Below are 144,179 nucleotides of genomic sequence, written 5' to 3' on the forward strand. Positions count from 1 at the left end.
GAATTTGAGGAGCCCTTCCTATGCACAGCTTTGTGTGTACGTGTGTTTGCAGCATAGAATGTGACAATTTGAAGTGTGATTTTTACATTTCTAGACATCAATTGGAGGAATATTTCATTTGAAATGAACACAAGGATTATTATACTTGTCATGAAACAAATACTGTAGGTCCACCACATACAATCAAGTACAATTAATGGTTATCAAAGCAAAATTACCAGTTTGTAGTGGAGAAAATGTATGTAAATTGAGTACTATAAATTCTATTTTGGATGCAGACATCCTGTGAGCCCAAACGACCCCTGTGTGTGGGCACGTGCGCTCATTAGTTAATGAAAACATTACTTCCATTACATTTGATGCCGGAGATGGACAAATCAAATTATGTGATGGTTTACTAGTATGTGTTTTTCTTAAATACAGTACATAACAGAAAACGATTATTTTGAATGTATCGTTTTAATATTTCTTCATACCGCCTGAGTTGTTATTGATGGTGCTGATGTTGGAAGTGAGGAGGGAGGGGGCTATTTTGTTTTTGTCAGACAAAGTGTGGAAATGACAGAACTAAACCACAGCCGGGGGCAACAGGGGGCCTGTGGAGTCCAGGAACACCAGCTTCACTCCTGCTGCTCTGGGCTGATCTGACAGAGGGTTTCCTCCTGAAACCAACCACCAGCACACCACTGTCTGTCAAACAGGGTCTTGCTGGGGCAGTTTCCTGGCAGGAAGCCCTCACATATACAGCCTGCAGGCTGTATATATAGACATACACATACTATGTTTGTGCAATAATATTGTGCAGAAAGAGATACTCATGATACTATATTATAGTATCAGTAGAGTAGAGATGTATGCAGACATACATTACTGTATAGGCATTAGCTTGCAAACGTTCACACACTCACTCTATTCATACTAGTTTTAGGTGATGAGGTGACCACCGCGTTTCGGTGGTCACCTCATGAATAGGCCTTTAATCATTTTGATTGATTATCTGGACTGGCACTTTTGGACACAGACGGTGTCTAGTTATTCAGATGCTATTGTATGCCATTGTAATATGAAATTCATGAAATATACAGCTGTACTGTATATTGATCCAGCTTTTGTGAGTTATCTTTTGTGTGGTAGGGCAAAATTGCCCTATACTACCACCACCACTGCTCTCGTTTTGTTTATGTCTCAATCCACACAAAACACACTTCCTGTGCAAGCACAACACATCAGATATGTCCAACCCCTCATCGCTAACCATGTCCTTCTTTGCCAGCTCACAGTGATACACCAACTCAATTTGCTTAGAAAACATTCACACTTTTCTCGAGGTTCAAGTTCTGCAATGGGCTAGGATACATTCACCTGTACTGTCCCGAGCCATGGACTTACCCCCCAGTTGCCTGGTTGTCCTTCTCAGCCTGTGGATACATGTGGCCTGCACATCTGGGATGCATCCAGGGGAGGGAGCCGTCCCTCACCTGTCCAGGCAAGGTAAGACATTGTGGTGAGTGTGTTATATTATAAAAAATGGTTTACACTCAGATTGGACCAAATTAATTGTCCGAATAAGAATAACAAAGACCATCAGGTATTAGTAGGATGTTAAATCAGTTACGTAATAACTGTGTTGCCTGACGTGTTGACAAAAAGATGAAAAGGTGTTTATAGTCATTTTGAGAATAAAATGTGATTGATTAATTGATTACTTGAAAGTAATGCTACAAGGATAACACAAAAAGCCCTGAGGGGTTGTTTTCATTGTGGTCCTACAGTGTTTTATTTGACGGACTACAGATTATAATAATAGTACACAGAGTATAAATTATGCTTGTTCTTTTGAAATAGCCCACAGAGGTACCTTGAGAACAGGATCAATTATTTTGCTACCATGATTGATTATATATTACCTACGATAAGGATGCATTAGAGGTGAACACAAGATTTATGTGATCATGCCTTTTCTGTGTTTATTCTGTGATTAAAATATTATCAATTTGATAAGCAATAACATTGCATAATTTGGTTGAATAGACTTGACAAATTGACAAATGTACCCTTATTTCTCTAATACCGACTCTGCATGTGTCATTTGTGACCTTCTGAGCAGATGTTTTGCTCTTGGAAGGCGACAAAATTCCTAAATGTTTTACCAGGACAGAAGATGATTTCACCTGCTTCTTTGAGACACCAGATAAAAAGTCATATGAGTTCTACTACATGATTGATGAGTATGTAATTCATTATTTTTCAATACAGTTTAGTTGCAAGGCCATAAAACATTCAGTTTGTATTTGTGTAAGAGAACATAATGACTATATGAAAAGCATACAATGTATGTAGAGTTGATGATCACATGGGGAGTTGTCGAATTTGCCAGAGTGAGATGATCTGTATACGTGTGTGCAAAATGCCTGTATGGCGACCATCGGGACAAACTTAGTCGCCGAGAGGCTAAAGCGGGGGAAATGTTTACCTGACAGACTCGCTGCTTGTAATGAAATCATGCACTTCCCCAAGATCCATGTGTTTCAGCGTTTTGTTCATTTATTACAGTTTAAAACACATCAGAATAAAGTGCATAGTGCGACGTGCAAATGACTTATAGGTATAACATAGCGTTGTATTTGCGTTCATAAAGCCATGCTGGCATGCTGCGGTCAACAAAGTTGGACTTCTCCCCGTTCACCCCGGTTCACCCCCCTCTCCTCCCATTCATGAAACCCGCCGGTGAACAGCTGACTTTACTACCTGAACCCCAACACCACGTGACCTGATAGTGAATGACGTGACCATTAAAACCATAGCAACCCGTCGAGCTGTCTAGGCTACCTGTCACCAACAATGCCTTTGACTCATTGTTTTCTTACTTTACTTTACTTACCTTACTTTAGAAAAGAAGTAGAGTGAATACACACAGCAAATATTATCATGTAGCATTTTGTTTAAGTTTCAGTATGCTCACTGTAAAGATTGTAAAGACTTTGGCTTTCCAGTAAACCATGGAATAGGCCTACTACCGGTATGAATCATTTTGACCCACCACAAATACACCCGACATACTGTATAATATAATGTATATATTTATACACTACACAACATATACTGTTCACTTGGTGGCTATTTTATGGATAGGTTTCAATTATAATCAGAACTACCCCATGTTCTGATTGTGTGTGTGTGTGTGTGTGTGTGTTGTTTTTATCACATGCCCTTGGGGCATGTGATAAAAACAACACACACACACACACACACACACACACCCACATATAATATATAAGTGGAAATAGTGTTGCGAACTTGCGACACGTTGTGAGCTTGTAGATCTGCTATTTTTGCTATCAAGTTCTGGATTCCCAAAACATACTACGTACGGTTAGTATCACCACCTCCTCAACAGGGCCCAAATTGTATGTGAAACCGAGCTTTAGCACATAAAACAAATCCAGAACCTGTGAAATGTGCTTTGTGGCACGACACAAAGTTTGATTAAGTAAAGTTCTTAGTAGTCAAGAAGAGCCATTTGTGTCTGTGTTGCTCATGTCAGCATTGTGTGACGTCCCCTGTCCAGAGAGAAGAGGTGTAATCTGAGCATCCAGAGGACAGAGGAGGGGACATTCCTTCATGTCTGCTCATTCCCTGCTTCTGACATCTACCTGTTTGTCTTCATACACCTAACTGTAGTGGAGACCAGCAGCAACACCACCTTGTACACACGCACCGTCAGTGTGGAGGACCATGGTAAGAACACCAACACACGCATACACACACACATAAACCACAGTCCAGGCTAGGGTGGTGTGAATGATAGAAAAGCAAATGGTCTTGCTCAGTGGGTTATGTAATTAATTTAGCCCCTTTCCAATGCTTGCGTCTCCTTAGTTCTTCTGGATCCACCTGTGAATGTGTCTCTACGCCACACAGACCAACCAAGGCAGCTGCAGATGGAATGGCACATGGCCAAGGCGTGGGAAAACAAAGTACACTATGGGATACGATACTCATCCAAGAGCCTGGGAGAGAAAACTGAAGAGCGTATTAAAGTTGATAAACACAAGTTTGTAAGTTGTTTTTTATACTCGCAAACAGTATAGGCCTACTGTTGCTTATCTATGTGGAGAGGGGATAATTGGTTGCATTGGTCTACAGATCAGAGGATTGGGTTTCATTGATCTGTAGTACTATATGAGTTAAACTAAATCAATAAGAGTTAATTGTGTTTTTTGTTGTTTTGTTGTTTTGTTGTTTTGTTGTAGAGAGATGAGAGGAAGCCGGTCTACACACTGGCATCCCTGGAACCAGGAGAGCTGCTGCATGTCCAAATGAGAGTCAAACATGGCTATGGAGACAACACAGGACACTGGAGCCACTGGTCACAGCCTGCGTATGCAATGGTACCCCAATGTGCAGGTGTGTAGGGCAGGCCTATGTGTGAAAGAAAGAAAGGGAAGAGTGTTACGACCTTATATGGAGTCTAGAGGTTAAGGAGTAATGGTAACAAAAAAAATATGTACATTTCTTGTTACCAACGTTGAGGTTACAGAAACTGAAATATAACTGAAAGTATAAATGGGGAAAGCCTATGCCCTATAACTTCGGGGTGGCCAATTAAGGCCAAAACTAAACTACTCCAATACCTGAAAACGAATCAAACTAAACTACAGCAAGCAAAACTAAAATGACTAACTAAACAAACATGCTCTAAAAGGGTCTAAAAGAAAATGGCAGCACACCCCCACCAAGCTTCCCTACTGAATTGATACAATAGAATATGGTTTAAAATAATACAGTTAAATTTAATTACTAGCAATCTAGATTATAATTTGTCACCTTTTAAGCACTAAGGCATGGAACACAGCCTACAGACAGTAACACTGGCTACAATCAAAAAGGGTCAGCATTAGAGGTGACAGATGGCAAACAGGCTGACGAGGGTTAAGGCACAAAAATAAGGCCACATAGGGCCGTAACATAGAGGAAGAGGCAAAGACAGATACAAATATGTGACAATCCTTTTTCAGATGATATTTCGTTGATGTGCTACACCGTTGACCTGGAAAATATCACCTGTCAGTGGAATGAGAACACCTATAGGAAGTCAACCTACAATCTCTTCTATAAGATAGGTCTAAGGTACTGTATAATATGGTAAATGATTTTCACTGTATAATGGTAAATGATTTTCACTGACACTGTACACTGCAGTGTACAGTGTCAATTTAATCCTGCGTGTAAAAACATTGACACATTAGGATCCATTTTTACACTTTGAGTTCATTTAAAGAATGTGAAAATGATTACACTAACAGCAATGATTGCCATCGGAATATTTAACTTAACACACTTGCCAAATGTTTTTATAAGTAACGGGGGTGTCCCCATTTCTCCAGCTCTCTAGTAAACACAATTTCAGGTTGGGTAATTGTATCCAATGTGGAGAGAGAATTTATTCAGGATACAGGATGAACTGTCCAATCGCTCCTGATTGGATAAAATTGCTCTCAAACTTGAGACATGGAGAGATGGGGAGACTCTGATCAGACAACATATCATATCATAATAGTGTTGTACTGTTGTTCAGTTCAAAACTTCAAAATATCACTTACACACTATTTAACACTCAGTATTAATTTGCAGTGTATTATTTTCTTAATGAGTATTAATTCCCTTGACTATGATATACATTGCGGTGCCATGTTCCCTTTCTTTTGCCTCCATCTTCCTGATCACTCCGTTGAATCCTGTCCAAATTCAACGTACTTCACACAGTGATACATGTGGCTGGAGAGAATGCTTCATAAATGACAACTCTAGTGCTGTCTGCCGTTTCCATGGAGACCAGTCCGGGGACATTTGGGTCAAGCTCAGCGGTGGGCCGGGTCCAGATCCCCTCGAGAGAACCTTCTACTCACAACCCTTCACTCTCAACAGCAGCAGTGAGAAAACACACACACACACACACACACACACACGCACACGCACACGCACACGCGCACACACACACACACACACACACACACACACACACACACACACACACACACACACACACACACACACACACACACACACACACACACAATTCACAATTTAAAGCTGTGGTTCCCAACACTTGAGATTTTCAAGTGGGCCCTGATCCAGAAAAGTTTTATACTATTTAAATTGTGTCAATGTACATATAGATAGACAATCTGTATGCACCTCTGTATCCACCTCAGTAAAAACAACAGCGCCAGGGTACTTGAAGGACATACTGGAGAGCAGAAAGTTGTGCTTGGCATGGGAAGCCCCTCTTCTTGTCCTGTCGGCTCACCTGCAGTACCAGATTCGCTACCAGCCTGGAGAGGGTGGGACATGGATGGTAAGGTCATTCACATCCTCCTCAGCAATGACATTTGAATCCTTAAAGAACAACTTGCCTGCTGACCTTTACCTCTGTCTTCAGGTGGTCTCCCTGAAGGGTCCAGAGACCCAGACATGCCTGGAGGTGCCAACGGGAAGTCATTACATTATCCAGGTCAGATCTCAGCCCAACGGGTCCTTCTACTCAGGACATTGGAGTAACTGGTCCCATGCAATCACTGGAGATATTCCCAGTGACATAGGTAGGCATAATGCAATCACTGGAGATATTCCCAGTGACATAGGTAGGCATAATGCAATCACTGGAGATATTCCCAGTGACATAGGTAGGCATAATGCAATCACTGGAGATATTCCCAGTGACATAGGTAGATATCCGTACAACCCGTACTAACCCGTACGGCTTTATTCAAATATCAGGATATTAGGTCCTGTACTGTACTGCATACTTGCTACTGCTTAAGGGAGACAGTTATTACTAATCTATTCTATATTGTTTTGTTATGCACATAAACTAGTAAAACACAAATCTGAATAATGTGCTTTAGTATTAATTTCATAATATATTTGGTAATGGGAAATGCAATCTGGAAAACCATTCCATACAAAAAATAATTTTGTTAGTCTTGAGAGATTAATGGAAATGATAAATGATTTGTCCAGATTCCTACCTCATCCTGTGCATTCCACTCATGATGATGGTTGTGGCTGTTGTCTTCATCTCCTTGTTCCCCAGATACCTCAGGTACAGTAGGACATGTGACAGTACATTCAATATCTTGTTTGGAGTATGTCCTATTGAAGCTTGATTTATACTTTACCATACCATGGTGTCCTGTCACACACAGAAAAGTGATTAATTTATGTTATTCTGACTTGGTTACCATCATACTAATGTACGTATTGTATAGAGTATAATTTAGCCTTTACATTCAAACAACTTACTTGAGAAGTTTTCTTTATTTTATTTTATCTTACATTTCTTACATCCATTTCTTGTTTCCTCAGTAAAGTCAAGCTGTATCTGTGGCCACCTGTCCCCAACCTTGACAAAGTCCTACAAGGCTTCCTGACAGACATCAACAGCCAAACATGGGTAAATCATTGAACCACGACACAATACTAATCATAAGGCCATACGACCAACTCTAAAGAACATTGAGTAGTGAACAGGCAACTCAACAATCAACATACATTCAGTCCTATTAAATTACCAAAAAAGCACTCAATAAAGACACAGCTGGGAACCCCAGGTGGTCTCAATCAAGGCGCATGGGAGAGAGTGAGTAATAATAATAATAATAATAAAACTTTATTTGTATAGCACCTTTCATGACATGAAATGCAGCTCAAAGTGCTTTACAGAAAAATGGAGAATAAAAGAAAAGCAAGGCAACAGCATTAAGAACAAGCAGTAATGCAATACAGTGAGGACATGAATAACAAAAATAAAAAATAAAATATCAATTAAAAGCAATGTTGTAGAAGTGGGTCTTGAGCTGAGCTTTAAAAATGTCTACAGAGGCTGCCTGACGAAGGTACAGTGGGAGCTTGTTCCATGCCGACGGCCCGTAGAAGCAAAAAGCTGCTTCCCCGTATTTTTTAGTTGAAATTGCGGAAATTGCGGATTTTTTTTCCCATTTTTTAATTTTTTTCAAATCCTCAAAAATGATGAAAAACGGCGCGCTATAGTATGCCGTACGATATGGGCTATAGCCCATGGTCCAAAATGATGAGAAACGAGGATAACTTTTTTTTTCAAAATTTCAAAAAACATGGGCTATAACCCATCGTTTTTGTCATTTCGTCATTTTTTTCAAATCCTCAAAAATGATGAAAAACGGCGCGCTATAGTATGCCGTACGATATGGGCTATAGAGCCGAGAAAAAACAAAGGCGTGGATTAGCGTTTTTGCATCGTCCAAGGACAAATAGGCTCTGATTCGTGCAATATTTCTAAGGTGAAAAAAGGCAATCTTGGTAACATGATTAATGTGTGAATTAAAATTCAATTCAGAATCAATAATAACCCCCAGGTTCTTTACTGTACTGTTACTTTCTACAGTCAGGTTACCAAGTCGGCTTATTATTGATTCTTTCAGTGTAGTAGTAGGCCTTGGAAGTGAGAGGCAGGACATTTGCGTGGAAAAAATGGGCACACTGTTAGTGTTACATGAAGGGCATGACATGGGAAGGGCACACAGCGCAGAGGCCATGATCGTGGCAGAATGGCTATTATATAATTTCTGTCTTTATAATTAAAATCATCATAATTGTCAACATTCAATGTCACAGGAATTTAGCAGCAATTTAGAAATTAACAACTTGTGTGTTGCTTTCTGCAGGATCCTCCCTCCACCGCCAAGCAATGCTTAGAAGAGACGGCAGCATCTGTGGTGGAGCTCATATCTGAGGAGGATCCCACCCTGTCAGGGGATCCCGCCCTGCTCCTATGCCCAGGGCCAGACACCAGTGAGGCGAACCAGGTAGAGGGGAGACCTCCTCAGGTCGGACTGGAGGTCAGTTCAGACTATGTGACACTGAACACAGAGAAGACTGTCCCTAACACATACATATATGAGCACGTTGATGACTGCAGAGGTCTGGGGCTGAGAAACAACAGGGTCTTCCCAACAATGTGCCACCATTCCTGCGCGAGTATATCTTTCCACTCAGACTCCTGCACAGACATTCTCAACCAGTCCTACTTGCTCCTGGCTGAGCCTACAGATAGACTTGACTATCGGGTTGCTGCCACTAGGGGGACAGGAAACCTGTACACCAATCTGGAGGACATGACCAATAATAAGGGGTAATTGTATAATTCATTGTATGGCATACTATGTAAAATACTAGCCAATCTGCAACCTCACAAAGTGTGACGAGTCACGACACAGCACATTGTGAGCGTGTAGATCGTCCAATACATTACCTCATACAATTTGGGAAGGTTATGATTCACCAATAAATGTGTAGGCCTACTATAGCCTATCCTGCTACCCTAATAGACAGGGGGTACATGAGCACATGGCCGTTCATTCGTGCTCTATCTCCGACCAAACCACACTTCCACCACACATCTCTCTATGCAAAATAAAACCTGCACACTCCCACAAAACATATAGACTACATTGCATTCGCCAAAAATGTCTTATTTACTGTTTAAATATTACTTTTCTGACCTAATAGACAGGGGGTACATGAGCACATGGCCGTTCATTCGTGCTCTATCTCCGACCAAACCACACTTCCACCACACATCTCTCTATGCAAAATAAAACCTGCACACTCCCACAAAACATATAGACTACATTGCATTCGCCAAAAATGTCTTATTTACTGTTTAAATATTACTTTTCTGACCTAATAGACAGGGGGTACATGAGCACATGGCCGTTCATTCGTGCTCTATCTCCGACCAAACCACACTTCCACCACACATCTCTCTATGCAAAATAAAACCTGCACACTCCCACAAAACATATAGACTACATTGCATTCGCCAAAAATGTCTTATTTACTGTTTAAATATTACTTTTCTGACCTAATAGACAGGGGGTACATGAGCACATGGCCGTTCATTCGTGCTCTATCTCCGACCAAACCACACTTCCACCACACATCTCTCTATGCAAAATAAAACCTGCACACTCCCACAAAACATATAGACTACATTGCATTCGCCAAAAATGTCTTATTTACTGTTTAAATATTACTTTTCTGAAATACGCTATTCTTGCTCAACATCAACAGCCTACGTCAAAATCGTCATGTTGGCGTCTACTACGCCAACTACGTTCACTTCATGGGGCCAGTCCTTCACAGTGACACACACGTTAGATCAACCACGCGACCGGGATGGTTTCTACCCCTCAATGTCGTGCCAAACTCTACACTGCCATCCGAAGGCCCCTCCCCCTTTCACTGCTCCTGTGTCGCCAACTACGTTCACTTAATGGGGCCAGTCCTTCACAGTGACACACGCGTTAGATGAACCACGCGACCGGGATGGTTTCTATCCCCTCAATGTCGTGCCTACTCTACACCAGGGATACTCAAATAGTTTTACCTGTGGGCCACATTACAAAAATGGCAAGGGGCCAGGGGCCAGTAGATAAAATTACGACATTAATGATACTTGATAACTTCTCTCTTTCAATTGCTTTATTTTCGCAAAATGTATCAAAGTACAATGTGCATGCACACAATATGTAAATAAATAAATGTGTTACATTTTCTTGCATAAACACAAAGAGCTGTTTCCATAACTGCACAAATTATTGCACATAACATGAGTACATAACATAATAACATAACATGAGTAGCTCTTTGCCTGCCTGCCTGTCTGTCTGTCTGTCTGTCTGTCTGTCTGTCTGTCTGTCTGTCTGTCTGTCTGTCTGTCTGTCCATGAGTAGTTATTTGTCTGCCTGTCAATGAGTAGCTGTCTTACTGTCTGCCTGTCTATGAGTAGCTGTCTGCCTGCCTGTCTATGAGTAGCTGTCTGTCTGTCTGCCTGCCTGCCTGTCCAATTGTCCATGAGTAGCTGTCTGCCTGCCTGCCTAATTGTCCATGAGTAGCTGTCTGTCTGCCTGTCTATGAGTAGCTGTCTGCCTGCCTGCCTAATTGTCCATGAGTAGCTGTCTGTCTGCCTGTCTATGAGTAGCTGTCTGCCTTCCTGCCTGTCCAATTGTCCATGAGTAGCTGTCTGTCTGTCTATGAGTAGCTGTCTGCCTGCCTGCCCAATTGTCTATGAGTAGCTGTCTGTCTGTCTGTCTATGAGTAGCTGTCTGCCTTCCTGCCTGTCCAATTGTCCATGAGTAGCTGTCTGTCTGTCTATGAGTAGCTGTCTGCCTTCCTGCCTGTCCAATTGTCCATGAGTAGCTGTCTGCCTGCCTGTCCAATTCTCCATGAGTAGCTGTCTGTCTGCCTGTCTATGAGTAGCTGTCTGACTGCCTGCCTGTCCAATTCTCCATGAGTAGCTGTCTGTCTGTCTGCCTGTCTATGAGTAGCTGTCTGCCTGCCTGCCAGCCAGCAAGTTGGTTAACAGAAAATAAATTGTTATGGCTGAGTAAAATAAAATACAATAAACACAATTTGCCTGAAAATAGATTACCCAGCTATGACCTTTTTCATGAAAAAAATGAGTAGTGATATGGCTGAGTAAAATAAAACAATCTACCTGAAAATAGATAGCTATAAGTGAAGAGCAATTTCCGCAATTACCATTTCCGCAATTTCCGCAATTTCCATTTCCGCAATTTCCGCAATTTCCACCATTTCCGCAATTACCATTTCCGCAATTTCCGCAATTTCCATTTCCACCATTTCCGCAATTTCCGCAATTACAATTTCCGCAATTTGCGCAATTTCCGCAATTTCCATTTCCATTTCCAACTATTAATGGCAGCTGGGTTTCATCATTCAAATAAAATAGAATTCTGTCCGTTTAGCTATAAATATATGTCAGGGAATAGGATACACAGTATATGTCTTTCATTTGCATTGCATCTCCCCCCCCCCCCCCCCCAAGCTTTTATAAATGTATCATAAAAAAAGAAAAAAAAAAAGGTGGTTCAATTTGGATTCAAAACTGCTCAATTAAATGGAACAGATAACAGCTATCTGCTTGAAAATGTGTCTTAACATTTTGGACACACGATGGCAGTACAGTTCAACTAGTTCCAGGAGGACGGCCCATAGAAACATTACCATAATACAATGGACCTCAAAGATAGTCCTGGCCAAAACCCTGATTAAGCCTCAAAGTCGACTGATGGACAAAAGACTTCTTCAGGTCAGACTGAAGAAGTCTTTTGTCCATCAGTCGACTTTGAGGCTTAATCAGGCTTTTGGCCAGGACTAGACTAAGCTGTGGACATTGCTCTGTGCCCTTATGTTCTATGTATGTAACTGCATTTTTATTTCAGTTTTTGTGTTATGTCAAATGTGTATATGTGTTGCATACCAGGCCGCTGGGCCGCAAGACAAATTTCAGTGCGAACTGACAATAAAGTGCTATATCATAGATCATATCATATATGATATATCATATATCATGATATATCATATATTTTTCCTTCACTTTAGCCCAATGCAGTCAGCCTAAATGAATGAATCAGAATCAGTTATATTCTGAGGGTTGAAATGCATTTAAACCAGGAACATCACCACCAAGTTTGATGTTACAAGTACCTTTATTATTATACAAAGTGGATGAAAAGCTGAGAGGATGTAGAGTCAGAGAGCTGAGTTACCAGTTGTGTAAGTATGACAACCAAGAGACCTGAGTCAGAAAATGGACAATCACATCAGCAACATTAAGTACAACAATAAGATGATGGAACATGATCAATGTCAATCAAAGCTATTTTGGCTGCAAACTGGTTTAAGGCTGGCTCGACAAACTAATTATGCACAGCTTTGATAGCAAACGAAAAGATTAAGACGATCAAACTAAACTGGATGAGAAAGAGAAATAAAGAAAAATGTGGTGTGTGGTGTTCCCACGTTAACACAAAATACATCTATAAGATATTTAAGCTCCTGTTGAGAGCTTATAGATTGGCTATTTTCTGTGCGTACGACAGAGAATAAATTAGGAATAATTCTGTGAGCTTTAGAGCTGGATACACTGCAACTATTGTATCACCGTCCATCCAGCCAAGGACCTCCTGTAAAATATACAGCTAGTGTCACAAATTATGCTCTTTAATGGCAGACCCTCGCATCCAACTGCCAGGCCGTATGATATCATTGTCATAAATTACCCCAGAATTGTCTATGAGGTAATAGTAAGGTAGGGGAGAGGGAGAGATAGAGGCATAGAGAAAGACAGACAGAAAAAGGCAGAAAGAGAGAAAGTTTAAGAGAGTGAATGTTTACTGGCGTACAAGCCTCTCCTCCCAAAAGGAATTCTTTCCATGTTTCATCACAGCTTGCCTGCCCATATCCCAAAGTCTATAGTGGAACAGCCCATCAGGGGGGCTGGCCCTTCTTCCACTGATGTAATTTCCTCTGCTGAAACTTTTACTGACGATCACACTGATAAACTAAATGTTTGAATGTAATGACAGTCATGTCTGAGGCTTCTCTGGCTAAGTGTCATATAGCACAGAATACACAGTGTACAGAGGCGGTAGCAGGTTCTAAACTGTGAGTCCCCAATAACAATCAACAAAAGTCACAAGGCAACTGGAGAAGCTCATCCGACGTACTTAAAAAAATGCTATTGGTAACAATCATTATGAACACCCATTATCACGGTTAGAAATAAGTGCTTAGGTGTTCAGTAGTTTAGGATAAAACAATCATTATTAATGCAATAAGTAATATGTAATGAAAGAGCACATCACAGGTGTCACGTGTCAGTAGCAATACTGTATGTTCATTAATACTGTAATTTATTACAACAATATCTTCATTAGGTGGCATGGCACATGGGTAGTTTGGCCGGGTGCTCCAACAAACGTATGTTCATGGAGTTGGAGAACTTTAGCAATAAGCGGAATAGGGGAGATAGCGTGTTAGTGTGTTTCCTTGCACGCTTTATGCCCTCCCAGTTAAACTCCTTTACTGTCAAGCAATAAGGAGCGACTGGCGACTAAACATGTTGTTGTCTACACCATCCCAGAACAACAAGTAGGGGTGGGAAGTTACAATGACTATACACAGGGTACACAATGACTAAATTGGGGCAATTCTTATAAAAATATCTTATTAGCTGATCACTAAACTAAATCATAATGTTCATCATAATGTTGCTGTGAGGGAAAAACTTGAAAAAATTCAATATTGCATCATTGCCATGCATTTTTGAAAATACAATAGGGTTTAAATTATTTTCCTACGCTGAGGTGCCCGGGGTGTACTGTTATATAGGCAAGTGGATGGGTTCCATTTTGAACATTTTTCTCAAAATTAAAAGTTGCGAGCCACAGGACAAGAGCCCAAATTAAAAGAAAAATATACAGTAGCATATGTTGGTTGTAAATATTATATATTTACAGCTTGTGTAATACGGTACTATATATACTATATACAGTGCTGTTTTTTTGTCTACATTTGTGTTAGTTATATACTTCATATACTTAGCACAATGCCTACACTGCTGTACTGTATATCTTCACAGAAAGACAAATCATCTATTAAATAGGTCCATCTGGTTTAATTTCTCCAGGGTTCTACATGGTTGTGTTAAAGGGTTGTAAACATTGACCATTAAGGACAGGGATTAATTAATAGGGTTTAGTCTCTCAATAATTATGTCAGGATGGTTGAGATGGGTTCCTGCTCCTCCTACTGCTCATAACTCAGATCAAATTGTAATTAAAATAAGTTTAATTGCTCCCAGGCCAATTGCGGGAGGGAAAAAAAGTGTTTCTGTCAGCTTAAGTTGACTGTTGTCATTGGCATCAGCATGTCTTAACATGGAGAGCAACTAAAACACATAACCAAAGTGCCTCTTCCACTTGAATGGAAAATCCATACCACAATATAGATGACTCAACAGTGAAAAAGACTAACTTTAGACTAACCATCCTCAACTTTCCACTGTATAACCACTCCAGGCTGGGATTTCCCAAAACATGTTACACAAAGATCATCTTTCTCCCATTGCAACCAAAGACACAATGATTTAACTTATAACTCATTACCTTCTTGAATCATTTCTAATAGCATTGAACGTTTATTGGATTGTGTTCATGAATTTGGAACAGTGTGGAGAAAGTTGCCCATTTTGACAAAAGCTTTTAAATGCATCCCCAGCAGCCAAAGTGCCGATCCTTTACCAAAATGGTTGGGAAACCGTGGCAACCCTACTGCAGGTGGAATGTATTGAGAGACCCGCCTGTGAGCATACTCAGATGTTTGCCTTCTTGTTGATCAGTACGGAGCAGCAGGTGAGAGCTCCATCCACTTTAACCTTTTCCAGGTTGGACACAGGTATAAGCATGTGGTCCTTCAACTTCTCAAACACCTGCAGGGACAAAGACATGACTGTCAGAGACCTTCGGATGGATTTTGCATTTGTTTCTCCATTACTGAACTAATCTGAATAACTGGCTAATGCTGCATTGTTTGAATCACTACCGTATATTTGGTTAGAATTTTAGAATCAATGTATGCTTTAAAATACATTTATTATGCCATAATGTACCTTTGACCTACAGTATTTATTTTATTCAAGCCAGTTGATTTTCATACTGCTGAATGAATGGATGGAATCCAATGGCTTCCTCAAAAATTAAACAAACCACTTTTGTTGGCAGTAATGTCAAGAATAATGTGAAATGTAGTTAATGGCCTAAACAGACCCTGACAAAGACCTTTTCAGTGCGATAATACTTCCGGGACTTTAGAATTAGATTATTCTCATTCATATTAGCAGAATCTAGAGACTTTTACCCTCATTAATATAATTTATATACAAAGACTCCAAGTCACAGTCAAGAACCACTTTCATTCTGATATTTGGGCATGCTATTACAGGTGAACATTTAAAAAAAAAAGCTAGTAGACAAACTCACAACAAAAATTAATAGGGCTTAAGTGGTTAATAGAATTTAGAATAGAATATAGTCGCTTCCCGGGAGTATCTTCCCATCCATATTAATACAAGAAAACAAACAAGACAAAAGCAGTTTAAAGGAAGCATTGCTCAGCACTAAATCAATCTCTTTAGGAAAGGCTGAACGGTGGCTCACTTCACAATACTGAAAGGAAAAGCCAGTTACACAACACTCATTATTCACAAAGATTGTTTAGATTACCATGACATGAAGGTAAAATATGAGGTACTGTAGCAATGCAAGCATTCAGGAAGCTATAGGGCTCTTCGAATCCCAGATAAAACAAGAAAAAAAGAAAGACAAGAAAAAAACCATGTAGAGCTATTACGCCATGCAGTCTCAAAAGACTCTCGTTAAGCAATGTGTCACCCCATGGAGTTTCTCCAGAAGAAAACCAGTGTTTTCCTACCAGACGTCCAAACCAGAATACTTTTCTCTCAAAACCAACTTCAACTCTGCTCTGATACTGCGCTTGGAGTCTCAGCCAGGAGGACCAACTAAACAGATTCCTCTCATATGATGCAATATGGCTGACCAAAGAGCTAGTGGTGTAAACGTAATGTCTTTAATAATAGATACATTTTAATGGTGAGACTGTGTCGTGACTTGTAAAAAAAATCTTGTATCTTGTATCTGGCTGTTTGAACACAAAATACACACAAACACTAGCATGCCGTTCATTTAATGAAAACAATTACCAGTTCTTCATTACTAGTATCATCATATTGGGATCAAATCAAACACATTTTCTTTCCCTAACATTTAACAAATCCATCCGTCTAGGCTAGTAGTTCCCAAACTAGGCTCTGGCTACTTTCAGCCTGATGTCCCTATTTTGGACAGGTCAATATTGTATGAATCATTCCAAAAGTTTCATAAGTTTCCAATAATATCAAGAAAATGTGAAAATAGTAGATCTTCAAGTTAACCACGCATTGCAATGCATTGCATGTCCAAAATAGAGACACCAGGCTGAAAGTGGTTAAACTGGTAAAATAAATTGAACTGAATTTGAATTGAAATAATAATAATAATAATACAAAATTGGGCTCCCCGGCTCCCCAGTTTGAAAACCACTGTTATAGACCACAGGTTATGCATGAGTGAGGGTCAAGTGAGGGGAGGATAACCACTTTTCCAAATGCCACCACAACATCACTAAATCTGCAGCTGTTTACGGCACCTCCACCTCCAAAGTGTCTCTTTTTTATTGCGTCCAGCTAAGTTCTTATTACTGTGGTTGAAATTTATATGCCAGCCATGGGGGGGTTGTGGTGGTAGTGGTGGTGGTGGTGGGGTGCTGATTTCACAAGGCCTTTTGTCTGCCTGCTTTCTTTATCTCCTCGCCCAGTGCTCCGGAGCCGTTGCCACCGCCAACCGCAAAGACGTCCTCAGTCCCCCTCAGTCGACCCCACCCACTCTCTCTCATGACCCCTATGCCTTTGTAAATGTGGGACTGTTATGTAACTATTTCACCGCCGAGCTAAATGTAGGCTGGAGATTGGAGCTGACACTGTTTAGAGTTGGAGAGGAGCAGCATTGAGATGATAAAGTGTTCCGTCCCAGGGAGGGGAACAGTGATGCTGCGTCGCAAAGCTCTCCAGGGAACAATGTAGTACAGCGTTTCCCATGCAGTGGGTCGGGACCCATTTGTGGGGTGCGGACCCATTTTTGGGGGGCTGCGAGTAAATATTCCCTTTTTTCCCCATTTCCTATAATATAATAACAATATACAGTATCTTATTTTAAAAGATTTAAATGTTTCAACAAAAGGGGAGGGGGGATATGGGCGGTATCCGGAGAACTCGCCAGTTTACCAACTCGCCGTGATTAAGTGCATTTTAGTTTTACTTCACCTTCATTTAAATTGCATTGAATTGAGAGAGAGAGGATAGTTGTTTAGAGTTAACACTAGAGAAAGTTTAAAGTACCGAAACAATGTAATTCATTAGTAAACAATATCCTGAAATGGTAGGCCTACTTATCATTGGTATTCACATACTCAACTTTTTACCATTTAATTGCACAAAATAATTTTATCACTTTGGAAATCTGTGAGTTTGACATACTACACTGATGAAGACAGCATGTTAGCATTGATGAAGACATTGATGAAGAATGTTCGCCGTGGCGACTTGGTAAACTTCCTTCATGCCTGAGTGTCCAAGTTGCTCCACCTGACAGGGAGGAGTTTCCCTGGTTGGACCGTACGTAGCGCGTGGAAGGAACACGTTATTCCAACCAGTTCCTTTCCCCTCCATCAGGCGCCCCGGCTGGCCAGGGGGAGGCAGTTTAGAGACCAGGATTATTGCATGTTTTTAAAAGTTTGTATTCCTGTTTGTGTTCCAAATATAATTATTTCAAACATTTTGGTCGATACTGGTATAAATAACTAAATAAACTACCCCAGGGAATTCCCATGGTGCTTATGTTTATGTACATTATGTAAACATTGTGTACCAGACACAGCTCAGCGCTGTCATGTTGTCATCAACAGGTTATAAAATAAAGCAGCGTGATGCTTCTGGTTCCCAGGAGACATTCTAGTGTGTTTTCTTCAGAATGGGATCCAACACAAAACAAATAAGGCTCCCAGTCTGAATACGCAGACGAACCCCATCCATTAGATGATGCTTTACCACAGCATGAAGCATATGAGATACACAAATCATTTTAGGATGTTCAAGTTCAGCTTCCCAGTTAATCCTTCTGGAAAATATTGAGACGGCTGTCAAGTCCATGGTGCATCCGAACCCAAAGGGGCATAATTTTGTGAATTCTTCATTCTAAAAATAACTGCCGGTGGTTGGGGTTTTTAGCCTCAGAGCGGATTTTGTTTTTCTGTACAGTAGATTGCAGGGTGTCGGGTTTGATCCTGTGAGAATATGGGGCTGGTTGTGACTTGCTGTGATGTGGAGTGACAGCTAAGCGTTTAAATAACGTAGCCTCTGCTCAGCCTTTCTATACAGAAGCAGACTATACAACAATCATTAACAACAGCAGTGGACCATAACATCACAAGTGTCATGATCTAAAAATAAATAAAAACATGTCCATTTTTTCAGACATACTAATATTATGTCTGGTCTGTCAAGATTTCTTCCACTGTCCCCACAAGAGCGAACGGAAGGAATAATTTTGTGTGTGTGTGTGTGTGTGTGTGTGTGTGTGTGTGTGTGTGTGTGTGTGTGTGTGTGTGTGTGTGTATTACCTTAGCGCTCTCTGGATACTCTTCTGGAGTACAGTGAAGCAGGACATGCCCCTTGTTGGGAAGGTTCATGTAGATGCAGTTGGCAGCATGGTCATCAGGCACTGTCAGCTTGTCATAACGATGGTCACTCATCTGCTGCATGATCTAGGACCAAAACAAAAAACACAGACACACACAAAAACAAATTATGTCATGCTTATTGTTGTTGGAATTTAACTTGGAAATCTATTATTCCCCATGCAAGGAAATCTGCTATTCTTAGTGAGCAATCTATAAATTGGCTTTCAGATGGAAAGAAGGATTTCTGGACTGATAGCAAGACAGACAGTATATAGACCATCAAAGAGCAACAGACAAAAACATAACCGATGGGGAAGTCAGTTGAACAGATCACAATGACAGAGAGTAGAATACAAGAAGACAGACAAAACAAAAACAGTCAAAGGCATGGGCTATGAGGGACAAACAGTAGCAAAGACAGAACCAGATTATTTTACTGGCCCAAACTCTCCCAGGGTGGGGGGTGGGAGGGGGGTGTTAATGGAGAACACAGGAGCAGAGCAGACAGACATTCTTTCACAGCCGATGTCATTGCATTTATGTAATCTAACGGTCTTGAAGGGGGGGGGGGGGGGGTGGCGGGGGCGGTTCAAAAAAGCTGCTCAGGTCGCCAAAAACTGAGAGAGTTGAGGATGTTATGAGCAGAATGGGCAGCAGGTGTGTCTGAATGTTTACGATTCAAACCTCAGCAGACAGACGCTTCAGAGAGGAAAGCTGCTGCATGAGACATCAAGCCTGATTTATACGTTGTTGCATGAAGCTGTCGCGTGCAGATCTACAAGTTCACGACACATCGTGAATGCAAAGCTTATCATACAGAATGGAAGCTCATGTCAAGATATATAATTACTAAAATGACCATGTCGTGAGTGATGTTGGACGTCAAACTTGGTGGTTATAAAGAACAGAAGAGTAGACTGGTGGTGGTTTATGTGTACAGAGGGCTAGCCTATGTGCACAGTAAAATGCTGACTGTTCATTTGACCCAGAGAGTGTAAAAATGGACTGTGATTTTACTGTGTGGCTGATGATGTGTCCAGTCTGTCCACAACCACTGCAGTGGGGAGGACCAGGACACTTGGCTCACATGAGAAAAAGTAATTCCACCAGAAATGATTTGTTTGCTGTATGTGAATTAAAATTTTCCTCATGCAGCATTAAGGATTGGCCATACAGGGCTGCATTGTGTGCTCCATTTTATGAATTACTTTTAACAGTTAACACAACTCATAATCAAATCAATTTGTATTTCTAGAAGCTACCATTAGAGAGAGAGTGTGAGAGAGAGAGAGAGAGAGTGTGAGAGAGATAGTGTGTGAGAGAGAGAGAGAGAGAGAGAGAGAGAGAGAGAGAGAGAGAGAGAGAGTGAGAGAGATAGAGAGAGTGAGAGAGATAGAGAGAGTGAGAGAGATAGAGAGAGTGAGAGAGAGAGAGAGAGAGATAGTGTGAGAGAGAGTGAGAGAGAGATAGAGAGAGAGTGAGAGAGTGAGAGAGAGAGAGAGTGAGAGAGAGTGAGCGTTAGGGACCAGGTCATGTCTGGGTGTGTTATGTGAGCAATCCTAAATGAAAACACTGTCCTTGTGCGTGACCGCCAGCAGTGACTCTCACACACAGAGGGATTAACAGCCTGAGAGAATAGCCCTTCATACTGATCCTCACGGCTTCACACACACACACAGCCTTATCTTCTCACTTTTGCACGCACGCACTCACGCACACACACCTGGGACTTCATCCCCCCAGCAAACATAATTAATTCATAGTGTGTGTACAGTTCTGAAAAGGCAAATGTAACCATTTCCTCTGGAAAATCGCCCACAGTAATGCCATAGTTTCAACAGAGCTGGTCTCCTGTTCTCCGTCAGTGCACTGCAACAGAAGTGTATCACTTGATAACATATGGTTTAGTATGGCTGGCTATATCATAGCATAGATTTCTGGCTCTCTTCCCCTGGCCTTGGATGAGTTCCTGTACATACATCTACTGTAGGATGAACTATGCAAGCATATTAAGATAACCTAAGCAAATTCAGATGTGGTCTTCAATAGTTTAGCACAATAAAGAAAACAATTCAGAAATTACAACGCTTCAAGCAGTGTCATAAAGTCCGATAGAGACGTCTAGGTGTCATAAAGTCAGATAGAGAGATGCCTGTATTCATAATATGTCCTTAAAAGGTACAGGACAGTCAAATGTCATTTTCTATTAAATAATTTTACTTTGTATGCAACTACGCAAAGCTGATCAGGGCTGGCTTATTGAAGGGCATTCTTATTTGGGATTAATACAGGTCTACTATAATGCAGGATTTATCTGGTAGACCGTTTTTAAGATGCTATTTGTAAAAGACATTTGGATAAGGAACTGTGGTCTTCCCTCAATCAATGACTAAATGTAAAGAATAAAATGTAAAGAATAATACAAAATAAGAGGAAGATTTGTTTTGTTACGTTGTTACAACTGATCTGGGCACGATCATATAGGCTCCCAGTGACTGTGAACCATTCATGATAATTTGATGACTTTCAGATTTTAGTGCAGAATTTTCTGTATTCTGTAGTAGCACCGAGATGTTTGACAATGCCTCAGTTATGAATAGTCATGCTGGCTACCGACCAAGGTAGCCAGTGCCTACTGGACTGTGGCTAAGGTCCAGTTAATACGCAGAGCGGGAACTGGGCAGCAGAATTTACTTCAGTCACAAAAACAAAATATTTACTGGAAGGTAATGAAATTCCCCTGAGCCACAACAACATGAGCCATTTACTGGAGTAGATACCTTTCCACCATGGTCATCGGCATACTCTGAATTGTTGAATGTTTAGCGATGCTCACACAACTAATTTTCCCCCTGAAGCTTTTAAAATGTTTCACAATGGCTCTTTTCATTCAATGGTAATAAATAAGGCAGCCTCCAACAGTACACGAATCTGCTTCCAAATACTAATATACAAGGCAGCTGGGGAAATTGTTACGAGCCTGAATATGGCTTCCTGTTGATGTAATGTTTGTGACTGGTCCCCGACACACATTTTTTCTCTCGAGAATATTATTGGTGGACATGTGAGTGTTTATTCGTAGAGCCTGAGGTGTTTAATCCGGAAGAAGATGACGACAGGAAAAGGAAGGGTTGAAGGGGTTACAGTACCCCAGAAACCCCATTATAATGAATGAATATATTTACTGAATGCAATGGTCAATGTCAATGACTCTCTCACAAACGTAATCTACAGACCTAATCTGTTATAACCCCCTCACACAGACCGAGAGATACGGAAAGAGATCGCGGTACCTATGATGCACGAAAATAGGAAAACATTAGACAAAAAAATTGCACATCTGCTGTTTTCAGCGAACATATTTAGTTTCGAGGGAAAAAAGGAGGTTGCCAAATACAGCATGCCGATGCCGGTCAACTAAGTACTGTATAGGGTTTACGTAAGTGGTTATGGTTTATATACCCCCCTGCACAACTATGATGCATGCACCACACACAGAGATAGATTTAATACCACAGCTGGCTGAGATACAATGGCAATTAATTTTTTGTTTTTTATACTAATACAAGTCTGGTTCTGGTTCTGTTTTCACAGTAATATTTTGTTGGTTTGTACTATATGTAGAGGGATAATTGTGAATAGGATATGGAGATACATTTAACACTCGAGTCTTGTGTGTAATCTGGAATATTCACACCTAAACCTGCGGATTCGGCAATAATGAAATCATGACAACAGCGATGCTCACTGGACTAGGTCACTGGTGTCAAATGTCAGCTGAATCATTTGGGAATGCAATAGTGCACCTGGCAGTAAGAGGGAGCACGGAGCGAGGGTATTTGGGAAGGATGACTTCATGACTTAAGTTTGGCGATGACAGTGGTAGACAGAGGGATGACCGTTGTCGTGAGTATGTCTGATGATGAAATCCATCTGGTCGACGTGGGTTCTCCACCGCCAGAGACCTAAACATGATCCATCTGGTCGACGTGGGTTCTCCACCGCCAGAGACCTAAACATGATCCATCTGGTCGACGTGGGTTCTCCACCGCCAGAGACCTAAACATAAACTACAGACTGCATACTAACTGACACATACTATTCGTACTAGATACAGCACACACACACACACACACACACACACACACACACACACACACACACACACACACACACACACACACACACACACACACACACACACACACACACACACACACACACACACACACACACACACACACACACACACACACACACTACCAATGTATTATCTATACTGTAACCTACTGTAATACTGTAATACTATACCCTGCCAACTTTTCGTCAGGGTTTGCTTTTCTATGACCATGGTTCTTCAGAGCTAATAAGGTATGCCACTGAATTCAGAAATGCCTCATTAGTTACAAATACATGCTAATAGAATGCTCAACGTGCAGTTTCATGAAGTTCAATCACTAGATGTCTCAATTACCTCACAGAAGCAGCTTTTAGTATAAGTTAAAGGCTTTGCAAAGTCAAGTAGAAGAAAGCTTTAGTGCCACACGAGTTGGATTCACATAGAGACCAAGCACTTTGTATTCATTACTGGAGCACAAATAGGATCTCACTACCCGCTCTAAGACATTAGAAATCCAGGGTCATTAAAAGTGCTTTAAAACAGGAGCTAATTGCTGAAAGAGGGGGTGACGTAAGCTGTAATTACTAAACGAGGACTCTGTCATTAGGACTTGCTAACAACCACTCCTCAATCCAGCAGCTAATTACCGTTAACAGGCTGGAATCTTAATGACTCAACGTTGCATTGCTGTAATATAAACGTAACTGGTGTACATATTTAGCTTTTTATAAAGGTGTTTGTCTTCGAGGGTGCACTTTAGCACTGTAGTAATGAAGAAGTTAGTTTACACAGCAACAACTTGGTCCTTCTACTGTAAGAAATGTCAAGTATTGAAGATGGCCATATTCACACGGTGGCCATTTTGCTTTTACGTCACACCTGGGGTGTTTCCACCCAAGTGTGACATAAAGCTATATAGCCACCGTGTGAATTATGGTACAATAGCTTCAGTCAAAGAGACTGTTTCCTCTGTGATATGCTGAGCAGGTTTCACTTAATGACTAACTTACAGTAAACCTGGTTTAGGCTTGGGCCAGTAGGGGGAGATATCACACTAAGGAGGCAAATAATATTGATCGGATTTGCCATAGTGTGCCTGCAAGTATGCTTGTGTGTAGGAATCTATAGCACATGCATGCATGTTAATGTGTGTGCACACGCATGCGTGTTTGTGTGTGTGTGTGTGTGTGTGTGTGTGTGTGTGTGTGTGTGTGTGTGTGTGTGTGTATATGTGCACGTGCCACGTGCATGTGCGTATATGCCTACAAGCATTCACCAAGCATTATAAACTCCATAGAATAGGTGTTCCTTATGAATTTACAATGGAGTTAGTATAGGGCCTTACATTAGGATGGGACATATTTGGGATAATTCCATGGGTGGCAGAGATGTATTACTCACTGAGCAAAACCTGTCTTTGCCAGGCTGTTAATTGTGTCTCCCATCCTCTGTACTTAGCCGAGGTCTGTCATTTAATTACATTTTATTGATCCAGAAGTACTTTTATGTGGTAACAAGGTGAGCTTGGCCTGTTTAATCTAAGCACAATATAGCGTTGACTTGTAGGTTGAGGAATTCATGACGCACTGGGGGCAATCCCTAGATTAGCAGGAATATTGAATGATGGGGAGATCAAAGTGACAGGTGGTTTCGGTGTGCTTGGTGCGTGAGGCAGGTATCAAACCGCAGTAGGGGAATCTGCTCTGAGTCAGCATGAGTGATGTCCCACCCACACTGTTCTTAACACACACTGATATATTGCATAGTTGGGGAGAATGAAAGCACTGCACTGATCACACCTGTAGAGTGGTCCAGGTATGGTGTATTTCTGAAGGAGGAAGCAGGAAGTTAGCACCTTCCTGGTTCTCTCAAAAAAGGTCAATTGGATCTTTGATGTTTTCCGATTAAGTTTTGCGGCAAATAAATGCTCATATCACATCGGGATAATTTCTTAACCACATGAGTGTCCCTATTCTGGGCAGGTTTGAATAATAGGCAAATATTACGCGAAAATAGGTGAACATTCCCAGAGAGAAGCCAGTCTACTAGATCGGCTATTTTTGGCGTAGAGGTTTGGTGTACAGGGAACAAAGTAGTGGGCCACGTATCAAGCCATGGATGGAGAACCTCTGTCAACAAAATATTAAGTTACTTTAACTTTAAGTGGTTAAGCATGTGCAGTGCACTCCAATTGCCTGGGGCTATTTAATCCATTAAATCATAGCGCCCGGTGATTTATAGTAGTGGAGCACTTTTACCGACGGACCGGATGTTATCCCGGATGTGGCTGTAGCAGCTAAATGTAGCCAAAACACTCTAGAGCTGATCGACAACATGGGAGGTATGATTAAATCTACCGCGACTAGCGACGGGACCGCGGTGGGCCGTCTAAGTCTAAAACATGATCTTTTCTTAGAATTGGACGGAATGATTAAGATCAAGAGTTATTAACGTTTTAAGATTTTCGGTCTCGTCTGCAAAACAGGGAGGGAACATTTTCAATGACGTCTCACTGTTACGCAACATCGAATGTTGCGCAACAAGCGCTCCCAGGCTTTGGAGCGATGCGGTCGGCTTTGATATAAATAACCTCCGTCTTTTTGATAAAACTGCGTCCTGGGCGCTGGGTGTTACTAATTAAAAGGACTGTGAACTTCGTCCTGGGCGATCGGGGTGTTAACAACAGACCTAATTTCAGACATTTAACTAAAAACACTTTCAAAAGACCCGTACACTTCGAGAAAACCAGGTAGGGCAGAACGCTGGTTTTGGATTATTCAAACGTTGCCACTCTAGAGTCCAGCCTGACATTAAAAAGGGAATAGAATTAAACTATCCGCTGTTGTAATAATAGGAAGTAAAAATATAAAAGATCAGTCAAAAAAAGGGATCAGATCGTGTGGGTTCTTCCCTCGACTATTAAGACTAGTGGTTCGATTCCTGTTCAGCAGGGAGAACAATTAGGCTGGAGAGCATCTTCCTACACAGTCGTTACGCCTACTCGTGAAACACCTCACTGTCAGGTAAAAAAGGAGCAGTAAGTCATGTGTATGGGAGTAGACACGTTCTTGTTTAAAGTCTGCACCCTCTCACATGATGAGGAACTGTGGGGATCACAGGGTTAGACAAGGCAGGTAAACATGGGCAACACAGGAAACCAAGAGACACTAGATACTACAAAATAAAAAAATAAAAGTACACAAAAGTAAAACCCATAACAAGGAACATAGGGAAACACATCAGGGTGACAGAACAGGTCATGGATCGTGACACGCACAAACGCATGCACACATCCCTACTCTGGAAGACTCGACATACAGAAAGGTGACGATTTCTCTCCTAGATTATAGATTATTCTTTCAGAATTTCTGATTTATTTCGATAGCAACAGTGGGAGACAGACAGGAAAAATGGACAGAGAGCAGTGGAATGACCATAGGTCAGTGGGAATGACGCACAGCAAACTGGTAGTCTAGTCCAAGGGTTCTCAACGTTTTTGGCTGGGGACCCCGGAAATGCTTTCTGGGGGTGCCCTCCCCACCACCAATACAAACTGACTGCAAAAATAACCTTAATAATAGAGAAAATATATCATCAATGAATACTGAAACCAGATATAATCATTAAGGAACGTTTATGCATGCATCACGTACTATATAAACTCTGAATTTCCATTTTCCAGCCATTCAGTTGCAAAAAAGAATTGGCGACCCCCCGAAGGGTCGCGACCCACGGCCCGGGTTAAGAACCCCTGGTCTAGTCAAACACACTAAAGTGGGCATTTTGTGCCCATGTGGTATTAGCCCTAGAAGGTTAATAATTTAGTTCCATTTGTATCTTCTCCAAACTGAATTTTGTTCCGTATACCTTGAGGGCTTTCTGAGCTGGTTCGCTAGAGCCAATGATGATGAGCCCTGGTCCTCCCATGCTGCAGAAGCTCTTCAGGTGCAACCCTTCCAGAACAGGAACCGTTGACACAGCATAGTCCTACAGAACACAACATCAACATTAGGTGACAGGATAGGCATAGAAATGTAAAACATTTATTTCAAACAAAAAAAATCCCTTTCTCTAGGGCCACACTGTGAAGGTGTAAAGTGAAGTGCATCCCATTCATTTACACTTACAGTGTAAAGAGTTAAGAGGCTGCACTGTAAAATGTTGAGTGTTCATTTAACTCTGAGTGTTATGTATTTAAATGTCACAAAATGAACCCACATTTGCACCCTTTCAGTGTTAAATTAAAGGTGCAATCTGAATTGATATTTTATTGAATGAAATATTATTTTAACCAATCTGTATGTTAGGTACCGGTATAACTAGCACATATGCAGTGGTTTGGACTAGGTCTCCCTACTCTTCCATTGAGGAATCTAGACCCTGGTGTCAGGTAGGACTCCTCCTGGTTTACGGGTAGCACTGCCTCAAGCTCATAAGCACAACATGGCCCCCAGCTGAAGAGTAGTAGCATGTTGTCTCTCGTCACGTGCAGGAGACCTGGCGTTAAATCCTGGGTAGGACATAAAAGTTACAGCTTGCAGCTTTAACACTGAGGATTTTACTGTGTGACTTGCTGCCGTGTCATTTCTTCTCTCCTCAATCATTCCTGACACTCTACCATTATGGTTCTCAGTTGGTTGTGCATTGGTCTTAAACATTTTAGCCCCCAAAAAAGTCATGACCAAACTCACAACGCAATATTCTTCTGTCTATAAGTTGTACTTTGCTTGAGAATGTGCTGCCAGCATATGCAACCCGCTTGTCGTCCCAGGCCAGCAGTTGAGGAACAGCACTGCTCAACAGATTTATTCCTTTGCAATCAAAATGGCCCATATCTACGTTAACCTTTAGAGGACAAGACATTCCAAGAAGGCTATGTAATGGTTGTGGTGGTTTAAAACAAGGTGCAGTCAGTGGCAGTAAAAGGCATTTAAAACAAGATCATGGACAACCCAGCGGCAGAAACAGCAGTTAGCAAGAGTGTCTGGGAGATGAGGTCACTGAGCCCCAGGCCTCGCAGTGTAATTAGAGAGCTCGTTGTCGGAGCCTTCTGACTGCTATACTGTGATTGGAGAAGCTGGTAACACTTTCAATGAAGTCCATGTCCATAATTCATGCAAAGCATTATAATCTGCTTAGGGACAGGTCGAAATTTAAGTAGGGGTACCCCTGGGGGAAATGTATGAGCCCTGATATAAAATACCATGCCCCTCCCTCTGAATGAAAATACATTTTAAGTACCCTCCCTGAATGATTAAACAAAAATGAATCACCCTCCCCTAAACAATAACATGACATTTCCGACAGCAAAACTAAAACCCTGCATTTTAGCACAGTTATTATTATTAATTACCTGTGTTTGCTGATGTCCTGCTGTCACTTCTCTCATTAGGCTACAGTGTGTCTACTCCCCATGTGTCTCAAAACGTCTTTAACCAGAAGCGATACCACTAAGCTTGATGGATAAAGTTATGTATGTTATTGTTATGTATGTATGTATAGTATGTATTTGGTTAAAATGGGTGGGGTTTAAAAAAAGGCAAAAGCTTGCTCTGGTGCACTGGCCTAAAAGTGGGTCCTTAAAAACTGCTAAAACGTCTGAAATGTATGTATGTAGGTGGGTATGTATGTATGTGTGTAGTATTTTAAAAGGGGGGGCTTTTTAGTAAAAAGCCCAGCCCATAAAACCTTCCTATATTTAAAACAAATCCAAAATAAGGTTACCAGTGAAGGGCAAAATGCCTATTCACTGGGGACTATGCAAGGCAGAGGCGTCCACCCCCCTGAGTCCAAGTTAAGCTAGACCGCATACCTAAACCAATGTCCGAAATGTCTTCTAAAACCCAAGGGTAAAATGGATATAAAAATAGACAGTAATAAAACCACCTAAAACCATAAAGGAATAAAAGTTCACAGCAAGGCCTGGAAACCATTTATTGATGGGACAGATAAAAGAACAGAAAGAGATAAAAATCAACTTCTTTCATTAAGACCAGTGGGTGTTACAGTTAGTAATTTTTTAATCCATCTGTGCTCCATGAGTTTCCGCTGTCCACTGGTCCATCGGACTCCACATTCCAGACCTGAAATGATGAGGTTAGCGATAGAATGGGATTGAAAGTGTGTGTATAGGGTTGTGTTTATGTCTGCTCGTTTGATGTGATATAAGTGTTGTTTGAGTCGTGTTTCTAGTGTGTGTCCGGTTTCTCCTATGTAGTGTTTATGACATTGTGTGCAGGTGATGATGTAGACTATGTTGGGTGTGGTCAGAGACAGAGGGTCCGTAATGGGGGAGGAAGTGTGACTATGGGGGTTGTTGATGAATTTGCGGGGTTTGAAATGGAGTGTATGTGGCTGTGGGGGCTTGGGAGGTAAAGTGGAAAATTTGGAATGCACAAGGAGGTCTCCCAGGTTCTTGTTCCTTCTAAGTGCTGAAATGACTTGATGTGCTTGTAATGGGGGGTAGGATTGTTGTGTAGTGGTGAAATTTTGTTTAAATTTGTGGTGAAGTGGTTGGAGTGTATGTGAAAATGTGGTTATGAATGGGAGTAATGTTTTAATTGTAGAGGAGCCGATGGCCTGGATGGTGAGAGAAGAAGAGTTGGAGGAGGGAAGACATAGAGGAGAGGGTAATGTGTGGGCCCCGTCCAGGTCCGTCCCTGTCCCTGCGCTAGAGAGGGGCCTCTGATCCGGGTGATGTATGTATGTATGTATGTATGTATGTATGTATGTATGTATGTATGTATGTATGTATGTAAAATATGCATATCTTATTTTATTTTATTTTCTCTGGGGAGTTGTTAAACCATCTAGACTTTCAAGCACCAAACTGAATGTGTCCTTATTTGTATATTATTTTTGCATTTTATTTTTTGGTTTGATGTAGGTAATGGGTATATGTGTATAACTGTGTCCTTTGTTCCACAATGTGTCTGAGCTGAGCTGTCTGTTTTTTATTTTGTTTTGTTTTGTTTTTTCTGTCTTGTCTTTGTCATAAAATGTAAAAATCTATAAAAATAATATTGGAAAAAAAAAACATAACCATTGACTACCACTACACCATAAGGCCCAACAAACTTTAAATATTTTTTATCTAAACAACTACAATTATAAACACTACTTCACTATTGCAGCCTATAGAAGTGTCTATAAGATGCCCACAGTATAATTCAACAATACTATTTTAGTGGCTTTGTTCTGAAATCTGCAAGTATCATGACAAGCTATAGAATGCTAAATGTTTTAATCACTAGTGTCCCTATTTTGGGCATGTCATTATAAGCAAAAATGTTCAAAAATAGCAGTTCTACAAGCTCACAACAGCTAGATTTGAAAATGCTTGAATAGGCTTAAGTGGCTAAAGCCAAGCCCCCAGAACAACGGTATAATAGTGAAGTCAAATCTGGGATTGCAGGATTTACCGTTTTACACAATTACAATTAAGGCATTTAGCAGACGCTCTTAATCCAAAGCGATTTACATACATACATAAAAAGTAGTTATCATGAAACATGCTAAGCTAAGAACGTAACAGTGGAATATCTAAATAATGAAACTATACGTATACACTATATACTATTCATACTATAAAGTGCTATGACTACATAAAATGCAATTCTAGTGCTGTCTACGTAACATGCTATAAGTCTATATAAAATGCTATCTAAGGGGCTAGGGCAAGTGCTACGGGCCATGATGGAGTCTGAAAAGGTGGGTTTTCAGACTATGGCGGAAGATTGGGAGAGAGGCTGCAGTTCTTTTTTTTTATGTTTTTTTGTGGCTTTCGCCTTTATTTTATATTTTTTTGTATGGAGGGACAGACAGTAGGCTGACAGAAAATGGGGAGAGAGATGGGGGGAAGACATGCAGTAAGGGCCGTCAGGATCGGGAGTCGAACGCGCGGCACACTGCCAGACTGGATTACCAGCCAAGGTGCCTGGACCACTGAGCCATGGCCCAGGCCTGAGGCTGCAGTGATTGCGAACGCAGTGATTGCGAATGCAATGAGCACTTACTACGAGTAAGACGCGCGAACGCGGGAAGCGAACGCACTCAGCTCCCTATATGGGCACAAAAGGGGCCAGGTCCACAACAAACAAATCACTGGCCCCTTTTGTGCCCATATATGGAGCTGAGTGGACCTGGCCCCTTTTGTGCCCATATATGGAGCTGAGTGATTGCTGATGCAACACACTCCATATTTGGATAGCGGGACAGACGGACACACACACAGACAGACAGACAGACAGACAGACAGACATGATCTGCTAGGTCTCATAGTAAGTGCACAATGAGACCTAGCAGATCATGTCTGTCTGTGTGTCTGTGTGTCTGTGTGTCCCCCCTTTGTGCCCATATATGGAGCTGAGTGATTTGTTTGTGATTGATGCAACACACTCCATATTTGGACGTATAGCTGCTTTGGGGACTCCTTATATGGTTATGGCTAAGTTAAAAACTTAACTTAAAAAAAAAATAACGTAAAAAAAAATCTTAAAAAAACCCAAATATGTACGAGCTGCGTTCGCTTCCCGCGTTTGCGCGTCTTACTGGTTGTAATGGGAAGTGCATTCCATAGTTTTGGAGCCAGAAGGGAGAAGAGTTAGGGACGTGTGGAGCGTTGTCCCGGCGTTTTTAGTGAAGGTACTTCCAGCTTCCCTGCGTTGGCTGATCTGAGTGCGTGGGAGGGTTTGTAGGGTTCTATCATACTTGCAAGATATGGGGGGGGGCCATACCTTTGGTTTCTTTGAATGCCAGCATCAGAGTTTTGTATTCTTTCTACATTTAAAATGCTACTGCATGTGTGTGCGTCTACCGAGCGTCTACCGAGCGCCAACATTTTTTTATGATAAATAAGTTCTTCCGGGTGCTTCATGCGCTGGCGAGCAACTTACGTATATTGAAATGAATAGGTGGGGGCGCCCTATAGATATATTATAACTCTATGGTTAAAACCTGCCTTTTGCTAATTGTGGGGCAACATCTGTTGTTAATTGGTTCGTACCATACGTAGATGCAGGCTATAAAGTGATCCTAAATTTGATAAGAAGAGGGGAAAAAACTATGCAATTTAGATAGGTAAAACAAACTGATAACAAGGGGAAAAAACAACAATGGACTCTAAAGAGGTTTTTCCATGTGCAATTTGCCAGAGACGCATCATTAAGCCCAGACTTGTAAAGGGAAAATGAATAACAAAAACACTTTGAGACACACTATGCGGAATTCAAATGAGATACAGACGAATGCAACGGAAGCAGGACAGTGCTATTGAGATTAGTCAAATGAGTTGAACTCTCAAGGACATGACCCAGCTGTGAACTTGAAGCGAGTCAGCTGGCTTTGTCATGGTTTTGGAGGGAAATTGGAGAATAGCAACGCAGCAAGCTGATCTATTTAAAAAAAGGACCTCACTAGTGGTTATTAAAACCATAACTCTTAATCCAGATATGAATATGATGGTAGTTCTGTCACAGCATAAAAAATTGGGAGCAGTGAAATTTTCTTGGTTTGGTTTTGAGTGCTGAATGTAGAAGTGACTCATTTTGAGTTCTAGAAGGTCCCCCTCATCCTCATCCCAGGTGGTGTTTATTCAGTGTCATCTGCAGCGTGGTAACTTATAGTCCGGGAGCTAAGTCCAGCCCTCATACTATTTTTTGCTACCTTTTTTCACTATTATTTCCGGCCCCAAAACTCCTTTTTTGGTACAGTATACATATATGTCTCTGGCGGAATTGTGTAAAGGCAAATAATAATTCACTAAAATTACATAAAATATCCTGACACATAGGGGTAAGTAGCAGAATAGGATTTTGGGGCTATCTACCAGTGTATTCTTAAATATGACCTACACCATCTCCAGAAACACAAAAATATATACTGTCCGCTTAACAAATAAAAACAAAAATGGTTATTTTCCAGCACATTATGGTGAATATCACTGCCTCACTTGAACATAGAAAACTTCCCACATCCTTAAGCTTCAATTTAAGACCAAGATGACCTTTCTATCTTAAAAATTGCTCTTTCTGTAACCAAAAGTCTGCACTATACCTCAAATCGGTGAAAATTGTACTTAAATGAACAAATAAGGTATCTAGACCTATCGGTGAATAGTGAAACTATTCTTAGAGTGACCACATATCTTTACAAATATGGTATCTAGAGTGACTACAGTATGAGCCCTGGGCCATTCCTGGGGCTCTGGATGTTTCGGGGACCCCCACACAGTACACTACAATACAGTACAGAGCACAGTACAGTACAGTAACTATAACCAGTAAGACGCCTAAAGGGCGAGGTCGTGTGCACACATCCGCCTGGGGGACAGCAGACTGCTGGGAGAGGGCTAGTGCGGCTGCACTAATAACTTTGGGGCAGGCCCGTTTAGAGTTTGAATGGACAGGTACTGTATCAGTCAAAAGGGAGACATCGAAGAGGAAAGATGGATGGGGAAAGATCAACATATGGAATATCAGAATAGGTCAGCTCCATATGGAGATCTAAGGGTTTGAGCTCAGATGTAGAGTGGGATCTCCATCCCTGATGATGTCATGTGATGTCACGTGCTCAACCAACCAACCAACCAACCAACCAACACATCGGTCGCAACAATAAGGGCTCCATTTTCGTCACCGCTAAACCCCTTATCCCTAAACTTCTTTGCCTTTTTTACTATTTTGCAAAACATTTTTGAATAGTTAAAATGGCCAGGCTACAAGCTCACAACGTGTCAATGTAGATTGACTAGTTGAACTATTCAAGTTCACTCAGTTCACACAGGTGTGATTTTGACACTGAAATAGATTTTTTCAGATAAACAAATCAGGAGAAAATAAACATTATCCACCTTTTCTGTCCCAGCAACATACTAGCAACAGTAAACATTGGACACCATTTGTATGTAATTTGTGTACCATTTCTCCTCTAGTGGCTAGTGGCCCCCGAAGCAGAGCATAAGACACAGAGCTATTGCATTGAACATTGAACCCTTCATTAGGGCTGGGCATTAGTTTATTTAGATACACAGATATAACATCATACAATCAGATCATACATTGCACTTAGATGGGCTTACAGGGGCGGCAGTGGCTCAGGGGTAAAGTGACCGGAACTTTACCCAGAACCCGGGCTTCCCCAGAGTTAGTGTCGAAGTGTCCTTGATCAAGACTCTGACATCGGTGTGTGAATGTAATGCACAATCTCTGTAAAGCGCCTTGGATAAAGGCCATTTAACATTTAGATGGCACAGGAGGAGACTGGGGAGGTGAATCATAGACAGCTGCCGGAACAGCGCTGTGACCAATGCTGAGCATGAAGAGTGAACACTGAACAGTGTTCTGGATAAAAAGAACAATTAGATTGAGGGCGTTATGTGTTAGCTTACTTGTTAGCAAATAAGAATAAAGGGAGTTGAGTGAGCTGAATGTGGCGAACTGCCGTAGGTGTATGCATGAATTAACTTGTTAGCGAATGAGGATAAAGGTAGATAGAGTGAGGAGAGTGCAGAGACCCTGATTGCCTTGCCTTGCCGATCACAATGCTCGATGCCAGCAAAAATTGAGACTCTAATGCAGCTTGAGTAAGTACCAGGACAATCCCAGCCAGGGTGCAATACTTAACTCACCTTAAAGGCATCTGCCAGGATCTCAGCTCCTCGCTGATTCGTCCGTTTTGAGAGGCCCACAAAGAATTCCCGACCTGAGAGGGAGAAAAACCAGACACCATTGATGCAAAGATTTCTGTGCCCTCCACAGTTATGCATAGTCAAAATGCAGTCTCATTTATGGCCCAGCAGGATTACAAAACTATCACTTCTTAGCAAAATACAGTAAACTGATAGCAGATTTGGGTGAGAAACCAGAAATGTATACATTTGAAGACGTGTAATTGATATACAGTGTACAATCATTGAAACACAAATTAAATTTGACCTTGGTTGCGGAGCCAAACCGAAGCTGTCCAATTATGTCTACAAACTCTGTCAATGCAAGTCTGATCATTAATAATAAGCTGTATCAGCAGCCATGGTGCAAGCTGTGGGGGGGTAACATGGTTGCTACTACACTGCATTCTGTGTGGAGTATGCATGACTATTGTACGTTTACGACGGGCTACTTGTGGTCAGCACGGTGGATGAGAGACAGACAGAGTCCTGCCTGGACGCCTGGCCAGGCGGCTGCAGAGATGGCTTCCTGACTATTGTAAATGCCTAGCCTTTACAAATGAGCCGTTAGTCGGGGCTCTGCCAACAGGAAATGTTTCTTGCTCTGCCATGTGAAACCCATTTCAGCTGGAAGGAACGAGAGCAGAGAGCCAACGTCTCGAAACCCAATTAACTGTACTACTGCCTTTTTTTCTTGCAGCCTGTACGTGCAATGTGGAAGACACTGACCCACATTTTGACTCATACATAACTGTAACAGAATGTACAGAAAATGTAATAAAGACCACCATGCTCCTGTGTCTGCACATAAACACTATTATTGCCCAGTGCCAGAGCAATAATCCATTGGTGATGGGCTGGAATTTGGCTGGTTTAACAGTAAAGAAACAGCTCAACTCCTAAGTCAGACTTGAAAATTTGCAAATACAAACAATTGTCCAGTCTTTCAGATGATTTATTTAAGGTGCACAGCAGTAGTCCAAGACAAACCCATTTCAGCCCAAAGCCCTGGTCAGCATCTAACTGTAATCATGCAATTACACCTTTTAACTCATTTACCGCCAACAGCACCATCTGCTGGTGGCTCAGTGAGCCATTCAGTCATTTAAAAAAAAAAAAGATCCCATTGACAGGTATACTCGTCCTGATTAATTAATTTTGTGCAATGTGCGGGTGCTCTTGACGAGTAGGCTTGTCTAGAGGCGTTCGATATCGCTATAAGATTGCCTTGCTATTCTCCATTGTTTTAACCGCTCCGGTTGCTGTGCATCATTGTCGGGGCCCCGCCCGCACTGTTTTTGTTTCACCATAGCCATTATCTCTCGCACTTTGTTAATCTTTAATGCAGTTTGCTTAAGTGCTTTGTACCTCTAAAAGGTATACAACTACACAAATAAAGTTTATAATAATTCATTATTATTATCAATATTATCATCATTAGTATTATCACATGTGTAAGTTATTGTAAATAACTTACACATGTGAACTATTATTCCAAAGTGCCATGTAAAGAATACAACTGGATGTCTATATAGTAAGGCACTGTATGTGTCAGGCTTCTATCCCAGGTAAGAACCCAAAATGCAGAATTCACGGACACAGGGAATAAACTTAGTCTTTACTTGGCAAAAGTAGAACTCTTGGCCCAACTCTTACCTTACAAGGCATGAAATAATGAATACACAAGGCAGAGCAAACTGATAAACCAACAACCACATGAGAGCATCAAGGGCTATAGGTTCATTAGGGAGCAGGTGAGGTGAGACACACAGGTGGGCCCAGGTAGTCATCAGGGCAGTGGATGAGGGCTGTGACACTATGGAGCTTTAGGAAGCGGACAGGGCGCCACTTCTCCATTGAACTTCAATGGTTCTTGGTGTGCTCGTACTTAATTGTTGATACAATAGTGTAAAGTAAACGTGTATCTGTGGCAATATGCTGCCATGTGGTTGGTGAATTGGCGTACCAGTAAACAGGACATCTCCCCCATCTAGTGTGGCATTCTCATCAACCATTTCCACGATGTTCATATCCAGTTCCTTCAGGGCACGTTTCATGGCTTCCGTCTGGAACACACACAAAGACACAAACATATATGTCAATACCAAACACCTTGATGACATCCTATGAAAATGCTCTGGGACTATCGAATCCTTTTCTGGGAGTATAATATGAGCACTGTGCACTTTTCGATCAAACATCCGTAGATAAGAGTCAGACTCTAAAATGACTTTATTATTATTATATCCCAGCAACACCTACAGTAAGAGGAACATCATGACAGCAGCCAGTTTGCTCATGAGTGGAGTGAAAGGAAACGTCTTCTGTCGAAGAGGTCAGCATGACATCATCTCAGGGAGCCATGAAATGATGTCATTCTAAAGGAAGTATGTTCATTTTTTACAAGGCTGTGGCTCTGGAAAAGAGGTAGAAGAACCAAAATGAATCCTTTAAAAAAAAGTAATACAAACAAAATAAAGCTTTTGGGATGAATACTGGGCTCATCAGTTTACGTAACAAACACGTGCTTCTTAGAAAAGAATGGATGATTTCAGAAGACATCAAATGTGATAGCATACTGTAAGCATATTTCACAATGTATTTCCAAGAAAAAACAACCGGCCAACCCACAATTCATCTAGCTGTCCCCCCCCCCCCACACACACACACACACTTCAGGGCCGGATCTACTATATGGGCACTTTGGGGGCACGTGCCCAGGGGCCCTTGGGCTAAATGTTTTTACCTTCACAGAAATTTCCCCCACTAATCAGAATGCAATAAATGGTGTCTAAAAAAAGTTAGTGTTTTATTGTTGCGGAGAATGCAGCTGAAAAGTGCAATTGTGTGTAAAGCAGCAACAATGCGCTAGATTGGCTGTTTAAGGTGGGTGGGCCCACTGGACTGTGTGAGGTCAGGTGATTGGCTGTAAAAGGTGGGTGGGCCCACTGGGCTGTGTGAGGTCAGGTGATTGGCTGTAAAAGGTGGGCTGTGTGAGGTCAGGTGGAGAGGTGATTCTGGTGGAATAATAGACGTGATGTCCACCATCCAGCATTGCTTTGTTTTCAATCTGCATGCATAGCGTCAGGTGGCTCGACCAAAAAAAGGTAAAAACACTGAAATACACTGTCTGGCACTGGCACATTCTATCACCCATTTGCTTACTATATGGGTCAAATAAAAATAATGTGCTTGTTACTGCCTGACTGTCACTCTGGGGTGGGGTAGGCGGCCGGGAATAGGCCAATATAACAGCATAAAACTGCCCCAAAACGGCCCAAATTTTGTGTGCGCGCTAAGCACACACAAAATTTGCACGTGCATGTAGGGGGGGCCTTCCAGCTTCAGTGCCCAGGGGAACCTCAGAGGTGTTAATCCGGCCCTGCCCCACTTAAACCTTATACTTTGTCGACCATGGTCCTCCAGTGGTTTATACTTGACCATCTCCGTTTTCCCTCTACACCAAATCTCTGCTATTCTATTTTCATAGAATGTTCGCCTTTCATGACAGTCCCAGAATAGGGACGCTATAGGGTCCAAGCTGGTTGGCTGGTCTGCTTACTGACCGTGACCGCCCGGTGTGGTTTTACTGTCCTGTTTTTGGGGTTCCTCAGGGAACAGTGAGAAGGGCCAGTGATGTTAGCATAGCATCAGTGTTTCCACAGGCCCTATCTCACTATGACCTCAGCGTGCCTGCCGAGATGTTAGCTAATCGAAGGCCTCTGCTTCTGCTCAGTCGTGGAGGGCCAAATAATGAGGTCATTCAGGTAGGCCTGGCCGTACGCTTATCAGATAACAGAGCCATACTCACACATACGACATAATGCACTATTCTCACATGTGGTCACACACACACACACACACACACACACACACACACACACACACACACACACACACACACACACACACACACACACACACACACACACACACACACACACACACACACACACACACTACATTTCTCATATTGGCTACTTCTTGTTTGTGTTGTTTGGATAGGATGGCACTTTTAGATGACCTGTTGTGTTTAACCCTGGACATACATACACACTAACAGAACTTAACTACTGTAACAAACATCCGTCTATACAGTATTCAGCTACAGTGATATGCAAGTTTGCCCGGGCATTATTCTGCGTGTCCATCACTACCACTTCATACAATGTCTAGGAGACAAACTCTTGCATAATGCTTTTGCTTTAAATCTCTGCTTTAGTTTATTCCAGGAAGATATCAGTGTCCTATCAAGTGATAGCTACACTGCACCCATCAACCAATGGAGCCCTAGCATCCCTAGATTGGGGATAGCAGCAGATCAAAAGTATTTAAAGTGGATAATGGTTTTGACTGCAGCACATATGTATAGGTCACACATAATCCTTGCATTTTGTCTTTGGAAGCCGTTCCACAGCCAACTCACTTTTCATAAGGCAGGACAAAAGCCAGTCTCGTTTAGTTATCTAGGACAACTATCAGAGGATGAGGACCGGGTTTTGAGGAAGTAAACAAAGTATACTGCAGGGCATTTTGATCAAATAATGTCATGTCCTGTTCTTTTAGTTCTCTACTGATTTTCTGTTTGAACAAAAAATGCCTGGCAGATCAGAGCAGAAACGCCGCTTCTAAGCACAAAATTACACACATTGGTAAATCTAATTAATCTTCTCAGCTTTGGCATTCAACGTATACAGAACAGATCTGTCTACAATTCTGAGCTCATCAGCACAGCTCATCTATTGGGAAATCACCTACAAAACGTACTGTATGTATTAATCTTATTCATCAACAATAATTGCAAGTGGAGACTATTGTACTCTAAAACTCTTATGTTGTCCCCAGTGCTGCTCCTACATCATCATCATCATCATGATGAGCTCATTCTGGTTTAGGGGGCAGTCTTGACCTTCTGCTATCACAGCTGTGGTCTCTCCAGGAATCTGCCACAGTCTGTGGACTAGTCCTTTTACCTCAGCTCTCAGGCATTTCCTCTGACTTCACTGGAGGTGGTGTGACCAAAGGGTGTTGACCCTTTGACCCCAGCATCCCCCAACCACCCCCCCCCCCCCCCCCCCACACACACACACACACACACTAAGTGAAACGCAGTGGCCCTAATTATAGATAGATGAACATAGAGCAAAGCGTGCGTGCGTGCTGGCATAATTTGGGGGGCAGTTTCCAAATGGAGCCAAAGAAGCAGTTTGCATTGCATTGGATGAGTGGTTCTCTCCAGATGGAAAGTACAACAGAAGGTGTGCAAATGTGTGGAGATGTGTGCTGTGCAGCCAGAATATTAGGAATCATAAGAATAGATTATGAACCCTCACAATAGGTGAGCATTCGGCAACAATGGATGAACAAACATTTGGCGAAAAAAGCAGATCTACTTTTCATTAGGGATGGTCATTTTGGCTGCTATTTGATAGTTTGCTTCAAAGCCTGAAGCCATGATTTTCAAGATAGATTTCAGAAAACACAGAAAGTTGACAATTTAGCAACAGCACAGACCATTTCACAGAGCCAGAATATTTTACTGAACATTAAATGCTTGTGTTGTACAATGTTACCAATTTCCATGAAGACTGTCAAAATACTTTTATCACCATCTTGTGAGTAAGGGGTTTTAGAATGAAAAACCGGGATTCATACAGCATAAAAAAGGAAAGGTCCTGACTGAGTGTATGTAAATTACCTGACCAGACAACAATAATTTACAGTATCACTGAATATGGCCGACACCTCCAGGAAAAAAGCTGTCATCCAAATTTGGCAGGAACATAAATTCCCAAAACAGAGTACTTTTCTTTTTCTGTATTTGTTACATAAGAATTTTTTAGCCAGCTGTGTATTGGCAACAAATAACATTCTTCCACCTTCCAGTTCACAGATGAGGCAGTAGCTGTTATTAATCCATGGGGAGCTGGCCAGGCGATATCTTACCTACAATATCGAACAAATTCCAATGTCTTACAACATTTGTCGCTGAGTTATGACCCATATTATGTTTGAATCTAAAGTTTCAGTAATAATATGGGTCACAACTCACTTTTGGTGGCTTTTCTAAATTTCTATAGACGTGTCCTGATGTGACTACGGTACCTTTCTGGGGCCCGGCTTAAAAATCCTTTTGAATCTCCCTACCAATAAAAGATTAACAAAATTATAATAAGTTGGGCCTTGTATGCTGACAGAAGAGTAACGGCTGTATGCCTTATTTATAAAATCTGCAATGAGTGCTGCTAGGTTATTGCACAGCGGTACAAATGTGATTGACACAGCTTCGCTATCTGCTGCAGACACTGAAAACAATTAGCAGGCTGCAGCATTTACTCCTAAATAGCTCCCGACAGACATGCTGATAATTGGAATTAATGAAGTGTGGAGCTGACAGAGCTTCTCGGGAACCTTGTGGCTATGGATCACTGTCTTTACAAAGCAATGGAAGAGTCCATATAGGTACTATACTGCAAGTGGTTTCAGGTCTTTTGGTCAGTCAGCACGTCTTTGTTAACGGTGGCCTACATCACCATTGTGTGGAAGTCATTTGGCTCAGCTCTTTATCTTCATTTGGAAAGGGTAGCATCACCATGGCCAACACATGGCTCAATCCAGTATCCAGGTAATTTGATTCATTAACACTAAATTATCATTGCAGACAAAGTAGCATCGTCGCTATTCACAGACAATGAGCAGCATGAGGTCAATTTCTTTACCGCCTGCATGCCTTTCCCGCTATCCTTTTCTGCTCACTTTCTCATCTCTGAAGGGCTTTCTCTCCCTCCCCTCAATCCCTCCATCTCTTTCTCTCTTTGTCTCTCACATTCCTTCCATTCTCTTCAGTCCCTCATGACAGGGCCAAGAATGCTCCTACAGTAGCTTCCCATGCAGAGTGGGCCATTATCTCTCACTGAGAAGGACACCCAATACCCCACCTAGCTGTCAGCCCCACTCTGACAACACTAACTCCTCTCCTCTTCCTCCTCCTCCTCCTCCTCCTCCGTACTCCCATCTCTCCACGGTGCTCAGGCCAGGGAACACGCTGTTAGCCAGCTCCTGCTTTGAATGAGAAAGCCCTTTTAAAATTCATTAGGGGCTTTGGGCTCTTAGGGCCAGCCGGTCTGCCAGCCACATTCCTGCCGTTCCTGCACCAGACAGGGGAGACGGAGCAGAGAGAACAGCCTTTTTATTTGGGTCTTTTTTATGGACACCCCTCCCTCCACCAGCCCATGGTGCCCATGGATATCACATTTGCTAAAAAGGACCATCAGTCTGATAGGGCATGGTGCATTTGGAACGGGGACAGGGCACTCAACAATGGCATTCCAGAAGGTCATCCTAGCCTCCCTGCTCCGAGCGACACAGTCCCACGCTCCAGCATCACACAGATTCAGAACTCCGCTCAGCCTGATCATGTCATTGTCATGTTTACAATTGCAATTAGAAGGTACAAAGATAAGCACATTATGTATGAAAGTGTTCCTCATCTTAATATTTTCAATGTGGAGACTGAATGGGTCATTCAAAAACTAGGGAACACATTTTTGAAGAAACTGTTCTTTCAGCCTCATAGAAGCTGAAAGAACAGTGCACTGAATTTGTATTTAGTTTATATGGTTAAATCAAGACTCAAAAAGAGTCATACAGTAGTAATAAACTTCACTGACTAGGACAAAGTAGCTACTTGTATGGATGTGGGCTACTGATTTGAGCTTGTGTGTCATAGTTGGGGCTTCGGCTAGACATTCTACAGATGATGATGGTAACAGATAATAGTGGCCTAACACAGAGTACATTTCAAAAGCTCAGTGGAATGTAGAACTGCAATAATGATTACGTTTCAGGCCTATCTACAGGGAGTCTGAACAAATGCAGACTTCATTAACTGTATGAAAAAAATGAAAGGGAAAAAGAACAAATTCCGTGGATATGGCTATGCACTTGCAGGTAAATCTTCATCACCATGGAAGATGGAGAGGGTATGACTAAAGGAGCAACTGAGATTAAATGGCTCAATAATAGATAATAGACTATGGTCACAGATGGTCGCAAACAAGTGAATCTTCAATGTGAGAGCGTAAAGGCCTGCTTCAGTGGCAGCCACAGGGGAGAGAATGTTCAGAAGCGTTAATGGGGTACTGGCACAGTCTGGCAGGACTACGCACACATGCACGCACATACGCACGCGCATTGTTGGTTTTGCAAATGTTTTGGGACATTGCATTGACTTAATTAATTTCATATAACCCTACCTTACCCATAAATAAAAAACAGATACAGTGTATGTGTAACCCTTACCCCGACCTCATGAAACTGTAGATCTAGGGACACCAATGATTGGACAATAGATTTATCTAAACTTTGTCCAAAAATGTGGCCAGTAAGTATCTCAGGAGCACACACACTTTCTCAAGGCGCGCGCACACACACACACACACACACACACACACACACACACACACGCACACGCACACGCACACGCACACGCACGCACACGCACACACACACACACACACACACACACACACAGGTGCTTGCATAAATGGAAAAAATGAGTAGCCTAATTCTGTCATGGTGTTGAGGCTGTACATTCCACAAGGGAACTAACTGCAGTGGTTAGCACTGTCACAGCATGTAGCGAAACGATTAAACGACAACAACTCATTTAGCACCGGCCAAGAGAAAATGAACTCTCCAATGCCCTGTCCTTGGATTATCCAAATACATCCATGGTATATGTTGGAGAAATACCTGTGGCTAACCAAGCCATTACATTGACTCTAATTATTACAATACCTTCGTCTGCGTTAGGATTACATAAATGTTGAGAAGTAGGTCAATGTGAAGGCGTATACAGTAACTACGGCAGCTCATCTACGACCCTCACACCACATTGACCAGACCACAAGGATCTGGCAGGCTGCCTTAGCCGTAGAGAACATTCAGCTAATATCAGTGCAATTCCATACTAATCTCAAGTGGGGCTCCCAATGCCCTACTAATTCTGTAGAAATGCCATTGGCTCAGACACATTTACTGTACCCTGCCTGCCCAGCAGGAGACAGTAGCAGTGCCTGAGTTACACAATGCGTGACCTGGAGAATTCTCATCTGAAAGTTATAGGAGGAAAGTAGGAGGAGAGGGAGAGAGATACAGAGACAGGCAGGCAGGCAGGCAGGAAAATATGAGCTTTGTAGTAAAGCCTGCATGCCACACTTGAGGGAGATTATAATTTGATTAAACACAGCTGCAAACAGGTTGGATTTGATTCAAAACGTGCGGATGGATGCTTTTGTGAAACTGCAATACATGCATGCATTTACATTTAATTTGTTTTTCCATTAAATATCCTGCTTACCATCTCACTGGCTTTCATTTCTTCAAAATTAATTTGAAATTAGCAACACATACTGTACCCCTAAATGCTGAAACATTTAGCAAACAGAAATCTCAGTAAAGTGCAACAATTGTCAAACGGTAAAGTATACAGGGTTTAAGTTGTCACTGACTGATAGAAAGTGTTACTGCGCCACTACCCCTATTTTGCTCCGACTTCTGAGATTGCAACTTCCTGATAAAAATCACACAAGTGTGAACTGAGTGGTGCAATTCCCCCCCCCCCCCCCCCACCCTCTCTCTCTCTCTCTCTCTCTCTCATTAGAGACACAGCACTACCCCTCTCTCTGTTTCTGGCGCCCCCTACTGCTACATACTCGTGCTCATTCAGGTACACAAACAGGTACATACACGGACATTGCTGGTTGTAGGAGTGGTTGCACCACTCAAAAAGGGTCTTAAGCCTTATATTAATGTATACTTATCAGGCATTGGGTTTTTTTAATAGCTGAACTACAAGATCACAATGCATTGATGTGCTATTTTGGATATCCGTTTTGTAATGATGACATTGTCATTATGGTGGTTAAACCACTGGTTTAGGAGTTTCTCTAGTGGAGTGCCAAGATGTACCGTATCAGAGTATGTGATATCAAACATTCCAAAGTTCAGGGGACAGAGGTAAGTACTGCATGTCCTTCAGTGGACTAACCTCCACTCTCCTCCCACATTAATGTACTCTGTAAAACTGCTTTAACCAATTATTGGATAGGAAGTGACTACAGGAAATGTATAAATATCAATGTATTGTCCTGTAAAGCGACTTTGAGTACCTAGAAAAGCCCTATATAAATAGTATGTATTATTATTATTATCATCAAATATGTATAATATGTATTTATACAACAAAGCATATAGAAAAAGCTATACAGCCCCCAGTGACTGAATGCATGTGCAAATAGTCAAATCAGTCATGATTTGCTGTGATCACAACACAAGCATGGGACAGCAATATGAGTGCTAAGGAAACAAACAGGATAAAGGTCTAGTGTTTCCTCTACGGGAAAGCCATAAAGGCAGAAATCCTACTCCTAGCCACCTATGGCCTACATGGGTTGGTAGATACAGGACCACCCACGTGGTGGTGTGGGGAGAAGAAGCTAAGAGTACTTAGGTTTGTGTGTCTGGTGAATCTAGACACAAACACTCTTAGAGAGGGTCAATAAGCAGTCAATCACTCAACGGGCAACACAGAATGTGCGTATGCCTTAGACTTCTGGCCAAGCACACACCGAGGCGGCCACAAGCAATGTGGTAATGACCCAGAGGTAGTGTGACGAACCCTAAAGTCTGTTTGTGTTGAGTGAGATTCAGACTTAGGAGAATAGAAGACGAATGCTGGAATTAGGAAGGCCATAAAGAGAACTTCTACCTGTTCAATGTCTGAAGGTTGTCACTGGAATGTAACTGTTCCACCATACTGCAGTATGACTAACTTCTTGAGCTTCCCATGACGCTTATTGCTATGAATACCATAACCAATCTTCATATGGAACAAATGTGTCAGGGAGGCCCCAAGGATTGATTGATTGATTGAATCCATTTAAATGTTTGATTGCGAACGCAGTGAGCACTTACTATGAGACCTATCAGATCATGTCTGTCTGTCTGTCTGTCTGTGTGTCCGTGTGTCCGTGTGTCCGTCCCGCTATCCAAATATGGAGTGTGTTGCATCAGCAATCACTCAGCTCCATATATGGGCACAAAAGGGGCCAGGTCCACATATACAGTAACAGCGGGACAGACACACAGACAGACAGACAGACAGACAGACAGACAGACAGACAGTCTTACTGGTATATCTACTGCTAAGTTGATGTCTCTTTCTTTCTTTCTTTCCTTCTGGAATCCTCTTCCTATTAATGGAAACATGAATTATATATGTTTATTTCTATAGTCTAGTGCACTTGGACATTGCATACAAATATTGCCATTAATAAAAAAACATGTTTTTTCTAAACGTCTTAAACATATTAGTTTTTCTTTCTGTTTATTTTAACTCTGGTTGTTGAGTCCTCTGGGAAAGTGAGGGAACATACCCAGAACTCCCACGTCTTTGAGTTGTACTCCGAAACCTGACTGAGTCCTGAGGTGTGCCACACTTTGGAATGCTCAAACAAACATTTCCTTGGATTCATCTCAATTTATGTGTCCCTGAGCCTGACGTAACCACTTTAACCCTGAACTCCCACTTTGGTCAAATTTTATAATTAAAAAAAACACATTTTCTAAATGAGTTCAGATCTAAAAGCTCACAACATCAGAGAAGAGGAGAGGAAACAATCGGAAAAGAGGTAACAATCCATAACAAATGAAACAGTGCTTGACTGAATTAGCACCTACGTGCACAGTCAAATCCTGAACGTTAATTTAACTCTGTTATTGTACAAATGGAACCAATTGGACCCTTACGGGCCCAATTAACACACAGGATTTTGCCGTGTGGGAGGAGGGGAATAGGAAAAAGGAGGGGGGAGGGGGGTCATTCCACAAGAATATGATGTGAGTCACAAGTTGTGGAGTCGCTGTGAGGATTCCCTCATCCTGTCTCTCCTCCCTGCGTAGGAGGAGAAGGAGGGAATCCTCCACAGCGGATCCACGCCGCCGGCCTGTCAGGAAGAGAGGAACCCCGGCACCGAGGTCAGGGAAGCCATGAAGCTGAGGAGGGAGGATATAGTGAGTCACAGTCAGAGAATGTTGACCTCAGTGGAGGTGAGGGAATGTCACTGATAAAAGGCGTGTTCACTCTAAAACTATTCACTTCTTTTCCTTTCATACTTTGTTCCCATAATAAGTTATTGCTTGTGTAGTAGAGCTGCATGTGCTGTGGGTATGCCTCATGCAGGTCTGTAAATAAACTGCTGTAAAACCTAATCCATTGACGGTAGTATTTGAGCTTGGCCACCAGCACATCCTTGCTTTTAAATGGTAAAATGGTAAATGGTGCATTTATATAGCGCTGGAAACTATAGTGATGTCCTGATCACATTTTCTTTGCTCCCGATCCGATTCCGATCATTTGATTATCTGCCAATACCGATTTTCCCGATCTGATATTTATATTTTCATAGAACATATATCACATATCACAATAGTACAATATCCAAAATCACAGACAACATCCAGTCTAATATCATCAATATAGATACTAGTGATGTCCCGATCATGTTTTTTAGCTCCCGATCCGATTCCGATCATTTGAAAAGGACGTGATCGGCCCCGATTTCCGATCACGTGATCAGATCGGGACAACCCCACTGGAAACCATGTAAGGAAGGCACCAACCTGCACATTGGGACCAATTAGGGGTTCAGAGTCTTGCTCAAGGATACTTGACAATAACTCTGGGGTAACCCGGGATCGAACTAGCGAGGCTTTTATATTCGTTCGCATTCGTCACGAAAAGAAAAGCCTCAGGAAACCCATTGGGTGATGTCGGTGTTCTCTGCTGTTTTCTACCGCGGAGGCCAGGGGAAGGGAGGAGGGGGGTGGGCATTCAGATCGCTGAACCAATAGGATCCACCGGCTGTTTTCGCCGGCACCCACCACCCGCCCCGCTAGACCCTAACTAACTTTATTACTGTACATACAGTACAATATCACGCTTTTTCAGTTATTTCCATATGTGCATTCACTTGATCACTGCTGCTGCTTTACAGAATACTAAAAGGGTCTGGAAACACAGTGTTCTGCAGTAAGAAAACACCATCATAGCATCACATTGGTTCCACCCACACTTTCCAAAGAATGCCATGGACGCTTTCCCAAAGGGGAAAAAAGGAGACTTTGCCAGCCAAAGTACAGACTTACTGCCCATTATGAGGGATTTCCCAAAACAGCTATGCAACAGTAGATGTAGGGGAGGGGCTCATGTGGAAAAATGAGGAAAAGCAGTAGGCCTACAGTATGTGTTCATCTAAAAAGGGGGGCTACAGAGCCATAAGGTTTCCCATAAATGTTAATGAAGGGCTTTCCCAGAAAGAGTTCTCCTTTCCTTCCAGTATGAAACAAAGGGTTATGTGCTGATGTACTGTAAACCAAGGTTGGTTACAGAGGTCCACCTGAAAAGGATAATGAAATTAAACCCTCTGGAATTAACCAGACTTCAGCGGTTTAAAGAGGCTAGCTTACTAATGCTGGATAGTGATGTGTTACACAAATTGAATAAGCCTTGGGATTCTTTAATCTAAGGGGCTGTGACTGTGTCCACCGTGCAGTGTATGTTTTGAATTGTTCTCAATGGGAGCGCCACAGAGTGAATACATGGCACTACAGAAGGCCAGTGCTAGTATTCTGCTGCTCAAGTGCACGTTGTCTGGTGTTTTTATCTGCTTGGACTTGCCAACAGTTGAAATATATATAACTTTGGGTGTTTGGATGAGCGTTCTAGATGATTTATGTGTTTTCAGCTAGGGAAAAAACACTTTGGTATACACTATTATATACTACTGTATATACAAACACTAAGGCCTATTATATATTGTGTGTGTGTGTGTGTGTGTGTGTGTGTGTGTGTGTGTGTGTGTGTGTGTGTGTGTGTGTGTGTGCGCGCGCGCGCGTGCGTGTGTGTGTGTTTGTGGGGCGAGGATCATAAGTCCCATTTATGTCAAAATATGGAGATCCCTGATGTCATCAGTATATGACAATATGTACTGTATGGGTGCCCATATATGGAGCTGAGTTATTTGTTTGCGCCTGATGCCATGACGATATATTGAGGTTCGACCGGGTTAGACAACATGGTGTCAGGAGCGTGACATCATCCTGTTGGTCCATCGGTCCACTGGCCGGTCCTCCCTAACGGTGCCTGTTGGGAACTGGCCTACTTGGAACGATGAAAGTTGGAAATGCATGCTCCCACCCAGTTATTACCGGTATGTCTGTGTCACTTTTATGCCCATATATGGAGTTATGTGTCAGGCATGCCCAAATATGGAGTCTATGCAGATGTCAGAACATCATTGTGATGTCAACACAGGCCAGCTCCACAGGGGATCTGGATTTGGGCCGTGTCTGGAGCAGGGGGGCAGTCAGACAGATATTTTGTGAAGCCACTAAGGAAATGAAAGTTAATATAATGGCCTGTTGTGGCGCTGTCATTGGGCTCAAGAAAAACCCATAGCCCCATAGAAGTCCATGTATTTGGGCCCAACTTCACCTAGACTGTATTACCTTAATAAACATGGTCATGAATACTTTTTGCTTCCAGTCACTAGTTTAAAGTCTCATTTCTATCTAAAATTATGGTCCCATTTATTAAAAAAATGAACGGGATCCCCCACCCACTAGAGTCAAAATATAAACCAACAAAGAAGAAGGGGGGAAGTCCCTGTGGTGGTGTGGAACGTGTGTGTCAAATTTGAAGTCGGTGGGGTGAACGGTTCTCTATTTACGTGGATTACCGACGTACAGAGACGAGGCGCATTTATAGATCAAATTATAACACAACAATGATAATTATAAGCTTCTGATGAATTTTAAAGTTACGATGGTCATATTAGCGATTTTGCTTTGCTGTAATCCTTTTTTTTGGGAAGTGAATTTTGGGGTCTTCAAAATAAAAGACACATTTTCTACAGCTTGCGGTGAGAGACATTAGACTGAATTGCGGGAGGCAGTCAAAGAAGATTATAATACAACTATGGTAATACACTATGATCTTGCCAAAGGAACCTGAAGATGCCTGAACAAAATGTTGGCTTAAAATAAAGTGTATTCTTTAAGTTTTTTGTGCTCCGCCAACGCACCTGATAATCAGGTGTGGAAAAGACTTTGGTTTTACAAGAAACCTGAAGATGAAATATTAATGTCAAAGTTGTCAGGGATACTGGAACCAAATCCCTTTTAATGTTGGTGTCTTAATTTAATACCGTGTATTGTCTGTTATGTATGCTGATTTTCAAAATAACAATCAGAATTTGACTGTGTCATGAGGATATGTTAATTATTGCTGATACATAAAAAATACTGGGGGGATATCTGGGGATATCCTAGGCTAAGAATTCAATGCAGATAGTTCCACAGTACGCCATTCAATCAACGTAGCATTTCTTCTATGATGTGCAAGCGATAATGACATGACAAGCAATAATGGTGATAGTTGTATGATATTGTTTATATTGTGTATATTGTATGTTTGAATATTGCTAAATATAAGTGCTTACAATACGGCATACTGTACCTTTAATAACTTTCTGCATTTGGGATGCAATTTCCTTCTGCACTGTGAATGTGACAGCAATGCCAATTAAGTTTGGTTGTTCATAAGTTCATAATTCTACAACCTTCCACCTCATTAAAGACTTTGTGCAATGGTCATAAAATAATTCTCTATCAGTTGATGACCTGCTGAGATAGGAATAAGATACCAAATAAAAACAGAACACAATTGTATTACTCTTGCTGTTTTTACAGGTCAAATTACAGCTAATAATACTAAAATCGTTTGAAATGTATGGCTGAAAACAAGCCACCAAAGAATATCACCAGTAGTAGCTGGCTGCCTGTTAGTCAGTCTCTTCATCTACACAGTAAATCCTTAGTGTTCATTTCTCCATGTGTAACTATGAGAGACCAGGGATCATTTGGTTACATTTGTGCTCTCTCATATTGAAATGAACACTGAGGATTTTACTGTGTAGCTAGCAGCCAGCCAATCAGTCAGCTAAGTGGCTAACCAGTGAACCTGTCAGCCAGCCATCCTAGTCATGACAGTCTTGCCAAGCAGTCTGAGCCCAATCCCTAGCAGCCTGCTTCTCATTTCTCCTCAATTACAGCAGGCTGCCAGCAGCCAGGCCCATCCAGCAGCTATGTCTTTGAAGCTCCACATGTAGCCCATGTGTTGTCCTGGAGGAGCAGGGCCACTCCCCTCTCCCCTACCTTGGGCTGCCGAGGCCTGGGCACACAAGGCCACGGGGGCTGCCTCTTACCCTGGGCCTCTGTGTAAAAACAACGGCACCACTACAGCGAAACGAGACAGACTGTAATGGAAACGCCACACTTTCCAGACACTTGAGGGAATAGCAAGCATCCCTGCCTGAGCCCCTTTCCAAAAAAACACAGTCTCAGTCAAACCCGCCTTAGTTCAGAGTTCCTCCTGCCTGCATCGACTGCCTGTCTGTCTGTCTTAACAGGTCATCTTCTCTTTCAGGAAATAACTGGCCAGATTTTATAATGATTAACATACATTATAGATAATAAAGATTTATGACTGACTGACTGACAAAAGGAAGAAGTGCAAAAGGAAGGTAAAGCATTGACTGTTGCATGCTCTGATGGAGGTTTGTGTGAGTTTTTTCCTCTAATGCAGTACTCCAAAGGAAGGGCCTTAGCAGTGATGAAAGGTTTGCTCGTAATTCCATACTTTGCATTGGAAATTCAGATGTATTACACAACCTGACCCAGACAAGAAACCTACAGCCTGCTATTTCAATGTTCTGCAAATATGTTGAATCCTGAATATTCTGAGACTTGTAAGAAGTGAATCATAATATAGGGACCCTCACAAAAAGATTAATTTAAGAGTTTGTGTTGAAACTGAACACAACACCTTGTAAACTAAAATAAAAGACTGACAGAAATAACAAAACAAGTTTAGTTTTACTCTGTGCTGGAGTTTTTCCACCTTTTGTAACTCAGACTCATTTGCAGGTCCATTTGGTTATACTTGTTTACTTGAGTTAAATTAACACATCTTCCAGTGTATGGCATAGACCGATCAACATCTGTGATGTGGGACTGAGTATGCAGCTGTGGTTGGCCTCCAGTAACAACTGTGTACTGAGGAACAATTTCCCATAACCTACATTCGCCTATTCGCCTAGTTGACTGCCATCGGTCTCTTGTCAAATCAAATGATATTCACCGATGGCAGTAGCCAATGTTTTTTTAGGTAGTTGTATAACAAGCACACACAAATAATCTTTGTCTTGAGAAAGATTGTGCCCTAAATCTGCACAACCTGATTTTCGCTGATTTGACTACGCCTGTACTTCCTGGTTCTCAATATTAGTGTCACAAAAAAACGAAGCTTCAAACCTCCCAGAACAAACTAATCCGACTCCTTCTAGGCCTAGGGCCCATGACCCACCTTTATGCAACACATTTAGATGGCATATGATTGCTCCGGGTAGAAGACAGAGTCAAGCAGTTGAAAATGGGACTGACATTCAAAATTGTAAATACAGCTCTGCCCTCTATGCTCTCAGTGACCATTTATTCAACTGATTACCTCACAAAGGTGAGCAACTCCCACAGCCACAACACTAGAGGAACTGATATGGGTAAATCCACTTTCCACAGCACTGCCCCTCAGGTGTGGAATGCCCTGCCCCCTTCTCTCAAAACAAGCAAATCACTGGCTTCCTTTAAAACATCATTGTCAGTGGGTCAAAAGGAAAGAAGGTGATAGGCCAACCTCCTAATACCCCGCTCCGATTGATACGTATAATGTGTATTTCGATTTATTTGTATTTCATCGTTATCATGTCTTTGAGATATCTCGATTATTGTCATTGTTGTGTTTGTGAATGAATGCATGGGGCCCGAATGGAAACAAGACTGCCAGGTGCTATCCTTTTGGACCAATGTGTTTTGACTGAACCATGTACTGTTTGCATTTTCTATTGTCTAATAAAATAATCAATCAATCAATCAAAAGATAGTCTGATGAAGGGCTGAAATACTTGACAACTGTTTAGGTTTTTTATATAGTAATATTTCTTTATTTCCGTGGCGATTATGATAATAATCGCATTTTTTTATAGCATTTGTTCAGTAACATGGGTCTCCCAGGCAGCAAGCATCGTTTTTTTAAATTGAAACATTATAGGAAGTGACAGTTCACATGAATGGCCGCTAGTTTCTGCAGCAATAACTCTATATTCAAGTGAATGTGTTTTTTGCAAGACTTTACACTTGATTTTATTACGTTAATAAACATGGTCATTAATACCATATGCTTTCAGTCGCTAGTTTAAAGTCTTCTCTAAATTACCATGATATGCGTTTAGTAAATTATGGTTCAATAATTATTATTTGATTTAATGATAAAGTAGGCTATGTTTCTAGGGCTTCCACTGGTATTAACTAGTGAAGACCTGCCATCGCTGCGGTTGCAGAAATACCATTTCTGGTTTATTTTCGGGACCGGAAGTTCAAAGATGCCAGATTTGAATTTGGCAGAAAAACTCTGGGTCTCCCCATTTTTCCACCTCTTTAATAAATAATAAATAACTTTTCAGGTCGGTGTTCCAGCTCCAATTTTGTCTGTCCAAAACGCTTAACATAGATTGTGCATTACATTCACCCATTCATACACCATCGGCGGGGGAAACCATGCAAGGCACCAACCTGCTCATCAGAAGCAAATAGGGGTTCAGAGTCTAGTTCAAGGACACTTCGACACTAACTCTGGGATCGAACTGGGAACCTCGCAGTCCATCCGGCTGATCTACCGGCCACTTTACCCCTGAGTCACTGCCGCCACTATATCCTATCTATGTAAGTTATGTCTCCTTATTGGATCACATTGGTATCCTGACCTGGAAATACGCAGTTGAGTGTTTGTTATTGAACAAAGACTCAATGAGAATTATCAGAATACAGAGCTATTTCACACTTATTTTAACAAAGAAATATAACTTATCCTACCTAAAAGATTTGCATCTCTCGTTTGTACAAGTGCTTTCAACAAAAGAGACAGACACCTACAGTGATACTGCTTAGTGACACAATATTGAAGTCCCACAATTATCTGGAGTGAAATTCATGTTTAACAGTCATGATAGCAGGTCTATCTTGACTTGAAGTGGAGGTTGGACATGCTGCAAAGCGGACTGCAGGAGAAGTAAAGTGCCAGAGATAAACTAGTCCCCCACTCCCCCACCCATCGTATATCAGTGATGGAAGTGGAGCATATTTCGACCTCCCTCTCCCCATCAGTCCCTTTCCATCTGATAAACCATGCTGGTGCTACTCAGCAGCTCTTAAAACTACTCATTCTTAACATTCTCCAGATTCTGATTGCTGTGACCTCATTGGGTTAGGGAAGTTGGTAGGAAAATAGCCCCCGGTGTAGCATTTGCTTCAACATGGAAACTCAAGGTACCAAAGAATGCCAGAGTGTGTGTAAACCTGAATATGGGCGTGCTTGTTAGAGAAAACATGTTGGGTTTTTCTGTTGTGAAATACTGTATCCAGATTGAGAGGTATTATAAATCCTAAAGCCATAGTTCATACCAAAGATTTGTGATGAGACAAAACAGTTTTAAGCTGGATTTACACACTTCATCGCTAACCTGACTCCGCCAGATGGAAGAGACGCTTGCTTCACAATCACATTTGTTTCACAAAGTTAGTTGGCAGGTGATTGGATGGGACTGTCTGTCAATCACATTGGCGTGTCTACATGACGTACATCATGTATGGTAGGCTGCGCCAGCAGGAAATTAAACAACCCCCGCAAACAACAAAAGTGTTAACGAACACCTGATAGAGCAACACTTTTTAGAAACCCCTCACTATCGTGTTGGATATGTAGGTCATGTCTTCGCTTGCTTTCAAGAATAGAAGATTGGAGAAAGCGATAGCAAATACAATTGTAACAGGTGCTTCTCGATGGCGTCACACCCAGTCTCGCCTAGATCCCGCTTAGATCCCACCCGTAGCTGCCACTGATTGGTCCGTCCCAACCACAGCCAGTTCAACGCCAATCCCTGAGCGATACCAGATGGAGGCTGTATTGTGAACTTGTGAATCAATACCGCCCCCATCTCGCAGAGTCAGGTTACAACGCATTGTGGATGTGCCATATTCTGAGCGTGTAGATCTTCTATTTACAGTGTGCAACACCGTCATACGACAAAGCATACATTAAGCATTAACATTGTGGAAAAGCACAATGGCAGCAATCTGAATGTCCCCTAATATTTAAATAAAAAATAACTGGACAAAAACAACAATACTGATAGCTGGCAACAGAGCCACATGAACGATAGAAGGACATTCCCCCTGAGCCTGGAACGTATTTTGAGGAAACCATTGACTATAACTAAGAGCAAACCGTAAAAGTTTGTATTACTTCTGGGAAAGCTTGCTCTTGGGATGAAGGACATCTGCTACCTTTTGGTGCGAATCACAGGCTGTGTGAGTTAGGTCCCATTTCTTAGATTGTAGGAATTTGTGTTCGCAGAAATAGTCTGCATCACTGGACTTGGCCATAATACTCAGTAGTCGATCAAATTCTCTTGGAGTGGCCTCCTCTCTCTTTGCCTGCAGGGTCGATGCGGGGAAGAATCAAACTGGATCTCAATGATCTGGCAGCAGCACTTCCTCCGCAGACTCTCCAAATCTTGGTTTTGGGAGGCCGGGACTGGTCTGATAAAGGTCATGTACAGTATATCTGAGTCAGTACATCTGAGGGGAGCCGTGCTCGTTTGGTGACGGTTAAAGTGAACTGAGGCTTGGGAATAATCATTGCATAATGCATCATGTACCATCTACGTCTGCAAAAGTCTGTAAGTCTGCAAACGTAGATGTGTACGCAGACTGTATACACCAGAATAAGCTTTCAGAATCGCAGTCACAATCAATGTGACACAATCAATTAATGTTCTGTACTGACAGAAGTATGAAATGCTCATGAAATAATAATAATCTTTATGGTCCCGAAGGATATTCATTTTCACAGGTCTGTTCAACACCAACAACAAAAGCAGCACATAGTACAGAAACAACATAACACCAAGGCAAGGCGGGGCAGTTTGTTTAATGCTGCAATGGCTGAGGGGACAAAACTCCTACTGAAACAAACCTTTTTCCAGGATAAGGTTCTGAAAAGAAAGAAAGAAAGAAAAGAAAAGGAAAGACATATACAGAGATTCTGTTGCAATTGATTGCATTGGTATCAAACAATGTGATTGTCAACTGGAGACTGTCATATTGCTGTTTTTAAGGGCCCTACGGCAAATCCCAGAGGGGGTTCACTAAAAGTTGATTCATACTTGGATTGTGCGGATCACCGACGAGTAACTTATTGGCACACCATTTGGGGGGAACCCTGAATTAGTAACTAATCACAGACTATTGCGTAAAAACCTTGATGAATGGGAAACAAAACCTGACAGAGTTAGAATGTATTAAGCAGAAGCTTAATTGACCCCTGAGGATAATTTGATTTATGAATCCACATGGATAAAAAAAGGAGAGAGAAAGGAGGAGAAGGTGGCCGCACTAATACCTGGCAAACTGCCTGTCACCGTGCTGATGATGGAAAGCAATTATATGGCCCTCTGATTTATGGAATGTTCTGTTGGAATATAGAACAAGTGGATCCATTAGGCCTGCTAATCAACCATAGTGCGTGCCTGTATCTGTGTTTGAGTGAAGGCTCACATGCCTATCACTGGAGCACATAATTACTGGCTGGTGATATAAAGAGTAGAAGGGGGCATTGTGGGATAGATGCGATGAGAGTCGCCCTTTCTACCAGGGTTGACTGAGTGACCCTGGCTGGACATGATTAACTACACAGCTGGGAGATCAGGTATGCACTGCCACACACGGCAAAGAAACATGCAAGCACGTCGTGCGCACGTGAACACACACACACACACACACACACACACACACACACACACCTGAAATTGAGTCACTAGGGAAATTGTCAACGAAATTAATAACCAAAATATTTGTTTAAAATGTAATTTCACAAAAAATAAAAAGTAACACATGCACATGTCACATGAGTTGTACAGAATGGACACGCGCAAACCTCAAATTTGGAATGCTCAGCACAACTGAGGGCCAAGAGCAATGGAGAGCTGTTTATGCTCATAACCAGGCTCTGAAAACATTCATTTAGTCAGGCTCTGCTGAATCATTTACCAAAACTCAGAGGGGTGGAAAAAAATACATCTAAGCCCAGAGTCTGGCTTTTACGTAACGCCAGCAGCCAGTCAGTCAGAGCCACAGGATGCGTACCGAGAAGCAGAGAAAACAAACACTGAAGGATGTCTTTCCTACATAGTTGATGCTTTTCCCAGCCACAAATACCGAAGTTCGCCTAGGACGCTGCGGAACACATTCACTCCTGCAGACCTACGTTTTTTTACCGTATTGGGTTTGGTGAGTGTGGTTCTCAGGTTGTCTTTGTGTGTGGTTGTGTATGCATAATGCATACGCATGTGTGTTTGTACTGGGGGTCTAAAAAAATAGTTTTTGGAGATTTTTTTTTCACAGCTGGTTAGTCGTTTCGGGATGCTCCCTCACTTAATTGGCAGCATCGCCTGTGGTTTAGGAAATCTAAAGAGAACGTTCCATGGCCACCACTAGGTCTAATGGCGTTCCATTCCAACGGTTATGCCAACCCTACAGACTCACACACAGTCTGCATGCTTGCAGACACGTGCACTCACACAGCCAGATAGAGACAGAATGATACAGTAGGCTACTGCACTGTACATGCACTCATTCATTCACGAGGACACACATGCACGCATGCAGACATGTGCGCTCCCAGTCAGAGACACACACACAGCACACATCCTCCTGGTGGTAGGTCTTGAATTCAAGAATCCTGTGATTCAAACAGTTCCTTCCTTCTCTCCCTCTGCAACTGAGCTCTAAGTTGAACTTCAGATGTAGACTGGTGTGGCCGGAACTATGTTTTACCCCGTCTGTCCTTCCGACTGTCCGTCCGTCTGTGAACATCTAATCTCTGGCACCGTTGGCCCGATCGTGAAATTTTGAACATCTGCCATTTATAGCGCCATCATCAAAAGCGCCGTCTTTTATTATTATATATTAATCTTACAGATAATCATGCAAATCGCTACATATTATCTCTATGTTCATGTGATCAAGACGGATCTGTCCAATTCTTCCTATTCCATCCTTTTTTTTTGTCAAATATGTTTTTATTGAACAGATAAATTATTACAAACATTATAATATGAAATACTTTTTTTATGAAACAAAATGAAAGAAAAAATAAAGACAAAAAAGATAAAGAAATCCCTTAACCCTCCCACCCATACTGTTCAGTGACATTGCATACTATATAATAAGATGATAGAAAGCTCAAGGAAAACATCTGAAAAGAAAATGGCGTAGTCAACCATATCAATGGTATCCTGTCTATTAATCGTTTCTACTCAGGTAATGGACAAGGGGCAGCCAAATCTTATCAAACTGTCTCTCCCTGTTTCTCAGGAAATACCTTATTCTCTCAAGATGAAGTGTACTAGTCATTTCATTTAACCAGTGCTTAAATGCAGGAGCCTCTTCCTTCTTCCAGTGTGTCAGAATTAGTTTTTTCGCTGTAATCAGACCATATGAGAAGAGTTGTTTCTGTGCTTTCGTCAACATACAAATATCTTAATCCAATATCTTTGTATCCGAGGGCAAAGGGCGAAGCTATGAAGAAGATTTGCATCTATTGTATTACATTTGTCACAATGCGAAGAAATATCTGGGTATATGTTATGTAATTTTAATTTGGAATAATGGAGTCTATTATGACTCGAAACTGGATAAGGCAATGTCTGGAATTGATAGAGCACGCATTCATTTATTCAAGGCTGTCTTCCCAGAGCTCGTCTGAAATTGAAGTCCCCAGTTCATTTTCCCATGCCAGCTTAATAGCTGATGTAGTAGGTATGTTTGCCACTTGTTCCTATTCCATCCTGATTGGCTAAGATTGGCATCTAAAGTTTGCAGGAGTGGCTTGTTTTGAACAAAATGCCTTAAATCTTGAACCTAGCGATTCCACTCACCTCTATAGACTGAATTCCAGTGCTGGCCCACAATAACACATGATACATTCTAAATGACAGATTTTCTTTATCCTTAATCCTACTTAAATATAAATATGAAATATGTTTCATGTGCTCGGGTAGTGCAGTGCTAAAGTGCCTGCCAACCACAGCAGAGGTTGTAGGTTCGAAACACTCTACAAAGGGAAGGGAGGGAAGCCGGGGGTGGGGATGGTGATGTAATCCTACAAGCTGGAGCGGCACCTGTCAGGCAGGGATGCAACAGCAGTGACAACACAGAAATCTCTGTGATGTCATATGTGTGCTGCACCAATTTTAGCAAGTGGAGTGCAGCTGTGTTGGTCAGGTCAGCACAGCCACGCTAGCTTCTTTGAAGTCAAGTACAGACCACATATGTACTGAGTGACACATGAATAAACACGACACTGAACCTGCTACTTTATGGATCGGCCTGCCTGGTGGTCAGCCTTGTAGGGGCAAGGCACCAACAGAAGCTGACCCTGCGATCGATGACACACACACACACACACACACACACACACACACACACACACACACACACAGAGAGGGAGTCAGACAGGGGAAGTCAGACTCATAACTACAGCCGCTGAATCAACACATACTGAAGCTTTCATGCCTGTGATAAGAGACTAGTAATACCTCTCAGCGGAACTCCACTTCATGACTATTCCATTTCCTTCTGGCAAATATGTCCGCGTAGTCTGAACAAAGGCTGCCCATGCCTCGCGTGATGGTTCACGATAATGGTACTATTTTTACTCCTTGGCTAAGGGCTTGCATTCAGAGGTCTGAGCGTCCACACACATGACGTGTGAAGTCTGAAGCACATGCAACATGGTCATGTAAACCACTGAAACGCTTACAGGAGGGTTACCATGACGCTATATTACAGCCGTTTATGCTACCTGATGCCTCCTTCTGACATTTTACACTCTTACACAGAACAGTAGTGGTTCTCAAACCACTGCACACCAAATTACAAAAAAGATTAAACACATTTTTTCAAAATGTGAAAATATCAGAAAACATGAATATTAACATAATAAATATCTTCAAATAGCAGATGTATGTAGATTAAATTGGTTAAACTGATTTTGATTGCAACCGCAGGTCACATTTACTATGAAAACGTGCATTTCCCGTCAGTCAGTCCGTCCGTCACACCACGCCTCCATATATGGTCATGGCTCGTGACATCAAATGACATCATCATGGATGGAGATCTCTGATGTCATCAATATTGGCCAGCCCCCAAAGTTATCAGTGCAGCCTTGCCCGGCAGCCGGCGAAAACTAGAGTTCTCAACAGGCCCGAAAATAAAGGCCCAGTCCTACCTGGGCCCTCATCAAACCCTGTACACTCAAGACACTGCCCCCGCTGCCACCCTTAGATCTCCATATATGGAGCTGACCTGTTCTGACATTCCACATGTTGATCTAACCTCATCAAACCCTGTACACTTAATACACGCTCCATATATGGCCAGTACAGAATTCATTCCATATGTTGATCTGACCCACCATGCCAAAGCTCCAGCGCTCGCCCAGCAGTGTGCTGTCACCCAGGCGGATGCGTGTACGGCTGCACAAGCTTATTGCCCTCAGGGGGTCTTACTGGTATTAACTAATTTAGCTGGGGATCTCCTGGAACTGCCTCAATGGACTGTAGAGCGGCCGTCTTGGAATCTGAAGGTTCCAGGTTCGATTCCCGTCTCCTCCTGGCTAAAGTACCGAGGTGTCCTTGAGCAAGACACTGAACCCCAAACTGCTCCCGACAGTTGAGTGTGTGAATGTTTATGGCTGATGAAGAAGTCCAGCAGGTGGTTGTAATGGGAGCAGAATTATTTGCGCATGTTCAGTCAGCTATTCAGAGATAATAGACATGAATTTACAAGCTCAGATCCTACTAATTAGAAACAACCATTTGCTCATTTCTTTGACATTCTATATCTAAATAGCAGATCTAACAGTTCACAACACATCACGCTCTGATGCACTGTGAGCTTGTAGATCGGCTATTTTAGGTGTGTGACATCATGCACACCACGTACTTCAACAGCATCTCCACTCCAAAAATGGCTACCGTATATGGAAAGAGAAGATCTGATAAAAGCACCCATATTGACAAAATCCCATGACATAGCCAAGCAGTGGAACTCATAAATGAAAAAGCAAGAAGAAAATAAATGTACTGAATAGTGATTACAAAATAACAGAGGTTCCTGGCATGAGTCAAATCCTTCCTGACCAGTTCCTGTGCCATGCATGACCAGCTCTTCCCTACTCTATAAGTATTGCAAACCAAACATTTTGGATTTTAGCGCTCTCATCTCCACTCAAATCACCTGGAGGAATAACTAAGCGTCATGAGTGACGATCGTGACAAAAGTACCAAAGGATGTTTGTGTAACGCCTCAGAAGGGGCATTAGAAATCACATCAAAGATGGACATCACATAGTCAAAGTGAGGGGACACATATTTTGCATTCCTGATGTCTCATTTCCATGGCTGGTGGGTGTATGAGAGAAGAATACCCATCTAATAAGTCATCCTCTCTATTTCCCCGGCTGACGTCTCTGACTCTATAGTGGCTCACTGCAGGTCCATACATGGTCAAGCGATCAGGCCCTTGACCACATCAATCTTTAACATACAGTATATGGCGTGTGTTCACAAAGGAGCTGTCCATAGAATTAGACATACTAAAACAGACATCAATTCAAAATTCTCTTTGATCAATTAGGTGGAATATAATATAACTATATGGGACTTTCCATAAAACCTTTGATAATAATGTATGGTACCAATGAGTATATCGATTCCAGTAGAAATCTTTGCATTTCATGTGGGGTCTATCTGTTTCAATGCCCATATTCCCATGAACAGTTTGCTGCAGACATCTAAGATAAACCTAGCACATGGCACTGCCACTGACACCATGACAGGGTCATGGTGGCTGGAAGATGACTGAGTCATGATCCATGCTCATACCAGAGCCTTAGATAGAGAGCTACGTGTCCATCAATGGCTCTGACCACAGTGGGCAGGTGATAGCTGAGAGGATCTGGAACATTCCCAAGGAGGCCTTGATGCCATGAAGCCATGAAGAGAGCATTCCAGCTCCAGGATGCGTGACATTCCAACGGTTTACGGGTTTATCTGGAGTGTGGAAGACAAGTTGACATGCGTGATGTAATTATCGGAATGGGTGAGGCTAGTTCAGTGAGGACCAGAAGCAAGCATTGATGGTTCAAAAGTACACGAGATGTAAATAATCCACTCAGTACACCAACAAAAGTCAATACTGTGAGTTTCTTCGGCACTCAAATGAGAACAGCAATGTTGTCATGATTGCAGTTTTAAACTAGATATTTTGTATTGCTTGTGACATCAAGAGTCAGATTCTACTTTGACTACATGAGCGTGAAGCCATGTGCTTTGCCTCCATAAAAGCATAACCAAATGAGAAGCTATGATTCTATTTTCTTCTTCAGTTCAGAGATCAATATCTAGCCTATTTTTGTTCACCATGTCTTGGCGGTGCATAATTGTGACTTGTGACTACACTCGAGGCTATAAACTGAAGCAATACAAATGTAATAAGGATAAGACAACTATATGAAAATGAATGTTTTTTTCCCCCTACATATTCATCCCACAAATGTTGTAACCCATTTTCTTCACCCAGTGTCAATTGTCTATGTAATCCTGGATGCTACATTCTGTCTGCCAACCTGGGGAGAGAAATGGAATGAACTCATGCTTCCTTCAGTGCATGAGGAGTTCAAGCTGCTTCTTTTCACCTGGACAGGAGGGAATTTCCCCGGTTGGACGTAGCGTGTGGAAGGAACACGTTATTCCAACCAGTTCCTTTCCTCTCCATCAGGTGCCCTGGCTGGCCAGCCAGGGGAAGGCAGTATATAGACCAGGGTTACTGCATGTTTTGTGTACCTTAGGGGACACGGGGAGAATATGCAAACTCCACACAGAAAGGTCTTTTCGTGAACCCCACCTAGGGTATGGGCACTGATGACACGGAGGAGAGAACACGCCCCCAGTGCCCATGCGTCCCCAGTGGGAATCGAACAACAAGACCTTTTAGCTTTGAGGCGACAGCGCTACCGACTGCGCCACCATGCTCCCTATGAAAATCAATGTTGGTGTGAGGGTGTTTAGGGCACTGGTTTTCAAACTTTTTCATGTCAAGGACCCCAAAAATGATATGTAATTGGCTGCGGACCCCATCTCAAAAATATTTTGTGACTGACCCACAAAAGCAAAGATTATAGTTTAAATGGTCACTTTAAAAATAGCAGATCTCAGGTTAAAAAGTGGGTGAAATGATTGTGATGCTATATAAACTAATATTTCTGCAGACCCCCTGGTACCCACCCTGGTATCCTCACCAAGGATCCCTGGCGGTCCTCAGACCACACTTGCAATGAAGCAATGGTACTTTAGGCACATAATGATGCAGGTTTAATTTTGGTGCCTGACTTTCATCAGTTCAGACCCAAAGTTCTCTGCAATCATTCCTACCATTCTCCAGAGTGTGTACTCCCTCAGGAAATTACATCATGTAAAAAATAAAAAAATAAAAAAATGTAATCATCAAAGGAAACCCGTAGGTGAAGGAATTAATCTAGATGCAGGTATGGAAGCCACAGATTGATCCTAGGGAAAGGGGATGTAACAATATCTACCACATAAACCACTTGGAACACGCTCATTAAACACATTAAACATGCTTGGGCTCTGCATCAAACAAAATCTAACACTTTTAACACTATGAGTAATTTCTGTTTTAAATTAATAAAAGAAAAATATGAACGTATAAAAGCAGACATGCTGTCACAGGATTGGAATGTGAAATGAAGCACAGTGGGAATGTCTTGCGGCCGACCTGTGTGTGTGTGTGTGTGTGTGTGTGTGTGTGTGTGCACAGCTCCCCCTTGCTCTGGCATGAGACAGGTGTACTTCTAAAGCTCTTGATGTACTTCGCTGTGCAGTGTCACGCACTGAAAATGGCCGATCTACAAGCTTTGGTGCACGACACCTCCACGCACAGCTGGGTACATCTTATGCGTTAGGATGGAATAGACCATGCTAGTGCTCAGCCAGACTTTTATTGCTGCGTTGTACCAAACCAAACTAACCCATCATATCCAATCACTGTTGAAAATGGGAGAGAAGAGAACTGCAATAAATCACTGTGTACACACACACACACACACACACACACACAGAGAGAGAGAGAGAGCACACACAGAGAGAGAGAGAGAGAGAAGACCAAAGCAACACACAGAGAAGAGTGTATTTTTGGAGGACAAACCTATTTTTCCAGGCATGTTTCTGTCATTATCATTCCTGGAGTAGCTCATGTTTGAAGTCAGTGGACTGCGGAACAGCGTGGCTTTCGCTTAGAGCGGGATGGCCAAGGCTGGATGATGGTGAAAGCAGGTGCCATGATTGGGACTGGGGGGGTGACTCAGAGAGAGGATTGGAGGGAGAGAGCAAGAGCAAGGGGAGGGGGAGAGAGAGAGAGACTTTCTATTCTTATTCTCCTGACCAGACCTCAAATGTTTAGCTTTTTTTTTGTCACTTCCCCTCGCCCACTCAGTCTGACGTTGTGGTTTAGTCTATCAGGCCCCTGGTCTGTATATCCTTCTGCCGGACTGCCCCCCTTCCCATCTCATCCTGTCCAGGCTGTGTTTATGTCTGATACAGAGAATAGTAGGACAGCAGCAGAGGCAAGATTAAAAAACTAAGTGAAAGACACAATGCTGGAACATGTGGGTTTAGGCTATGTTGTTCAAGCAGCAGCTTCCGACCCTGATGGGCTTCAGCCCAACACTGATGTCATCTCTGGGCTTTTCTCACAGTGGGAAGACATGCGGAAGGAGGGGGTGGTCGGTTGGGGGTTGGGAGTGGTGGTCAGAGTCAGAGTTGTTCATTTCAAGGACCCCCAGGTTGGTATGCATTAAGCCCCCGTAACCAATTGGAGCATTTGGTTCTATTTGTACACTCGGAGTTACAGACCTGTAATGATCCATTTGGTGTCCTAACTTCCTATCCTAACTATCAGTAGTTTTGCTGGGGCCCGCCTGGAACTCCCCCAGGACCCCTGGGGCTCTCTGGACCCCACTTTTGAGAACCACTGAATTTTGGAGATGCCTTCTGCTACCAGTCTTGCCAACAACGTGCAGCAAGTCAATGGATGCAGCATTAAAAAATAACGTGTGTGTATAAAGAGAGAGAAAAAACAGACACATCGTGTGTGTGTGTGTGTGTGTGTGTGTGTGTGTGTGTGTGTGTGTGTGTGTGTGTGTGTGTGTGTGTGTGTGCATGAGTGAGTGAGTGAGTGAGTGAGTGAGTGAGTGAGTGAGTGAGTGAGTGAGTGAGTGAATGGGTAGGCGAGTGACAGAGTGTTTTAAGCTGATGTAATGCCAGTGCTAAGTTCACAGCTTAGGTCAGCATTTCCGGAGTGGTTATCTGACGTGACTAAGCTATCACAACAATCCTCATGAAGATGTATTTCTGACATGTTTGATAATACAACATTGAGCACAGCCTGACATCTCTACCTCGGTAAAGACTAATCAACATCAACCCTATACTTTGATGCACGTGAAATGCTCACAACGCATCACATCGACCAAGATTGTACTGCACTATGTTATGTGCATGATGACATGATGAAGCATAGCTCAAGCCAATAATAAGCCTTCTCATGGATGACTTAATTAACGATAAACATGGAATAACAAATTGAGTGCTGCAAAGAAATGTGATTACGGTGTATATATCGTAGATTTTTTTTGGCATAAATCAGTGCTATTGAACACCCTTTACGTCTGTTTTGAAAATATTGAACCAATGGAAAGTAGTAAAAAGTGCTTTGGACAAAACCTCTTAACTCCATTGGACCCTCAAAATGTCTGCTAAAGCAACTAACTCCACCACCTCTCCCCCTCTCATGGAAGTAATTGACAATAAAGTTACAACACCAACTTTGATGAGGCTGTATTGATTTGTTTTAAAAAATATAAGGTTTTCTTAATTTCCTGAATTTTTTTGGAGTTATGAGGTTTCCTCCCGACAGCAGAGATATAATATTATATAATATTCATTAACTCATGAGGAGCTAATTGTGAAGCAGCTGTTTGCTGACTGCATGCTCTCCCACCAGTTATAAGCAGCCAGTAAACAAAACCATTATCATCTCAGAGTGCCGCAACCTCAATTATAGAAAATATCAGAACAAATTATATAACATTGGTGAGTGACTATTCACAAATACAGAGCCTTTGCTGCAGCAAAGCAACCAGCCAACCTTTTGATCTTCTGCCTGTTCTTTAGAATTTTAACAGATAAGAAATAATAATGGGGTGGGTTAGGGGTAGATAGTACATTGCTGTGTTGGAAAGATTATAATGCAATGTACGATGAGATACTATATAATACAATACGATACAATCCGATATTGACTCCAGGGGGGGGAATTCAGGTGTCATAACAACAACATCAGTAAGAGTGAAAGACAAGAGAGGTGCAGATAAGCCAAGGTACTGACATGAAGCCGAGGTACTGGGGGAGGCCCGGCAAAAGAAAAGCAGCTTGATTTAAACTTGTTAATGTAGAAGATACGGAAAAAAACATGGCTGATCTACAAGCTCACAACGCATCTCAATGCAACACAGTTCGCTATGAATGCAGGTGTGCCTTGAGATTTTGACTTGCCCAATGGTGTGCCTGGAGCAAAAAAAGAGCTGCTCTAACTATGTCTTGACATTTAAAACTATTTTAAAGGGGTGATTCTGAATGGGTGCATAGTGGGATGTTGACTCTGCAAACTATGCATTTGGCAGGCACAATATCTGATTGCAGATGCCGGATTATGTTCACTCAGGTAGTGTGGAGTTCAACAGTAAAACTGTAGTCTGAAGGGTGTAGAATAGACAAAAAAGGGAAAATATCCACAATAGGTATAGGGTAGTACGGCTTAATGAGTTAATCTAGCATTGCATTCTATTTGAACATCTGGGGTTTCCCCACTGACGATTTCAAGCCAAGACTCCAAACATGCACAGACACATAATGCACTATTGACTGTAACTAAGGCTGGTGTAAGTGTTCCAGTAAAGCAGCTGCAGAAGAAGACAACGAGACAGCTGAATTATGTACATTAGTTGATAGTCTCTGGCACATTGAACCACGTAAACCCTATACTGTATACACTACATCGTTGACCGGGCGCCCCCAGGGGTCTATACTTGGTCTACTGCCTATTTGATGTGATCTACAAGCTAACAAGCTCACATGCCTTGTGAGTTTGTAGGTTGCTACTTTCGCAGAACGGTCACATATTTCACCAAATGTTCAACTATTATGACATGCCCAATAGGGACGCTAGGGTTCACTGATATTCAGAGATATATTCATCACTGGGCCAGTATACGAATTGTTTCTGTGATGTTTCTCAAACTGTTGAGCGATTCAGAGACGACCTATATGTGCATGATAGCGCAAGATTGGAGAAACCCAAACGAGCCACAATGTCTCGTTAACTTAACCATACAAATACTTTTCACATTACTACAAAATAAAATAAAGCTCATTGGGGGACTGAGATCAGAGAGAGAGGCTATGGTCATAGAAAAAAATAATTAAAACCGTTCAAAGCCCACTGCCCACTCAATCAATAAAATTATGAAGATTGTAGCCCCAATACTTGAAAACGATTTGCGCTTCCTAATTGTCTTTCTCAAAATCTAGGCCTAAGCTATGGGGTTAAATGTCTGAAATAATGTCAGGCTTTAGGAATTCACGTTTTGTTCTCTGATATAAAATACTACATGACATAAATACTATACACTCTGAATTGTGTAAGCATTATTCGTGGTGGTGACGTCCAAGACATGCACCCATGGTGTTATGTTCATTCATAATGTAACTATTAGGTTTCTAGATAAGCATAAAATGGGCATTTATTTGTGAAGACTTCAGAGCTTTTATTCAGCAATCATCAAAAATCCAATGCAAAAACCCTTTAGACTTTTTTGGGAGGAGAACTAGGAAGTGTGCTAACTTTGTACGAGTATCCTGGGATTTGTTATGGGAAAATAAGGAAACACCCACACTCACGAAAACAGTGTAAACACTTATTTTCAAATAAAAGAACGTGTTTCATCTCTCTGGCCTTTGTCAGCATTGTAATTGGTTATGGCTGGACAATAACTACTCTAGGCCTAAGTCAACAGGAAGAATTACACAACTGTCCATTACTGGATTGTGTTGCTTGCTGTGGGGCAGAAACCTTGTAATACTTCAACTTTGTATGTTATTTTGTATTAAATTAGGAGAACCGCATGCATGTGACAATTTGAGTTGCTGTAGCCTGGAGCACAGGATTTCAAAGTGAAAAAGAATCCCTGGCCCAGGACACAATCAGTAGCATAGAGAGAAGTGTGGGTTTAATCAGCTGCTGGGACGAGCAGAGAGTGTTACAGAGGCAGGGACTGAAATTCCATAAGTTTTGGAAGAAAATAGCCGATCTACAAGCTTGTAGATCTTTTTCGGGCGCGACCCTGCACTCGTTGGCTACTGGAGATGCGGCCTTGACATGGATTTCTAAACTAATTATTTCAACGCAAAATGCTGCATTCAAGCTCAAGAGAGTTCAGAAAAAAGCAATTCTTGGGTATGGCAAGGAGAGGAGGCCATTTGCATTTCTTTCATCATAGTAAATGCCGCATTCATGGTCTGGAGAGGGCAGTTATTTTACAGACAGGTAAAAGGGCAGGGGTTGAAGCCCCCTTTGATGTCTATGTGTGCACGTGCCTGATCAGGCGCTGCTGCTGAATATTCCCACCACCGCAATTGTCCGTAACTGCAGTGAGAAATATTCTCAAAATGTGAATTGCGAGCTTGATTGAGAGTCCCATTACTTTTACAGCAAACACACTTTGCTTAACCCGCTGTGATAGAGGGTATTTCTTTTTTAATTAATAAATAACCCTTCAATGTCTCCTTGTATAGTGGGTAAAGAAGCTCCCATTAGAGACCTGTATTAAACAGTCACACCATGTGCAGCCACTCACAAAGGCACAATATCACAGCATCATGTTCCACAATCTAATTTGAGCTAATGTCGTCTCTTTAGCAGTCACACAATGTGCACTTTTAGGCATTCGATGTGATGCGTGCCTCTGCTGCTTTGCAGTTGTAGTGTAGCACTCAAGTAAAAGTTGCTAAAAATTGAATTTCCCCAGAATGATAAAGAGTCAGTGTAATTATTCATTTTAAACTTCTACCGGGGGCTGGTTATTGTCATTGAGTTGAAAGGGAAAGTAATAATTTGATGATGGCTCAGTCATTTGTATTGTGTGACACCAAGCTGTCATATTAACATCGTTAACACCAAGAAACGAACTCATGAAACTACAGCGAACCCAAACTTAGTGTTTGGAGAATTGGAGTGTCTTCACTCTTCAAGCTATATCTCAGTCATCACCACATATCTAAATTATAAATTGAGGAAACCTCTGTATGTGTGTCTGTCCCAGGCATAACTCAGGCACTGTTTGACTTAACAACCTCAAACTTGGTGTGTTTCTCTGATGACCATGTGCAGACTCGAGAGTGGGAATTCGATGAGACTAATAGTTTCAGAGAACCAAATAATCTCAAATACGGTATCTGTACTGTATCCGTCTGCCCGCTGTCCAGTGACTCGGTGAGTACTCCGAGTCTGAAAACAGGTATTGCATAACTGGTGACTTAGTAGCCAGCTGAAATTGTGAAAAGAAGACGGAATGTCTTCTATGCATTTTTTTAATTTAAACATAAATAAACAGGTCTGAAAAACGTTTACTTTGTCAATGGGTAATAGTGAATATTTAATAAAGAGCGGGGCAGACGGCTCATACCGATTTGAATGTGAAATCATTCTCAGAAAATGCTAGTGTGCTGATCCAAGTTCATGCCAGTTGCTATGAGCTCACTGGGCTCAGCGATGCTTCTAGGACATAAATGCAATCACAGTAAATAACTTTGGATCAAAAATAACCACTAAATGACATATGCGATATTTGAGTCATACTCGGCCAGCCTGCAGAGCTCTCCACAAGCCTCATGGCAGAATGTCATCTGAGCAATTAAAACACAGGCCCATCAGCCCCTGTGATCACCTGCTGAGTCTCAGGCTTAATGAACACACGCACACGCGCACGCACACACACACACACACACACACACACACACACACACACACACACACACACACACACACACACACACACTCACACACACACACACACACACTCGGCAGTGATGTATAACATCAATGCAGACATCAATGACCTGCTCTAATGACAAAGATACGCACACGCACGCACACACACACACACACACACACACACACACACACACACGTAAATACAAATACTCCACCAAGCTGTTATCATCCACCTGCTCGTGGGAATTGCCTAAAACTCTTCCAAATAATGCTCATTATTTCAGTTCTTATCAAGCAGATTTTCCAAATGTGAACGTGCAATCGCAAAATAAACGCTCAGTGCTTTGTCAGTCTGCTGGGGTTTCCAAAACTATAGGTTACTTTAGTAACCCCAGTTATTTAAACGACTGAGCGAGGTGAATCGCCCTACGGGGGGAGTGCCATCTCTGGCATGAACACACAGAATTAAACCATATACTTCACGAACAATTTCATTGGTCGGGACTTCTACCCGCCCATGGCATGATCACCCCTCCCACCGGGGTGATAACGTTCCACTCATGCCACACGGGTCATTCCATGTTAACCAGATTGGCTTCTGCTTAGTTAAGTCAGAAGGGTAGTCTTTCGGGCGATTCACCTCGCTCAGTCGTTTAAATAACTGGGGTTACTAAAGTAACCTATAGTTATTTTAAACTCCTTCACTCAGTGAATCGCCCTATGGGGAAATATAAACTCCCGTATAGCTACCTACCAGTTGAACAAGTCCCAACCAACGTCACAGGCTTTTTACCCGTGACGGCCAACCCAGGAAGCGACGTCTAAAACGGCATGAGCCATTGCAGACGGCACCACATCCAAGTTATTCGGCGAAAGTCGAGGGGGGCGACCAGCTCGCCGCCGTACAAACATCCTGAATGGGGACACCCTTAGCGAGCGCCCAGGATGTAGACATACCCCTAGTAGAGTGAGCCCTCAAGCCCCCTGGGGGCTCCACTCCTCTCTCGGCATATGCCAAACGAATGGCTTCCACAATCCACTGTGAAAGTCTTACCTTCGTTATCGGTTTTCCCTTACTTTGGGAACCCCATGACACGAACAATTGATCCCCATTCCTGAAAGGAGCAGTTCTGTCCACATAGTGTCTCAGCGCTCTGACCGGGCATAGGCAATTCAACCTCCTCTCCTCCACAGAGGAGAAAGGTGGCGGGTGAAATGCCATCAGATCGACCGGGGCGCAGCCAGAGGGGAAATTCTTAGGCAAGAACGCGAGGCTCGGCCTAATAGAGACTCTAGAGTCGTTCCCGCTGAATCTCATGCAGCTCGGGTTGACCGAAAGCGCATGTATGTCGCTGGCTCGCTTCGCAGTCGTCAAAGCGACCAGCAGAGCAGTCTTTAGTGTGAGGAACTTCAAGTCCACTGTCCCCAGTGGCTCGAAGGGGCCCTGTGAAAGGGCGTCCAGTACCAGAGTCAGGTCCCATGATGGGACCAGAGATCTGGAAACTGGAAAGGCTCGCCTAACGCCCGCCATGAAACGACGGACTAGCAGGTTCTCACCTACTGTCTTGCCGTCTACCCCCACGTGGCATGCCGAAATGGCCGCCAGGTTGACCTTCACAGAGGATTGGCCTAGACCTCTGTCCAGGAATTCCTGCAAGAAGGTCAGAATGTGCCTCACTGAAGCCTGAAACGGGATAACCCGTACAGGTCTGGCCGCACACCAACGTTCGAACACGGTCCAGGCCGTGTTGTATCGTTGTCTAGTAGACGGGGCTATCGCCCCTAGAATCGTCGTGATGACGTTCGGGGGCAGGCCTTCGGCATCCAGGTTCAGCCCCTCACGGGCCAGACCCAGAGGTCCAGGTCCTGTGGACGTGGATGGAAGATATCCTGCCCCGCTTGGGTGAGCAGGTCCCTCCGCAGCGGGATCTGCCAGGGCTGGTCGTACAGGAGTGGGACTATGTCCGACCTCCAAGACCCCCAAGCCGGGGCCACCAGTAGCATGCATAGGCCCTGAGTCCTCACCCTGGCCAGGGCGGGGGGGATCAGGGGCAGAGGAGGGAATGCATAAAGCAGGCCCCTCGGCCAAGGGTGCGCCAACGCATCCATGCCCAGAGACGGGGACCCTGTCAGGGAGAAGAAGTACTGACACTTCGTGTTCTCTTCCGACGCGAACAGGTCCGCCACCGGCGTGCCGTATCTGGCCCATATCTGAGCTGCTACTTCCTTGTGCAGCGACCACTCGTGGTAACGGAGTGGGCCTCTGGACAACAGGTCGGCTCCTGTGTTCAGGAGTCCTGGGACATGGCAGGCCGTGATCGACAGCAGATGCTCGTGGCACCATGTCAGTAGCCTGTGTGCCAACGTGTGCAGGCGCAGGGATTTGAGCCCTCCCTGCTTGTTGATATAGCACATTGTCGTGGTGTTGTCGGTTCGAACCAGAACGTGACACCCCTGGATAAACGGTTTGAAGTGCCGCAGGGCAAGGGAGACCGCCAGGAGCTCCAGATAGTTGATGTGTGCACGCCTCATGGCTCCGTGCCACACTCCTCTGGTCGTCCTGCCGTCGTGGGTGGCCCCCCACCCCGACATGCTGGCGTCCGTGGTGACGATCTTCCTGGTAAGGGTCTGTCCCAGGGGAACACCCTCCACCAGGACACCTCTGTTCGACCACCACTTCAGGGCGAGTACACAACCTGCAGATACCGTCACTCGCCGTGACAGGCACCTGGTGGGCACACCTAGGGACCTTATCCATCTCTGGAAAGGTCTCATGTATAGCCTGCCCAGCCGTACTAGGGAGATGGCCAACGCCATGAGCCCGGCCATCCTTAGGCAGGTTCGGAAGGGGACCCTCTGTCCCGTCCTGAACAGCGTCACGCACTGTAGGAAAGCGTCCATCCTCGCTTGGCTCAGTCGAGCCGTGTAGGAGACTGAATCCAGTGCTATGCCTATGAAGTCTATCGACCTTGTGGGGACCAGAACACTCTTCTCGTGATTGATGGTGAACCCCAGGGAGGTCATGTGGAGCACCACTTGAGTGGTGTTCCGCATCGCCTCTCATGCAGAGTCCGCGCTTAATAGCCAATCGTCGATGTAGCTCGCTACGCGGAGACCCAGACGCCGCAGCGGGGCAATCGCTGCCTCGGTGCATTTCACAAAGACCCTGGGGCTCAGGGACATCCCAAAGGGGAGGACAGTGTACTCGTACACTCTCCCCTTGAAACCGAACCTCAGGAATTTCCTGTGAGGTGGGTAAATGGGAATATGAAAATAGGCGTCTTTCAGGTCTATCGACGTGAACCAGTCGTTTGGACGTATGGAACGTACGAGGGACTTGGCCGTCAGCATTTTGAAGTTGAAGGTCTTGAGGTACCGATTGAGAGCCCGTAGGTCCAGTATCGGACGTAGCCCCCCCCCTTTTTTCTTGACCAGGAAGTAGCGGGAGTAAAAAACGCTGCGACTCTGAGTCAATGGTACCTCTCTGACGGCCTTCTTCTCCAGCAGGGACTGAATCTCTGTCTGGAGCACTTCTGCCGCTTGCCCACGAGCTTCGGAGAAGAGGACTTCTGCGAAAGCGGGTGGTCTCATAGCAAACTGGAGCCTGTAGCCCTTCGCTATGGTGCGTAGGACCCAGGGGGATGCTCCGCACAGTTCCCACTGCGGTCGGCATCGAGCCAGAGGGTTCTCTGTGGCCATGGGAGCCTCCACTGTGGCAGTGGAGCTCCCTGGACGAGAGAAAAATTGGGCATGACCTGTCCGGCTCGTGACGAGTGTGCCCGTCGAAACGGGTGCACTCGGCACCGGAAATAGGTCCCGTCTCATTGTGTCGGGAAACCCAGGGGTTTCCCTCCACAGCGAGCTCATGCCCCCCCGATATTGTTGTTGTTTCTGTTTTTTGGGCAAAGCCTTCATTACAGAAACAGGACAGAGTTGATCTCCTGCTGGAGAATCTGACCCGCTTCGCCGTGTGCCTCGGAGTAGAGGGCTTCTCCGAATGCAGGGGGCCTCATAGCGAACTGGAGCCTGTAACCTCTCGCTATGGAGCGGAGAACCCAAGAAGACGCTCCGCACAGTTTCCACTGTGTCAGGCGACGCGCAAGGGGGTTCTCCATCGCCAGGGGAGCGCGTGGTCGCACAGGACCATGGGCCCGGACATGGCGGGAACCCGTGCCATGAGCCTCAACCTCTTGTGGGGCGGCTTGGGAGTGCAGTCCGAGACTACTACGCCCAGCGCAAGCCCTGAGGCGGGTTTGATGGGGGAAGACGTCAGGGTGCGTCTCCCCCGTGGAGGGCGGCGGCGCGGCTGCTGGAGGGCGGCGGCGTTGGTCAGCGGGGCATGGGGGACGTTTGTCCCTCACAGCCACGGAGGGAGCTCTTGGAGGAGCTCGTTGTCAGTCATCCACCTTGAAAACAGCCTATCTAGAATGCTAAGCAGCTAGGGTGGCATCGGCCATCCGACGAGGTTGCTACTCCCGACCTCGAAAAGGTTAGCTAAAAGCTAAACAAACCTAGCTTCACAATGTACATACCTGTAATGTTGAGGGAAGCAGTCGGTAGTCGAGGGTCGCTGGGGAACCACGTTGAGTGAGACTCGTGCCTTTGGCCGCTGCGTGAGGTAGTAGTAGCGGTAGTCGTCGGTGGAGGCCTAGGACTGCATCCGACATCCCGTTGTCGCAACCACCCGGCTCGAAGGAGCCTCGTTGGTGGGCTGACGAGATCCCGCTGGAGGGAGAGCAGCACCAAGAGCCAGCCGGCGAGGCCTGGCTGATGTCTTGGGTCTGGCTCCACAGGTCTGTTTACCAGTGTGGTGAAGAGCGTGTGGAGCTTGTTGTTGGCGGTCCGAGCCGCCTTCTTGGCAGGGGAGGAGCCCAGGAAGGACTCGTCATGGTGTCTCCGAGACGCGTCAAGGTTGAGGGGTCTGGAGAGAGAGGACGAGGCGGTGGGGGCTGGGTTCTTGTTAGTATCCATGCCAACTAGAGTGGAGTTTTCACAAACACTCAAGATAGCAGAGAAAACAAACCACCCGCAGGCTCTTGCTAGTTAGAGTGGAGTTTACACAGAGCACTCAAAAATAGCAGAGAAATTACTAGAACCTGGGTTACTTTCGTAACCTAGCAGGGAGAGTACTAGAACTAGAGTTACTTTCGTAACTACTAGGACCGTAGTCACTGTCTGCGTGTTGTCACGTAGGTTATTGTTTACACTAATAAGCCCAGTGGTGAGGCCTCGTCTTTTGGCGATGGCCTGGCAAATTGCGCTCCGTTTTTTTACCGCGGGAGCGTGTAAAAGGCCGGAGGCGGAGAGTAGCTTCGGCGGCGAGTCAACTAGAGCTGTTGTCACCCCTGCAGGCCATCTTGGGTGTTGGTGTAGCTTGAAGAAGGAACCCGCAGTCCAAGATATTGTAGAAGCACTTCTCTTTTAAGTTATAAGGTTGGAGCCCGTTTTTTCAGCGGGCTTAGGTACCTTCTTAGCCGGAGCGTAGTTGTGCCCATCCCCCTGGCTCCAGGTGCAGGCTGCTGCCTGTCCGGTGGCGGTGGATGTAGGCTTAGGACGAGCCCCTGTATTGGGGCGCTGGGTCAGAGTGGAGAATGTGTTCTCAGATCAAAACCCGGGTCGTCCAAGTTGGCATCGCCGTGGGCGATGCGGACCTCAACCCGCTGAAGACGCCTCTGCTTCCGCCGGAAGGAAAGGGGAAGACAGCATGGACAGAAGCCAGGCGCAAGGATGGCCTGGCGAAGAAGTCCAGGCAAAGGCACAGCTTGTGTGGAGGTCATCTACAGCCAGAAGGTTGGAGCATGACCTGTGGAGACAGACCCTCTGTGGAGTAGCTGCTATGCTGCTAGCCTTGGTGCTAGTGGATGCCAGGTTCTTGTCAGTATCCATGTTAACTAGAGTGGAGTTTACACAAACACTCAAGATAGCAGAGAAAACCAATTTTTTGAAAATTTCCAACAAAAAATTCAAATTACTAGAACCCGGGTTACTTTCGTAACTTTCGGGGAAAGTACTACAACCAGAGTTACTTCAGTGACTACTAGAAAGTGGTCACTATCCGCGGGTCGTCACGTGGGTCAAGTGGGTTATTGTTTACACTAATAAACCCAGTGGTGAGGCCTCGTCTTTCGGCGATGGCCTGGAAGATGCACTCCGGTCTTTACCGCGGGAGCGTGTAAAATGTCGGAGGCGGAGAGTAGCCTCGGCGGCGAGTAATACTAACGTCTTTCGGCGGCAAGTAAACAAGGTCGGGCCGCGTCGGCGATGTGTATCCAGCGGCGCGGAGCGTAGCGGCGAGTTAGCTAGTGTCTTTCGGCGTCAAGCTAACAAGGCAGGGCCGCGTCTAAGGCTCGTTGTGTATGCGAGTGCAAGCTAGCAGACAGCCCGGTCTTACGGCGCGGGAGGAGGCTAACGTTGTGTACTAGCGAGGCTAAGTGGCGTCTCTCGGCGCTGCACCACCGAGCTAAGGCTAGCCGAGGAGGGCCGCTAGCTAGAGCTAACGACCGGAGGAGGAAGCTGGCTAGCAGGCTAACAACTCTACACTGCACAAGACCTTTGTTACGCTTCTCAGCGGCCGGTAAACACTTACGTGATCTTTTGCAAGAGACGTGTCGTCGTGAAGAGGGCTACCGGAGGGTTTGCAGAACACTGTGAATCTCTTGGTACAAGCCGATGGCCCGTCTTGGTGAGATACGGTTTCAACAGGTAAATACAAACAGGTAGCGTGGCTTAACGTGCGTTCAGCAAGCAGAAGACAATCGGAATGACCCGTGTGGCATGAGTGGAACGTTATCACCCCGGTGGGAGGGGTGATCATGCCATGGGCGGGTAGAAGTCCCGACCAATGAAATTGTTCGTGAAGTATATGGTTTAATTCTGTGTGTTCATGCCAGAGATGGCACTCCCCCCGTAGGGCGATTCACTGAGTGAAGGAGTTTAAAATAACTGCTGTGCTCCTATTGTGAAAAATTCATAACATACTCTGCACCTTTAAATAGGTAAAATAAGCAATCTAAAAGCTCATGCGTGTTCATAAGATGTGGAGAAAATGAGTGTGTGTCTGTGTTTAGAAAGACAGTCGGGTATAAAGACCAAAGAATAAAGAATCTCCTCACAAGCACAATGTTTGTGAGGATGTGTGTGCCTGTGTGTCTGTGTGTCTGTGTGTCTGTGTGTGTGTGTGTATGTGTGTGTGTGTGTGTGTGCGCGTGCGTGTGTGTGTGTGTGTGTGTGTGTGTGTGTGTGTGTATCTGTCTGTCTGTCTGTCCATTACGGCAGACGTTCAGACTCAGAGGTCTTCCGGAAGTCTGAATGAGTATCCCGCTGCTCTGGGCCCCAGCAGATGAATTCTTATTGTGGGTTTTGGAGCCACAGAGCAATTAGATGAGTTTATGGTAAGCACTAAGAGGCGGAGAAGCTTGTCATTCTGTCAGAGCTTATTTCCCCTTGGCTCCAAACGCTGACCCTTCTGGGTTGCCAAGGGTTGAAAAGGGCCAAAGACATGTATCTAAAAAGGTTGAGGGGATGGGGAACTTTTTTAACCACTTAAACCCTACTGTACAGATATACTTAGTTGACCGGAGTCTCCCAAGGCTATACTATGTAGGGAGGCTACCTCCTGTTTTTGCGCTACACTAAATATCTTTACCAAAAATAGCTGATCTACAAGCTCACAATGTGTGGCACAAATATTCGTCCCAGAATAGAGACACTAGGGTTCAAGTGGTTAAGCCTCCAGTAATCCAATGAGTATGTCCAGAATTAGGCTTTGTTACTAATGGACATGATTGAGAGTAAATGTAATTATGTTAGGTTGCACACTGCAGTGCTCTCCATACAAAAATCACACCTGTGTGAAGTGACGGGCACCCACTGTGGCTGCCACATTCATTGCAGATTCACTACCAACATTACTATGCATGAATGCATTGTTATTGCATAAAACAAGATCAGCCACAAGATGTATTTATATTGGCCACATGACATCTCACGTCGTCAATGTTTCATTTCAAAAGGTTATCTCTTACCTGCCAAGCCCTTCTTGCGACGGGTTACGACACTACTTTACGGCAGACCTCTTACGACACCCGTCTATGACCTGAACCGAGAAAACAAAAACAGTCGAAAAACGGTCATCCGATCTCCGGAGTATATCTCTGAACCAATCCTCTTATTTGGTGAGATGAGAAAAAGTATGCTCTTAGGATGGCACTAAAAGGCTGGCACATCTCTCCGGTTAGCATTTTATCGTCTTGCATGCTAGTTTGGGACCTGATTGAGCTCTTACTTTTGGTATTAAAATGGCCGACGAAGGACCCGTGAATTGTAGTCATTTTGTAGTTTTTGCCTGGCAGTCTACGGTAAGGTGCCCGAAAACATGCCGGCAGGAAATTGTTTTAACTGCTGCCCTATACAAGTCCATATACTTGGCCGCCATTCGATTGTTGTTAAAAGTGCTCTAAAAGTCCATAGACTTGACTGCCATATGACGTCATTTCTATGCTAACGCCCCTCAAAAAAGTAGTTTGCTGACGCACACTAACATGTTTAGGCTATTCTTCTGACTCAGCGAATCAGTTATATCAGCCAAAATATGTCTCATGCATTTGTTCCCTGGCAAGATAAATGAATCGAGCAATCAATCAGCAAATATTGGTCTGGGACTGAGGGAGCTCTGGTGATTTTATTGGCACATCACTGTATAAATAGATGGCTCTTACGCAGTATTCGTGTCCTGTCAAGCATTACCTCAGGGCCATAACAGGTCCATATGCTTCTGCTCAGGCTAAGAGATTCAGGGACAAAATATTGCAGCTTTCTGTGCTCGGACAGACACAGGGACACGCGCGCACACACACACAACACACACACACACACACACACACACACACACACACACACACACACACACACACACACACACACACACACACACACACACACACACACACACACACACACACACACACACACACACACACACACACACAGTAGCTGCGTAATGGAGCGGAGGCACCGCTCATGAAGAAAAGTCTGCGTTGGGCAGACTTACCTTTTTGAGCGGTGCCTCCTCCGGTGATTGTTCTGCCTCCCCTGCCCCAAACACATTCCCAAGACACTTTCGAAGCATTGAGTTTTATTTTTTGTACTGTACTGTGCCAACAAAACACATCACTTTAAGCACCTCTGTGGCCTGACTATCCTGCAGTCTCACTCTGAGATTGTCCTCTATACTGAACTATTTGCCCAAAACGTAAATAAACACATGCAGTTACACAATGGAAAGGGCCTTATGTAACATATCATGCTGTGCACGATATCTCACCATTTTTACAGCATTGGCCCCCAACCACTCCTCAACCTTCACCATCGCACATGATTCTGCTGAGCAGTATGTGGTGTTAACTTTTCCCATTTGAGCAAACATCACATCTGCTAGGGATTAGAAGATGATCCTAGTTAAATACCTGGGAATCTGACACACCTCTCTCTGAGTGCACACTGCACACAGGCTCTCTGTAAATGGAGGGAAAGGTGGTGGGGATGATAATGATCATGTCTCATGGGGTGTTAAGCCTAGTTCAGACCGCAATGTTTACTGACTGACATACCAAAATTTGTAAGCAATCATTTATTTTCCTCTCTCTCTTTAATGTAGCCAATAATTGTACCTCTTTTCTTCTCCCAATTTAGTCGTTATGCCAATTAATTCCTCCCACTGCTTGCCACTGCTGTTTTACCATACGAGCTCACTGGCTAGTGATGAACTTCCACCAGGAAGATGTACTAGCGCCTCCACCTTACTTCTCCCATTCAACATTCGCCAGCGACAGTTGCCACTGCAGCCCCTATACTGTATGAGTACATACAGTGACAAAGATTCACTGGCTTTAGTCTCCCGAACATGGCCAGTTATGTACACACACACACACACACACACACACACACACACACACACACACACACACACACACACACACACACACACACACACACACACACACACACACACACAAAGTGTGTTTAGGCATAGATGCAAGCTTTTAGATCATATTTTTGACACATGACAATTGTAGACATAGCATAATGAAATCAAAATCAATCAATCCCCCATGGGTCTATAATTGGCCCATCATTATTTCTCTCTACACCAAATCTATTTGCTGAAATGTGTACTACAAGCTCAGGGAGTCCCGGCCATTGCAGCATGTTGCAAGCTTGTAAGTAAGCCTTGCCGAGCCATGAGGCCCATAGGGGCAACAGCCTATCTCCTGTTTCTGTAGCGTGAGGCAGCTTGATGTACAAGTACACCCCCTGGACATGATGTACAATATACCCCCAATCGTCACATCATTGTTTTCCTATTACGACATGCCCAGAATAGGGACGCTACGGTTCATGTGGTTAACACAGCTGACCACAATTGAAACTAGAAAAAGTGCTCCTCGAGCCAGGTCAGATATAGTAGGTTATTGTGGGCCAGCAATGTTCAAAATGCATTCATTATAGAGGTGGGTGGAACCTGTAGAAGTTAAGGGATTAATGGGATGACGTTATTGACACAATATGTTGATTTGTGGGTCTAGCCACTCCGGCAAACTTTAGATGCCAATCAGGAGGATAGAATATGAAAAATCGGACAGATCTGTCATGATCATATATGACCTATAGAGATACAAAATCTGTAGGAACAAAAACTGGCCTTCTGGTGGTGCTATAACAGGCTGATCAGAAAGTTTGGGAGCAGAGGTTCTGCTCTGGCACCAACGGAGTGTGTGTGAACTGTGAACAGTTTCAGGACATTAGCTGTTCACAGAGGGACGGATGGACGGATAGACAGGGGGCAAAACATAGTCTCCACCAAGCCTTATAGGGCTTTATGGTGTGTTTATCCTCTGTGATATTGTGTGCTGTTGTTATGGAAGTGCTGATGTGCTATATGTGCTATTTTATCAACAAATACATTCAATTAAACTAAATGTTCAAAGCTAAATTTACTAAGGACTACAGTTTTGGTGTTGATGAATAAATCTGTGCTGCTGGATGCGTGTGCCATTTTAAATACTAAAGGTTGTGGTTGAGGCCCTGACACACCCTGCCCAGTGTTAATCGGATTCATGCAACATTACTTTGAGCTTTTTGCCATAACAATAATACTAGGTCTTGTATGGCAACTTTGTATGACACTGTAGTGTACTAGTGAAGATTAACCCACCTTGCAGCAAGGATAAGATTCACCTCAGTCAAAATAAATATGCACAATGTAATAGGCTTTAATTGAGAAATCAAATCAACAGGACAAATGAGTGTACACAACTACAAAATAAACATTTTGATGAGTATTCACAACTAGAATATATCATTAGCAGGAAAAATTACTTCACAAATAAGGGCCGTCCAAACAAAGCACTGAAACCATAACACTTATTATGTGAGCATCTAAACACAGATGTTTTCATTATAGTTGTGGTGTGGATTCTTCCGTACACTTCATTTGAAAAACTAGTTATAGTTAGAATGTTTGGTGTAATTGGCCCATTAATGCACACATTGCCTGGGAAATCGTTCCCAAATTGCATTCAACGCTCAAAGTTGTGAAAGAGACTGAAGCTTTTACTGTTATCAGAGATTTCCCCCAATATTTAAGAAGGGTACCAAGAGCTATTAAGATGGAATAAATCTCTTTATGGAGGAAGAACATATTACGCTTACAAATAGTCGCATATCTCACTTATATGGAGGGAGGGCAGAATCCATTTCTTGCTGCTTATTTGGTCCATTGACCAGTGACCATATACAGTGAAAATGGGAACAAACGAGCACATTTATCACACAATCAGAATTTGTGGATATATTTTGCACATGTTAAGCCAGTAATATTTGCTAAACTTGTATTGTGCACTTGAATATGACTTATGAGGATCGAAGCCTGCATGTCTTTTTTTGTGTGTGTGATCCTTGGCGTGAGAACAGACTGTGAGTGGACATTACACCACACTGTGACAACCCAGGGCAGACAAGGGCAACAGTACAGCACCCACCCTACCCCCTCTCTCACGTGCACACACACACACACACACACACACACACACACAACTGACAGTTCTAATGAATAAATCAACAAGACTTAACAGTGCTTGCACACCCAACGGAAATGTGCACACGTGCGCGCACACACACACACACACACACACACACACACACACACACACACACACACACACACACACACACACACACACACACACACACACACACACACACACACACACACACACAGAGGGGAAGACCTCTTCTGCTGTCACAATGAGAACATTCTGTCACCAGGCTGAGACATTTCCTCCTGACTGCTGTGGAAACCAGACACCTGGGTCTCACTCTGCATGAACGTCACTCACGCTCACTGCACAAGCGCAAACACACTTGCAGATGCACGTGCGCGGACACACGCGCACGCGCCAGGGGTCCTTGACATGAAAACGTTTGAGACTGCACTAAACTTCAGGTCAAACGCAGACCATGGTATATGCACAGTTAAGTAGGCCTACCTCTCTCAATGGAATGGAATGGAAGCAATCCAATCCAAGCTATATTCAGCTGTACTTCGACACTAATTTAACCACCCTAGCGTCTGTATTCAAGGGGAAACATTTGACCAAAATAACTGATCTACAAGCTCACAATGCGTCAAATTGTAGATGTAGATGTATAGGCCTTTTCAGCTGAGAGATTTGGTGTAGAAGGAAGATAGATGGCTATGGTTCGAACCCCGGCCAGATCATACCAAAGATCGTCATGTCCAGGGTTTGCACTTGTACATCTTTGCCCAGGGGGTGTACTTGTACATCAAGCCGCCTCACGCTACAGAAACAGGAGATGGCGTCTATTAAGCAGGTCAAATAATATTACTAAACCGATAACCGGTAATACAGAATTTGGCCTCGCACTGCGCCCTTTCGTATTATGGAAGCCGTGTTGAACGCACAGTCGCACACACATATGGCATACCACGTTCCTGAATATTTTAGCATTGGGGGAGTGTCCATGTTAATTTTATTCGCTTTGCGCATTCTGCCCCTTGACCTAAAAACACTCTAACACGATTGTCTGGGTCTGACCACCTCTTAAATGCAAAAAACACTGTTTGATTTTACACTTCAGCGGCTCTGGGCGCTGCTGGAGTGTTGCCATGTCTGTTTATTATAAGCGACTTTGGGCTTCTTTTTCTGTAAAGTTTCTTGTAAATATTGGTATTTGTGGTTGCTTTTCTTGTTTCTAAAGTGCTTATTTGGGCTTTCTCCTAATGTTGTTTAAACCAGTGATCCCCACACAGCGACATTCCCATGTCAAGGAACCCCAGATGAATGCATTTGCCCAACTAAGGACGGCTAATCCAAAAATATTTTGGGCCAGTGACCCCCATGACAGATTTGGAGTTTTTAAATGTTTCAATAAAATGTTTCAAAGATATTCCACAATTGTCACTATTTTCAAGACTTTTGAAAATAGCAGATCTACCAGCTCACAATGCATCACATTCATTCATTAAAACTATGAACTCTGACTGCAGGGGGATATATATTTAAAATGATCATTATAACAATGTGCAAGAAAATATTTAAAAAGAAGGAAGAACTTTATATTTGTGGACAATCAAAATATGTTGGAAATTTTAATGTGATGTCATTAAAATGAATCTTGATATGGCAGACAGAAAATAAAAACATGGCACTTCATTTAAAATAGGTTGCAGACCCCTGTTATATGCGCTTCTTTTATAGACCTATTTGCTTGTTTCTATGAGATATGGCAACAGCGGTCTCTGAGCTCTGGGGTCTCAGAGCTCTTTGGTAAAACGTTGAGCTTTGGAATGGTCATTGTTCATTGGTCATTGTTCGCTCAATTCACAACCTTTTTTTAATTAAAACATCTCCATAATCCTTTAAATGTTTGCTTTCATACGCTGTATCACACCCGATTCAAGTCTTCTTCAATAAAATGCTACGAGCGAAGACCATAACATCGGGTCCGCAGCATTACGCAGCACGTATAGTATAGGTGCTGGTGGCATTTCAACTCATTTCTTTTTCGAATTAAATGAAATACAATAAACGTTATTTTACTGGTGTTTTTCAATAGAAACAAATAAAGAGCGTGTGTGCAACAGTGCATATACGTGCATGCACTAGGCTATATTTGCTCCTTGTCGGGATGTGAGCTCTTCACAGCCCGTTTGTCTTTCATAAAAACGTTGATATTATAAACACTCATGGTTCTCCATATTCCTTAGGAATCTTGCTTTCATTCTCTGTATGATACATGGTTCTATTATTATCGAATTAAACAATATCAAACGAACTTGTATGTTCGGGGGTTAGACTATTCTGGGAACATTACGCACGGATTGCCAGCCTATGCTGCGTATCAGTTCCATTCCGATCTGAAAGGTATAGGTAGGTGCCATAAAGGCTTAGTTATTCATTTATGAATTAAATTAACTAGAATAAAGATTTTTACAGTTGTTTTTCATGCTTAGAACAGAAACAAATTAAGGGATGTCTCCCTCCCTTAGTATACAGTATAGCCTACAGCTGCCGCTGTAATGACTTTCCAATTAACACTGCAAGTTACTTAACAAAATAGAGACATAGGCCTACAAGCTATGCACATCATGGCTGTGACAGCTTGTGGATCTGTTCTTTTGAGGCATAAAGGTGACAGCATGCAGTGCAATAGGAATAATTAACCCAAATGTGACAAAGTCAGGTCATGTCTATGGTGCCAGCCTGCAGAAATGTAATACCACTCCGGGTCCGGGACCATTCCGTATGTGAGATCAGCTGACTGGTAAAGAGAATAGTACGGACATGCTGATCGGGTACGCCTTAAACACTGCCATGACTAATTCAAGGCCGTTTTGCGCACACCACAGGGTGTCGAAAGCGCTTCTTACCATGCCTATAATTGTAATATGACATTGACCACGCCTCCACCTCTTGTAAAACTGTAATATGATTTGACCTGCTTATTAGACGCCTATGGCTCATGCATGCCCTAAGGGCCTCATGGCTCGGCAATGCTTACTTACACAGGAAACAAGTATAATGTACATTAAGATTAGAGCTAAGATTCTCTGATAAAGAAACACTGACTCACTGTTAAATTTTGAACATTGTCGATTATTCCATCATGATAAAAGACTGCTACAGGAACAGTAGAATCGAGCTGAATAACACAAAGAAAATGCTAATTTAGGACGAAAGCAATCTCAGTGAAAGAAAATCAATCGGAGATGCTGCTTACCAAAGACCACAAAGTACGCCTATCCCATAAAACATAGTTCATAAGATGACAGAAAAGCTACGCTTTCTACCCACCATGATGGATGAGGCAAATGTTGAGAGAAGGAAAGTGAATACGCAAATATACAACACATAAATTTGTCAAACTTGGGAGTTGTAATCAGCCCATGATTGGTGTATATGTCATTGATTTGTCACAGAACTCTGAGTTCCCATTTAGTTTCTGATCAGATTCCTATAAATCTGTAACACTACAAAGGGTTTCAATTTGCTAGGGAAGGGAAGAACAGATAAGAATAAATAATACACGCTAAAACAAAGACCATTGGTGAAGAAGTGATGATGGGCGTGTATTAACTGTGTTCTCATCAGAAAGACAATCATGAAACAATATTGGCTGTGCTTGAGTGTAAGAAGTGAGCTAAACTCCTTTTTGACCATGCATTAGCTTGTCCTGCCAGGATGGCATCCAAAAACAAAAACATGAAGTTGCCATGCGTGACTGTGAGAGAGAGAGAGAGAGAGAGAGAGAGAGAGAGAGAGAGAGAGAGAGAGAGAGAGAGGAGGGAGGGGAATGTAGGTATAGGTTCACGTCTACAGGTGCATATTTTCTTTTTTCTATGTGTGAAATGGGTGAGCCGTGTGTCTGTGTGAGTTTGTCCTTTTAACCAGCTTTAAATGAGTCACTTTGTTATGAGTTATATCCTGAAAAACTGCAGGGGGTTTCAAAAGGCCAGTCTATTTTAAGCTATGTGTTGGAACGGATGTTGAGTTCATAGCAATGTGCAAAGTTGAACCCCGGGGGTCTGCTTCACGCTGGCTTAATCTTGGCATGTAAATACAAAACCAAACCCTGAAAGGAGTGGAAGTTGAAGGGGTGAAGAGTTTATAACAAACTCAATGGGCTCCATTTTCATTCGAGCTTTCTAAATGCAGTTTTTGGTTACCTGCCTAAATCCCTAAAAAACCTCCGTTAGGTGTGGTTTGGGCGTTACAATAATTAAACCAATCACTGTGCCACATGCCATTGCCTTTAAGAGATCCCTTATCCGTCGCCGTTATGCCCAGTGGCATTGCTTAATAGCCTTACGGTCTCCCATGGAAGTGTGATGCGTTGCTTGCCTTGAAGTCTCACTTGTCCTGCAATCGCCTGCTGTCGGCATAATAGATAGCGGGTGACGCTGGACCAAAATACCATTTAGGGACAGAGCAAGCTCCTATACTCTAACAAATTTGACAAGAAATTTGACAAGAAAGCACCATGATCAAAGGCAACCCATCTAGAAAAATATGAAGGCCTGAAATTACAGAAACACTAGGAGTACAGTGGAGTATGCAATATAACACGTCCAAAATCGACAGAATAATTTTCTAAATGAATGGACATTTATCTCAAATTAAGACGAAGATTAGTTAGTGCCATGTGGCCACACAACAGCTCCCGAGTCAATTCTACACTTGTACCAAAGACGGCAGTGCAATAACGCCAGTCTCCAGAGAAAATAAAAAAGAGGTATTGTTATTGTTGTTGTTCACAGAGAGCAGAAAATAAAGGCAAGCATTTAACGATAACAATCAGTAGAGTTGAGAGACACAAGTGATATCTACGGCTACAGGACAGTGGACACAGAGGATTTGTTGGGGTTCTGTGTATATCCCTGAATCAATTGATGTTGACAGTTGCTATCAGTTGCTATGAGGGAGTGTAGAGAAAAGCAGAGGATGAGGACACAGAGGCAGGAGTTGAGGACGTGAGACAGGGACTACTGTCAGGGAGTGAGGGTAGATTTAACTGAGTTTAAGGACATTTATCTCAATTAGACCAGATTGATTTCTGCACTGCTTAGCGAAATGCAAATTGGCAGAAACTTGGTGTACTGTAGTGTAAACACTGAAGTATGTGAGTTTTTGTGAGGGCCACTTGAGTATACTAATGCATGGCTAACACATCCACATGTCCCTCTGTGCCTGGAAGCTGGCTGTGGTACACTATTCACAACAGCTGTCTGTTCTATTCCATAGTAATATATTTGGCCAAAGTCTGAAAAACATTAAACTCTTACACTTGCAGTCTTGCACACGCACGCACACACACACCGTCTCTGTATACTATAAACTCTGGCTATGAATCAAAGTTGCAATGAAAATGTATGTTGTGCCTGATATATCATCAGAATATGTTGCAGGCAGCGGTAGGATCCTTGCACAGAACATAGTTTGCAGCAACAAACTCAACAAGATCAAATGTGATATGGTACTACTACTTAGGCACAGAATTTACATGAAGGCTGGTCTTAGGAATAATAATGCAATAAAACCAATGATGTGAACTTGTGATCTAAAGATGTCATTTAAGGTGAACAGGTAAACAAAAACGTATTTTGCACACAGTGTATGTTTTTGCACCTCAACAATAATTTTATGTTGTAAGATGATTTCAATTCAGCAGCCTGGTATGTATATCTGCCCCACCCCTTGTTTGACAGTTATCAGGTAAGCCCTCTACTCTCAAATGTGTGTGTTCTACACATCCCGTGTGCTCATGAGGTGCACATGCTGACAGACACAGGGCACACAATTTAGAGGTCTGGTCAATAGTTCCATTGTTCACCTTAACCACATGCCTAGCCTCCCTAGCATATCTACAAGCTCAAAACATGTTACAACGTGATGCGTTGTGAGCTTGTAGATTGGCCAATGGCCATTTCTGGCAAAGAGATTTGCTATAGGGAATAAGGGAAGTATATAGGCTTTAAAACCAATAAGGGATGCACATTATTGAAATTTTGTCCGATATCCGTTTATTTGCATGGTCAAATAGATGTTTAATACCGATATGTATTACATGTTTCCAGAAGCGTTTACCTTACACTTATTATATAAAAACTGTGATTCTGGGGATGCAGTAGATGCAGAATTCTAACAGTGTTATTCCTATTACCTGATTTATTTGTATGTTCAAGCTGTTCAAGCAATGTTAAGGGACCAAGCACTCAATTGAAAATGCAAATTTGAACAGGCATAGCTCATAAACAGTTTGACCGTCGGCAATAAAACTTCGATACACATATGACCGTCGGCAATAAAACTTCGATACACATATGCGTCTCCTCATGAACAACTTCCGTGTTCTAACTTTTGACCCCTGACCTTTAGTTCTCCCACCATTTTGAATTATATGAAAAACTGTTCAAATTGATCTCCTCCCGGGATCTTTGATCAAAATGCACGAAACTTTCTACATGTGTGATCAGGTGTGATGTCAGAACAGGCCAGCTTCATATATGGAGATGTAGGGGTGATCTGAATTTGGGCCCTGTCCGGAGCCTGGGCAGAAGCTTTTGTGCTGGACAACCAGTGAACGGACGGACTTGACACAGGTTTTATTCCTATATATGGAGTTATTTGTCTATGGCCTAGGCAGTGGCCTTTTGTGGCGGTTCTGGACAACCGAGGGTACGACCAACTCAAGGCCGGGCACTGAACTCCCGGTGGTGGTGTGGAACGCGTGTGGCGAATTTGAAGTTGGTGGGACGAACGGTTCTAGAGTTACGTGGATTTCAGACGCACACACACACACACGCACTTACGCACACACACACACATATGCACGCGCACACACACGCACACACACACGCACACACACACACACACACACACACACACACACAGAGAGAGACTCAGGTGCATTTATAGATAGATAGATGGTATTGGTAGAGGGTCATGCCAAATATAGCGCTGAAACCAGTCTTACTCCAATTGGCCAAAGGGGGGCGCTATAGCAATTTTGGAAAAGCAGAAACGGAACGCGGCTTCTATCCGAAGCTTGATAGGAAATATCGGCTCCGACTGACAAGAGCTTCTTGACTTTACTCTGTGCTCCCTCTGAATTGAGCTGCAACTTTTCCCAACCCCGCCGTGGCTGGGCCGCTTCCTGTCTTCCCCTACTCGGGACTCACATACCAGAACCAGACGTTCACACACCCCCGGTGACGGCTGAGCGTGACCCGGTCATCCTGCCAAGCTGAGAGGAGTTTCTGTTCGCAAGTGGCCCGCAGCTGTCTAGCAGTGTACAGCACTGGGGTGGCGATGGGTGAATGAATATGGGCAGTGGTGGAAAGCAAATAAATACATTTACTCAAGAATGTGGAGGTACTTTTACTTTACTTACAAATGTAACTTTTTACTCCACTACAATAGCTTTAGTTACTTATAACAAAACATACATTAACCAATTAGTCTATACTTTGTCAACTGGAAAATAGCCAATCTACAAGCTCACAACTGGTCGCGTTCTGACTCTTGCGAGCTTGTAGATCGGTTATTTTCTAAAGACTAAAGACACACTAAAGACACATTTTGAAAGATCGTACTATTACTTTGATACTTTAAATATATTTTGATGTCAATACTTTCATACTTTTTTTATTATTGTGTATTGCTACTTTTACAGTACATCTTCCACCATTCAATAAGGGTGAACTGAGGGCTAATAGAGTGCAGGGTCCAAGGTCACCATGGGTTTGTTCTGTGTCCACACTGAGCTCTCTCTCTTAGCGCTACCCTTGCCAGCACACATGGGACGCAGAAGGTTGCAAACGCGTGTCGCCTTTAGCCTGATTTATACTTTGTCGTACAACAGTGTTGCATGCCACAAATGCCTCTATGCACAAACGTCCATGACTGATACGTACTACTAAATTATCTCACTTTCACATGGTATAGAAATACTTTCTATTTTGACCATGAACCTTATTTATATTTTTGCCATTGAGTCTTGTTATCTGACACTTTTGCACCTGTACATTTGTGACATGACAATGAATGCAGTGTAGTTGATGATGGAGAAGAGGAAACAAGTTTGAAACAAAAATGGCCGATGTGTTTATTTTGGCGCTTCTTAAATTTTCTGTGGCACCCTGCATGAAGAAGAATGAGAGATGGAAAGAGGAAGGAACGCTGCAATGGAATGAGCGTGCATGTGAGACTCAGGAGTCAGACAGGTAAACAAGGGCAGGTTAAAAGTGGCAGGAATGTGACAGGCAGTTGGGGAAGGCACGCTGACCTGATCCCACATGTAACCGGCGGGCTCAAGGCTCACATAAGGATGTCACCTCTCCCAAGGGAAACCAGGTCAGTTCGGTGAAGGAAGTCATGGAGGAGTGGGGAGGAATGGCAAGGAATATATGTGCATCTGCAGCTTGTCTAGTCAAAACAGGGTTTCTGTGCTGTCTGCTATTAGTTTGGGGTCAGCCCCACAGGCATGACCGGAAAGGGGCCCGCACGGACACATAAACTCAAACGGCTGAGCCTAAATATTACGTCTGTAAAACGTGACCTAAATATTGTGTCTGTGGAACAGAAATTTCCATTCCATTCCAGAAAAGTCCAGACTTAAATTGGCACGTTACATGAGTAATGCCCTTATTACCACTGATAATACCTGATCATACCGCTTTTTTTTAACAAGATGTTTTAGAAGTACATGATTTTACAGTAGGCCTACTCAAGATTTCTGATCTGATTAAGCAAAATGCGAAATGGTTTGCTACTTGTTTTAATCTGTGTCAACCCTAGTATCCAGTGTGTACACTAGGATTTACATCATGTTAAATACCTCATAGATTGAAAAGATCACCAGCAGTCCAGCATTCACTTAAATTCCTTTTAAGGGCCGATTCATACTCCTATTTTACCGCTGTAGTGCCGAAATGATTTCGGCTCGTCAGAAATTTTCAATAGCACCGAAGAGACGACTTTAGGACGGTACCCGCCCCCCCCGAACCTCAAATGACGCCACATTGTAGGCTCTACAGCGCTGAACCGACTTTTATTCGCCTCTAAAATAGGAGTATGAATCGCGTATGAATCGGCTCTTTCATTGTTTGGTGCAGCAGCAGTGTTGCATTGGTCATTTCACCCACTACCACGCCGTCACCACTAAGATTTTTCATGAGCATGTGTGCACTCACGCATTGAATAAAAACAACTTTAAGGACAGGAATGAGCCTGTATGCATATCAAGGGCTTATTGTGTGACCCGTTGAAGTGTTAAGCAACGTGCGCGTGACGTCACATCATTTTAAACAGCCTCCCACCAGAGATCAAATCACCAATGCAACACTGCGCAGAAGCGATTGCCTCATGACTCAGGCTAGATATCTGAATGAAATAGAGCATCTTATCTGCTGTACGTAATTGCTTGTGCTCCACTGAGAAGGGTGAAAATGTGAAAGTATGGACGGTGTTGATGTGGAAAGCAGGGAAGGTGTTGAGATGTGATTTAACTATCAAGGCAACAGGAAGTGCCACCACAGCCAGAGGTGCAGGATGTGATTGATTTTAAAGAGTCATAAGACTAAATCAGCCTTCTGATAAAAAAAACATGAAATGGAGCCAGGCTACATAAACTAGATTACCAGACTCTGGGAAACTTACTGCATGTTGGATGTGATTGTAATGTTGGTCCGTCTGTCAACAGATATCTTGAAAAATACTTTTTGAATTAGCTGTGCAGCTTCGTGCCCCACAAAGGATGACCCCCACTGATTTTGGTGGCCCCATGGCCTTTCCTCAAGTGCCACCCTTAAGCCACAATGTCCATTGGCACACAACATATCACAAAGTCTAATGGTCAGATTGACATTGATTGACTTGCTGAGCACATCATGCTCCCCAGAGGAGTAACTCCATGACCTGTAACTTCACCAATTTTCAGCCTCAGTCCAAGACATCTCATAATCTAATAATACCGCAGGATACACGCTAATGATTTATTTTGGTGACCCATGTGGACATTCCTCTAGTGTAAGGAGCAGTACTGCCTCTAATGTCTGCTTGCAAGGCCTTTAGACACATTTAGAGCTATCGTCCGACCGGCACAAGATGCTGCAAAGGGGCAGCGCAATTATCAATGCTATCTTTCGATTGAATAGCTACAGTAAGGTCGTCACTCGTCATCAATATCCAAATGTGGCTCCATGGGTGCACAAAGCGGATTCCCGCTGCATCTGTTATGCTTTAATATGTAGATTAAAATCTATTCATTACTTAATCAATTATTGTAAGCTAATAACCAATAATAACAACAATAACCTCAATAGTGGGTGTGTTCCATTTAGGTGTTTGTTCATCCCTAAAACATGATCATCAGGTAGTATGATTATACTAGGAGAAAGATTTTTTTTTAAGTGTACAGAAAGTGTATGAATTATGTTGAGGTGATGTGATCCACCTGAACTGAAGCAGCACCCACAGCTGTTGTTGTATGATAAAGGGGGAGGGGGGGATATTAGTAAAGGACCTGGCTATATGTATGAACTTCATTTAGGAGAGAATATCTCAACTATTCTTGGCTAATATGACCCCCGCAAACAACTTGAGAACTGTGAATAATTCTCTATCCGGGGCGAAATACCCGAAAATGACCACGCCTTTTTAAAATGACCACTACTTCAAACATGGCCATTTTATGAGGTTCTCAAAATGGTCAGAATACTCATGTTTGTTGAATCCGTGCCCAAGCCAGCAACCCTCCGGGTCATCAAAGTGGCCAAATCCAATATGGCCGCCAGTCTGCCACATGAAAAAGGTTTTATCTAGAACTTTTGAACCACATGAGCTATGAATGCAAACTTTAGAAACATTAGAAACATTTTGGAATGATCATCTTTATGACTGGGTGTGGCTGAACCTCTATATTTTGCATATTTCAAAGATGGCGACTATCTGACAATTTGTTTTAGTTACTTTAACTTTTTCATTTTTTGCAAACTTGGTGTCTATTTTGTGCTTTTTGTGAAGTGGGGTCTCACAGACAGTGCCAACTGCGAATGTGGGGATCCATTACAGACTGTGGAACACGTGCTGACCAGCTGCTCCATATACCGGCCACCGAATGGTGATCATGGGTCAATTGACCTAGACAATGGACTGGCTTGCTCCAACAGAGTTGAAGGTCTAACGCCAATCTTTGGACATGGAAATCAGATTTGATCTTTTCAGGCTCCAAGTTCAAGGTGAGAGTGACCAGGGTTTCTGTGAGATTCCTTTTCACATAGTCAGGGAAGGCTGATCTTGGGCAAACAAAATGTGTTTAGCAAGTCCCTTGAGAACCTTCCTCCTATCCAAGCTACATTGATCCAGCAGCCAGCTTGTCAAAAGGCCACTACATACCAAATTTCAGTACATTGGGCTGGTCACTGACTCCATGACTGATTTGGGAACTTTAGTGGACCCATCTTGTAGATACCAGCCAGTAAAGCGAGGCTGAGGCTGCAACAGATGTAGGCCTATTGGACACAAAGAAAATGATGCAAAGCTGGAATCCTTTGCACCTCGATATATAGAAGTTGTATGATCAGTGAAAGGGCTTCTCTGTGAGGTGCGTGTGTGCTTGCGCGTGTTTCCAATTTAAACATACTGTTCAAGTTTGATACCTTGACTAATGCTTAGCATAAATTATTAAGCTATTATTATGCTCTTAGCTCTTATGCTATTATTCTCTTGTTTCAATAACATTACATCTGTAGTGTACACATGTATGTTTTAGAGATAGTCGCACCACCACTACCACTCCCACTCTAAAGCTTTGAAAATACCTAACCCCGATAATAGCGGTCACAAGGCTTCACCGACACTGTAAAATCGCCATGTTAATTCAACTCTAGCAGTATACAAATGGAATTTGGTTCCATTTGTAAACTCTCCAGAGTTAATTTAACAATAAGGATTTGCCACGACTATCAAAGTATTGCAATTTGCTACTTCTCTTTCAGCTACACTCTCCATGCCCTTCTAGCTGCTGAGATACAGAGCTCAATGCAATGACAAATTGACACGTTATCAGTGTTTAATAGGTAGATAAGGACTTCTGAGAGGAACATTCTTCTCATGCCTCACCCAAAGCTATTACTCTCTTTGACTGGACTTTAACTGATTGGACTTTAACGCTCAGTATACTCATCCCAGTCCCACTGATAAGTTATAGTTTGGCTTTGTTTGACTAATAGCAAATGTCCTCTACGTGTTTCTGCCCTTAGCCAACCTTACTTACACAGCCAATTGCCAAAGTGATTTATCAAGCTAAAACATGTGTGTGAGCCAGTATGGCACAATGAAAGCCTGCTAATGTCAAGAAAGTAAACAGAACCAGTGCCTGGACACTGCCAGTTGTCTCTGTTGTTTTTACATATAGGCTAGATTTAGCACAATGTTAATTTAACTGGATCTCAGAGTCTATGGAAGATTAACAACAAATTCCCTGAACAGGAAATCAATGGCTCAACAAATTGCTGCTAGAGTTAACAGGCTTATGCCGGATTTATACTTTGTCATACGATGATGTCCCATGCTGAAAATAGCCAATCTATACAAATAAGAGCTCTATAAGCTCACAATCCATCACGGATGACACATTGTGAGCTTATAGATCTGCTATTTTGGGATCACGTCACCTTTGTACGACTGAGCATAAATTGGGCATTAGACAGAGCTGTGTAACCCAGACAGTTAGGCTTGTCAGTCTAATGCAATCCACGTTAACCTTATTATTTCCTCCTGAATTACATTGAAATCACTTCCTCCCTGGAAATGGGAATACTTGGGCACATCTTTTGAGAGGATTAGCACATTAACAGTCTGCTTCAGTCATGCGTTTGATTTCATGATGAGTTGACTCAGTTACAGTCAGTTTCTCTTTCACTGCTTGGTGTAACATCCATACATTGGATGCTTAGTCTATAGTCTACAGGTACACACCAGTGATTTTGAATGTTTTTCATTTCAAGGACCTCTAGTTTGAAATTAATTATGCCATGGACGCCCATTTGATCTGACGTTTTCTTTTTTATCTCTGGGATCTCAATCTACACTGTACAATCCTCTGTGGCTCTGTGTGATTTTACCTCTGAGAGTGTACAAACAGAACCAAATGGATCCGTCATTCCATTTGTACAATATTTTCAGTTACAGATCTGTCATTTCCTATCAAAATATATAACTTTGTAAAACACTCAATTCAAGTAATATACATTAGTCTAAAGTACAATAAATAGAAGTTTAAACAGCGTATTTGAACATCTCAAAAATCACTTTAAAGGGAACTTCTAATGAAAGATATAATGCATTCATTTTTGGCATTGAATCTGGTACTACAACTAGAACTATTGTAAATGGATAACAAGTAGCCTAGCAGACTGACTAGGCGTCACAGTTGTTGTCACGAGTCATTACTACACAGTAAAATCTGAAACATTCATTTGACGCAAAGTGTATAAATAAGGACACACTCTCAAGAGTCACTTTCTGTGAATGTACAATGATTTTGCTGTGCATGTAGTCTCAAACATGTCTAGCATTGTTCTCTGACAATGAATACCATGACTGTAGCAGATCATTTACTATATGTTCTCAGTAGGACCAATCAAATTAATTCATATCACATTGTAAAACAAATTATGTATTCATGGCTGTCAGACTGAATACATGGTTTCGCAATAAATAAATTAAATTACCAGTAGATTGCAGCAATAGCTGCCTGAAAATTAACAGTATAGGTCAATGTCTGTGGCTTTTAAAAGCTCATACATTATACTTGTTTTCGATTTGCAATTGTTGATGCTGATGGCTTCATGGGTAACCAGAAATCAAAGGTCAGTTGATCAAAAGTCAAAAGCTGTGTCCTCACTCAGCAAACAAAGTGGCTATAGATTGCATAATACAGCCTACTAATCCTTACTCCCTTACCTTATAAATTCACACTTTGTTGGGAGTGCTTTTCAAGGAAGAACTGCAGTCTGGAGTACACAATAATACCTTGCATTTAAACAAATAATATTTCCTCAATTTAAAAGGCTTTTTATGCCACAGCTTAATGGAACAGTGATTCACATTACCACCACTAGACATATTTAGAATTCACTCCATGTAGTCTATGATGAGCAGTGGAAGGCTTATGTTCAAGTCAACCTCTGAATGCTGAGTGGTAGGAGAAAATAATAACAGTACCAGTAACAACTAACAAGTGATTATTTGCCAACTGAGATAAGAACAGCTTTGGATCCTCAACCTTTATTACGTTGCTATACACTGAATTTAATCGATTCGAATTTTCATGGGTGACAATAATCGTACACCATATGATTTTGAATAAAACAAATTGAAATTCTTTGGGATAATGTGAACAACATGTTTATTCTTTCACTTCCATTAGAATAATCCCATCAAAAAACTAAATTGCACATTCGGTGACCATTGCTCTGATCAGCCTAACATGGGTCTGGATTTGAAGGCAGCATGGCGGCGTGAAAATCTAGTATTAGCCTATATAATAGTTTAGAGCAAAATAGTCAGTAAATCCGTGACAAGGAAAACATTGCAGGGCATAAAAGATAATCGATTATCCTAGACTGGTGCCTTTTGCCAATACATTGGCAGCGAAATTCTGTTTTCCATACAAAATATAATTTGAAAGGAGGGTCATTCATTCATTCATTTATTATGATGTATCAACAATTTGGTCTGACTATCTTATGAGATACATAAGTTGTAAGTCTATGTCCTATAGGCCTAGTGATCATTGCATACCCATAATCAACCCTCCATTATTCACTTCACTGAAAAGTGTAAGTGCATGCTTTTAAAAAAAAAGGCTACTCAGTTTCAGCGCAGTACAGATCCCCCTAATGTTAGCTGGGTGTAATGTGTGATCAGAATTTATGTATTTCTGTGAATAATAATATTCCTACTCCTAGCTCCATAATCTGATTAAATGACAGCTGTCTGTGTTGTTGATGGAATGGAAGCGCCAGGATTTCTGATCAATATCTTAGCCACTAGTGTGTCTGGGGACCATTAGCAGCCCTGAGCCCAGTGAGACTGACTGATGTGAAATGACAGCCGCTTTCACAGAAGCTACCCTACCATCACATTCATTATGTCTCTTTCTCTATAAGAGACAATGCTACCGCCTAATTATCCTAATACAACCAAAACTGCATGCACCAGAATTGACTATAAAGTCCTAATTTTCTATGAAGTCTGTCCGGGAGTGACAGTCTGTCAGCTCAAATAAGCATATTAATTATGGAAATGCATTGTTCCATAGATAAGTCAAATAAGGGGAGTAGTGGTATACAACCCTGAACTGAAGAGCAGGTGTTGTCATGGTTCCTGAATAGTCATTAACTGGTTATTCAGCATTACTGTAAAAGACTGGGATAACAATTCAAACAAGTGTGTTATTCAGCAGTTCCATGTTAAGTGAAAGTGACAGCTGTGACAGCTGTACAGAGCCTACTGTAGGCTACATGTACAAGATCAATGTACAAGATAAAACTTGCCTATTAAGTAGAAGATAAGATAGACGATAGAAAAACATCTATGATCTTTGAACTGCAGATTGATAACGTGTTGTGCGAGTCTGCGGGACAAGTTTAGGTCAGATATTGATGATGCTTTTAAATAGTCTCTCACCCAACTTGGATGATTAAGTGACTATAGGCAACTGGCCGGGCGTCTTTCATAGGGCGTTGTCTGATGCCATAATCACCACATCCACATCCCTTTGTATAGGCAAGCCCTTCATGGTTACATTATGATCCCATGATGGCACAGATGGTGCCAGTAACAACACGCGTCACGCTAAACATTAGCAAGCAGGTCAGGCAGCTAGGGGAGAAGGCAAACACCACACATCAAACTTTTATGTGGTCCTACTGTCCTGCGCTTCTCTCGAAACATGTTTCAAGACATTTACCTCTTTCCTCCTGCTCTCTGCTCCGGGTCTCGTAATGAGCGCGGTGTCACCGCAAACCACGGCGGCATCCTCCACGAACACACAATCTGGAAGAGACTCATCCGCGGGGAGCTCAATCACCTCCAGTCCGAGTTTCTGCCTCAGCACCGACACGTACACTTCATGCTCCTTCTGCGCGCCTGTCAGGTCCACGTCCAAGCTGTCCGTCCTCAGCGCCTCTTTGGCGAGGGACGCGGGGATACCCCGAACGACGGCGTGGGTGTAATTGCCAAAGCCTGCCATTAAACCAGCCATGTTTTAACACCAACCTCAAAACTAAAGAAAACAACAAATGAATGAGAATAGCCGCCGTTAGTTAACCCGATACTCGCTTGCTTTGTTTGCGCTCCCCACGTGTTGTTTTTTTCTTTATTCTTCTTTATTTACAGTGGCGTGCTAAACTGTCAGCCACACTCCAGTCTCCAGGCAAAGCGACAGCGTTCTGATGACGCGCGTTGACTAGTATCATCACGTGTATGAAATGTATCAGTTCTCAGTGAAGCGCTCCTCCGCAGGCAGGCAGCCCAACAAGTGACAGTCCGCCCTGGCTCGTAAACAGGGGAGGCAGCCCCGTGAATCTCTGCTACAGCATGGCAGGTCTCAGAGCCATGGGGACTGGAGGTGTTAGTTACTGTGTGTGTGTGTGTGTGTGTGTGTGTGTGTGTGTGCCAGCATGGCCAGGCCATGTATAGTTCACACTATAACATGAAACACAACCACTAACGTAATTAGCGTTACATGCGGGGCGAGTGCGCTGTTAACGGGGTTTATGGCATCAAACAACACTTTGGACTCAAGAATATGAGGAAGATATGGGAGAACTGTCAGTTCTACGTTGATTTAATAAAGAAACTTCAAAATCATCAGTTCAGTCTTCAACCTTTTCATGGCCAGCTGGGTCCGCTACAGTAGAACTTATCCCCTTTCCAGCTGGGTGCTAAAGTGGCATGTGCTTCACTGCTTTGTGTCCTTTCCATAAGCCTTGACCAAACTTTTCCATATGTTGCCATTCCTTCTCATGGCAGTATCTGTTCCTCAATTCTCTTACCACTGAGGTTGACAGGTGGCATTTATGATCAAGTGCTGCTATCTGCAGCCCCATCTTGGGCGTTGGCCTCACAGGCACAGGTGAACTTGATCATTTCAATTAAACTGATTTGGCCCTGTGGGCAGGAAACCCTTACAATGAAAGCCCTGGAGAACTGACTTGGGGCAGGAAACACGTCAAAATAAAAGCTCAAAGAAAACACAAATTAATCATGGAAACAGCCCTGTGGGTCCGTTACAAGAACATAGTAGGTCTACAGTACTACAAGTAATTTGTTACACACTGCTGTGCTGTATAAAAGTGCACAAAACAAAACAATATAACCTAAGTGATAGGGGCGCTAATATAAGTCTAACTCATGTTTATTAGGTGACGTAAACGGTGCCAACACAAACATTAACGCCATTAACAATAAAGAGACAATATGATGTAAGGCCCATTTTTACATAATTTCCCCTTCATTGTCAATGGCGTTTACAAAACAAACTCAAAAACACTACTGCCCAAAACTTGCCAATCAATTAAGGCTTCAACTTAATAACAAAACAAGAAAATATTACTGGGCCCCTAGGATCAACCAAGGTCAGGCCAAGGCCACCCCAAGAAGTGTCCCACACAAGGGCCCCCACTTTATGCAGTAACACACAGGTGAACAAGTTTACCAATCAAACTCACAGCAACCTACTGCTTGTACTCAGTTATATCACGCTGCTTGTAGGCTACTGGTTATACTAAACAGAACACTCTCAGCATGACAAAGATTGGAGACCACATACAAAATTAGCAAAGAAAAAAACTGATATAGTTTTCCTTTGCTCTGGTTCTTTCTTGTAGGTTCGTTCGTGATTGACACACACACACACACACACACACACACACACACACACACACACACACACACACACACACACACACACACACACACACACACACATTAACTGTATGGATGCTTTTGGGTGTGACAGTGCAGTAGTGACAGTACACTGAGTACAGTATAGGGACCCCCACACGGTAACTCTGCATGTCCTTTCTCAACCGTTTCGGACGCGGGCCGGCTCGCCTGAACCGGCCCGGCACCCTGGGCGTGTCCCTGTGGTCTGGAATTTCCGGGGACCCCCACACGGAGTTGGACCACTTACTTCACACGGGTGTGAATTTTTTGAGTCTATAGGCTATGCTAAGCATGTGCTTAAGTGATTCTGAGTGGCCAAAGAGCATTGACCACGCCTCCAGGTCTTAAGTTAAGTAATAAGACCTGGTACTTAAGACACGCAAAATACAGCCTAAAGTGTGCAACAACATCTCTCTCGCCTGTATTCCCCATGGTGCCTGCCTACCATCTGAAAGGAAGGCCCAGCAGAGCTCTCTGAATGGATGGAATGTTTCTTTAGACATCAGAAGCACAGTCTTCCACACCCCAGGACCTCAACGTTTGTCTTTTCTTATTCCAGATTCACTCAATTATCCATGACTGGTCTAAACATTCCGGAACATTCCAGGAGCCCCACATTCCACTTTCCACTCCAGCCATCATGAGCCATGCAGGAGGAGCACCTTCTGCCCCCCCCCCCCCCCCCCCCCCCCCCCACCCCACCCCAGACTTCTTTCCATCACTCCATATTGTCGATGGATGTCTGGGTCTGGCCCAGATAGCAGAATCTCTCTCCATGTTGAAGAATGTGGCTTAGTTTAGAATAGATGAAGGAAAGCCTTCATATAGGTATACACCTGGTTGGTATACATTCTGGAATGAGTGAAAACAGTGCATGCAGGTTTAGCCTATAGTGCAAACAAAGATCTAAATAATGGGACCGTTACTGATAGGCTGCCGCTACATTATTGTATATCGTAGCCAATAACCCATTATCCATGTACACAGCAGAGTATAGGCTATATAGCATATTTGCACTATTTTCCACCTAACTCAATTTTGAATTAGATACAGTGGCTCATAATCTTTTCATGAATGTTAAAACATGATTCCCTATACAGTTGAGCTAGGAAATAACTGTTAATATTATTTTTAACAGAACAGAACTCACATTTTCAGATTCATTATGAAATGTATATTTTGTTTAACCCTGTGTGGCAAAATAACTTGCTTATGTCTAAAGATGTAGCCTATATATCATCGCCTTGTAAGCTTTAGCCTAAATGTGTCATTTCAATTTCATAAACTGAAATTATATTTCAGATAATTTCGTCTCATATGTCCATTGTCCAGCTCTTGGAATGATTGGAATTGAATGAATCGTTGTATACCAACGAAGTCGCCCTTTGGCTTATACCAAAAAGGGCGAGAAGATGGATTGCGACGGTGCCTGTTACCGGTTATGTTATATCATGTTGATATTTTGCTATAAGCGCTGTTGCACGCACACACACACACACGCGCGCACGCACATTATATTATGCGGACAGAACCATATGCGCAGAATGGATGAACCGGACGTGAGCGCAGGACAAAAGTTTAGCTCTGATATGATTTACTTAACAACATAAGTAAACATATCTGCTTGAATGGCCAGACAATAAACCATATGCACGGTGCACCCAGCACCCTGCAATCGACTGTCGAGCAGACACACCCCCTCTCCAAACACACGCAAGGATGCACATCATCATATGTCAGACTTTCTATCAAGATAATCCCCCCAAAATAGTACACAAACAACGAATTTAGCAGCCTGGCCTGCCTGTTATATTAATCGACATCTGGATGGTCACGGTCAGATCAAAATAAGTAATTTCAGACTGATAATCATCTTTGGTGAAGCCATGCATCCTTTGCATATCATTGCATAGTGCAGCCTTGGTATGGAAGTATGACACTATGTCAAACACAAATAAAAACAACAGGCTAAGAGAATAACATGCAGGACCAAAATAACGACCGACCAAAAATGATTCTACGATATCGAAACCGAACGATTGTATAATGCATACACCAAATTATAAGGGGTAGGCTATAATATAGGCTACCAATAAAGCAAAAATAAATACTTATACAACTCACCGAAGTAGCACTCGTCGATCTTGACAGCCATGTCCGTTAGTTGGGCTATTGTTCTGCGCTTTCTCGTGCCTATCGTAAGACAAAGTTGCAACAAGGGCACGCAGTTATGTCCAGTCCTCGTATAAACCTCAATGAATATAAACAAACAAAAATCTACCATGCTTTACGGTCAAATATTCCTAAGGATGGTTGTTCAGTGTCATTCGTTCGCATTATGGTTCGTTAGGCATCTCGTTATAGTCTTTGGTCAAAATCAAAACTTCGACAAAACAGAATAATTTCAAACTTCGGTGGAATGTGACTTATTTGAGACCCCGATGAATCGTAGACTAGGCTAGACCAAGTATTTTTCTCCCCCCCAAACCAACATCTCCTGTGGAAAATTGGATACTAGATCCATTTTTCCCCGAAGCGTGATGGACAGATTGCGTGAAAAGTAAATTAACTCAAGGAATGCAAAGGAATTTCCTGCATGAAGAACATATTTAACAACCCTTAAGCTGTCAGGAATGCTTTGTGGTTGGCTGGCGAAGGGAGAAATATGTTAATAATGTAGGCTACTGCCATACCAAATATGGCGATATTGTTACGTCTAAGGTCTGCTGCGCATCTGGAAATACTTAGCTCTTCTGAATAAAGGGAATGGAAAGCCAGAAATAGACTCTGTTAAAACGTATTTCTCCCACTCTTAAGACGCGAGCAGAAAAACCTACAGCAATTTTAAATGTGAATTTTCTGTAACAGCCCATTTAAAACCCAGACGGCATAGCCTACCTACTGGCAAATGAGTTGATTCAGCATAGTTAAAATTAGTCTCACTGCCATGAGTGCCATACGATTACAGAGCCAGTTCAGTTCAAGGCAATTCAATTAGATCATGACGGCACAATATCATGGCACAATGACATAATATGCTATATGCTATAGTCTTATAGCCTAGGCCTATCAAAACCTGCACATGTAGGGCAGGGCTGGAGCATATACGCCAATAAAGCCATATAGAATAAAATAACATAGACCCAGTCTACTGATATTAACTATATTTATTATGCAATGCAAACATTAATATGACAAAATGTCATGAAAACATTTAATCTATCCCTAAAAAAGGTCTAAGCAATTCGCCTATAAGTTCAGCCCAACTGTTAATAGATTTGAAAATAAATATGTGAGAAATAATTAAGGGGAGTAGGGAGACGGAAAAGTGTGTTCAGATGGGATCCAGGGGGGAATTCATTTAAGAAAAAAAACTTAGACAGGGTGGAGCTTCGTCTTGGATGGAAAACGCGCCAAGAAACATTCCTCACATAGTTTTGGAACAGTTCAGCAGGCAGCCAAGAACTACGTCAGCTTCCACTACGGTATATAAGAGAAGAGGTGCCCGGACTCAGGCAGACTGCAACTGCTACCAGGAGCTGGAACACTTTACTAAGGAGACGACTCAGAAAACAAACGAAAACCACCACTTCGATAAAGACGACTGACTGGAACACTATAGGATTCATCGGAAGACAACACTACCTTTCTGAAAGGGAATTGTGATAATATTTCTTGAGTAGCCTTACGAACGACAGAGCAAAAATTATCAACGATGATGATGCTTACTATCACCGTTATCTTCATCGGAAGTTTCAACCTGGTAAGTTATTGATTTATTTTACTCTTATTGACGGGTCGGTTTAATACAACTATTATTTGTTGTCAATTTACCTTTAATGATCGGAGAGCAGACTGAAGTAACATTAGTAGGCTATTTGTTGAGATTCTGTGTGCCGTGACTGGGAAAAGTGAGTCGTTTTTAACCGTGGGTTCTGATGTGGTTTAGGTCCTCTGTTACTCGTCCTGCCCCACTGTGTGTGAATGCCCGGTGGAGGTACCGAAGTGTGCGCCTGGCGTCAGCCTGGTGCTGGACGGCTGCGGCTGCTGTAAGGTCTGTGCGCGGCAGCTCAATGAGGACTGCAGCCTGCCCGAGCCCTGTGATCCAACCAAAGGACTGGAATGCAACTTTGGGGCCAGTTTCACTGCTACAATCCGTGGAATCTGTAGAGGTACGGATGAGGCTATTCCCGGCTCCATATTTATGCACAATTCTTATACTGCTTCTATTTAATTTTTTTGGTTGAAGAGATTAGCCTGTATGATTTAATACTGGAATTTAGATAGGTGGAAACTTAAAGTCTACTTTGAGAGCACAGCCCTCTGTGGAAAGTGACTCCTCAGACAGCATAAATAATTTCAGTTATTATATTATCTGGCTGCAAGTGATGTCTTCAGCAGACGTTTCTGTGTGAAGCAGGAAAGAATAACATTCCTTTCCTTTTCCCTCTCCTGCAGCAAAGTCAGAGGGCAGACCATGTGAGTACAACAGCAGGATCTACCAGAATGGCGAGAGCTTCCAGCCCAACTGTAAACACCAGTGCACGTGCATTGATGGGGCAGTGGGCTGTGTCCCGCTGTGCCCACAGGAGCTCTCCCTGCCCAACCTAGGATGTGCCAACCCCAGACTGGTCAAGGTTCCTGGCCAGTGCTGTGAGGAGTGGGTGTGTGACGATGGCAAGGAGACAGACATCCTGGAGAAGATCTTTGGCAAAGACTTTTTCACAGATGAGTCAGAGAGAGACCTCACCAACAGGAACGAGCTCATCGCCATTGTCAAGGGTGGACTCAAGAATCTACCTGGTAAGGATGAAGCTCCCATTTTCATTTAATACATTTTTAAGCACTTTCCATTGCTTCACTTTCATTTATAATTAAACAAAATATGTACAACCTTACAAGTTGCTAACATGATGTTTCTTATCACAGCTTACAGAACCCAGCCCGAGGGACACATGTTTGACAGTCAGAAGTGCATTGTCCAAACCACACCCTGGTCTCAGTGCTCCAAGACCTGTGGGACGGGCATCTCCACCAGAGTCACCAACAACAATAGTGACTGCAAGCTCGTCAAAGAGACACGCATCTGTGAAGTGCGGCCATGCACGCAGTCACCTTATTCTAGTTTAAAGGTGAGCTTGACCTGCCATGGCATACCATCAATAATATGATATATATATACACATGACACACACACACACACACACACACACACACACACACACACACACACACACACACACACACACAATATAAATGTACTGTTATGTATCATCAGCAGACATCAGTGGATTAAAAATGTGGCTAAATATTCCCCTGTTCTTGCTGTCCTCCAGAAAGGAAAGAAGTGTAGCAGAACCAAGAAGTCCAGCCAGCCAGTGAAGTTCACCTATGCTGGCTGCTCCAGCCTGAAGAAGTACAGGCCCAAGTACTGTGGGGCCTGTGTGGACGGACGCTGCTGCAGCCCCCATGACACCAGAACCATCCGTGTCAAGTTCCGCTGCGAGGACGGTGAGACCTTCAACAAGAACATCATGATGATCGAGTCCTGCAAGTGCACCTACAACTGTCCCCACGCCAACGAGGCCTCCTATCCCTTCTACCGCCTCTCCAATGACATCCACAAATTCAGAGACTGAGTGTGATTGGCTAGGAGTGACCCAAACCCCTGACAGATAGAGAGACGCAACATTTGACAGGCAGCCAGTGGTAGGCCATTCTAATGCAGGGGTGTTCATTGACCACCAATCAACTACCAGCTCCTTGTTGTAACTAGATTCCCAAGGAATTGTGGGCTTACATCATGAGGACTTAATGAAGTGCACTGTTTGCTGTGACTACATCAGCATTCTTAAGTAAGAATCGCTTCATATTATTGGAGCATACTAGGTAGCTTCGTTATGGAGCAACGTGTAATTAATATTTGTAAATGTAAAAGTTTGTCATCGGATATAAGTTCGCTATGTATATTTTGATCTTGAACATTAGATATGTCCCAAACCATAGACTTGTGTGTGTATATGTATGTATTTATGTATGCGCATACGCAACTTAAATTAGTATACAATCCTGTAACCTATGAACCAGACACTAAACATAACCCCTCGACTTGTTTAACAAGTGTGGGGTTACGTTACAACCTGATGTGGGCATTAGTGTTCATGTTTTGTGGCAGCTATGGAATTCCCTTACTTTATCAGAAAGACAAAGCGAAACATGTAAAAGAATGAATGAATGTTTTTATTATTGTTATTAATATTATTTATCAAAAAAATTTAGCTACTTTATTTGGATATTATGTGTCATACTGGAATAAATTGTAAAATGATTTAATTTTATATGTTACAAATAAAACTGATTTATTTATGAAATATAACACTGTCATTCTCACTTCATTCATTGCAGTCAATCTGAAGTTAAACAATTCAGTTTTACTTTGTGGCATAATGTAAACACATTACCATCCACACGCACAGAAGCAAGGAAAGGCCATTCAAAGTCAATATTTCCAGTGGAGTTATATCATACTGTAGACACAACAGATTCTCAGACAGACATTGTGTGTGGTGCTGGACTGTTCTTATATAACAGATCCTTGGAGACACTCCTGACTTCTTGTGCTTTGGAATGCCATTCTAAAGCTAGGTATGCTTTCACTTGATCTGGCTTAGGCATACACTTGACTAATTCTGGGAAGAAAAAAAAAGAAAAGATGAAGTCCAAGAGTAGCAATGCGTATGGGAGTATGCCAAGAATCTTAAGTGCTGTTCTCAATGGGCTAGGATTAGACACCATGCAATGGGGACAATGACTACGCTACGGTATTCCTATACAACGACTCACGAGTAGCCAACAATGACCGTATCCAGGGATAAGCTTTTACACAGAGAGGGACAGCAATACGAATTTGACCTAATTCATTAACAGCTGCCTTTTTGTTGTAAACAGACTTGTGAAGTAGGGAGGGCTCCTGGCTCACTTCCATGTTCCATTTTAGTGGGCATGAAGAAATATTATGAAGTAGGACTTGGGGTAAGGCAGGAAACGAGGGTGACAAAGCTGTCTCCATGGTCACACAGCCTTCCAATTGTGTTCTGCAGCTGCAGAAAGAAAAAAACTGCTGCTTGGTGTCAAAGCCCTGCACTGTTATTTTTGTTTAATTTCTTATTTAGACTAATTTCTAAAGCACAGTTAACATTGTCCTTTGTGTGCCAAAACAGTTCCATGACCCACAAGCCTGTGAAACTGATTTAATAATGGATTTGCTAGTGTAATTTATTTTGGAAAAGAAGTATAGAAAGTATTTCAGAAACAGTATTAATCTGATGCCAGTGCTAAGCATTTAAAAGCCATCCACCCATCCATCCCTTTTTAAAAGCAAAAAACCTAATGGCATTGATGATGCTTTGAGTTGAGATTATTAGAGCAGACCGAGGAGCAACAACTTGAGAAATACATACAGGGAAGGGTGTTTTTTGATCCAGGTAGAGGGAGCAGCTCAGGAATGCAGCAGTGGCTCAGAAAGCAGACATCCTGATGGGCGGCAGATGTTGGAAAATATTTCAGAGCAACATGTTCACTTTAGCCCGAGAAGCCTTTCTAAAAATACACAAACATTCCCAAGTCCTGTTTCTTTTTTTTGCATCCGCAAAAAGCATTTTATATCCTTAATTTATTTTATGAAAACCTATGTACAGTAGCTGAGACAGCAAGGCAATTCCCTGCAGAGTTCTGGTACAAAAATGCTTGGTGGAAATGAGTGTTAATCGTGTGCATTTAATGGGGGGTTGAGGAGGACACATTGCCTTTGATTGAGCTGCATACCACACAGGATGTGCCCACTGAGGTTTCGCAGAGTGCTCACATGAAAGACTTCTGAGGTTTACCTAATCATAAAGATGTGTGGCTTCACTTCTCAGTCTGGATTTACAGTCAAAACACTTCAAGGAGCTCCACTTTTTGCTTCTTTTACTCTCTATTGCTTCTTGAGGGAAAAAACAATACCACATCAGTCCTTCACCCTTTGTAAAGTGCAGTGTAATCAAACTGTCATTTGTCTTGTTAACTCAATGTTGTTAACTTGGTTATGTAACAGCATCTGGATATTATCTGAGCAGTCTTTACAGTCATACATAGCATATCTAAGCTTGTTGTATCACAACTTCTTGATTTGAGGACCTAAAATCACAGTATTGTGAGGGTCTGCTTAAAAAAAATGTAAACCTACACTCAGGACACAGATGTGCATGCAATCACTCACACAATTGTGTGTGCGCGTGCAATTACCATAAATCACTCAGTGTCAACCTCATTCCCTGTGCCCAAAGTATATTTATATGACAAATAAGTTAGAATTAAGGCTTCATTAAGCATTACGTAATGTGGTGCACCCAGAAGCTTACAAGGTAGAGAGTGGTCATTACAGTATTCTGGAAGCTGTGGAGCACTGATGTCAACTGTTTTACAGCCCTCTTGCCTATAACATCCAGGCTAATATTCTGTTAGGAATGGTCAAAACCTAACCACTAAGTCCACACTTCCTCTAAAACAGAGCCATCTACTGGCCCTAGTAGCAACATGCAGGCTGTGTTTGGATTCTTTCTTTCTTGAAGTTATTATGGCCATGTATGAAAAAGGCACCTGTGTGAGCATGCCTCTCCAGGTCAACATGCCAACATCAAATAGAGATCAATAAACCCAGACATAAGAAATGACAGACATTGATGTGCCTGGTGGTTGAGTTGGTTGCTCTGCAGATCATGCTGCATTGAGCTCCTTGAGAGAGTGAGGACCAGGTTTTGAATCTGACCCCAAGCTTGTCTCATGCTCTGTCAAATACAGCATTAAAATGCCTAATATATTTTACAAATAATACTGATAGGCATAACTATTCTGTGTGCATGAGTGGTCGAGTTTATCTGGAGTATTAAATATATATTAAATTAATATCCATAAGTATTTCCATGACATGGTATGAGGGCGAGGGAGGTGGAAAGAAAATGTTTGACTGAGAGATCGGAGGAAGAACAGAGGAATTGTCTGTTTAGTTGCAGTCCGTTTACTCAATCTGACACAGTTCAGCTGTGTGAAGTCAGTGACATTCAAGAAAGAAACGACAGCTAGTACAACCTGTTGTTTAAATCAGCGGTCCTCAAACATTTTCATGTCATGTGCATAAGAGCAGATTTATAAAATAGGGCCTTTCCTCATTTTTCTGGGGACCCCCTGGAACTCCCTCAAGGACCCCACATTGATAACAAGTGCAACAAATCATACTGTATTCCATATTATATATGGCATACAAGGTGGTTTTCTTAACTGCAATCAACTTAGAATAATGCATTCCTTCTGTTAGTTTTTCTCCCAGCTTGTCGAGTATGGCTGAGGATTTTCATGCGTGTGACATAATGTCAACAAACACAGAGATGGGACTGTAAACGCTCCTAGTGACATCATCTTGCTTGCTTATAGCAGAATTTAAATCAAATGGGTTTCATGATGTCAGGGGGAATGGGATAGGGCAGGGTTGCACAAAATATTTCATGTCTAAGTGAATCATTCTGATTTACTGTAGAATGGGATTCTGACATCCAGTGGTGCCAAGATGCCTGTGGGAAACTGGGGCCAGGCCTGTTAAAGCAGGGGTTCCCAAAGAGACCCAAAACATACCAGGACCTAAACATACAAAAAGTGTTTAACAATAGTAGCATTATTTTCCCTGTATTTTATAAACAAACGTTTGTTAGGTAATGTCAGTGAAGTGACATACAATACATACAAGGATTATGATTCTATGGTAATCTCAGGTAACTTTATACTCTAAGACCGATAGCACTAGCTATACAGCCATTATTATCGCATAATAGAACCTTGATAATCGCCAAAGGTTTCACAGCTGACTAACAAATACACTAATAGGCTACTTGAATACAGATTAAAGTACACCATTGTTCCTCATTTAGATGAACTTTTTGCTGTTTTCAAAATGCTTCGTATGGTCCCGACTTCTGTTAATGTCAGTAATTAAAAGATTAAGGCTAGGCCATTTTAAATCTGATGGTGATAACACCTTATTTTCCCTCTACACTGCAGGAGCATGTTCCTGTGGCATGCATGTCACCTTACTCCTAAATGTACAAGTAAACAATTACTTGTACAGTATATTGCCTAGTAAATCATTTCCCCAGAAGAACTGGAAGAGATTGATGTCAATGATATTACCATCGGTGCTCATGCACATGTACTCAAAACACATATGCACAGAAAGGCTTGGTGACAGTGACGCAAGTCTGTTGAAACATCCGTCAGATCACCATCTGCAATTACATAAGAATAAGTGATGAACAGGCTTAAGGGAAAATCAGACTCACTTCTCTCCCAGGCTGCTGGGTTGTTAAGCCTGTCGCCACAGGGATGCTGGGTACTAGACTGTGATCATTTGTTCAAACAAACGAAGAGCTGATGGGAGAGGCGGTTGCGGGTCTGTGGACATCTGTGGACCCTGCCCAACCGAGACGATGGTGGGGAGAAGCCCCAAAGGGATTCATATTTATTGTTCTCTTTTCTGAGCTGTTGTCACTGCAACACATTGAAAGACTGATGTTTTTCCTTTTTTTATTGCAGCTCAGTGACTGAAACAGTGACCAGCAGCTGCAAATTGATGTGCAAGGAACACTGTTTTGTAATGATTTAAGTTATTTGAAAACTTACTCTTGTTCTGATTCCAAAATGCAAAAGTTACTTCCTCTATTAGCTTTTGGCAAATCATGGCTTAATTTATGTTTATTGTGCTACATCAAAGACAAAACGTGACTTTAAAATGTCATTTAAAATGTATTGCCCATGAACACACGTACACAAAGAATAAATTATTTCTACCGTAATACATTTTCTTTCACAAGCTGTATTTCTGAATAGAGCTAGCCATTAATAGAGGATGCAGCTGTGTCTGCTCATTTTTCTAAGGACCTCAAAAAAGTGACATATTTTCCCACTACTGTCTCCTCCATGCTAGTTAATGCCTGGTTTCCACTATGTGGCCAAACAGGGCTTGTAAGGCCTTCATTACTCACTTTCACCCATGACAACTTTTCAGTGAATCTTTTCCATCTTGTTGCCTACAGAGATGCTTTGTCAACTGGGCAATGGTGGCAACTGGCAAGTGATGCTTTTGATCATGAATGGGCTTTATGACCTAGCCCCAGTATGGAAAAGTGGCTAAGAAGTGGGAACTATGACTCAAGGGTTCAATTAGAATGAATGTTGTCTGCCAGCTGACCTTGTCCCAGACTGCAACTAGATAAAGTGCCCCTCGGGCACAGGTCTGCACCAGGGCAGGTCAGGTTGTGGCCTCCTAGTGGCCCTATAATAGGCCAATGTGAAAAGGGTGCCATTTCATCTTACGCCTTGGATGGCAATTGGATGATTTGAGGTAGATTTTGTTCCAAAAATGAACGAACGAACGGACGGACGCAGACAGACACACACACACACACACACACACACACACACACACACACACACACACACACACACAGAGTGCAAAACATTCTCTCTCCCCATGCCTTCGGCCTGTGGAGACAATTAAGTAAACATTAATGCACGCTCGCTCACATACCTTTATACATGCAGACAGAAATACAAAGACATAAAGGCAGATCAAAGCTATAAGCGTGAACACGCACGCACACACACACACACACACACACACACAGAGTGCAAAACATTCTCTCTCCCCATGCCTTCGGCCTGTGGAGACAATTAAGTAAACATTAATGCACGCTCGCTCACATACCTTTATACATGCAGACAGAAATACAAAGACATAAAGGGCAGATCAAAGCTATAAGCGTGAACACGCACGCACGCACACACACACACACACACACACACACACACACACACACACACACACACACACACACACACACACACACACACACACACACACACACACACACACACACACACACACACACACACACACACACACACACACACACACACACACACACACACGCCTGTGTACTGTCAACAGCTAAACAACTGCTGATAAGCCAAGTGGAATGTAGTCAAACATGTGCTCACAGTCAGATGTTACATCATTGATTGGACTCTCTGCTTCTGGGATATGTCAAGGCTTCGTTTATCAAGAGTCAGTTACTTTTTTCTAAAGGTACAGCAATAAGCATCACAAGACGACAATGGTGCATTTATATAGCAATGGTGGTTGATGCTGGGGTATGGGGTTAGGGTTTTAAAAACTAGGCGAGGGGTGCAGCCACTCAGCTGGCAGAGATAGGGGGACATAAGAACATGTAGATGTATTTTATTTGTGTTGCTCAATATTCATTAATGTAAAAAAAAACAACAACATATGCATGTTTATGTGTTGATTGTTTTTTTTCCTTCTTTTTTGTGCCCGTTTGTTATTTGTTTATGCCTGTACTTTCTCTCCCCTAAACCGAAATAATTTATAAAAAAGTGTTTCATAATTGGCCCTTTTTATATCAGTAAAAACAGTGTAATCAGGTCAGGGTCCCATTTCAGATGTATGAGCTCCTCCAACAAATAGTGATTTCATTCTTCTAAAATTGTCACATGGTTTCATTTCAATGTTCAAATTATCCCATATTTCACCAAACATGGATTAGAGAAAACCTAGAAAAACTGAAAACAGATTTGTGTATCAGAACTTGTTTTTATTTATTTTTCGTCTGTCGTTCCTTTCTCATTAATCATCTCACGACTCCTAAGATTTATCTGGTGACTCTTTGGATGGGCACCACCCCTATCTTGGAAACCACTGGACTAAATTAGCCATCAAGCTCCACCTTCAGAAGCTACAAATAACATGCTGCTTAGCATTAACAATCTAATGATGACCAGACCAGTACTTTACACATTTTTCTGATACACCGCTGTGTTGGTACTTTTACTTACTTATGTAAAAGTACCAATAATCTTCAATGTCTGTTTAAGGTATTATGTTTTGTTTTTTCAATCCACCTCTGTTTAAAAGCTGATCATTTCTACCACATCACAACCCTACTCATTATCATAACTCTGAGTCACTGACTTCAAGTTAACCACATGAAGCTTAGCGTCCCTAAAATAGCATTGCGGTGTGAGCTTGTAGATTGGCTGTTTTCGGCAAAGCGATTTGGTGTGAAGGGAAAAAAGGAGGGAGAAACAGTGGTTATTATCTAAGTAAATCAATATGATCTTTTCTAAGCATATTTGAAATTAAACTCAAGAACTTCAGCTGGGGCAGGAGAGAAACAGTGTGCATTCTGTAGCAAATCTCAGGGGGCATCAGCACAGCATGTGTTATACAATCAGACCAGTCTGAAATGAGTACTGTGTACTGTACTGGTACAGCACTCTTACTGTACTGTACTGATACTGCACAGATACTGTAGTCTGTACTGTAGGCCTACGGTACTATACTACGTACTGTACTTTACTACTTGTACTGTACTGTACAAGCCCTCCTCCCTGGCCTGTGTGTGTGTGTGTGTGTGTGTGTGAGAGAGACGCTGCTCAACAGTACCATCAAGCGGTATTGGCGCGGTATTTCCGTGCTCGGACATTCCATGCTCAGACAGACATACACACACACATTGTCATGCATATTATAGGAGTGGCTAGCACCACTCGAAAATGCCATTGACATTACATCTGTGTGGATAACAGGGAGAAAAGCACTTGGACAGCGACTCGCCTCGCTCCGTCTGGACTGTCAGATTGACAGAGGACAGGCCAAAATGGAACTAGTGAATCACTTCCTGTAAATTGCTTGCTGGGGACCGGTCTCCAAGGTGACTGCAGAGACTAATTTACAACACTGCCGGGTGGTTTTGTGCTAAACTGTGGCAGTGATGTCTGTCAGTCCTAAAGCAGAGGACCAAATAGCTCACTTCAGCCAAGAGTTAAATTCAGTGAGGTAGGAAATATTAAGCAGAAATGTAACTAATTCAAACATGAAATATATATTGAAAAACACATTGATGCAGATGAAATGGGGTGGCCATAGCTGAGTGGGTAGAGGCCAATCAAAAGGTCACCAGTCCGACCCTAGGCTCACCCACTTACATCTCTAAGAAAGACCTCCAACATCTCCACACAGAGTGCTCATCTGAGAAACACATCTGCTGGGGATTGCAGAAAAATATATATATCCCCTCAGGATCATACAATACTCTTTCGCATTTACAAATTTACAAAGCTCAACAGCTAACAATAACATAATAACTTTATTATGAATTTGTTTTTATCATGCTTGTTAAATGACAGTCAATGTGCCTAATAAGAACCATGTGGATATACTACTGTTACTGTACAAGGCTTTGTGCTTCAGTACCTGCAAACATGAGTCTTATTCTGAATATAGCCACCGCAGCAGAGCTGTGTCTCAAAGCAGGTCTCATAAAACAACAATTATGCACAATACAATTGAACTCTGCCCACCAAATCAAGGCTAATTACGTACAAGCCAGCTTCAGAAATATCAAGGGGTAATTTAATGAAAGTGGAGGCATTATTTCCAATGCGTTGTTCCACACGCTAAAAACAGCACTGATTGCATTTTAACAGCAAACAGAAACAAAGGCACTTCTTTTTTGTGGTTTCATTGAGTAGTTTTATTGAGATAGAAAATTAAGAGTGCTGCTAAAATGAAAATGGGTGGTATTTTAACCCAGGCAAAGCTATGGGAAAAGAAGTAACAGATGTGTAAGAAACAGGAATTTTGCCAAGAGGGAGAGATGCACTGTGATCAAATTCATGACATCTGATTTCTTCAAACTATGGTACAAAGTGCACAGTGTACCCTGCTTTAATGAGCATTTTCCTCCATGCTGGATGGACAGTCTGCTTGAATGTTATATAACTGTTCCATTCCATTAAACAGCCACAAACCACCGCCACCTTACCCACAACCCTACCTGCCAATCTTGAGAGGTTAGTCTATTTTTACTGCTTTGTTTCCCTTCAGAAATAGCATGTCACGTCATCTGACGCCAGTAAACAATTGTAGAACGTTAATGGCCACCCCTGGATCCTGGCACACTAGTTGGCACGATGAGGCCTCACACGGCAGCAACCTGGGGCGTCTCTGGCCCACAATTCCCTCCCTACAGGCAGGAAGTTTCAGCAAGGGGGTGATTTGAGTGGAAATGAGAGGTGAAGCCTGTTGTACATACAAACCGTTGACAAATCTCTCGTTAGCTATGGAAAATGTGTGTAAACAACTTACTCGCCCTCCCTTGTTAATTATACTATAAGGTACAATAAAAAGCTGCGGGAAATTGAATATTTATTGTCAGAAAACAAATTTGAGATACGCCAGCACTCCCTGGACACCAGCGCTTTTAATACTTTAGCTGAGGGACTGCAATTCAATAATCGCCTATCAGGGTTGTTCTTCGAAGATAAGAAAAAACAATTGTACAACAAAAGCATTAGGGCCTCTGGGTGCTCCCTGGGAGCGGGGTGCACAGTGGGATGTGAGATCATCACCCCTCCCCATGCTTGGGTTAAAAAATGCGTCACTACAGACTAGACATCAAAGCCAGCCCATCCATAGGGGTTAAACTTCCAAAGGGGTTAACGGAGGTTATAAAAACACACATACACAGAGAAGTCCCTAACAGTGAGTTACACTTTCAGTTATTATTACTGGCTCTCTGTCGCCGCAATAAACTAACATTACGTTAGACCAACAAGGCATAGAGGCAGCGTATATGCACACAAAACCACATATGGGACCCGCTTCAAACGCGCCAGAAAGACTAGCAAACTCCACACTTTGGAGACAGTACAGCTTGTTAATTACATGATATATAAGACCATAAATGCAGCACAAGAAAAAACAAATGTGAATCACTGCCAAAGGAATTATGAAGACATGTGTTATTTTCTGTATGTATGGTATGAGCTAAGACTTGGTAATAGTCTCTCCTCTACACAATTGAGCAACTGTTTCAGCTTCATTAAGTGGGGGTGGTGGGGAAGGATACAGATGTTATCCCACACTCTTCAGTTAAAATATATAGCCAACAAGAGGAAAAGTTTGCACATTTTAGAAATAACCAGGGATAAGCCATATTGTCGCTTAAACCTATTCGTTGTCTGAATAGCTGCATTTCAATTTATTTTGTGACATGACCATGAATGATATATAGTATAACCCAGTGTTAAGTATACAGTAAATCATTGTTTATTTATCCATTGCACATTAACACTCCTCAGCCCAAGTGAGGGAGTTCAAGTATCTCAGGGCTTTGTTCTCGAGTGAAGGGAGGATGGATGGAGCTTGACAACAGCTGTAGAATCTCGCCAGCGGGATCAGGATTGCATTCGCTTTACCACACCGTTGTGATGAAAAGAGAGTTGAGCCATAAGGCAAAGCTCTTGATCTACCTGTCAATCTTCATTCCTACCCTCACCTATGGTCATTAAATATGGAATATAACCGAAAGGAGGAGACTGAGCATACAAGCTACCCTGGCATCTCCCTTAGGGATGAGGTGAAAAGAAGCTCAGTCATTTGCAAGAGTCTGGAGTAGAGCCGCTGCTCCTTTTTGTAGAAATCAGCCAGTTGAGACGGTTCAGGCATTTAGCAAGGATGCCTCCTGGTCGCCTCCCCGGGGAGGTTTTCCAGGCACGTCGACCAGCTGGCAGGAGGCTACAGGGCAGACCGAGAACCAGATGGTGGGATTATATCTCCATGCTGGCCTAAGAACGCCTCAGGATCTCCCAGTGAGCTGGCTTACGCCGGGGCTCCACTGAGTGCCTTGCGTAACTTGCGTTTGGACGGCGTAAAAAATGAACCAGGGCGAATGGCAGTGGATCACCGTCGGCAGTGGATCACCCTTCATTGATTAAAAAGGGACATTCCCTGCATTGACGATGGCGCCATGCTGACGGACACCCGATGGCTGCAGTGGAGCCCCGGTGTTGTGTGGTCAGGGAAAGGGAAGTCTGGGATCCCCTGCTGGAGCAGCTACCTCTGGGACCTGACGGGGACTGCCCATAAGACACAACTAATCCGTGCTGTGGGTTAAAAATCACCTGTGGCTTCTGAGGTGAGGGTTACTGTATGTAGGTCAGGGTTTGGGATAGCGTTAGTAATGGTTCTTCTGAGGTGAGGGTTAGGTCAGGATTTGGGATAGTGTTAGTAATGGTCTGACCAATGGGAGCTCAGACCAATGACATTGTTTCTGACCTGACTTCGTTCGGATAAACGCCTTTAGATGGATGGATAGATTTCCAAAATCAAAGGGTTAAATGACAAAAATATATTCAAAAGGATTTCTCAAAATGTTACTTTATTGAGGAAAGTGTCCACAGGATATATAATCTTAAACAAAACCTAAAGAAAATACTGCAATAACACCTTCGCATAATATAGTTGTCATCTGTAACCACCCAGACATTATGTAGGGTCTGAAAAGGTTCTCAGCTTGTATTAAGCCTATTGTATACGGACAACAGATTGATTTATTGACTGCCTGACAGCAACATCTGTCTCTTCATTTCATTTCATTAAAGACATCTGCTGCGTGGCAATATCATTCCTATCCATTGGATTTATTGACTGGATTTTGTCATTGTGATGACTGGTATGAACCAACAGGCCCGCAAACCACTCTCTTCACAGTCTCCTCCTCCAGAGTGCTGAAGTTTTGCTGACCTCAGCACTCTCACTCAGTCACTCTATGACTGCTCCATTGTCACCAGCAGGAGCATTGTTATGCTCATCTACAGACTCAGACCGGCCCTTATCATCATGCTTGCCATTACTAGAGGCATCATCGTCGACATTGTCTGCCAACTCACATTTAGTCCCCTTTGTATCAGAAACGACATTAGCATGCCGCGTGTCATTGTCACAAGCCACTCCACTCTTAATGGGGGAATCATCTACAGCATCGTTTACCACCTCTTCCTTGTCTTCATCATCACTGTCCGGGATCTCTCCATCCTCCATCTCATCTTCCTCTGCATCCCTCTTGGCTCTTTTAGCCTTTGGCGGTTTAAGTTCAGGACAGATCACACTGCTTACTGCACGGGTGCAAGGTTCTTGTTGGCATGGAGGGACTTGGGTCACTTCCCTCCTGGCTGGGGCTGCCCCGTGACTCTTTGTCATTAAAGTACTGTGGGCTGACGCAGGTTCCACTGGAACAAACAATGTACATGGCGAGTGTGAGTGTACACGCCACGGAGTTATGCAGAAGCAGCAGTCTCACAAACTCAAAACATGTGTGACTAGTTTTTGTGTGCACTGTAGCAGGGTGGCAAACACGCATGGGCAAACACTGACATGCTCTGTAAAAGTCTCTGTGTGACAGATAGACAATGGCGCTATGATTTGGCTTCCCAATTACCTCCCAAGAGTAAATGCGTCTAATTGTCAATTTGCTATTTTGTGGAATTATAAAATACATACAAAGTGTCAAATACATGAATCACATGAAGCCTATGAGATAAGTAAAGGTGGTGCAAGTCAAATTGTAAATTAAAATGAGTGTTAAATAGTTCTGTATTCTGATCTGATTCTGTAATCATTGATAATAGTTTGTTCAATAACGGGGGTCTCCAAGTCTCTCCAGCTCTATAGTAATATAGTAAATATAGTAATTTTTAATTGGGGTACATTTATTTATTAAAACCTATTAAAAATTAAATTAAAGCATAAAAAGACTGATTTCCATTACTATAGGCAGAGGACAGAGCAAAAGATCTGTCCTCTGACTACTAACCTGGTTAGTACACCAGGAGCCTGCCAAAGGCGGCTCAAAATGTTTAAGCTGTCTGATCAAAAGCTTATTATTGGCCAGGCGAGAAATAATTTGTTTTGGCAGCAAGGGAAACTGTCAAAGAATTGCTCTCCTTGGGCAAAGTGAGTGACATGAACAAAGAGTTAGCTGCATTCAGTCCTGAAATCGAAATCAAGATAGTGACCAACCACATGCAACATGTCTGGTGGTTGCTATGCCATCGAGACTATAGTTACTCTAGTAGCTCAAAGGCTCCCTGGACGCCCAGCTACTGGGTTCCGATTACTCTTTATCACCTCCTGCCCAGATCCCCCAGGCCATGTTATGTGGAATTATCAGCATATCTCAACGATTAACAGTACGGCAAAGCAGCTTAGTGCGCTACTACGGCCTTATCATTGAAAACACACATACACAGGCACAGATTTTACCTTCTGTGCCATTCATCCCCTCGGATTTTGGCAATTTAATAATGATGGCCCAGTGGGCTCTTTTGTGAGCATAGATCTGAGCTGGCACAAAGTGCTGTAAGCTGCAGGGTGATAGGCGGTTGTCCTGTGCAAGGGCTGGTAGACATCTCTGGACAATAACCACCTCAAACTGGAGGCTACATGAGGCCAGGCTGCCCGACCAATAAAAGGAGAGGCAACACAGCTTTTCCCATCCTTTAGCAATTTCCCTCGGGGTAAATAAAGTTTCTATCTTCTTTCTGACATTTCACAACTCATGCTGTCACTGTTTGTTATGTCAGCCATCTTTGATCCTCTCTTTGGCTCTGGCTCCAGCTGAGATTGGCCTGGCGTGTGTGACGTTACGCAGGACACACTTGTTTCCTTCAGGGTAGTGTGTTGTCAGAGTGATAAATAAGGAACCAGGGAGCCTTAAAGCGGCTGTCAGAGACACCAGGACATGATACAATGCCTATGGAATTGGGGTTGGTGGGTGGGATGGCGTGGGGGTTGTCATTTTGAGGCTAAATGAGGATAGACTCATGTCATGTCTCCACCCTGCGAGAGATAAGCTCTTGAAAGTGCAAAAGCCCGGTTTATAGTTTGTCAGACAACAGTGTTGCTCGTTGAACATAGCTGACCTACAAGCCTTACACGACATTGTCTTAAGATGAGGCATGCAAAGTAGAACATATTTAAAAAATATTCAAACAATAAAAAAATGTAAGCAAACACTTTGCAGATATGTAAGCTATTTTTGAGTAATCCCTGGACATTTGGACCTACAATGTACCCTCACAAAAACATGCAGTAATCCTGGTCTCTAAACTGCCTCCCCCTGGCCAGCCGGGGCGCCTGATGGAGGGGAAAGGAACTGGTTGGAATAACGTGTTCCTTCGACGCGCTACGTCCAACCAGGGGAACTCCCCACTGGCCGGTGAAAAAGGAGCAACTTGGACACTCAGGCATGAAGGAAGCATGAGTTCAAGTTCGTTGCTCTCCCCATGTCCCCCATATATGGAGACTAGGTTAGCGGAGGGTGTGTAGAGCCCAGGATCACATTAGATAATTGACACAGGGGTGAAAAATGGGTTACAAAAATCGTGTAAAAAAAAAAAAAAGTGGTTAAGCAAAATAAAATAGAAACATAAAATGAATTACACTTATCCATTTTAGATAAGCTAGATAGGACAGTATAAATCAAATAATACTTCTTTGATACATGTTTTAGTAAGTGTTAGTCAAGAGTTAATAGATGAGTATCAACAACATAGAATTGCCTATGATGGTAGTCTAGAGTGTGGTTACCTGCTCCTTTCAATGGATAGTGTGAGAAATGCTCTCTGAGAACAATGTGGAGCACCGGGTATTCAATCAGCGTTTTGTACCTCAGATTGTCCCTTAAGCTCTTCCCAAGGTCGAGCTCATGATACCTAGCATAGAAAAACAAGAAACAACAACACCTTACAACAATGTATTTGACTGCGGACCCACACTTCAAAGATATTCCACATTTACTCAAGATTAAAAAAATGGAATAGCAGATGTACAAGCTCACAGTGTATTAATTGAACTCTTAAAGTGTAAAAACGCAGCACTAAGGATTTTGCTGTACACAATCATAATTACAGAGGAAGTGCATTGTGTTGCCGTAAAGGTAATAGAGACTGGGCAAGTGGGCAGTAGCTCTAGTAGAGAAAAATGGCGCGTGGTGTTGACATTCTCTACTAATTTTATTCCCAGCAGCCTGCAGTGAGATGACGGCTGGGACTCTTTGGAGGATTGATGGAGATAAGAGTCATGGCTTGGCAGAGTCAAGACCATGCTTGGCGGAGCGTCTTCATCTCGGGGATGAAAACTGACTTCAGCCGAGAGTCAATAACATCTCTTAAAAACACGCAACAACACTTGAAGCATTTTGTCTCCACCACTCCATCATTCCTCTTCCTGCTACACTGAGATGACATCAGTTAGGTCTCGTCTCGGAGTAGTCCTGTCATGCATTAGTGGCGGTCATAAATCATGATGTTAAATAGTTAACAGTACTCTAGGGGACACGGTTTGCCTCCACGCTTGACCAACTCAGACCATCCAGCTTAAAGTCTGTCATCACCAAAATCTGAGGCATGATACAGTTCTGATGTATGGGGAGCAGTGGAGGGGAGCACCAACCCCACCCCCCACTGACTGCTGAGCACACATGAGACAGGGACTGTGACATCCATCTTTTGTTTTGCTAAAAGCACAGATTCAGTGAGAACCAGGCGTACACCCACTACCCAAGCCAATCAAAGCATTGGGATGTAATGTGACATTTACAGGTCTTTACAACTGGGCCAGGTTCCAAGAAACTCTCCTCCCCCCAGAGAGAGAGAGCGATAGAAAAAAAAAAGATTCTCTGGGGTGGGCAAAGGATCATCTCACATAATCCCAAAAGTCAACAGTAATATCTGTTGGCATTTCCTGCAGGAAAGGATGAAGGAAAAAGATTCACATGGAGAAAGAGAGATACTCTGTGGGCTGGCATAGCTGAGAAATAGTTGAGCCACTTCTCAACACGGACAGAATAAAACTAAGCTACAGCACAGCTTAGTTTGAGTAGAGTTACTGTGCATGTGGAGTACAGGGCTCAACCCTTTTCATTTCAAGGACTCCCAGTTTGAAATGCATCAAGGCATGGACAACCATTTGATAAAAATGTTTTGTATTTTCAATCTCTGGAATCACCATCTACACTGAAAAATGTTTAGCTCGGAGGGTACTAACAAAATGGACCGGGGACCACCAGGAGTCCAAATGAACCCTTACGGGTACATCTGGTTCCATTTGACTACTCTCAGACTTATAGACCCGTAATGGTCCATTTGGGCCCATGGTGGTATTCAAAATGGGCATACTGTTTGGTGTATTCCCATATGACAATATTGGCAAAACAATTTTTGCCAATATTGTCATATGGGAATACACCAATTATGACATAAGGATTTTTTATGATACATACTTGTCCCACACAACGATACTTCTGTCCCTCAAATGAACAGTTTGGATCTGGTCACCCTAACCAGATACAAATATTTGGCATGCATTTTCATTTTGCTGTTTTTAATTTGTGTGACTAAACAAACAAACTAAAACAACTATCTGTAAACAACCCAGGAGGGGCTTGATGGCAAAACAGATTGCAGCTCCCTGTGGTGTGGATGGAACTGTAGATCTCTGGCCACTGCTACAGCACTGCTGGTTGGCTGGCCGGCTGGCTAGGATAGGAACACGCACACATCTGTTCTCTATATAGTGTTCTAGTGAATGAACACTATGAGCACAATGAAGACTGGCGTACTCTCCTGGGGTTTCCTATTGTTTTCCTGTCTACTCTGCTATCACTGATATATATTTTACTAGTGCCGTCGCTTCCCTTTGAGTGTCCCATGACCAGACAAAGTCCATGGATATGGCAGTCGTTGGGTTCTCATACTTCATGTAAACTCAGTGTTACGATGGTGTTAAACGCCAAACATAACAGATTCAATGTTGTGAGCTTGTTTCTTGGCTATTTCTAGTGCATGACACCGGCACGCAAAAAGTACACGTCACATAGCGCAGCACACAGTTGAGTAAATAGATCAGATGTTAACTCAGTCTGTAGTCCCTTCCCTGCCGAGGTCTCCAAGCCGGATATTGTATTTTGAAGACACCAAAATTCACGACCTATGAACCGGAAGCAAAATTGGCTAGGCTAATATTAGTCGCGATGAGCCGTGAATTTTGCTCAAAAAAGATCGCTGTTGTAGAAAAGTTCATAATGTACTGTACCTAGGGCCACATCATCATCATTTTTCGACCAGGGTCGAGATCATGGATTTCACAATACCACGCCAGACTTCCCAGTCCTTCATTGCCATCCCCAATTCCTGCTTACTGATGCACGTGTCCCTAGCGATGACATCAGAGAACGACAGTTTTCTACCTCTGGTCTGCTTTGAGGCAGGATTCCAGAGAAGGGAAGATATAACTTAATGATCAGCTCTGTAGCAGTGGCCAGCAAACTGTGCTGTCCGATCTTCTGGATCGGACTAGTGAAGAAACACGGGGAAGGTTACCGTATATTAGAGAAATCGATGGGTGGCTCTTCCAAGAGAGATTTTACACTCTCATTAGAAGGTGGGTGTAAGTGCCATCCAGCAGTTTCTCTAGGCCCACATAGCTGAGAAAGTTTTCAGGGAAATTGTTTTTATGTTGGGATATTGTTTCATGGATTTCCTCTTATTCACATGTGCTTTTCTTGTCTTGCTGATTGCACATAGCCTACATAGCCTGAAGTATTCTTTTCCTTAGGCGGGACAGATCCTCTTTCTGATACACAGAGGAGCAAGACCAAGAACCAGAGTGGAAGGGAGGGAGAAATTTATTTAGCCAGGTAAAAAAAAAATACTATTGCAGTAGCGTTTAGCAATTACGCAATATGTCCTGCTGTTATAATTACCCAGCTGTTTTATGAACAATGTCTATAATAAGCTACACACTGCAAATAGCACTATTACGGTGAATGCTTCTATTCAGGCTGAGGAAGAGATTGTAGACAGGTTTAGCAGCGTTAAGGAGAGGGTATACCACAAATATGTGAGAGAAAGCAGTATTTGGAGAGACAGGGACAATTGGGTTTTAGAGATTCAGAACATGAGTTGAGAAACACGGTAGCGCCTTTTACACGCGGTTGTTCATGTCGTGAATGTTGTGCAATTATTCAGAGTAAAAGTTATGGATATGGAATGGAGGGATACCAGCACAGTATTCGGATAGTTAGTGTCCGCCCCCTGATATTTTGAAGGTTGGGGGTTTAAGAGACCTATAAAAATGATATACAGTGCCTCCCTGCATGGCACTCAGCCGTGTGACATACTAGCATCATGTGTAGGGGGTACAGTGCTACGTAGGCCTACTTGCGTGTAGGGGTGCAGTTGTACATCACGCTGCCTCGTAATACGGAAACAGGAGATAAGCTCCTGACCTATGGGCAACATGGCTCAGTAACCGTTTCCAAGGCTACATACCTGCATGTGGTACATGCAACTTTGTCAAGCATCTATACGGGGGAGGGAAGCCTGGCAGGGTGGCTGATATTAGTCACTGCAAGGGGCTGGGGCAGGAGGAACAGGACGAAGGCTCTACATCCTCCCGGTGGGGGCTCCTCACTGACAGGTGAGAGTCGGTAGGATACGATAGCAGTGACTGACATTACACAAAATATGTAGGGAGGAATCAATTGGCATAATGACTAAACTGGGGAGAAAAAAGCATAAAAAAGAATGACGGATGAAATGTGTGTGAACGGAGAGACTCCACCAGGCGAAAGGCACGGGGAGAGTATGTTTTGCACTCCGTCCGTCCGTACATTCTACAGCATCTACAACTGCACCGATCTGTGTAAAACGTTGTATGCATCTCCCTAAAGGCCAAGGAAAAACCTTTGTCCTGTATCTTTCACATGTACTCTTTATAGCGCTGGGAGGCCGACTTATCTAAAACACATTTTTATATTACTCCTTCAGATTTCACAAACTTCACGCAAATCGGTACACATGATCTCTATAGTCATGTAATCAAGACGGATCTGTCATGTATAATGTAGGCCAGCCATTTATTGAAAGCACAACATGCATTCATCTTTATAACATTACTAAGCATTATTAATATACTGTTACGCGTTATGTTTAAAATTTCCCCGTTATAGAACGACCAGGAGACCTGTGCCCCGAGGGGCACTTGTTCTAGTTCACTCTGATTTCGTGAAGTGAGGGGCGCTGTGTTGCCACAAATTTAAGTGGACATTTGACCTAATTTCTCCTTTCATTGTCAATGGCAAATATGAGACGTGTGGGGACAAAAGCTGTATATGAGAGGGGCTAGCGTCCCTCAAAAAACAAAGCTAGCATGATGTTCTTTAGAGAAAAGTTGCAGGATCTTGGTATAGTTAGTGACTCCAGATTGAGCAGATTCTACTGTGAATATTTAAAGTAGTATTTTGTGGCATAATGAAGAGAGGAGCAACACTGTGGCTATCATCTGGATTCAAACTGTTGAATGAATAAAAAAAACAAATAAACATGAAAAAATAAATAAAAAGCATTACAAAAACAAACATGCAGCAATGTGAATGGTCCTATTGATGATGCATGGTCTGCCTACTTTCCAGTCAGGATGTTGACCGTTTGCACAGCTAAGTTTAGTTCATGACAGGGGATGCTTTATATAATCGCTCTTGAAATTCCAGCAGACATTTATCCGGCAAAAAATAATATTGAACACAAAAAGCCCATAATGACTTTCATTGTCTTTCAGCTGTACATTTTCTTTCAAACTCACCCTTTTAGACTTGGCCTACAGAGTTGTACTCTATTGGCCCCAGGTAACCTTGCTATGGTTGCACTAGTCAGGACAACGGCAAAAAAAATATTAATATACAAAGAAAAAAAGGATAGTCATAATAAATTATTTGCGGTTTTGTATTGCTAAAAAGAAAACCTGATGTAATGAAAAATCTAATCCCTGTTGCACACCTGGGTAGCCTGAAGGCATGTCCCTCTGGGGCTTCATCTGCCAAAACAACTGAAATAGCTCAAGTAGTTTCCCACTAAGAGGGTTAAAACACACACATGCATGCACGCACGCATGCGTGCCCGCAAACATGAAAAATGTTGTTGTTTAAAGCAAAACATGACTTCATAATTTTAATCATAATGGCCCGAAATGAAGGGCCCCCTTCCTCCAAAAGGCCTGCTTTATTCGAAGGGGAGGAGGCCACCTAGTACTTGTGATGCACTGAACCCTACTTGGGATACTTGCAATGGGATGTGACTCTTGTTTGGAAGGGGCCTCTCGTCATATTAGAGGCCCTGTTATGTAACTGTATCTATCTAATATGAGGTAATTCCACCTTGACCACACACCATATTTCTGTCCTACTTAAAAAGCATAATGTTGACAATAAACACTTCGTAAAAATGGAATACTGAGCTGAGAGGCCCCTATTATACAAGCCCATATAGATATGACAGAGCAGAGAAAAAAAGAGGAATGGAGGGAGATAATGGGGGAAGGGTATAATTATGGAAAGAAAAAGACACACCTCTGGAATTGTTTAACTCTCGTCTGTGTAGTATAGCTTTACACAATTTCTTTCATTAACACAGTCACCCCTTTCCTGATGCATCACGTAATGCTGACAGAACATATTTTCTCCTTTTGCAACACCTTTTCTACCCTGCCCGCCTTCTCTTCCAGCACCAAGATTCAAACACATTAAATGTTGTTGATGGATTAACATCCCATTTAGTCACACGGGGTAGGCTGCAAAAGTTTTCCCCTCTGGTGTTAAAGACTTTTCCATTGCATCCACATTATTACAGAACATAAAGTTTACTACATTAACAACAGTTAGTGTTAAAATTTAAAATGACTGAAACCGAATACAAATTGAAAAGTAATCACTGCACTTTAAATAAAGTTGATACTAAAGTAAATATAATGACAAAGCGAAGTGATTCATTCACAAAATTGGTCTTACCTACTACTAGTACAAGCTAATAACAATAGTTTGTCGTGCAAAAAAGAATAGCACTGTCCAACACTTTTGCCCATTTACTGTACTACTCGGGAATTATGAGATTAGTATGTAATCATGAAATCAATTGTTATGAAAATGGTAAATGATGTATTTATACAGTGCCTTTATCCAAGGCACTTTACATAGAATGTGCATTACATTCAACCATTAACACACACACATTCATACACCGATGGTGGGGGGAAACCATGCAAGGCACCAGCCTGCTGATCGGGAGCAATTACTGTAGGGATTCAGCATCTTGCTCAAGGACACTTTGACACTAACTCTGGGGGAGCCCGGTTCCCAAGTGGCCGCTCTACCCCTGAGTCACTGCTGCCCTAGGGAAAGATTCATGTCCCACACAGTTATTTAATTAGAATATTGAAGATATATTTCCATCATACTGTACAAGACAGTATCAGTAAATCCTGCACAGTGACATCTAAAGTCATTTTAGTTTCAAGTTCTGAATAATGTATGACAAAAACAAAAAGTATGATGACATGAATCAGTTCACAATATTCTATAAAATAATTGCAATATTTGTTTTTGGGCCAGTAGTGAAATTTCTACACAATGTTTTCAGAGAGCCAAATTAATGTGATGTCATTAAACTGCTCCACTCCCATCACCTCCACAAAAGTGATCTAAGTGCTAGGATGGTTTTGCCAAACAGTGGCCAGGTTAGTGAGGAGTCCCATCCATTCTACAGAACTATTATACACTGGGAAGCCTTGTGCTTGTGGTAGTCGTACTGTGGGTGATGTGAAAGGAGTTGTCTCATCAGTCTTGAACTGATTACATGGAAACATTTAGCCAAGATAAATTCCACTACCCATTATTCCCTGTATCTCACATACTGTACATTTTGCCAGGAACATTGGCTTGTCATGATGCCCAACACTTACTCAGCAGATAATTCTTAAGACAATGATAAACAGGACATTATGCTGAGGCATAATACATGGGCAAACCTTTTTCATTAAATTCAAAACACATCGTTTGACGATCCCCAGCCCTGGCCAAAGGTAATATTTCCCAGATCCAAAGCATCAAAACGTCATGTATTCACATTCTTTAGCACAGGGTTGCTTCCGTCGGGACAAAAGCAAGCAGGCAAATAACGAAAGATCTGCTCTCTCTGCATCCTGTTACGCACACTAGCACCATGCACAGCACCAGTGGAGAAGAATTAACTCATGCTGGGTCAACTATTGAGTGGGTGAGAATGTGGACAATATCCTGGCTTTATCTGGCTTCCACAATGCCTGGGTTATGTAACCTAATGGAGGGGCACCGGTGCCTCTTTTCTGTGCACTGGGAGAGGTTGAATGTGCGTGTTAAAGTACCCAGGGAAATGATATATCTCAACATGATAACATCCAAAGGTTTAAGTATCACTAACTTGGTGTGTGTGTGTGTGTGTGTGTGTGTGTGTGTGTGTGTGTGTGTGTGTGTGTGCGTGTGCGTGTGCGTGCGCACGTGCGTGCCTGCCTGCCTGCATGCATGCGTGCGTGCGTGCGTACGTCGAGTCAGGGGGCATCAAAAGAACTGTTATCCTACAGATAGGAACTAGAGATTGATTGCATGGAATGGATGGATTGGACACATCTACTGTGGCAGATCAGTGAATGTCAATGAATAAGGGCAAGAAGCTAATGCCAGAATTTGTTTCAATTCAAGCTTGGGAAAAAGTGATGGCCTACGTGTTCCTGGCTCTTGCATTTCTACACTCCTTCTCCTGTATTTCCTCACAAGAAACTGTAATAGAAAGAAATTAGGAGGGGATGGATGAATAGGCGATGGAAGGTTTCATGGTGTTTCACGTTTGCCTAGGGGGGAATCAGTGTGAGTGTTGAGGGTCATGATTTACTCCATGACTAAGTAAAAATGGATGAAGTCCAACGACTCCCAAAACTATCCAAGTAAAATGGGTGCTACACCAGCCCCCACCCCTTTACTAACACTGCAAAGGAAAGAGAAAGATTGTGCACAAAAGCGTTGCTGACTTGATCAATGGCATTCCCGTACATCACCTCCAGAGGAAGCAGGGTGGGTGTGAAAAAGAGGGCTCCCAGCCATGCCTCTATGCCTCAACCCTGCGTAGTGACACAGGAATTTACAAGTTTGTGATGTCATGTTCATAAACCAATGAAGTCGATTTCATACATGCCGAATAAATCCGCCATGAGTGGCAAGCCCGAAGGATTGGACAGAATGGTCACACATACAGGATGTCTGACTGATGACAGGACTCTGGTACTTTGAGATTGCAAAACAGTTTGCTTGCCAGAACAGACCAAATGGAAACGATTGGTCATTTTCCATGAACAACCAAAAATGACAAAATCACATCCAACACACCTAAATGTAGTACATGGCTGGACAGTCCAATCACATCCAACACACCTAGGTCAAAATGTAGTACATGGCTGGACAGTCCAATAACATCCAACACACCTAGGTCAAAATGTAGTACATGGCTGGACAGTCCAATAACATCCAACACACCTAGGTCAAAATGTAGTACATGGCTTGACAGTCCATGTATGAAATGCTGGAGGGCTTTTCTTTTCAAACGACGGGTACAGAGTAGAATTCTCAACAGGCCTGAAAATTAAAGCCCTAACTGGGCCGGCATGAACAGCGCTTGGTCCGAACAAATACCATCTTTTTAGGACCGAAAACCTGTTCAAATGATAGCAGAGAGAACAGACATATAGTAAAAATAAAAAGAATAACATGTTCATCTGCCTTGTATTGTGGGCTTGCAGATCTGCTATGGTTGATGGCAACAGACAGACGCTTTTTAGTAATGTAAAAAAATCACACCTGTGTGAACCAAGTGGTGCAACTCCCCTCTCTAAAAGCTGAATAACTCCTAATCTACGGAGCTCTCCATGGTTTGGTCCATTAGCGCGATTTTCGATCAGTTTTTGCTGATAATCCGGGGGTGTAGATGGAAACATTGGTGCTTTCTAGAGCAAGGATGGCTATATTTTAGCTCGCTAGCATTGACGCTATGTATGTAGCAACAACATCCACACACGGGTGCGTGCGCACACCAGTGGTGCACGCGCACATGCACGGCACTACACACACGCGGGTGCGTGCGCACATACTTCTGTCGTTCCAATTTCACGCATGCGCACACCACTCGTGCTCATTTGACGTACATCACAAACAAACACACGGACATTGCGAGCTGGTTGTAGAAGTGGTTGCACCACTTAAAAATGCAGACAGCAGCACGGGAACGCTTCATTAACCCATGTAAATAATAATAATATCTAACCAGACAAGCTGAGCTAAAAATGGTCCATTGGTTAGGCTACAGTGCTGAGGTGCCGACAGACAGACAGACAGGGATGTGCATTAGTTGTTGCTGTTGGTCTTCAGGCTTAAGCAGATGCCTGTGACCGAAACATTGCTTAAACAAAAGTGTTTCTATTGTGCACATGCATTTGGTGTGCGGGTTATTTTATTTTATTCTCTCAGCACAAAATGGCTTTAATTGGAGGCCACCACACCGACTTGAATATGAAACGTCAGGACTTGAGATCTAAAAAGGGAGATGGGAAATGACATGATATGAGAGGAGTAAAGTGTAGAACTCACCTCACAGAATTAGCCCTTCTCCCCTCTGCTTTGATGAAGACCTTCACGTGATCAAATGGCTCATGCACATACATCTTCAATCTGAAACAGAATGTCACATCAGCCTATTAAAACTGGGAAAGCACATTTTTGATTTTTGCTATTCAAAAATAGCAGACGTACAAGCTGTGCGTGTCACTTTGTGCCGTGCTACGAGGTTGTACATGTGCTATTTTTGAACATTTTTGAAAAAATCTTGAATGATTTAGAAGGCATTTGGACAATCGGCCTCAGGTATGAATCGGTTCACACAGAGACAGAATACCAATACAATCTAAGAGAAGATATGTTCATGTCATCAGCTACGATTATGTAAGTTGGTCAATTCACAAAGAGCTTGTTGAGCTGGTAGGGAGCCGGCATCTGGCGAGATGAATGATGCACCAACACACACAGCTCAGACTTCATGGCTGTCACATCTCTCGTCTCAGTTGCGTGAGGCTGCTGGACACAGCTAACCAATAGGCCATGCAGTGTCAACTCCCCCCGCTTGAGTCCAGACTACGTAAGCAGACACTACTCTGCATTAGGCCAGGCCAGAGGTGTCACGATTTATCTTTATTATCATTGAAGTCATTTAAGGCTCAATGAATATACACTGGTGCTTTTTAAGATAATGCATGATAAACAAATGCTATTAACATATAAAACTCAGTCATTGTTATGTGTAGGTTTAACATTTCCTTTAACGTATCTTGGCTGGGATGGAGTAAGAATACAAATAGGAAGGAAGACACTGGAGCATCACAGACAGTTCAAGCCCTTTTTAATTCACAGGGTGCAGGTAAAAATTGACAACGTTTCGATGTATTGGTTACATCTTCGTCAGGTCATGACCGGCATGACCCGACGAAAATGTAACCAACACATCGAAACGTTGTCAATTTTTGCCTCTGAGACGCACCTGACTATAGCCTACCTCAGGCTTGATAGTTGGAACGGTGAGGTGTTGCTATAGGAACCGGCAATGATTTGTGTCTGCACTAGCATCAGTCTTCAAAAATTTTAAATTATTTAATTTGATTAAAATGTTCAAGTCGCTGCTGTTGAAAGGGCACAATACTCATAATGCAGTTTTAGCTAGTAGTTGTTGAAAGAGAAGAAAGACACTAACCAATTTCTTTTCCATTTAGACATACATTCGTTGGGTTTGGACTAAATCCAAAACCTTGCTGGTTTAAGGGCATAAACCCACATGACATGTAAAGCAACTAGGAGGAATAAAATAACATTTTCCCTAGGCATACCTCCCCTGAAAACTTAAATGTGTTTTAACATATCAATTTATGCAATTTATAAGAAAAATAGTAAACCGATAGTTTTAGCGTGGCCTGAACAGAGGCAATGAGGCCTTACGAATTCCTGGTGGACATTAAACCATTCTGAAAGTTATATTTGTGTCTGGATCCATTCCCTGTCATAGAGGGCTCATTTACTTGCAGACTGATTTAAAGCTAGTCTGCAGTAGCGGCATAATCATTACACTCATTGCTGCCAAACTCAATTACAGTGGCCTAGCATGCAGGAGACTGTGGACCTGCTGTACGACCAGCAACATCACAACCAAAGTAATGCAGCCATGGCTACAAGTATGTTTTGACAGAGCCGTATGGTGAGGCTGGTTCATAAATCTGACATGCAACGAGCCAAAATGTTTCTACCCCGTGGCATCCGTTACATATTCACAGCACTGGTGCTGATATAAAGGTCTTAAAGACAGTGTCATGACAGTGTGCGGATCTTCTTTGGAATGCATAGCACAGCTTAATGCCATCAAAGACGCAATGGGATTGCGGAAAGTAATTGCGCCCAAATGGTGTTGGTGTGTGTAATAATGAATCACAGTATCTGGATTTCTGCAGCAATAATTCTGAGCAATTCTATCAGATTTGTTTCCACCACTCCCTTTTCTCATGTGTTCAGAACACGAGAATCCAATGATTTAACATTGCCTGTGGAGTGGCGTGTCGTTCCCAACAGTAAAACTGCTCCTTTGAGCTTTTCAGGGGAAAACAATGGACTAAACAGCAATCAAATCTTTCTGTTCTTATACTTTAAAGGTTTCTAAACCACACCACACATTAAATTGGTGTTGATTTCTAGGTCTATTATCACATTGTTAAGTTGTTTTATGTTTTAGTTCAATTCACAAGTTTAGCTCAAACAGACCCAAAGCTATTTCCAACATAGAATGGAACGCATAAGCTGAATTTTCCGAATGTAGCCCAGAATTTAATAGCAACCGCAGTCAATAGCTATGGCTTTAACACAACACAACTAAACTCTGCACTACTGAGTAGCCTACAATAAAGAAGAGAGACAATCACAGCGAGTGCATTTCCATCCCTTATCTAGGCCAACCTCCTGTTGAGTGCGTGCAAAGCCATTAAAAAAGTATCAAGCAGAGGATAAATGTGAGCACTAACCTTTACACATTGCTCATTAGCTAACTCCAGTCTGCATTTGACCTCTAAAAACATTTGTATTGTCATCAGGATGGGGTCATGTTTGGTACCAACCACAGATGGTGATATGTCCCGTTACAGTAATTTTACCTTGACTAAATGTCACTCTGTGTGTGTGTGTGTGTGTGTGTGTGTGTGTGTGTGTGTGTGTGTGTGTGTGTGTGTGTGCGCGCACGCGATAGAGAGGGAGAGAAAGAGAGAGAATGTGTGTTTGTGATTAATTCTAATTCTTGATGAAGGATAAGTCTTGATCATCTAAGGACGACACTGGGGGTAGATCAATTAGAAAAGGTACTCAAACCTAAGTGGAAATATAGTATAATTGTATACTGTATACTACAGTAAAATGACATGCCTTTCTATCACAAGCTCAACACTTAATTTGCCCTAATAGAATGTATGTGCTTGCAGTAAACTAAAGCATAACATTTAAAACATAAAAACTAACTTTTCAAATATTCAAAACAAATTAAAATGGCACAGTGACAGAACAAAATGGAATGGCTGCGGGGAGCGGGGGAATGTGGCATTAGAGCAAATAATTACTGAGTACTGTACATAAGAGTGACTAGGGCAGTATGGGCATTGTATAGGAATAGAAGTTAAAACAGACATTATGTATGCGGTTTAGTATTGTGTCTCAATCTTATTTTTGTGACAATACTAAGCCATTTTGCATTTAAAATAATTTGCACAGGGAGTATAACATGGAGTATCATCATGGGCATCTTTGTGGTCGGTTCCAACACAACTTAGGAGTTACCGGAAGTTTCTCACTGGAGTGCACTTGGGCCTATAGGTCCAGGCATAAATGGAGTCTGAGGCCCTTTTTGAAACTAGCTCCTCGCCACTCGCCCTACACACTTCCACTCGGTTTGAGTATAGATATAGAAATAATGGAGACGGCACCAGGATTCCCCTCCCATCCAGTGCCATCTCTATTATTTATATATCAATGCTCAAAGCAAGTGGAAGTGTGTAGGGCGAGTGGCGAGGAGCTAGTTTCAAAAAGGGGGTAGAAGTATGAGTTGGAGGATGACCCGCCCACTTTTCCTAAGCAGAGTGTTCTGTTGGATGTTTGTCCATCAGCAAGACATCAGGATATGGAGGTGTTCACTACAACATGTAGATCACTCAATGTTGGTTCGGAGGACCACCAGCGGTCTAAATATACTGTGGACCTCTTTGGGTCTGTAACTCAAGAGTGTACAGATGGAAACAAATGGGACTCTTACGGGTTCATATGTACACTCTCAGAGTTAACACTGATGATCTTACAGTGTCGACTGGGGTCCCAGAGATAAAATGAAATGGGGGTCCGTTCATATGAAACTTGAAATGACAAAACAAAGACGCAAATCAATGCAATTGACAAGAGTAAAAAAAACTTACTTTTGACGTCTGACAGGATCAGACTCTGTAGGGTGAATGTAGCGGGTCAGGATCTGATCCAGTGTTTGTTCATCCAGTGCCCTATTTGAAAGACAAAGGGTTAGAGGACTGAAATTGAGTTCTTGTCAAAAGCGACATCAAACATGATGTTAGATTGTGCTCCAGTTCTGCTTCTATAATCCCTGGCCAACACTATACGTGTGGGTTTCATGATCCTGTCCTATTATCGAGGATAAGTGGCTGATTGGACGCCACAGAGGTGTAATTACATCCATTTTGCAGAGTCTGCAAGTTCTCCAGAACAATGAAATGACTTAACTTCAGAGCTGCAAGAGTCTTCAGTTCAAGTTGGCTTTCACCAGTAACCAAAACGCTGACAGCGCGCGCACGCACGCACGCACGCACGCACACACACACACACACACACACACACACACACACACACACACACACACACACACACACACACACACACACACACACACACACACACACACACACACACACACACACACACACACACACACACACACACACACACACACACACACACACACACACACACACACACACACACACACACACACACACACACACACACACACACACACACACACACACACACACACACACACACACACACACACACACACACACACACACACACACACACACACACACACACACACTGCAACTCACCTTCTCTCTCTGAACTCTGTGTTGCTCTGTGGGAAGATGAGTTTCAGGTGCCAAAATACCTGATTTAGTTTCCTATAAGACAAAAAGGAGAGTACACAACTCAAGTTTGGAGAAATGGGACACAGGAAACAAACAAACAAGAGTAGTCTGTTATTTTGCTATTCTTTTTTTAAACAGGGTCTTCCAGTGCCGCAGATAAACACAAATACCCCTTATTGGAAATCGAACAAGGCTTTTGTCCATGACCACATTATGCTGCTTATGAGATTTTGTCCATCTCTCTCTCTGCGGAGTGAGTAAATCCGAGTTGTCATGGAGAACACACAATGAACATTTAGTACTACTAGGAGTAGGAGGACAGCAGCTGGTGCTGATATAACATAATGATGACTTATTCTCGGGTGCTGCTGGGGCATTAAGTATTAAAACACTTGGATGGACTGTCGGTTGCTGGGTGGGCTCTACAACAAAACATGCAGCCCCTCTGTGCTGAGTAACAGTAACTGTGCTGAGGCTAGGATAACAATAGTGCAGAAATTGTACCTTAAAGTGATTGTGACATACAGTAAAAAAGGTTTTTGTAATTTTTCTTAATTTGTTTTAGGTTTTCTGAGCTCAATTGCACCCAAAAAACCTTAGAACAAGTGCTCTGATTTTCCTGCTGTTTGTGATGTCACAGTCTGCAAATCCCATGTCAATGGAATTTGCCAACAGATGTCACCGTTTTGACCGTTTTCATTGCAGCTCAAAAGGCTTCCAAACCCCAGAGAAAACTCCAGACCACATGAATAGCATTGCGTCCTCACTTTTGTCTTCAATGTTTGTGTTTACACAAACACTCAAAACATGCCATTCATTGTCAATGGCATTCAATGCTTGTGTTTGCACAAACACTCAAAACTGGCTATTTATTGTGAATGGCATTCAATGTTTGCGTTTACACAAACCCTCAAAGCTCGACATAGGAAAGGCTAGCGCCCCTGCAAAAATAGCACATCTACAACTACAATAGCCTCCTAACACAACTTGTTGTGAGCTTGTAGATTGGCTATTTTCATAGGACATAATATAGAGGGTTGAAGTTGTTGATCCCCCCCTCCCTTGAAATGGAAACTGGTGGTGGTGATCAATACTGCTGCTCTCATCATAGTCATACCAATCAATCTCTGTTGAAATCTACCGATGGGCTATAGATACGTAAATCTATTGGTCCAAACACTGATGACACCATTCAAATTTAACCCATTCTAGGCGGGAACCTCTTTTGCTATTGAAAAATAGCAGATCTACAAGCTCATAGCGTGGCACCGAGTGCCATAGATCTGAGCTTGTAGATCTGCTTTTTATTTATTTAATTTATGTGGCGCAAATTTGGAATATATATTCTTTCAGAGTGAACATTTTTAACTCAAATCTTTGCTTCCCTGGATTTTCAGATGGGGGTTGGCAGCAAAATACATATAATTTTTGGGGTCCTTGACATGAAAAAGTTTGAGAATCACTGACAAAGAAACATAGGTTTTTCAGACAACTGATTTAGAAGACATTTTGTAGAATCGAGCTCAGGTCTAAATGGGTTAAAGTATTGGTGTCTCTCAGACTGTGGGCTGAAACACACTGTAATCACTAAGGCCATCCATCTCTCATTATGCCATGACCAAATACACTGCTATATACTGGGTGGAGTGGAATACAGATGAAAAATGCCCTCATCATAAAGTCCCCATAATCTCTTTGCCAAGGCATATATTATAGACGTTGTTATTAGGGCGTTATTAGGGCGTACTACTCATAGAATGAATGAATGTTATATTTTACACTAGCTAACCTGAGACAACACCTAAATTGAGATATAACAAAATGTTGTAGTGTAAACTGGAATTGGGGCTGCATCAACATTCATAGCAATTATTCTACAGTTTACGTTTTTACGAGTAATTGAACGGGTACCGACCTACTCAGGGATGGTGCAAGTTGGGAATGGTGCGACACCTCCATTCCCTCAGCCCCTTCCCTTCTGCTACTTATATTGACGCATGTGGCACAAACGTTATGCAAAGCTCAGCCTCCCTCTCACAGGCCCGGAATTCAGCCAATCGGTCAATCACAGGCCATATTTGAGGGGCGCTAGCCCCTCCTATATACAGCTTTTGTCCTCACACGTCTCAATATTTGCCATTGACAATGAAAAGAGAAATTAGGTAAAATGTGTTGGTTTGTTGGTCGGGGTGGGAGAGCAAGTGGCATCACGTGACATCAACAGGGATGAGCACGTGACATTGCGTGCCATCAGAGATGCTAGCGTAAGTAGCATTATGGCTTGATCGATCGAAAGCGCAATTGCCATTGATCTACGGCAATGGCATTAGGCGTAGTATTAAATAATAGGCTTCAATTGACCTAGATCTACGCCAATGGCGCGGAGGGTGTTAAGCCCATATATGGAGATCCCTGATGTCATCAATATTGGCCAGAAACTCTACATCTGACCTCAAACCCTTAGATCTCCATATATGGACTGACCTGTTCTGACATTCCATTATGTTGATCCTTCCCCATCCATGTCTCCCTTTTGACTGATACCTGTCCATTTAAACTCTAGACGGGCCTGCCCAAAGTTATCAGTGCAGCCTGGCAGCCGGCTGCAGTTCTTAACAGGCCTGAAAATTAAGATCTTACCCCCATGTCAAAGCGCCAGCACTCTCTCAGCAGTCTGCTGTCCCCCAGGCAGATATGTTGATCTGACCCCCCCATTCCAAAGCGCCACCTAGTGCCGTCACCCAGGCGGATGCGTGCACGCGGCATCGCCCTTTACGGGGAGGTCGCTTCTGGCCCTCAGGCATCTTACTGGTTTCTATTTATATTAGGATAAATTTGCACAACTGCATAGATGAAACGGAAGTGGGGAGGAGGCTCCACTTCCGTGTTATATTTTACTCATGATGATATAGCTTCCGTTGCTCCAGACTGTACGACGGAAGCATTTGGAAAATGCGAGAGGCAACAGTCTGGCAACACGAGACTATATGGCTACAGACAAGGCTGCGTCCTTTATGTTCAAAGGTCAGAGAGATTACTACAATGGAAAGACAGTGGTTGAAAGAATTGAAATGCACACACTCTGAAAAGTTTGATCAACTCTCACCCTGCGCTGCTCTAACCCGCCCCATACACCTTTCCTTTGAAAGCATGCCTTGTTCTGGGGCTGCTGCATGGATCCAGATGGCAGCCTTACACAACAAGGAGACATGTTTTTTCAGGAAAACAGAAGGAGGGGCCATGAAGAAAGAGGGGAGAAAAAATGATGGGGGAGGAGGAGTTCAACAGGGGAGAAATATGCACAGAATTGGCAGAACATCCAATGAAAGGTGGTTTTAAGTTTCCAGTTGGTTTTAGGGAGGGGTAGTGGGGTGTTATGTGGTAGGCAGCAGTGGGCCATGTTGGGAGAAAACTTGTAGAGGTGAGACCCCTACGCAGGTGTAGGCCAGGCCTACCTCCCACAATAGGAGAAAGTTATGGGTATGCTTGATCTTGGCAGAGATTAAGGTTCGAGTGCGCCTGCTCAAGCATTTCTGTAGGTATGTGTGAAAGTTGAGAGGGGGTTAGTCAAAGGAGGGTGGAACGCCAGGTGTGAGCACATTGTTCAGGCTTTACAGCGAATGGAAACTATGTCTTCCAATGGAAAAAGGGCTTGGCCAACAGACGCGTGGAAGAACTTCATGCAAGGTCAGGGTGCATACCTGGGAAATGTGCCATCATTTACTGTCAGGCATAAATAGGAGGGACAATTATCAATGATCACAACATACAGTAGAACCACTGACGGAAGAAGGCTCCATGGTTCTTGAGCAAGACAGTTAACCCATTATTAATCCAGTGAAGCAGGATGGAAGCCAAAAATGCAAAGCAAAGAAGAAGTTTGGTAGCTCTTATGTGTAATGATGACGAAAATAAGCCTTCAGTTTAAGCCATTTAAAAAACAAGAATGTGCACTTAGTCAACCTGGTTAAATAGGGACTGAATCTCATGTCAGTTATGATTCTCGTTTTCATAAGCCCCTCTTGGACCACAGGAACCTTTCCCAAAACACTGGCCACTTTTTCAAGAACTAATTAACTCAGTGATTCCCAGTCCGGGGACCCCCAGGGGTACCTGAGGGAGTTCCAGGGGGTCCCCAGCTAAATGATAGTTTGGAACCAAATGGACCATTAGGGTCTGTAACTCAGAGTGTACAAATGGACACTCTCAGAGTTAAATTAACATTGATTTTACAATATAAATTGGGGGTCCCAGAGATAGAAATGCCATTAAATGGGGTGTCCGTAGACTAATGCATGTCAAACTGGGCGTAGTTGATATTAACCGGGTTGAGAATCACTGCTAGAGCCGTCAAAATCTTCTCTTATGGGGGGGTCCCTGGCGTATATTTTTCAAATGGGGGTCCGCAGGCTCATCAGTGTCAATTTGGGGGTCCTTGACATAAAAAAGTTTGGGAACCCCTGAATTAACTCATTCAGCGCCAGATTAAATACCTAAATGTACCAACCAGTGCCAGGTTTTTTGAGGGGCGCTAGCCATTCCAACGTCCGTCTTTCTGTATTACGTCATATGGCAATCAAGTCTATGGACTTTTAATGATTGTTTACAGCACCTTAAACAAACATCACCAGGCACCATAGGAAATGATCATTTCTCCCTTAGACAGGTGATCAGCCCCCCACCCTCTTTACACCTCCCTTCTTTTTTCTTCTACTCTGTACATAGTGTTTTTATATTTTGTGATGATATTGAATTGTTATTTTCTCATGTCACGTTTATGAATTGAATACATAGAACCCGAATAGACAGCAGAGACTTTTTTTGGTGCCATGTTTGACTGCACTCTGTTGCTGTTCGCATTTCTGTCTAATAAAGTATTCAATCAATCAAAGTCACAAAAGGTGGGAAAACCAGGATATTTTGTTTTCCATCTGAGTAGTCTCAGTGTGCGCTCTCAATAGTATAATGAGGTGGCACCTGCAGTGGTACGTCAAATTGCTAGGGGGTGGTCCATGCCATCTCAGGCCACCCCCATGGACTCACCGATGCTCTGGGTAGGCCAGCCAGCCTGGCGGAGATATGCACTTCGTGGAGTGCACTTTAAAAGTTGTTGGCAATGTGCTCAAGAGTTAGACCCATCTATCAACAAAAGGCTTAGTACGGGGCCAAAACAGAGTAGAAAAACATTGGGAAAACACTTCTGTTTTCTCATAGCTACTGTGCAACGGAATAACAAACATTGCAAATATTTCGGCTCGTTACTAGGGTCAAAAATGGATTCTTAAAAAGAGAAATGTCCTGATTTCTGAATTGTTCAGGGTATCCAAGACAACGTATGAACAGTGGCTTTGAGACTCTGGAAGTAATATTGTGTGCTCTAGATTCAAATTCTGTTTATTTTGCCCCATTCCACTAGGGGAAAGCAACTCAAAGAGTCTGAAACCTCAGAGCCCTGGGAAAAACATTGGGGTTTAAAACCATTTCCAGAAGCCAGCGGTGAATACTGGGGATGCAAGAGGTGTCATCTCTCTTCACTTCCCAAGTGACTGATGTTTTCACCACTCCGAGTTGGCATTAGAATGGCCGCCATCCCTCCATCCCTTTCTGACTAACTGTATTACCCAGCTATATTTAGTTTTTTCAAACATAGCAAAAAAAAAAAAAAAAGATGTATGTAATTTGTTATGACAACTGGAAGCCCCTGAGGTAGGCCTATAGTTTGGAAGGGGAAAAAGCCAATGATGTCAGCCTACCAAATAATTTAATATTTTTAAACAACGGAAAACAAAATATCAATGGAGGAATTATGTAAAAATGAAAGATATTGTAACCACAATATTCAGATATTTCAGAAAGGCAAATCATGGGGCGCCCACTGGCCAAGTGGTCTAGACTCTAGGCACATGCCACATATTGGCCCAAGGCCCCAGTGAGGTTCTTCAACGTTGAAGCACTGGGCCCTAGTGGTAAGAGGAGGGACTACAGGCAGACCAGTGGATTCATGACCGGGAAACCCTGTGCAGCTGGGCTTTAACATTGAGCGCTCGGTTGCACTTCCGCATTTGACCACTGAGCAACTTCCACTGACATGAATAGACGAGCTTTACGCCATTTCAGTCTCTATCCTTCTTTATACTCTATGCTTTGGCCTGACAGCGCGTCGCGTGTTCGAGTCCCATTCATGACGACCTTTGCTGCATGTCTCTCCCATTCTCTCTCTCACTCTTTCCTGTCCATTTTCACAGTAACTATCAATAAAGGCACAAAAGCCAAAAACAAATCTTGAAAAAGAGAAAGGCAAATCATGGCAGCCAAAGTATGTCAAGCCATTTAGATATGGACCCGCTGGAACTCCCTCAAGTACCCCTAGGGGTCCCCGGACCCCACTTATAAAACCATGCCTTTAAGGGCCACATCACCCCTTTTGCAACCATGTTTGGGAGACAAGAAACACTTCCCTGTGGTTTTTATGTGGGTAATTTGTCTTTAGATATTTCAGTATTTCAAGTTGTCCATGGGCTCCATGATGTCATCGACACTGGGCTCACTTCCTTCCTGGACTACAATTCCCATAATGCTTTGGTGCACTGCTCCTCCATAAATGGTGCATTTATATAGCGCCTTTATCCAAGGTGCTTTACAGAGATTGTGCATTACATTCACCAACACATTCATACACCAATGGCGGCGGAAACCATGCAAGGCTCCAACCAGCACATCAGGAGCAATTAGGGGCTCAGTGTCGTACTCAAGGACACTTCGACAGCAACTCTGTGCCCGGGTTCGAACTGGCAACCTTACGGTTACCATCCAGCCCACTGGGGGAGGGCTGTCTTACTGAGGCAACATGTAGTCCAGGAAGTAAGTGAGTCCAGTGTCCATGACATCATGGAGACCCATGGACACTTTGAAATACAAAAATATCTAAAAACACATATTACCCACATAAAAACCCCAGGAAAGTGTTTCTTATCTCCCAAACATCATTAAAATAAGATCTGGTTGCAAAAGGGGTAAAGTGGCTCTTGAAGCTACACTCACAAACCATCATGATGTGGGAGTGCTGATTCAGGATCAAAGTTTGCCTTTTAACTTCTTAAGGATTATAAGGACAAGTGGCCCTGATCATCGACCCTTGAAGCCTTATTCATGGGAAACTCTTTCAAAACATAGTGGTGTCTAGTTCAGAGTTGGTACTCCTTGTATGTCTCCTACACATCTGACTTAAAACCTCTGGGGTTGGTCAAGGGTGACATTTATACTTGTTCTGAATGCATAGCCACAGCTTCCTGCAGCCACCATGCATATCATTGAGATTTCAGGACGTGAAGGCACTCCTTCATCAAGTTAAAGAAAAAGAAACCGCCATATCTGTTTTTGGGCGGGTAAGGTTGTAATGATATGATACACCAGGGCTTCCCAAACTGTGGTGCGTCATGCGTGCACCCCTTGTGGTGAACGAACGCCCTAGGGGTGCGTGACATGAAAAGGATAATGGCGGTTTATGGTGTTATAGCACAAACGGCAAAATCCGGTAAACCACTGTTGTAAGGAGATGTATAGAGCAGCTGCGGAAGTATACAGCAGCTGCATGTCTCTCAGTGCAGTGACATTCTGTGATTATTTGCCATAATCATATTCAAAAATGTATCATTTCCGGAACCTAGTGTTGGGGGGTGCGTCAGCTAGGTCAGGAGGTACCAGGGGGTGCACGGCCAAAAATATTTGGGGACTGCTGTGATACACCAAAATAGTCTAAATACAGATAACCTTGCAGATAAGCACAGGTGTCCATGCCCTAAGCACACTGTAGTGCAGTAGTTATATTCATAACGGTGTGGAGAGTTGCAACTTTTTTCCACACCTTTCAACCGATCTTTTCGCTGGTGTACCATCACCAGAGTTCACAGTCTCATTTCAAGGGTAAATAGCCTGCATTTCTTGGCAGAGCATTTGCAGTAGTTGTGTCATGGAATCATCTTTTCCGTGGCCTCAGAGTGCCATGACGGGGCACTTTACCCTTCTGAGGCCTTCAGTGGCATTACTGAAAGCACTTTACAAAGTGGGTTACATTCAACCACGCACGCACAAGAACATAAACTGAACAACCTAGCATCATTTGGCCATTTTAGGAACATACTTAATAATCGTGTATTACCTGTATGTAACTGTTTAAACCGATAGCCAATTAGCCATCAACATTAACTGTTTTAAATTGTTCTTAATTTGTTTTATTGTTTGTGTAATCTCTTGTGTAACACACACACACACACACACACACACACACACACACACAGCAGTTTAGGGGTTCAGCGTATTGCTTAAGGACACTTTAACAAGGCCAGAAGAGAGACAAACTGGAAACATTTTAGTTCCCAAATGTCTACTCTACCGCCTGAGCCACAGCAGACCCACATTTAATTCAAGGTTCACAAAATGCATACTAACATTTGAGAAACTGTGAAATTTGGGGCCATGTGAAGATGGCTCCAGTTAAGCCATGACACAAAATGTTAAGTCTTATTGAGGGGCGCTAGCCCCTCCTATGTCCAGCTTTGGGGGTTTGTGTAAACACAAACATTGTGTTAACACAAACATTGAATGCCATTAACAATGAAAGGCCAGCTTTGAGTGTTTGTG

The 144,179-nt window shown here is 42.8% G+C and overlaps 4 protein-coding genes across 8 annotated transcripts in view; 2 read left to right on the forward strand and 2 right to left on the reverse strand.

Moving 5' to 3' along the window:
• The first annotated feature begins 1,327 nt into the window (after positions 1-1,327).
• Positions 1,328-9,346, forward strand: mpl (MPL proto-oncogene, thrombopoietin receptor). 2 transcript variants are annotated; one of them, XM_080770394.1, is made up of 12 exons: positions 1,328-1,504; positions 2,108-2,228; positions 3,569-3,738; positions 3,880-4,058; positions 4,254-4,407; positions 5,019-5,130; positions 5,767-5,933; positions 6,216-6,358; positions 6,443-6,602; positions 7,024-7,105; positions 7,369-7,456; positions 8,706-9,346. In XM_080770394.1, the coding sequence occupies exons 1-12, from the start codon at positions 1,429-1,431 to the stop codon at positions 9,174-9,176; spliced, it is 1,923 nt and encodes a 640-aa protein (XP_080626520.1). In that variant the 5' UTR covers positions 1,328-1,428; the 3' UTR covers positions 9,177-9,346. The 2 variants fall into 2 exon arrangements, with proteins under 2 accessions (XP_080626520.1, XP_080626519.1); XM_080770393.1 differs by having other exon boundaries at positions 1,328-1,491.
• A 3,197-nt stretch (positions 9,347-12,543) lies between these two features.
• Positions 12,544-103,007, reverse strand: ddah1 (dimethylarginine dimethylaminohydrolase 1). 3 transcript variants are annotated; one of them, XM_080770720.1, is made up of 6 exons: positions 102,575-103,007; positions 36,952-37,051; positions 34,947-35,020; positions 27,188-27,307; positions 19,141-19,284; positions 12,544-15,337 (listed from the first exon to the last, which is right to left on the reverse strand). In XM_080770720.1, exons 2-6 carry the CDS (start codon positions 37,040-37,042, stop codon positions 15,221-15,223), a joined length of 546 nt encoding a protein of 181 aa, XP_080626846.1. In that variant the 5' UTR covers positions 37,043-37,051; positions 102,575-103,007; the 3' UTR covers positions 12,544-15,220. The 3 variants fall into 3 exon arrangements, with proteins under 3 accessions (XP_080626846.1, XP_080626845.1, XP_080626847.1); XM_080770719.1 differs by lacking the exon at positions 102,575-103,007 and adding an exon at positions 98,472-99,028; XM_080770721.1 differs by lacking the exon at positions 102,575-103,007 and adding an exon at positions 78,440-78,488.
• Positions 103,008-103,956: 949 nt separating this feature from the next.
• Positions 103,957-106,826, forward strand: ccn1 (cellular communication network factor 1). The gene is made up of 5 exons (XM_080769553.1): positions 103,957-104,213; positions 104,400-104,622; positions 104,909-105,253; positions 105,380-105,582; positions 105,787-106,826. Exons 1-5 carry the CDS (start codon positions 104,166-104,168, stop codon positions 106,087-106,089), a joined length of 1,122 nt encoding a protein of 373 aa, XP_080625679.1. The 5' UTR covers positions 103,957-104,165; the 3' UTR covers positions 106,090-106,826.
• Positions 106,827-116,582: 9,756 nt separating this feature from the next.
• znhit6 (zinc finger HIT-type containing 6) overlaps positions 116,583-144,179 on the reverse strand; it is a 43,512-nt gene continuing 15,915 nt past the window's right edge. Inside the window, exons 5-9 of one of the 2 annotated variants that reach the window (XM_080771165.1) lie at positions 135,501-135,572; positions 134,802-134,882; positions 130,906-130,986; positions 120,990-121,114; positions 116,583-118,630 (exon numbers count right to left, since the gene is read on the reverse strand). In XM_080771165.1, coding sequence (XP_080627291.1) covers positions 118,164-118,630; positions 120,990-121,114; positions 130,906-130,986; positions 134,802-134,882; positions 135,501-135,572 — 826 coding nt within the window. In that variant the 3' untranslated portion in view covers positions 116,583-118,163. The remainder of the gene's footprint in view (positions 118,631-120,989; positions 121,115-130,905; positions 130,987-134,801; positions 134,883-135,500; positions 135,573-144,179) is intronic. The other variant, XM_080771164.1, reaches the window with a different exon arrangement.

Source organism: Protomyctophum bolini (genome assembly GCF_963924005.1).
Source record: "Protomyctophum bolini genome assembly, chromosome: 8".
NCBI classification, from domain to species: Eukaryota; Metazoa; Chordata; class Actinopteri; order Myctophiformes; family Myctophidae; genus Protomyctophum; species Protomyctophum bolini.

Excerpts from the sequence above, each read along its gene's own strand:
- mpl (XM_080770393.1), top strand. The coding sequence starts at position 1,380 with ATGGACTTACCCCCCAGTTGCCTGGTTGTCCTTCTCAGCCTGTGGATA. Across the intron at positions 2,229-3,568 it reads TTCTACTACATGATTGATGA|AGAGAAGAGGTGTAATCTGA; the intron begins GTATGTAATTCA and ends TCCCCTGTCCAG. Across the intron at positions 5,934-6,215 it reads CTTCACTCTCAACAGCAGCA|TAAAAACAACAGCGCCAGGG; the intron begins GTGAGAAAACAC and ends TATCCACCTCAG.
- ddah1 (XM_080770719.1), bottom strand. The coding sequence starts at position 98,765 with ATGGCTGGTTTAATGGCAGGCTTTGGCAATTACACCCACGCCGTCGTT. Across the intron at positions 37,052-98,471 it reads CAGAGAGCAGGAGGAAAGAG|ACGGAAGCCATGAAACGTGC; the intron begins GTAAATGTCTTG and ends TGTGTGTTCCAG. Across the intron at positions 19,285-27,187 it reads CAGCTCAGAAAGCCCTCAAG|ATCATGCAGCAGATGAGTGA; the intron begins GTATACGGAACA and ends TTTTGGTCCTAG.
- ccn1 (XM_080769553.1), top strand. The coding sequence starts at position 104,166 with ATGATGATGCTTACTATCACCGTTATCTTCATCGGAAGTTTCAACCTG. Across the intron at positions 105,254-105,379 it reads TGGACTCAAGAATCTACCTG|CTTACAGAACCCAGCCCGAG; the intron begins GTAAGGATGAAG and ends TTCTTATCACAG. Across the intron at positions 105,583-105,786 it reads CACCTTATTCTAGTTTAAAG|AAAGGAAAGAAGTGTAGCAG; the intron begins GTGAGCTTGACC and ends GCTGTCCTCCAG.